General features: G+C 38.4%; 3 protein-coding genes and 1 pseudogene across 3 annotated transcripts; 1 reads left to right on the forward strand and 3 right to left on the reverse strand.

Moving 5' to 3' along the window:
- The first annotated feature begins 12723 nt into the window (after positions 1-12723).
- elfn1b (extracellular leucine-rich repeat and fibronectin type III domain containing 1b) lies at positions 12724-117744 on the forward strand. Its single transcript, XM_056263567.1, has 3 exons — positions 12724-13047; positions 88955-89026; positions 114066-117744. The coding sequence occupies exon 3, from the start codon at positions 114437-114439 to the stop codon at positions 116879-116881; it is 2445 nt and encodes an 814-aa protein (XP_056119542.1). The 5' UTR covers positions 12724-13047; positions 88955-89026; positions 114066-114436; the 3' UTR covers positions 116882-117744.
- On the reverse strand, positions 62402-81603 carry LOC130096882 (UDP-glucuronosyltransferase 2A3-like). Its single transcript, XM_056263570.1, has 2 exons — positions 81469-81603; positions 62402-64288 (listed from the first exon to the last, which is right to left on the reverse strand). The coding sequence occupies exon 2, from the start codon at positions 64281-64283 to the stop codon at positions 62688-62690; it is 1596 nt and encodes a 531-aa protein (XP_056119545.1). The 5' UTR covers positions 64284-64288; positions 81469-81603; the 3' UTR covers positions 62402-62687.
- Positions 67554-81532, reverse strand: LOC130096883 (UDP-glucuronosyltransferase 2A3-like; annotated as a pseudogene).
- On the reverse strand, positions 77270-81604 carry LOC130096881 (UDP-glucuronosyltransferase 2A2-like). The gene is made up of 2 exons (XM_056263569.1): positions 81469-81604; positions 77270-79201 (listed from the first exon to the last, which is right to left on the reverse strand). The coding sequence occupies exon 2, from the start codon at positions 79194-79196 to the stop codon at positions 77601-77603; it is 1596 nt and encodes a 531-aa protein (XP_056119544.1). The 5' UTR covers positions 79197-79201; positions 81469-81604; the 3' UTR covers positions 77270-77600.
- Positions 117745-135147: the final 17403 nt, after the last annotated feature.

A 135147-nucleotide genomic window follows, 5' to 3' on the forward strand; every position in this document is an offset into this window, starting at 1 on the left:
TCCTATCATAAATACAGTATGTTCATATATATGTATATAATGAGGCCCAGGTGTATGTCACATTATCATACTTTTCCCCTATCACCGTGTGCATGCCTGAGGGAAACTGTTCCAGCTAAAGATGAACATACTGGATTTATGATAGGAACATGTTTCTGTAGGCTACTCTACATTATATATGCATACAGTATATATATATATGCACTGCTACAAAATTCATAGTGAGCTGCATCATGGGCCTTCAGGAAGATCAGAAAGTATATAAGATACTTATTTCAGTCAAATTCTAAGATAATGCAAGGGTGTTTTGGGTTGTGCCAATATGCAGTTTCTAATGTGTTTAGGGACGATTAAAAGTCACCATGAAATTTAAAATGGACAATTCTTATTGTTTATGGAATATTTCAGTATTTATTATAAATAATTTATCCGTGCACATCATTATTTTCTTTTATTCATGTGCACTCAGTCTTTAATCAAATATCTGTAACGCTTTAGATTACAGGCCGGAAAGTACTGTGTAATTAAGAGGAATTTACAGAGTAACTTTTTTAATTATAGGTAATTATAGTATATCTATAAAACTTGCATGTAAGTATAAGGGAACAATATGTAAAGTTTGGGGAATAAAGGGGTAACAACCAGGAGAATTAAAAAAATAGTTATACTGTAAGTAATATAGAACTAAGGGGTACTTATTATGATACAACAATCTTACATTTGTGAGCAATTTAGCGAGAACATACACTGCATACCTTTTTGTAATAATTGTGTAGGCAATACATACTGTATAGGCTTTTTAAAAATGACAGGGTACATATCTATGCATTTATACTTTTTTTTTTTTTTGATAGCAAAAGTGCAGATGTTTAAGTTTGGGCTAACATGTTTCAAGGCAAGAAAAGCTAAGACTATTCCAGTTTTTTTAAATACTGGGAAATATATCTTGTTTCATGTGGTTACAGGGTAAGTGGTGCTTGTATAATAAATAAAGGTTTCTGAGTCAGTGATATAAGATTGTGTATGCATTTTTATTGTACTTACCCTGTAACTACATGGAACAAGAGGGTAACAAGCACCACTTTAATTTACAGCCCACAACGTCACACTTATTCTGTAACTACATCGAACAAGGGGGTAACAAGCTACATGAAACAAGAGTATCTTTCCACAATATTTAAGCAAAAGTTGCAATAGTTTTCGTTTTCAGTGCACTTTTGTTAAAAAGATTACATTTTAAAAATTACAGGGTACATATCTATTATATCTATTTATAAAGCCTATACAGTATGTACTGGTTCACCATTATTTCAAAAAGGTACGCAGTGTATGTTCTTGCTAAATTGATCACAAATGTAAGATTGTTATATCATAATAGTAGAATAAGTACCCCTTAGTTCTATAATACTCACAATATTAATAATTTTTAATTCTCCTGGTTGTTACCCCTTTATTCCCCAAACTTAAAATATTGTTCCCTTATACTTATATTGTAAGTACGTTACAGGTACACTATAATTACCGAAGGTTACGCTGTAAAATTGCTTTAATTACCCAGTACTTTCCGGGCTGTAATCTAAAGCGTTACCCAAATATCTTCTCCTCCCTCTTGCAGAGACATGTCTTCTCTTCTCTGATGATGTTTACTGGCGTGAGGGCGGGAAAACCTGTCACTCACATGACATCACAGCAATGGCAATCAATTTCCAATTAACAAAATTAAGTCCCTCCCTACATTTTTTCTTGTTCGAGAGGCAGTTTTATTCGGATATACATCACAATAGGGAAGAAAAGATGGTCCCAACTACCCGTTCATGCCGACTTTAAGGTTCTGTCACATTTATTATTTCAAATCGGACTTAAGTAAATCAATGTTTTATCCTGAAATATGCAAGATCCAACGTACCAGCATGACAGAGGCATCTCTAAAAGTGTATTGCTTGAGTAATCAGTGTTTGTGTCTCTCTCATATTTACTACATGACATGCAGGAATCGGAGGGCGGGGCTAAAGAGGCAATGATGTAGAAATAGGCGTTGATCTTCTGCAGATACGGTCTTTCGTGGCGCTATTACGTCATATTTAGACAAAATCCGAAACGAGTTGTTTTGTTTTTGGTTTCAATAAAACCTGTTTTTGGACTAACGAGGTGGTTTTGAGTTTTCATATAGGACAATGACCTCTTATATGTCAAAATTTGATTTCTCAATTCATGACCTCTTTAATATAAACTTATAATTACAAATACAAGTTGTGTCTGTTGATTTATTTAATGGACCTGAAGCTAAAACAAACTGAAAAAGAACAGTTAATTTTAGTTAATATATTAACCAGAGTTAATGAAATCTTATTGTGAAGTCTTACCAAAACTATAAAAGTTGATTGTATACAAAATACCATAGGATTGTACAATTACGATTCAATTTGCAGCACCTTCATAAAAACATAAAGCAAAAACACCTCTGATGCACATTCTTTTTGTATACGTACAGTTATAAAATCTAGTGGAATTCTATGTAGAAAAGGTACATCGCCATCTTGCTCCAACCAAAGTCATTTGAACGCATCTGACATTGTAATTATGACTTCCCAACTCATAAATATGAGCACTTGAACGCACCATGAAAGGGATAGTTAAACCTAAAATGAAAATTAAGTCATAATTTACTCACCCTGGGTTTGTTCTAATGCCATATGCCCTTCTTTTTTTATGAACCTCAAAAGGTCGCTCTTCACTGCCATTTATATAGATGCCATTATTATTTTTATTTTTTTTTTTACAAATTCTCTTTTTGTTGTCCATAAAAAGAGAAGGGCATACAGCAACAACACCCGGGTGAGTAAATGATGACTTAATTCATGTCCTTTGCTCATATACACAAAATGAGCAAACAGCTCTAATAAAGATGTTATTTAAGAGCCCCCCAGCATCCAAGCCTCCTTCATTCTCTCATTGTTCTCTCTGCTCTTAATGTTGTACAGGCACATGGTTGGTCACCGATGGGACAGCTGCTTCCCAGTGGGAATAATCAGTTTGACCTTGGACGAGAGTGGCTCCAATCATGCTCCGGTGCTGAGACACCGCATTCACAGCATTGGGCACTGAGCTGGAAAAATGCTATCCACCCCAAGACTAAAAATGTGCTCATACAGCAAGATCCACTCTATAAGAGAGAGAAAAACTGTATCTGTCAGTATGTGTGTGTGTGTGCGTCGAAGGAGGAGAGAAAGTAGCTTGTGTTAACGCCAAAAGGCAATGTAAGCCATAATTCTTTGAAATGCATAAGTTTCAAGTTTGGGGCTGCTTATTAAGTTCTCTTTTTCAAATTAGCTAGGTGTCACAGACAATCCAACATGCCGATACACTCTGACGCAGGTCAGATAGAAAAGAACGCGTGTGTGTTCTCGCAAAGTAACCTCAAGTCACATTTATTCATTCTCTACCCATGAATGAAATTAAACATTTATTCATTAAAGTCACTGTCAGTCTGCCAGAAAAATAACTTTCTGGAGCACTAAACATGCAAACGCACAACACGGCATTGAATGAAAACTGGGAGATTGAAGGAGAAAATTAATTAACTGCAGTTGGGGAACATTCCTTTCATTGGCTCATATCATTTCAAATGTCTTTCTCTCTCTCTAATAACAATTTGAGATAAATTTGTGCAACTTTAATTTAGTCTCAAATTACCCCAAAGCCCCTGTGTTTGAGAGGCATGTGGACTGGCCAGCTTAGCGGACATTAATGTGGCTTCCCTTGTACAGATTCAAGTTCACGACATGACAATAAAGGACGAATTATGTTTCTGTGAGCCGAGGCATTGAGCACCAGCTTCTATGGCTCTTGTAGAAATTGTGAAATGTCCAGATAATATTACATTACAAATGATGAGAAATCACAATTGTTAGATAAAAGGTTGCAGTTATCAGAATGAACACACCATGTACAGTATGTGAAAAAGACTGCAATGTTAGTATACATTTCTCATTTCTTAGTTCACAATATAGTCAAGGCACTCCAGCTCTATTTGTCGATCTACATCAAATTTGGATCTGCAGTCACTTGTTTCAATGTATCAGGCCTTTACTTTCAGCTGGAGACCCCTGACAGTCAGAGAAATTATGTAATAATGTAAGTTTTAATTATTTAAAACGGTTAATTTTTAATAATTTAAAAATGTAGTATTTAATCATTTATCTTTTTGAAAAAAAGTCTCTTATTTTCACCATGGCTCATTTTGATCAAAATGCAATAAAACGGTTATTTGTTAAACATTTGTATCATTTAAAATAACTATTTTCTATTTTTAATTTTATTTTTTTAATATATTTTTATAAAATTTAAACTGAAACCCCTTGTGCTGCTTAATGTTTTTGTGGACAACGTGATATATATATATATATATTTCAAGTTGTTGTGTCTGTCATCATGATTCCTGTCTTGTGTTCCCCTTGTCTTGTGTGGACTTCCTGTTTTGTGCCATGTTTTTGTAGTCCTTTGTAGTTTTTCCTGTTGATTAGTTCATGATTGTTCCCAGGTGTATCTTGTTTCCCAATTACTTAGTTAAGCTTGTTTGTCCCTGTGTATTTATAGGCCTTGTGTTTCAATTGTTACTTTGTCAGTTGTTGTTCGTGTAATGGTTGCTTCTGTCTCTGTGATCCCCTGGTTTTGTTCCTTTGTTCTTTGAGTTCTGTTTTACGTGTTACTTTATTAAATAAATAACCCTGCATTTAGATCCTCGCCTTCGCCTGCTTTCCTCAGCTTGTTACAGTGTCCTTGAATAAAAGTATCAATTTTCTTCTTTTTTTTTTAAATCTTACAGCGCTCAAACTTTTGAATGATGGTGTATTGTTTATCTTTATAAATATCATTCAGGCAGTTTTTATAACTTTTATTAATTTTGAACGTCAAAAAAGTGATTAAAAAAAATGGTGACATGTTACAGCATCTAAATTGATTAGTTCACTTTGCCGAGTCACATAGTACAGTATAGCATATACTGTGAAAACTCATTGAAATATGTGGAGTCACTGTTGGGATATGAAAAAGGCAACCCACCAGTGATCATGAAAGAAAGTGTATGAAAGAATTAAAAATAAAAATGTGAATATGCATGAGTGCGTATGGTTTATGGACTGGCCAGCCGGTGTCCTGCAGAAATGTCCTTTGAAATGCAGTGAAAGCTTTGTACCATAGCCATATGGCTCAAGATCAGAGAAGAGACCAGACACAGCAACAGCACACACATACATGCACACACACAGAATCTTTGTTCATTCATATTTAGCTGAGACTGTGTGCATGTGTGTACTGTATATGAATACATGATCACTTATTTAGCCTTGTTCAATAAGTGCTAAATAAATGTTTTCATAGGTCGTACTTGAATAGCTCAGCTGTTTCTCCAGAGAAACAGAAGAAATCAATGAGGCCATTTTTTGGAAAAAAATGTTGTTGTTGTTGTTGTTTTTTTTTTGTTGTTTTTTACTTCATCGGAATGGTACAGGTTTTGGCACTTGCTATGTGAACACACACACACACACACACGCACGCACGCGCACGCACGCGCACACACACACACACACACACACACACGTGACATTTTGATATGACTTTTTGTGTAATGGAAAAAATTACAAAGAAAATACAGTTATATTTTGTTTATCAGCATTTTTAGCATCTAACTTTATGTGTTTGTGTGTGAGAGATGGAAAAAGCGAATGAGGGCAGTAACTCTACTGCATCTTAGCTAAAATAGTGTGTTATTGTAGCCTAGAGCAAAAGAGAGCTTATTGTAAATCAATACATGTTGCATTTAAACATTACATGGAAGAATCTACAACGTTAGAGATGTTCGGGCAATGTCTTACAACCATCTCATAATGCCATCTCAATTTCCTTGTTCAGTACTTTCTAAATCACAGTGTTTCGTAGCTTTTAAGGCCAGAAACATTTAATATCCGTCAAGGGCAACAAAATGAGAGCTGGGGCTGTCAAGCTCCAAAAGAAAATAAATAAATAAATAAAAAAGGACCATAAGGTATCATAAAAGTAGTCCCTATGAATCATGCGCCATATTCCAAGTCTTCTAAAGCCGTACAACAGCTTTGTGTGATGAACAGACTGAAATTTAAGTTCTCATTTGCTGAAAATAGTCCCTTCAAAGCTCTCAAATCTCATCCAACCCTGACATCAGCAGTGCGTATGAAGAGTTTATGAATATATTCTTTTGAGTTCCACAGAAGAAAGAAAGTCTTATGGGTTTGGAATCTTAAAGGTTAGTAAATGATGACAGAATTTCCATTTTTAATATTTTTAAATGTTCTTGAAAGAAGTCTCTTATTCACCAAGGCTGCATTTATTTGATGAAAAAAAAAATACTGTAAAATATTATTACAATTTAAAATAACTGTTTTTCACTACTTGGATTTAAATAATCAAATGCTTAAGAGTCTATGTTTGTGTCAGTTTTGCAGTGATTGTTATATTTCTAGCATGTTATATGTTTGGCAACAGTTCTTCTAAACCTAATTGATGGAGTGTGTGGCTTTTCATTTCTTAAACAACCATGTAGGAAGACACTTCATGGCCATATTGCAGGATGACAAGTCAATATTCATCAGGCTCAAACTGTGAGAGAATGGTTGGGAGAGAGCATGAAGAATCATTTTCACACATGAATTGGCATCTCTGAGTCCAGACCTTAAATTCATTGAAAGTTTTTGGGATGTGCTGGAGGAGACTTTACAGAGTGCTGGACTCTTGCATTGTCAATAATCGGTCAAACATTTGCCTATTTAAATTGAAACAGCGACTGTGATGCAAAGCTGCATTTTCAGCATCATTAATATCAGTGTCACGTGATCCTTCAGAAATCATTCTAATATGCTGATTTGCTGCTTAAGAAACATGTCTTATTCTCAATGTTTAAAACAGTTGTGCTGCTTCAATATAACTGGAATCCAGTCCATTTTGATCAATTAATGCATTTTTGCTGAATAAAAGATTACAATTCTTTTAAACAAAAATCTTACTGACCTCAAACTTTTTAACAGTAGTGTATTAAGTAACTTTTTGACTTGGTTACTCACTTTTCCCACCAGGCTGTCAAACCAATCCACTGCTTCCCATCCTTTATTCCTTCCCTTTTTTTACTTGCTCTCACCCTCACAGCACTTTCTTGATGTGGGTTGGTTGGTTTAACCCTTAATCTACAGTCACGCAGTTCTCTTGGGAAAGGCTTTTGAAGATTCTCATGGCATCAAGCCTTTCATATCCATCCCTCAGAAGTCCTGATGTCTTTGTAAAATGTCCCCCCGTTAAATCTAGCTGTATACAGACCTAAAACCTGTCATGGCCAAGAAGTTCTTCTGCTGATCAAGGAAGAGTACTAAGCAGTTACATCAAGCTCTCTTCCCTCTCGCTCTCAATTTCCACTTTCTCTCTGTTCCTGCTCCCTCAGAACGCTGCCAAGTGTGTAACCGAGTGAGCAGATCATTTAAACGAGTCTTCAGGTAAGACGTGAGCGTGTCCCAGCGTGCCTGGGCTAAATGCCAAGCTCAAAAAAGACCACTGAGCAGCTCAAAGAGGACACAGAGAGCGTGTCTCTCCAGTTCCTCTTCTTTCTCCTCTCACTTCCTGTCTGTCCATCTGCTTGTCCTACAAACCATGTTTTTATGAACCACTTTTATAGTTGTCTTTGTAACCATATAATCACATCACCCCTTTGAGACGGGTCCTGGCGCCATAGGCCTCGGCTGTTTAGCATTTTCTGCAGTCGTCCTCAGTAGAAGGTTTTATGCTTGGTCGTGTTTGATGACAGACAAGGCAGGTGAGCGGCCCAAAGACGGACTGCTTATTTTAACCATTACAGCGATTAAAAAAAAGCTTTTGAAGCTGATGGATTACTTAGTCAATGAAGCTTAAAAAGTTAGATCATTATTCAACCCGATCACACTAAATGCGTCTCTATATAGCACGCATTCTGTTTATCGTGCAATTTCTATGCGAAAATGAGTTTTTACGTGCATATGATACGCATGGGTATAGGTTTAGGGTAGGTTTAGTAGTGGTGTCGCTGTCGGGTGCGTATGTAGGCCTATTATACGTTTCGGTAGGATTAGTGGTGTGGGGTGCGTGTGTATTACACGCAATAAAGTGCGTATCAAATGCACGCGAAAACTGCACGTAAAAACTAGGAGTGTAACGGTACATGTATTCGTATTGAACCGTTTCGGTTCGAGGCTTCCGGTTCGATACGCATACAAACCGAACGATTCCGTAGACCATTTTTCCTGCCGACAAAATTCGCGCTGGCGCGACCACCACAACGTTGCGCAACATCAAATGGCAAGCGGAACGGAACTGCGCTACTCATTAGTCATTATGTGCTTCACGGATCGTTTATCAGTTCGGACCAGCAACATCTGTGCAGCGCGAGGCGATCTTGTTCAAGCGACACTGTTACAACACAGCGCTAAGATCCAGTAAAGAAAACATTTGAATTCGCCACTGAAGTAATAACATCGCTGCGAGATCTAGTGAGAAGCATTCACATTTCTCCGTTATTAACCGTAGATCTCTATTGGATCAAACAGCGCTGACGTGGACACCAGGAGAAATATTGTGCCGTGAATGAACTAGTAATACTTTACGTCCACAGACCAGCAACATTCACCATGGATTTAATATAGTAACACTAAATGTAACCAGTTTGGCTGGAATAGTGAAATGCTTTCAAGTACTTCACACATCTTTTTCCAGCACTTCAAAACTCAAATATTATATAAATAAATATATGAAGAGTTCAGATGCAAAAGCCTCTAAGCGCCATTTGAAATTTTCTTCTAGAATGATCATTTTTATGAAGCTTGTATATTTAAGTTCAGTAATTTCACTCAAATGACAATTAATAGGTAATCTTCATTGCCATTTAAGTGAAATTACTGAACTTATATACAAGCTTGATAAAAATGATCATTCTAGAAGAAAATTTGAAATTGGCTTTTGCATCTGAACTCTTCATATATTTAAATGTTATTTTTAATGTGATGACCAAAACATTTGTTCATCCTTCAAAAATGACACCCATTTATAAACCTGAAAGTTTCAAGATGTAGGAAAACTCACACTTATTTAAAAAATATTTTTTCTTTTAACAAATAGGAAATTTCTCTGGCATTTCTTACTTTTTGCTGTATCGAAAATGTACCGAACCGTGACTTTAAAACCGAGGTAGGCTACGTACCGAACCGTGATTTTTGTGTACTGTTACACCCCTAGTAAAAACAAATTTTTGCGTATAAATTGCACGATAAACACAACCCGTGCTATAGAGACGCATTTTCGGCCATGCCCCTGTTTTTAACTTGAGTTTAACTTTTTAACAATAGTTTCTTTTGTGAGAATTCTAGGACTAACTCCTCCTTGGTGGGCGGGACTGCCCTAATTAAAACCAGCTGCACCTGTGGCAACCTACCGGTATTTAAGAAGCTCCTGGATTTTGTCTTGTTCCTCTCTCATTTTTGTTTTGTCTTTATTTGAAGAGTGGGTTCTTGAGTTTGTGATATGATTTCCACAACTTTACAAACGTCATTTCCAACAGTTTATTGATTTGATTTTATATTGTTGTTTGCTATTATTACCTTATGTTTTGACCCTAGACATTATTTGTTTAACATTAAATCAACTTATATTTTCTCTATTGAAACCCTTCTTGTGAAGAGTCCTCTTTATGTTATGACTTTGAGCCGGGTCGTAACACTCATAAAGTATTTACGCTTAGAGATTTCAACCAACGCTTTTAAATAATGAATAGTTTACCCCAAAATTAAGTTTTTGACATCATTTAGACATTCCACCTATAATAGAATCACTGATATACTATCATAGTTTTTATTAATATTTTGAATTAGGTTTTGTTTTTTATATTTACTGTTTTCCTTTTCATTTTAGTTGAAAAATAATGAAAATTATCCCATGATTTGGGTGAACTATCCCTTTAAAGTTTTAGTAGTTTAGCTGTGGTTTTATCATTTTTATTAGTTCTCGGTTTAATTATTTTGGTACATCAAGTTAAGCTAAATTAAAATGAGAAATTTTGCCTTAGTAGCTAACTACAAAAAAAATAAATCAGTTATATTTGTCTGTATAGGCTATATATATATATATTTCATTATATTACAAACAAAATCCTATAGATTTATATTGAAGGAGGGACTCAAGCCATTTATGCTAGAAACTTTGGCCTGTTTTGACTATTATTTTTCATCATCTAATGAGCTTTGGTTTGGTATACTTTTGTATCTTTTAAAAATGTGCATGTCTTACCCTGGTGACAGTACTCTTCTGGAGCTATAGTCTGCAGAGAGAAACAAGGTCTAAAAGTCCCAGGGATCTTGAACATGCCTATTGTTTTCATGTGGAGGAGGTTGTACTGGGAAATGATATTTTTGGAGCACTGCACATCACCTCCTGTGATTGGCCTGTGTTTTTGGGCGAGAGAATTGAGAAACACGCACAAGGCTGCTCTAGGATTATGCATTTCTCCAGTTGTTCTTTAGAAGTAGACATTTATGACTTGAATTGATAAACTATCAGCTTCGCCGTTTTGAGCTGAACACATTTTAAGGACTTTGTGTTTCTGACTGAAAGAGATCCAAGAGGGAGTCATCACTCATTTTGATGTATGAATGTGTTCGTTTAAAATAGGTAAGCAATCGTGAGTTTAAGTCTATAACTCAAACGATGTTTGAACCTGAGCCAAAAGCACACACTTTGGGAAATTCTCTTATTGCCAACAGCCACATTTGAAACTCCTGTCACCTTTTGTGACCTTTCAAAGTAATTATTTGATAGTGAGGACTAGTTGCCCTCTGCACCAAACTTGATCTACAATCGCAAATAAATGTGAAAAAAACGGATGCCCTTGGGGACCAAAGGTAAAAATAGTTTAAAACAGTTTCTAAATTCCAATGAGAATATAAAACTCCAGGAATCCAACTTTTATTGGTTTGTTAAAAATTGATGAGCCTTGGCTAGAGGTGAAGTGCCGTATAAAGAATGTAATGCAGCAAAAAGTTACATTTCTTAAAATGATGTTCTCTGCATCACATTCTGATGCTCTAATCCTCCCTGAACTGAAACATTCAGCACCAGGCTCACTAACACCACTATTCCTGCTGTTGTTTCTGAGCTGTTAGCTGTCACTGAGAATACATATTTCTCTGAATAATATGAAATGGATGTGTGTAGTTCCCTTTCGGATGAGAACTCGCAGTCTCACTGGGTCTAAGTAAGACGCTAATGCCCTCAGCGTGACTGATGTCTGAAGCACGTGTCAAAGCACGACAATAAGACTGTGTTACAGAGGGCACAGCTCATCATTTACACTTAAGAGGTGTCCAGTGTCTCTGTCAAAGACTCCATAGAGCATTTCACACTATGCATACGCTCCGGGTTTAATGCATTTTTGTTTTCTTACCCAGAGGTTGAGAAGCATTTCTCACCAAATTTTCAAAGCTGTTGTGATGCTGGATAAACTTCTGTCTGTGCAGTGAGAAACAGTGCGATGCCATGTTTTGGTGAGTTGTTTTGCAACAGAAAGCAAATCATAAACAAAACAATAGTTGTTAAAATATTAATACACTTGGTACAGTCACAGACTGTTTCAGCATCTGAAGGAAGCAGCAAAAGTCAATGTTTGCAACCCTTTTCACTTCTATTGTGGTGAATATCCAAGTGAAACAGGCTAAATATATTTGAATGATAGATATTTACAGGTAAGGATAAATAAGAAGACTAAAATATTACAAACATTACACGATTTTTTTCACCATAATGTGTTTGAAACAACACACTGGATTCTGAAACACCCAATGGTGCAACTTTGGACACCATTTCAAGTGAGTTCAAGTTGTTTCGTGGCATCCAGGGTTCGATGAAGAACCTTTAACATCCATGGGAACTTTTTATTGCATTTATAGTGGAAAGGGTTTCATAGATCGTTGAAATGCTATATATATATATATATAATATATATATATAAAACAAATATTACCATATTTTATCAATCAATACTCGTCCAATTAATAGAGTTTGCCTTTAAATATGCAAATAAGAACTTTAATTAACCTGGAAAATCTCTGCAGATTTTACAATGACTTCCAGAGGACTTTCTAAAGGTAATTCTTGAAGTTCATCTAGCACATATCACAACGTCTCTGGTGCCTCTTCTTCACTTAAACAACATTTTTTACAGTGTTTTGTCATATCTGAATCTCTAAAAGCGAGAAGGTTTGATACTGATCCTAAACCAGTTTTCAGCCAGGAGGCCAGGGCCCCGGGGCCTCAACAAACTTAAGGGGGCCTTACAATGACTTAAAATATTGTTGTGGAAAATTGGGGGCACTGAAGTCAAAAGGTTGAGATCCACTGTCCAAAATGAAATCGTTCAAGCGGCATGCAGTTGTAACGTTAATATATTATAATATAATAATAATATAATACATTACTTTGCATATTAAAGCATGAACAGTGTAAATATGTGGAACAAGATGAAAAAAGATTTGGTTAAGGGTTAACAATTCCTTATTAATAATGCCACAATAATCTAATTAGGTACCCCCACAAATGGGAATAATAACAACCTTTTAATCAACCCCACCTCCACACACACACACACACACACACCTCCTTGATGTATGTGTGTGCCTGACAGCATCTGACTGGTTGCTGCTCAGTCCACCGCTTGGTGGAGACTGGTGAGAAGTATAGACACTCTGGCTCAGAGCGGGATAAACACGGGACGAAGGTGGAAAAAATACGAACTCTCCATCACGCTTTAGACTCGAATTAATCACCGTGTGCTCATTCGGACCGGGAGATTTGTAGCTGCCGCAGTGGCTTGTTCCAGCAGCGGGCATTTGCTGCTTGATACCCGGACGCGTCCGCAGTGCTGGATTTTGCAGTTCTGAAGTAAATTAGATCTACAGACCAACACTCTCTCATCATAAAACCTTGACTGGTGGCTTGTCATCTTAAAAGGTAAGGCTTCAAATTGCATTAAATAAATAAGAGGCGATTAAGATTCTCTTTAGTCTAGTCAACTCTGTCAATATCGCAGTGGTCTTTTGTATTGATATTCACTCATCGATTCCACATCTGTTTCATTGGATTCTGCGCACCGGTCATAGGTAGCTCGCGAGGGGCTGTTTTTCCCTGTTCTGTGCGAAACATTTCTGCTATACCTGTACCAAGGCCGTCTTATAGGCTATGGAAGGGCACGAGGAAATTAGTATTCAGAGTTGGGCTACTCCTTTGCGACTGCTTCCGATGAGACCTTCGAGCCTATCGATACAGTGCTGTTTCATGCGATACAAATTAGATTTTAAGCAAGCGACAAATGTAAGACACAAAATAAAACGAGCGGAATGGGGGAAAAAAGTAAAAGATGTCATTCAAGGGGCCGTTCAGACAGTTCGCGTTCTTGCGTTCAAAAACAGCAAGACGGAGTGCAACGTAGCCTAATGGAATGGATCGCAGGTGTTTTGAAGTTTAACTGTTTTTAACTTGACAACGCCGTCTTAAAACGCAACGCTCATGGCGCATGGCATGTGAGACGCGACGTAACGGCCAAAGATTGGTCTGACGCATGTGTGCACCTTGTTGCGAATTATGGGTTTGGGGGTTCTAATCAAGGCTTTTACCTCCCTTCCCAGGACTGTCAATCAAAACAAATAGTTGAGGGGTTTCACATAATAGCCTACATTAACTAGTTTAATTGTAGACTATATATTACCTACGTAAGAACATTTTCAACAACGTTATCAAACTACTTTTTGAATAGCAAAATTGTTGCATTTTCACTTGACGAAAAGTCTTGCGAACAGAAATTGCGTTCGCCCTTGGCTGTAGGCTACCCATAGCAACAGCACGCCGTTCCGTTAGAGTCAATAAGCTATTTGACGTAGCCTATACATCGGCAAAATTTAGGCTACTGTAGGCTAATTATCTATCACTTTACTTCAAGAGTAACATCACATGATCAGTATATCACACCGACCGTTTAAACGTAAAAAAAAAAAGCTACGTCAGTCACCTCAAAACATTGAACCCCACTAATTATACATTATATTAGAATCGTTCTTCGTCAATACGATTGTATAATTCGCACACTACCGCAGACGGAACGCAAGAACTCACATGTGAACGTTCTTTAAGAACGCAATGGAGTAAGCTCTCAGAAGAGGGAAATCAATACACAGCAAAGCTTTTCAGAACGCTGGACAGAGCTCGGTGTGAGTCTGCCTCGTGATTCTGCTACTGAATGGAACTGGCTTAGATCCTACTTGCCAATGGCATCACACTTTTTTAAAAGAAAAATAATGATGTGACAAAAAAAAAAGAAGAGATTTTATAGCTGACCTGGAGTTTTGAAGGAAGGTAAGTTATCTTACAATCTTAAAACTGCCATGAAATGAAATTAGCTTTGGGTATTTATGTAAAAATATGTTTTGAATTGAGACCTTGCAAAGGCTCTTTGTTTGTTTTGTGATTAAATTTCCTCTTGCAAAGTCATGGAGACTCAGTTGACCATAAAAAGTTAACCCTATTTAGCCTAATTCTGAGGGACTCAAGATCTAGCTATTAATTTTAATGAGCTATACATGTTGGGTTTGTTAGCCATAGATGAATGAACAAATATAGATTCCTAACATCCAGATCACAGCGTTTGCAAATGTCCACTTGTCCAGTTCATGATTTCATGCTGCTCACAAACAAAGATTTTGTTGTCTATGCAAAAAAAGTTTAGCATTCTGTGACATATATATGAGCTATACACTTGTGTGCATTCCTGGATATTACCTTTACTTATTTTGGCAAATTGTTCACATTTCTGATTTGTCCAATAGCAGACAGCAATATCCAGCATGTTCCAAATATTCCATCAATCCAATTCATTTTAATAAATCAATATACTGGATGGGATGAAATGTGATGCCCTGATGTATTGCATAAATGTGGGAACCTCACAGAGATCAAAGACTCTCTCTCCCTCATGCACTTTATACCACTTTTCTTGCCCATTCTCATCAAATTCAGAAGGCTGCCCTACTTGCATTCATGAGTGATGATTTTCGGGAGAAGGGCTAAAACTGGTAGCCTGAGTGTCTGACAATACGAGTTCTCTTTGATGGTCAGAAGACCAGCTAAATGGAAGGCTTATTCAGTTTAGCTCTCAGACAGTTTGAACTTGCAGCATAGGTGACTAGGTGTGTTTGTATGCCATCGTGGTCTAAAGCAGAGATCTATTTTGACTTGGTGAAAGTAACACATTTTCTAACTCAAAAATGAAAATCATCATTTACCCTCCCTCAAGTCGTTATAACTCATTTGCGTTTCTTTCTTCTGTGGAACACAAAATAAGATATTTTGAAGAAGGCTGGGTTTTCAATGCATTTCATTAACTTTCTAAAAGTTCAGTCAGATCGATTGACGAGTTTATATCCGATTGTGCCATCAATATTTATGTGGATGCATTGCAAACATAAATATCTGTAACACTTTACAAATAGGTCTCATTTGTTAACATTAGTTAATGCGTTAGATAACATTAACTAACAATGTTAGTTTACATTGTATTAACAATTGGTAACAAATACAACTTTGGATTTTAAAAATGTAGGCTATAAGTACAGGTTAAAATCACCATAAACTAAGATTAATAAATGCTGTAGAAGTATTGTTCATTGTTAGTTTGTGTTAACTAGTATAATTAACTAATGTTAACAAATGAAACCTTATTGTAAAGTGTTACCAAAATATCTTCTCAGAGGGTCAGTAAATGGTGGAATTTTCATTTCCAGGTTAACTGTCCCTTTAAGAAAGAATTTGGAGATGAGTCAGTTGTAATTTGTATGTTTTTGGAATTGTTAAAATGGATGAAAATGGACGTGGAATTTCCAGCCTTCACACTGGCCAGTGAAATCCCCCTTCTCATAACATTAAACATAAAATGTATTCTTCTTAACAGTGCCTGTGTCACATCACGCAGCATTTTTGAGTTCACCGTGGACAGAAAAATTGCCTGTCACTGGAAACTTGTCGCATCACGCCTATTTAGGACACGTGTCAGGTGGAGTATCATATTCATTACGCATATTCATATCAACATATTCAGTCTCAACAGTGCCACCTGCAGCATCATTAAACTCTCATCCTCTCTAAATGTTATTACAGCCTTTAGAAAGGCAAGGGCGTGCTGTCGAAGATGTAGCGTTGCTATGGTTTCCTTGACTTTGATCGGCATCGCGGTGTGTGACACTGGACACGCGCTCATTACCGGCTCCGCGCATCAAACGGCACCTTGCATCTCGCTTGGCTCCGAGCTCATAAAAGAGTGTATTCCCCAGCTCGCTGCTGAGCTTGTTAGAGTCACATTCAGATTGTGATGACAGACGCGCTATGTAATCAAGAAGTTATTGCTCAGCGTCAGCGTGGCCCTCACTTATCATACACACTGATAACAGAAATCAAACCTCTCGCGTCAATCTACAGGCAATTGGGCATTGACTCAGCCTATCACACTTTCAAGGATATGAACAGCTGGGGGTGTATTCATTGTACATCCCCTTATGTCTCACTATGTATTGGGTCAATATCTCCTGACATTTACTTGGATTAATGCGCAACAAATCAACACAGAATGGAGGTCAACCACACTCACGCCACAGACGAGGACGCAATCTTGGGGAACACGATTAATAATGTGTCCACCTTCTGACCTACTTACATAGTTATGAATATTTTAGACATTTTTATGCATGCAAATTGACTGTAAGTGAAAAAGAAACTGTGTTATAATTTAACAGAGACTTGTTAAGTACCCTTTGCATGTCAAAGAGAAATTATGTGCATGGCTTTCAAAAAAAAAGATCAGATTTTTAAAACAGAACGGCTTTGTTACGTAAGATCCTGCTCAAACAGGAGAAATAAACGGGTACAAAAAAAATCCTTTTTACGATTAGAGGAATAATTTTAGCCAAACAGCCGATATATACGGCGCTAAAGAGGCAATGATGTAGAAGTAGGCGTTGATCTTCTACAGAGACGGCCTTTCGTCGCACTATTACACCATAATGTGACAAAAACCAAAACGAGTCGTTTGTGCAGCTTGGTTTCAATAAAAGCTGTTTTTGGACTAACAATGAAGTTTTGAGTTCTGAAACCTACAGGATTTTTTTTATAGTACAATGACCTCTTATATGTCAAATGACCCCTTTAATGTGAAATTAACTGTGCCAAGTTGAAAGTTAGGGTGTATTCACACCAGGAAAGTCCGATAGTTCACTTGCTTTGGTCCGGACCAAATAACATTTTTTTTTTTTTTTGGTACGGTTCGCTTTCACACTGCCCTTTTTGCAAGTGAACCAAAATTTGTAAACAAAACCACACGTGTGCTAAGGTCGTCCATTCATTGGACAAGGATTCTCAAGTAGGGAAATCAGGAAGTGCAAAAAAAGGCTTAAAGGCAGCATCATCCTTGTATTGTAACTATCGTTACATTATATGAACTGCAAATGCTCTTTTTTTTGCATATGCGCGATTAGACTAAAGAGAACGCTCTGTATGTGAATGTCCTGATGCACACACTCATTCATTTATTCCATTCCAATGATGCACACACGACAGATGTAATGTAGTAGGCTACAACAGATCACTTTCCCATAACGCAACTCCAACTACGGAAGCCTGTTAACTCAAAGGCGCAGTGCTTTCTTGCAATTGGGTCGGTTCATGTTCACATCGTAAACGAACCGTACCAGAGTTCGTTTGGAACCGTACCGAGACCACCTCTTCAGCTGGGTCTCGGTTCGGTTGTTTGGTCCGCACCCGAGTTCGATTGCTGTATTCACACCTGCCCAAAAAGTCCGCACCAAGGGGGGAAACGAACTAGAGTTCCATTCAATCGAACCAAACAAGGCAGGTGTGAATACACCCTTAGTCAAGAGAACTGTGTGAACAGAGTTTTTTTTAAAGCAACCAAAGTATTGAGAAATATGTCCTAGTGATTGTAAAAAACAGTATCAAAGCGATGATAAACGAACCACAGTTTAGCCCACAAAGACTGCTGTTGTGCTCACTGTGTGAAGAGTATTGAAAAAGTGAATTAAGTATTAAGAAATTGGTTCTAGCGATTGTTAGAAACTGTTATAGTCTGTTGAATTACTGTTGAATGTAAGCATGCTTTTTGCCAGCATGATGTAGCTCCAGTATCAGTAGGAGCAAACTGTCTAAGCTCAAACAAATGGTGTAGTTTTGAAAAGTCACAGCATACATTATAAGTCATCTTATACCGCTCCATTCTCTCTATTGCTGCTTATAATGTTTGATCCTCTGCAGGACTGCTCCATTGATGTGTTCTACTAGGACCATGTGGTTCATGTCAGCTGTGAAGTCAATGATGAAGTATGATCTCATTAAGGTTGTCACGGTATTGGATGCAGTCCGTTCTCTTCCTTCACCTTGAGGTCCTAATTCACACGCTAACAATGATGTGTCTCCACCGCTCTCGGTGAGGGTCTTTTGAAAGTCATAACGGATAACATACAGAGAAGATGGAGAGTCAGATAGTCATCCATTAATCAGACAAACCTGTCAGTCGGACCCCCAAGGTTTCGCATGAGCTAGTGGAAATCCACATGCGCTCAGCTCAGATGTCAAGAAGACTCTTTTACCGAGTTCTCCTTTAATGATGAAAGTGTGTGTACGTGTCAAGGCCGGAGCAGGATCTTTTGGCGTTTCCTCTCTTTGTTCTTACTTCCGCACGTCTTAAGCCTGTTTTTTGTTCCGCACCAGTTCTTTAACCCAGGAGATCTGCCACCGAGCGTCTAATTGAGGATCTTTCGCCGCAGTCTTGGCCAATTAAAAGTAGTGCAGTTAGCGCCGAGTGCAGAAAAGCAGTGGGGCAAATCTGCGTGAGATGAATGGCTCTTATTCTTAATCCTGTCATTAGTGGAGATCTATTCTTCGCCTTTGGGGTTTTTAATAACCTAAGGCATAGAAGCTCTTCGCCCAGCCTACCAGCATCTACCACACATCCCCTCGAGCGCATCCACAATGCTGCCGCTCCACTTGTTTTTAACCTCCGGAAATTCTGTCATGAATTTAATTAAAGACACTGTTATAGAATTAAAGTGTTGCCAATGGCCTGCCCACTTCAGTGCTTCAGTCTCGCATGATTAGAACTTTGCAATTGCCGTGTTTCTCAGGGTTAGAGGACTAGAATAGCCTTGTTTATTTTAGCCTGGTAATTGTCATTAAAGGGACAGTTCGCCCCCCAAAAATATTTAAACTCTGTCATTATGTACTCGCCCTCATATCGTTCCGAACATGTATGATATTTTGAAAAAGTTTTTTTTTTATTTTTTATCCATGCAATAAATGTCCAGGGTTGTTTGGAATCTAACATTCATCAAAATATCTTCCTTCGTGTTTCACAGAAGAAAGAAAGTTATTTTTGGAATGACATGAGGGTGAGTAAAGGCCCGTTCACTCCAAGAGCGATAATGCAAACTATATTAGTCCACATCAACAAACGATAACATTCTATTTATAATAAGCAGTTGTGACGTCTGTCCCTTTATCATTCATCCGCTGGAAAAGTATAGTTTAGAAAGTGATTCCAACATTATTGTTTGTTATAAGTGTGGACTTTCCTATTCTCATAGAGTGATTATTAGTCTCTTAAAAGACTTTGTGAATGGCCCTTAAATGATGACAATTCACTTTTTTGGTGAACTATCCCTTGAGCTTTATAGTTAAAGTGAATGGTATATGGAATTTGCGCTTCTTTGGCCTGTCATAATTATTGATTAATTATCTGATCGTGATTATTAAATATAATCACAGTTATTTGACACAGCCGCAATAATTGTGCAGTTTAAATTGAAATTAAATCACATTTTGCCATCCATTTCGCATAGCCAGAATATTGTAGATATAGCATAGCGACACCATGGCTAAGACCAGAAAATTAAAGATCTTCTGTAGATGTAACTGTAAGAATGCTTGAGACTTAATTTGACCAGTCAGTCATTACACAGCAGCTTTACTGCAACTCTTAAGAGATTATAAGAGGAAAAGAACCCAGTTGTGTGGACCAGCTTAGAAAATTGGATACACCTGAATGCTTTACGTCTCAAGAGAAGTCAAGTCTGGCCATCTTCCTTGACTTCTCTGACTTTGTGCAGCTTCTCTAACTAAGGCTTCTTTGAGAAGCAGTTTTCTAACTTAAAATAGCTCATAGCTTAAATGTTTGGGTTGTCTTGCACATTTAACAAAGGGGTGAACATAGGAGTTTCAATCAAGGTGTTTTATGAGTTGAAGTATAAGTTATAGCCAAAGATTAGCAGGTTGCAAGTTTGCTGAGGTGAACATTTGAAAGAAAGGCTGCAGTGTTGCTTTTGGCACAAGCTGGGATGTTCTCAGACCAGCTGTCCCTGCCACCAATCTATAGCTGCAGTCATTATAAAAGAAAATTATGAAACCTGGAGACAGATCAGCAGGAAGTTGCAATATCTGCCACGACTCGCACATTAACACCATGGCCTGTTAAGCACAGATAAGACAGAAGCACTCAGCAAACTTCCCCCAGTAGCGCTCCGCCATCAGTGTTTTGTTTCCCTTGAACACTTCAATTTAGTAGAGTAAAGATGGGGCTGTGAGTGCTGAGATTATATCACACAAAAAGCACACAAACTAGGACTGTGACTAATAGCAATTTTCACATTGGCATGTATGGGAGACCAGCATCAAATGTGTACTCTAATTGGACGAAAGTTTACTTTTTCTCGTTCTCATGGCAGAGGTCTGCGAGCCTGAGGGCTGTTTATATGATGTCCGGGAAGTTGAGAGAAATTGTTAAAAAATATCTAATTTAAAACATGTTATGTATTCATGTTGGTTTGATACATCTAAAAATAAATTAAATATAAAATATAGAAATATAAAATAAAAATAAAACATTGTCAACAACAACAAAATAATACTAAAACATGTAATATAAACATAAAAAAGGTAAAAAAAATATTTACTTAACCATTACTTTCAAAAATGTTTTCAAGTATATTCATTAGGGTCAAAATGTTGTTACAAATATCATGAATTTTTGATTGATAAATGTTTTCTTGGCATTACTGCATTTGACTAGCCTGGATGCCAGCCCGAACCCCGCCCACAACATGTTTTGTTCGGGAAGTTCGGTCAGGCGGGCTTTATACGATGATTGACAGATGATCTGCAGTTACGTAATCATCACGTCATTGAAGAGCGCTTGGGTTGAATTCGTTTACAGCAAAGATAACTGCCGCTGGAGAATTGAGATTTCACGAGTTTACACTTACAAGTAAGTCAGATAGAAGAAATGCCTATATTATATTACTTGTAAACTGCGAACTCGTGAAATATGACGTGCTGTCTGAGGAGAGGGCTCCGTGATCGGCATTCGGCCCGAACCCAGAGTAACGTTACTCCCCCGTATTCTAAATAACAGAAAGTGAGCAGTCGGGGTGGTGGACGAGAGATGCTGAAAAACTGTCAAGGAGTGTTAGGTGAGTTGACTGAGTGATTATGCTTCCTCTCAGGCTGATAGGGTAACGTTAGACATGGTATTGTTTGATGACAAGTTGATTAGAATGATTATTTGAACGTGCTCCTCCCGAACTTTGTTTATGAAACATCATGTGTAGTGTAGATTATGCCATCGCGTCTGTTATAGAAGATATCGACAGCGCATTGCTATTAAAAGAGGAACAGAGAACCGCGATAAAGGCATTTGTCGGTCGGAAAGATGAATGAAGAACATGCGTCATTTACTCCGTTGCTCTGATTGGTTGTAGGTCTATCCAATTGAATGGAGAGGCATTTTCTTTCCTGGTATGGTTGAAACACGCCCCATAATCACAGCCCAATGGATCAATTTCAGACTCATGTTCTTTCTAGAATATGAGTATGACGAAGTCAGGCTAGCATTTGACCAGATTCAGTCTGAACCTATAAACCTATAAAGATTATGAATTTATATATTTAAAATATTATTAAAACCTTTTCTCCCCAGATTTAAAGCCTTTTAAAAATAATTACCATTATACAGTAACAATCTCCGGACAGTTTTTACTCTAAGCCTCACAAATATTATCAAAAATGTATTATAATTTAGAAACTAAAAACATTCATTATTTAAATTCAAGTCATTGTCTGTATTGGATTTTTAGAATATTTAGTCCGAAAAAAGTGTTGTCATTGACACATTACACACATATATAACTTTTTGTCTTTTTTTGTTGTTGCCCTAAACAATAGTACACTGTCATATCTTTTATGATTTTTTCTCAGCCTTTGATTACTTTTTTGAAAGGGCTTTATTTGAAGCAAATGAAAATCTGAATATCTTTATGATTTCATTTACCTCATGAAAATGAACCTTCAGGGACCTCGTTTATTTACTTTTCTCTTTACTTTTTGTTGTTGTTGGTATGTGTCACAGCATGAGGTCGAGGGAAGGTGTGCTTTAGCCTCCGGCGCTGGCTAATTAAAAAATACGTGTGGTAATGATTCATCATGCTCAGAGAGCGTAGTCTCTTGAGTCTCATTTCTCTCCGATGTCTTATTCAGCCAAATGACAGCAGGATTCATTCTGAATATTAATAACCAATAGGAAAATAAGTGATGTCATGTATTAAGTGAACATGTTTGGATGAGAAAACTCTGACATCAATAGAAAAGATAGTAGGCCTATTCAGATCCTTCAGAACAAATTGTTCCATTTTACTGAATTAAAAACTAAATTTCAACAAGTATGATATTTTTTAAAAGATCTGAAACTCAAATTAAAATAAATAAAAAATAATGTTATAACTTAAAATGATTTGTTTTATGCTAAAATTGTGATTCCCCACTGTAGTATGGAGCCTAAAATTTGAAAAGTGAACAAAAAAGGGACAACATTCTCTAGCAATTCTCTAAACATAATTAGGCTAGTATGGTGGCAAATCAATGCCTAAAAGAACCGAGCACACAACTGATGCTGGCGCGCGCTGTAAATGACTTCCACGAGAGGATAACAGATCTACACACGGAAACAGGAACTCGCGAGCTCATTCAAACCCTGTGCACGCGCATGACATCTCCTCTGCACGAGAGGAGGGAGTCTTTCTAGTGACGCATGACGCATTTCCATTGTTATTAGGATTGTAAATGTATCAAATGTTTTAGAATTTTCTTATGATCATGCGCATGCGCGTGGGCTTGTATTGCGTTGAGATGCGCAGGGTTTGAATGAGCTTGTGAGTTCCCGTTTCCTCACGTGTAGATCTGTTAACCTCTCGCGGAAGTCCTTTACCGCGCGCTCGGTTCTTTTAGGCATTGATTTGCCGCCATACTACCACGTTTTTGGGAAACAACCTGCAAAATCACTGGTGGTTTTCAGCCTCTGAGTGAGTTCACGCTACGTCAGAACGTAGGCTCACTATTGGCTGACGCTGGTCATAAGTGTGATGCTGGCCAATAGTGAGCCTACGTTCTGACTTAGCGTGAACTAACTCAGAGGCCCACATAGAAGAAAACGAATAGTTGAATAAAGTTTTTTTTTTTTTTTTTTTTTTTCACAAAAAGTCTTCTTGTCGCTTGATAAACTTAAGGTTGAGCCATTTTAGTCACTTGGACTATTTTAACGATGTTTTTACTAACTTTCTGGGCCGCCAGGTTTCAATTACAATAGAAGCCTATAGAGGAGTGAGACAGCTCTCAGATTTAATCAAAAATATCTTAATTTGTGTTCCGAAGATGAACGAAAGTCTTATGGGGTTGGAACAATATGAGAGTGCATGAGTAATTACTAACAGAATTTTCTTTTTTGGGTGAACTATCGCTTTAAGTGCGACAGTTTAAGTCACAAATTCGAATCTTGCTGACAACTAACAACTTTGTGTAAAATGAACATTAGAATTGCATCTGGTTGCAGCTGTGGCACAGAATCCATTGCTCACGACATACATACGATATAAAGCACAGCTCAGGGAGACCCGGTCTGGCATGGGACATGTCCTGATCCCATTCTCTCTCGCTCTCTTCCTCCCTCCACCTTCCTGTCAGCTCTCCACTGACCTATATAACAAAAATGCATTTTTGAAACTCTGTTTGGATCTAAAGAACAGTTGTGGAAATGAAGATATTTTTAAAAAGTGATAATATTAAAGGGTACAAAACTACATCCAAGTCTTTGGATGTCCAGTTGAGGACTATTAGTTCAATTAACAGGAAGCATTAAACTACATTAAACCACCAGAACAAGACTTAACAGTCACTTTGAAAGAGCTACAAAGTTCAGTAACTTGAGAACAAAGGTAGATCAAACTGCCAAGAGTTCTGCTGTATGGGAGGTTTATGCAAATATGGCATTATTTCATAAACAGTATATAGAGGAAAAGCTGTTGTGGGCAAGAAAGTCCTGCCTTTCAGTTACAAGAACCAGTCAGCTTAAGAAAACTATTGCATAATCTAAAATCATCATCATTTTCTTATTGAGAGAAAAAGTTTTGGAGATTTCAGTTTTCCCCTTTCAAGTAGATAGGAGCTATACTTGTGCAACTGGATAAAACACTATGTGTTTACAGCCTTTATTTGCGGTGGTTGCATCATGCTTTTCATCAGGACATCCTGTTAAAGTAGAAAGAAGAGAAGATGGTGCAAAATACAAATAACTACTGCAAAAGAAGGTTCATGTGAAACACTTCTATCATGATAATCATCACAAACACAAGGCCAAATTATCATCAGAGTGGCTCAAGAACAAAAAGTTTGAAAGAATGAATGTGTTACAATGGTTTACTCAAAGCTGTGATCTCAGTCCAGCTGACAATCTGTGGCAGTATTTGAAAACTGCACTGCGCAGGCATGTGAAGCAGGTACAGAACACCACTAAACATTAATACAGAAAAATTGCATGAGCATATTGTCAAGCAAATATGTTATTCTTTTTAAATGATAAAAATTAGATATACTAATCAAAATAGATACACTATTCAAAATGAAGACTTTCTCAAAAGCACTGTGAGCTAAAGTTGATGGTTCTACGATCTACTTAGGCTTACAATGCTTTTGGAAAGCAAAGCCCAGGGATTTTCATACTTGAAATATAATTAACACTGGGGCATTGTAAACCCCGGGTAAACAGAATCCTACATTATCCCAAAAATGCTTCACATTTCACACTGCTCATTATTTACCCAATGTTAACAACTATAAGCTGACGTTTCACACTGTACATTCCTGAACTCTGGGTTAACATTCTTATTTGCATATTTGCAGTGTCAGTTGATTGGATGAAAGCTCATTGCGCATCCTCATATTGTGCTGACTATGCTATCAAGTTTTTTCTGACTCTTTGGACTATAAAGGGTAAGAATGCAACGGTCTCTTCATTCTAATTGAACCGTTTTCCATCACCATTTTATGTTTTTCCTCTCAAAAGTTAGAGTTTCTGTTACTGTCCAAAACACAGGAATATGAGGCATGTGATTGGTTGTCGTTGCTAAGCATCTAGCTGTAACATTCTAACACCACATCATTTCACACTGAACACGTTTGTGGAGGAAAAAAGTGGAGGTAACCTGCTCTGAAACAGTGTTCCATAAAAAGTAGCCTAGTATTAATCTTGCTTCTAAATTACAAGTGTGAACCATTTCTCTATCAGTGGTTAAAAGAACAACGGGACAGTTCACCCAAAAATTAAAATTCTGTCATCATTTACTCACCCTCACGTTGTTCCAAACCTGTATGAATGTCTCTCTTCTGCTGAACACAAAAGAAGATATTTTGAAGAATGTTGTCCATTGACTTCCATGTTTTTTTCTTTTCTATGCTATGGAAGTCAATGGGGTCCATCAACTGTTTGGTTACCCATATTCTTCAAATTATATTATTATGTGTTCAGAAGAAGAATGCAATTCATACAGGTTTGGGACAACTTGAAGGTGAGTAAATGATGAAAGAATTTTCATTTTGGGGTGAACTATCCCTTTAAGCTCAGTGTGAAATGTGTGGGATAATGTTTTTTTGTCAACAACGTTGTCTTACATACAGTGTATCTATGTCATATTAAAATAATACATTTTCAGTTTTTGTTGGTCTCATAAAAATATCACAGAGAATACAATTTGAACAGAACCGCTAAACAGGGTTAACACTTAAAGGCAGGGTAGATGATTTGTTCCAGATTTTTTTTTTTGTTAAGCTGGTTGAAAGCCTCTTCACATGCTGATAGCAATCACTAATTTAAGTGGTCTAATTGTATTGTATATATATATCGTCTGTGGAAGGCGTATGACCATAATATGTTCGTCCAATCATTGCATTCGATCTGATTCAATGCTTTTTTTGCTTCATGCATAGGTGTTCATGTGTTTTGGAGGAGGCGTGGCTTTGTAAACACTCTGAAGGGAGGGTGGGATCTTATGCTTTAAAGCTAGCTCGCTATTATTGCCTCTCCGAAAATGGCCTACCCTACCTTCAATACAAACTTTACCGCATCTCTAGAATCTTCATTCCCTCTGTTATGCTGTTATAATTGCCTCTTCTCTAGATTATATTGTTTGCTTTATTTTCTCTACTTACATAAGACATTTGCGTTAAAATTTACAAGTGCTTCTTGATGAACACTCACTTTCTAGACTAGAGGATGTAAAACCACCACTAGACCACATCTGAGCATAGAAAAAAAAAATCAATTACAAAAAAGAGTTAGGCAGATTGAGGATAAATATAGACAATCAGAGGGGGTGAACGAGCATCTCTTAGACTGTTAGAGCAGGTAAATGTAATTAAGATAAATGCAGGCTTTGTGTAGCGGCAGATATTTCCCCTGTGGCCACGGAGAAAGGGAGCGAGTTCGTGACTGAGAGAGAGTTTGCTTTTTAAAGACGCAACTGGGAAAACTCAAAAAAGGATTGGCAAGGACACAAAGCATTTCATGCATTACTGACGCGTTTGCAGTAAAACTGATAAACCAATAATGAAAGCATTACTGCAGTGTTTAGTTACATATAACAATGGAGACACCATTAGCGCTTTGTATCGAGTTTGCTTTAATGTTTTCTGACAGCCATATAACTGGCCGTTACTGTAACTGACAGTATTTGCTTTCCATAGCCGTAGTTTGCCATTGCAGACTGCATAAGTAGGTGTTTGGATGTGTGTGTGCATCTGTCTGCATTTCAAATATAATTACTGGGTAAATGATATTTCTGTCGCACTCCATAGCTCACAAAAGTTTCACAAAAGAAACCAGTGGTCGTATGAAAAGTTTTAGAACATTTTTAATGCTCACCAAGGCTGCATTTATTTGATCTAAAATACAGTAAAATTGTGAACTTTTATGACTATTTTGTTCCTGTGATGGCAAAGCTGAATTTTCAGCAACATTACTCCAGTCGTCAGTGTCACATGATCCTTCAGAAATCATTCTAATATGCTGATTTGCAGCTCAAGAAACATTTCTTATTTTTACCGAAGTTGAAAATAGTTGTGCTGCTTAATATTTTTGTGGAAACGGGATACATTTTGGTTGAAAATAACAGATTTATTTGAAGTCGACATCTATTGTAACATTATAAGTTTTCTGTCAGTTTTGATCAATGTAATGCATCCTTGCTAAATAATTTAATTTAAGAATCTTACTGAACTTTTGAATAGTAATGTATATTAGTGAAATGATTGTGCAAATGCTTCCCATATGTTCCCCCCAAAAAAGATGAACTAAGAAAAGTACTTTTCTTGCCACAAAATAGATTTTGAGCAAAAGTGTGCGCAAATTTATAAACACTCAGTGGATTTTAATAAAACATATAAAAGAGTATGAATGCCTTCAAGGGAAAAAGAGAAAGAAAAAGGGATGATTTCTCTTTTAAACATGTTATAAAAAGATTAAAAAGACCTTACAGCATCTAGCATTGAGATAAGAGTTCTTCTCTGGCACATACCGGTAATCCAAATAGATCCGTTTTGTCCAACAAATTGGGCAAGTAGAAGAAACTTGTTAGTTACATAATGTTTTTAATGAACACTTTACACACACACACACACACACACACACACACACACACACACACACACACACACACACACACAAAAACATTATTTCAGATTTGTCAGGCCTTTCCATTGCTGTGCTGTCCCTTCCTAAATGGAAAAGAGCCGAGAATACAAGATTTAAATCATTCATTCTGCATATATCTGTATCTTTCTCTGATTATCAAACCCCTCCATTCATAATTAAAGGCATAAAAAAAACTCCAAGTAGCCGACCGCAGGGAAACAAGGGCTCCTGTTGCCATAGAAACAAACTGCATCAGAAAACTTCAGAGGGCGTGCAAGCGTTTGGGAGAGTGTATGTGTCTGTGATGGTGAGAAAGAAAAAGATAGGGCAAGAAAGAAAGAGAGAGAGAGAGCAAAACCCCTGGGAGAGAGTGCTGATTAAGTTTTTCCCTCTAGTGTGTGTTGGCATGTGAATGTGTGAACGTAAGTGACACAGTTTTTGAAGTTCTGTGCAATTTGTTTGAAGGTCCTGCCTTGAGAAACACTTTTTTTAGGTCCTGTTGCTAAAATTCTCCTTTTTATACTAGACCAATTTTCAAGCTTTTGCTTGGCACTCTTGCTGTAACACTAAATTCCATTTATAGTGTAAAAAAAATGTTTCAATTGACGAAAGTCCATCATCTGACATTTCATGACTCACTCAGACACTTTTATTGCACAGTCGCGCTAGACTTAATTGTCAACCCCCACCAGCCAATAGGTGTGGAGTGCTGTATAGCGTGTGGGTGGTATTCTCCAATCAGATTGTGTGTTCAGAGCAGATAGTGTCAGCAGCATCAGGCCATTGCAAAAGTGTGTGCAATACTAATGATGTCTTACTGTACAAACCTCAAAGTCATTATTTCGCAGAGAGACGGTGCACTCTCAGTGTATATGCCCAAACTTTGTACATTTTTAATGTCATGGTTATAATTGTACTCTGTTGTCTATATGAACTGAATACTGGTGTTTAGTAGTCCCTAATGTGCTCGGAATGGGAATGAGTGCTGCAGTGCAGGCGTGCAATGAACAAACATTATAGGGTGCTTGGAACATTACTATTGCTTATAAGGTTAGCAGTTTGAACAAACCCCTGAATTTTTTGTTCTGAATGTTGAGGAGACGTGTGATTACTATTCTAAGCAATTTTACAATTTTACATGGCATATAAATAGCACGAGAAATTAAATTCGTGGTATAGATACGCACTTTCATGAGATCGTGTTGGCGCACGACGTCACCATTTTCACAAATTCTCGTTTTTGTTGTTAAAGGGGTCATATAATGGTACATGCACTTTTACAAGTTGATTGTACTGAAATGTGTGTTGGCAGTGCCTGTACACAACCATCATAAAATGATAAAAATCCATCCAGTGTTTTTGTTTTAATCTCCTTATATGTTTTCCCCTGCCTCAAATCGAGCCGTTCGACCGTGTGACGTCACACGGTCGGACGCCCCTCCCGCGATTGTTGATTGACAGCCGGGTTTCAACACAAACGGGTTTCAACAATCATAGTCTGCGTGGACCGGCGCGGTCATTGTTGATATGCTGGAGCACTGGCTATGAGCAGAATGGCGTCTAAGCGATTGTGGTGTTCTGTTCTTGGGTGCAATAACGAACACAGCAGTCATTTTGATGTTCCTAAATTCGAACCACTGAAGACGCAGTGGCTGAGTTTTGTTTTCGAAGGGAATATTCCCCACGAGCAACGTCAATGCGTTCATGTTTGCGCGAATCATTTCTCACCAGACTGCTTTATAAACGAGGGTCAGTATAAAGCTGGTTTTGCTAAGAAGCTGCTCCTGAATAAAGGATCGGCACCAGCTATTCGTGTTCCTGCTGAACCTCTAGAACAACTGAAGTGAGTGTAACGTTTTATTAACCTTTATATTAATATTTATATCTTTGCAAATCGCTAGCTGCATGCTTCACGATGAATGCGTCTAAGGTTTACACTCAGGGTACATTACGGCATGTTTTCTATGTACGACGTTCTCAATATAATTTATAATCCCACGTTTATAATGAACAACGCGTTATGGTTATTGTGTTACAAACGTTTACGCACAGAACAGAGAGGCGGGGTGAGCAAAGCTCATGATCATTTAAAGTCATATGCACTGAAACGGCGTGCTGAAAACGGAGCTGTTTTTGACCAGATAAAATAACTGTTCTCTTACGAGAGGTTCTCTCGTATTGCGTAAGCTAGCTTACGCTGCGGGAAAGATTCATCTTTGCTGAGATATTGAAGCCAAAAAATTATTTCATAATTTTGTATCCATACACAACGCAGTTCCTCTGCGGCAGACCTAGAGCGGGCTAGCTAGCAGCTCATTGGTTCGCTCAGAGAGAACTGCTTAAGCCTATGGGAGAGCGGGGCTGAACCCGCTTCCAATGAGAGGCGCCCGCGCGCTCATTGCGTCATGACCCGCCAGAATGGGCGTGGCCATGGTGTATATAAGGCGCTCTCCCAGGCTTATATGTTGATTCATTTCATCTTCAGCAAGCTGCACGCTTCTGCTGTTCCTGAGAAAAGCCATCGCCGTCGAAGAAGGCATCCTCTAGCGAGCTCAAGGACCCTGAAGAAGCCGGCCGTCTTCGCCACCTTCAGCCGCCCAGCAAGCTAGGCCATCCGACGATTGTATCCTTTCTCTATTTCTAAAAGAGCCGAGCGTCTTTTTAAAGATGTCTCGTTTTTCCTGCGGCTCTTGCCGCGCTCGTCTCGAGGACGGAGACCGCCATGTCATCTGCGCTCTCTGCTTGGGACTCGAGCATGCAGAACTCGCCCTCGCTGATGGAGGATGCGACCTCTGTGAAAGCCTGCCGTTATCGTCCCTGCGGGCACGACTTCTGGCAGTGAAAACCGCTCCCGCGCCGCCTATTCTCTCGCCGCGTAAAAAGAAACGCCGCTCTCAAAGGCCGCCGGAGCCCCCAGCGGAAACATGCGGGCCGCCGCCGCCGCCTCCCGCTTCCCGCTCTCCCTCCCCGCCCCTGCCGGACATTCAGTTGCCGCCGAGTGGCCGCTCTGTTGTTTCCGATGACGCCGCGGAGGAGAAGGACTCCTGTTCACTGCTCGCTTCTGACAGTGAAGACTGGTCATCTCTCGGATCCGCGAGAGAGTCGACGGGGACCCGCGCCGGGATAGAAGAGGAGCTGATGCGCCTCCTCTCACAGGCCGTCGAACGCCTCGGTCTCGAGTGGTCTCCTCCACCCGAGCAGGCCCCGAACCGAATGGACGGTAGCTTTTTTCATCGGCGCTCGACCCCCGCGTGCACCCGGGCCGCTCCATTCCTGCCTGAACTTCACGCAGAGCTGACAAAATCCTGGAATGCACCGCTCTCGGCTAGAAATCGCTCCGATGTATCCGCCTCGCTGCGCTCGGTGGACGGAGCCACCGAGAAAGGCTATGCAGCCATGCCGCCCGTCGAGGACTTGGTCGCCACACACCTCTGCCCGCCCTCCGCTAGATGGCGTTCTTCACCCACGCTTCCTTCGAAGGCTTGCAGAGCGACCTCGAGCTTTCATGCTCGCGCTTACGCCGCCGCCGGTCAGGCCGCCGCTGCGCTTCACTCTATGTCTGTCCTCCAAGTGTTACAGAGCGATATTCTCCGTGAATGGGCCGAAGGCGGTAGAAAACCCCCCCCCGCCGTCACGGATTTGAGAAGTGCTACGGATCTCGCCCTTCGCGCCACTAAAGCCGCCGCACAAGCTCTGGGGAAATGCATGGCCAGCCTTTGTGTTGCTGAGAGACACTTATGGCTTACGCTCGCCGACATGGGAGATTCTGAGCGCGCCGCGTTTCTCAACGCGCCCCTCTCCCCGACGGGCCTGTTTGGATCTGCCGTCACGGGAATTGTCGATCGCTTTTCTGAAGTACAGAAAGCTTCTCAGGCGATGAACTTGTTTCTACCCCGCCGCGCTAGCTCTTCAGCGGGCCGCTCTCACGAGCCCTCCGCCAGAGCCCCATCACAGCGCCCCCCTCCGCAGACTCAAACAACTCAGCGCAGTCAGAGCGGCCGCCCTCGCCCTCGCTCTCGCTCTGACAGCCGCCGCAGACCGCCGCCCCCCCGTGGCCCGCGACCCAAGATCACGCTGAAGCCTGATCATCAGAAGTCTGCCTAACAATGTCAAGAAAACGACGGTGCTCTCCCGCCGCGGCCGGACCGCCGTCAAAGCTTCGCCCTCTGCCAGTCCCCGTTATTTCGCCGACTGCTGTAGTGTTGACCGCCACAAACAAGCCGGTGTCCCAGCCCGCTTGCGAGCGACAAAAAGCCGTTTTTACGGCTACCCAGAGAAATCTCAAAAAGAGAAATTTTGCCAGTTGTGTAGAAAAGGTGCCCACAATCATGTGTTCACCCATACACACAAGCATAACATATCCCGTGTCTCTATCAGAGCCCCATCACATGAAACGGGCACAGCCCGCTCTAATATCAGAGAACATAAACACGCCCACGAGCTCGTGCACGTGTCCCCTCTCTGCTCGCTCTGTGTCACGGCCCATAGACTCCTCTCTGAGTGCAAATCCCGTTGCCACACACATTCAAAGCGCGCCCACACACTGTGTCCAGCCCGCTATGTGCAGCAATCAGGGCAATACAGCCATTCGGCCACTAGCCGCATGCTCCAAAGCGTGGGAAGCCATTCCAGGCATTTCCCCGTGGGTGTTAAGCATTATAAAGAACGGCTACCTGCTACAGTTTCGCCGCCGCCCGCCTCGTGCGCGCGCGCAGCTCGAATCTTCTGTCAGCCCGCTGGCCGCCGGCACGCTCCGCTCAGAAATTGCGACGCTGTTGCAAAAGGGCGCGATAGAGAGAGTCCCGCCATCTATGACCGAGTCGGGGTTTTACGGCCGTTATTTTCTGGTTCCCAAGAAAGACGGCGGCCTCAGATCGATCTTAGATCTCAGGTCTTTGAACAAAGCGCTCATGAAGAGACCGTTCAAGATGCTCACTACCAGGAAACTCCTCGCGCAGGTGCGCCAAGGGGACTGGTTCATATCTCTAGACCTGAAAGACGCCTATTTTCAGATCCAGATAAATCCCCGTCACAGGCCATTCTTACGTTTCGCCTTCGAGGGTCTTGTTTATCAATACGCCGTTCTCCCGTTCGGCTTATCTCTGGCGCCCCGTACATTCACGAAGTGCATGGATACGGCGCTCGCCCCCCTGCGAAGCCAGGGGCTGCGCATTCTGAATTATCTGGACGACTGGCTGATTTTGGCCCAATCACAGACGGAGCTTCTGTCGCACCGCGCAGTTCTCCTCGACCATTTGGAAACGCTGGGCCTCTCTGTCAACTGGACAAAGAGCTCCCTTCATCCCAGTCAATCGATTTCCTTCCTAGGAATAGATTTGGACTCGGTCACGATGACGGCTCGCCTGTCTACACAGCGCGCGCGCAGTGTTCAGCGTCTAGCCGCCTCGTTCCAGATGGGCACCCGCAGGCCTCTGAAAACTTTTCAGAGGATGCTGGGTTACATGGCCTCAGCCTCCGCTGTACTTCAGCTGGGCCTTCTGCACATGCGCCCGCTTCAGTTCTGGTTGAACAGCCGTGTACCCCACCGCGCGTGGAACACGGGTCGCCAGCTGATCAGGGTTACGCAAACGTGTCTCACGGCGCTGCAGCCATGGACAGTAGCAGAATGGTTTCGTCTAGGCGTCACGATGGGGACCTTTTCCTGCCGAAAAGTCATCTCGACAGATGCATCCAACACGGGTTGGGGTGCAGTCTGCGAGGGCTCACCGGCCTTCGGCCACTGGTCGATTCAGGAAAGCCCATTACATATAAACTGTCTGGAAATGCTGGCGGTCGAGAACGCGCTCTCGCACTTTCTCCCGCGCATCCAGGGACACCACGTCCTGATCCGTTCGGACAATATGGCCGTGGTCTCCTATCTCAACCGTCAGGGCGGTGTCAGATCCAGAAATCTCTGTCGACTGACGCACCGCATTCTAGTTTGGTCTCAGAGCCGCCTGCTCTCGCTCAGAGCGACGCACGTGCCGGGCCATCTGAACGACGGTCCAGACATACTGTCCAGGAACCTCATCTCCACAGGAGAATGGTCCCTGAACTCACAGACGGTCCAGTTACTGTGGCGACTATTCGGCAGAGCAGAAGTAGACCTCTTCGCGTCAGAAGAGAACGCTCACTGCCCAATATATTTCTCGAAGAGCGAGGACGCACTAGCCCAGGAATGGCCTCGCCGCCCGCTCTATGCATTCCCTCCGATCGCTCTGTTACCACAGGTAATTCAGAGGATCAGGGACACACGCCACTCGGTGCTCCTCATAGCCCCGCGTTGGGAGAGTCAGAATTGGGTTCCGGAGCTCACGCAGCTGTCACAGACAGCCCCGTGGCCCATCCCAGTCAGAGCAGATCTCCTCTCTCAAGCTCGCGGCACGATCTGGCACCCCCATCCACAGCGCTGGGCGCTGCATGCATGGGTGATCAACGACTATTCGTTGATTTGCCAGAGGGAGTAAGAAACACTGTCATACAGGCTAGAGCACCTTCCACGAGAAGGCTCTATGCGTCTAAATGGTCTGTGTTCTCAAAATGGTGCACCGACAAACAGCTGGACCCACGGTCGTGCGAGGTGCCGTCTTTGCTTGTTTTCCTTCAAGAGATGCTGGACAAGGGCAGGTCCCCCTCCACTCTCAAGGTTTATGTGGCAGCCGTCGCGGCGTTCGCGGAACCCCGACGCGCTCAGTCATTGGGCAAAGACGAGTTAGTCATCCGCTTCCTCAGGGGAGCTAAGAGGATGAACCCTCCGCGGCCCCCGTCGGTTCCGGTTTGGGATCTTTCTATAGTCCTTGAAGCTATGAAAGCACCCCCGTTCGAACCGCTCGAGTCTGTGGATCTGAAATACCTCTCGCTCAAAACCGTTTTCCTGACGGCTCTGTCCTCAGTTAAACGCGTTGGGGATCTTCACGCGCTCTCATCCAGCGCCGCGTGTCTTGAGTTTGGACCGAATGATTCGATTGTCATTCTCAAACCTAGGCATGGCTATGTCCCGAAGGCGATTGGTACCCCGTTCAGGGCTCAGATTATCTCCCTATCGGCTCTGCCTTCATCCGATAGTGAGCGCGATGCCAATCTCCTTTGTCCGGTGCGGGCTCTGAGATTGTACACTACGCGCGCTGCCGCGTTCAGACGCGCTGAGCAGCTTTTCGTGTCGTTTGGGGGGCGCACCAAGGGTCTGGCCGCCTCAAAACAGACACTGTCTAGATGGATAGTGGACGCTATCGCCTCTGCTTACGCATCTAAATGCCTGCCCTGCCCTCTGGGCATCAGGGCGCACTCCACTAGAGGCATGGCCTCATCGTGGGCATGGTCCTGTGGAATTTCCATTCATGACATTTGTGTGGCCGCGGGATGGGCCTCCCCGTCCACTTTTGTCAGGTTTTATAACTTGGAAGTTCCCGCCTTGCAGGCAAAATTACTAGCTGTCTGACGAACAGCTCTCTAAGAAGCTGCATTTCTGGAGGTCCCTCACAACCGGTTCGCCCCTTGTGCTCTCCTGTAATGCTTATACACTTCATGTGCCCGCTCTGCTGGCCCCATACATGCTTATGTGTACACTTCATGAGCCCGCTCTGCGGCCTCTTTGTACATTCACTCCACGTTAAGAAATTCCCCCGGTATATCCCTGGGTTTTTCATGAGTGGATTCGTAGCGCGCACGGCGTTGGCCAGGTGTTCCCGCAGCGTAAGCTAGCTTACGCAATACGAGAGAACCTCTCGTAAGAGAACGAATCGGTTACCTAACGTAACCTCGGTTCTCTCTAGAAGAGGGAACGAGTATTGCGTTCCCGGCCGTGCTTGCGCTACTAGCGTTTCGCTTCACGCTGAAATAAATCAACATATAAGCCTGGGAGAGCGCCTTATATACACCATGGCCACGCCCATTCTGGCGGGTCATGACGCAATGAGCGCGCGGGCGCCTCTCATTGGAAGCGGGTTCAGCCCCGCTCTCCCATAGGCTTAAGCAGTTCTCTCTGAGCGAACCAATGAGCTGCTAGCTAGCCCGCTCTAGGTCTGCCGCAGAGGAACTGCGTTGTGTATGGATACAAAATTATGAAATAATTTTTTGGCTTCAATATCTCAGCAAAGATGAATCTTTCCCGCAGCGTAAGCTAGCTTACGCAATACTCGTTCCCTCTTCTAGAGAGAACCGAGGTTACGTTAGGTAACCGATTCGTTTTCTTACAATACTAATGAGAATTTTTAATTAAAGTATATTACAAACTTTTAATTTAGACCCTAAAGAATCATATTAGCTTGTACAAAAATGGCATTATATGACCCCTTTAACACAGAGACGATAACGGTGTCGTTTTCAAAAACTTGCACTTCAAACCCGATTTCAAAAGCTTGCATTTTCAGCCCGCCAAAATGCTGTTGTCGTGTAAATAAACAGACAAAAAGTTTTCTGCTTTTAGTTGAAAACGATGTCGTGGAAACGGGCCCTAAGGTGGACAGCAACAGCATAGCAATGCATTAAAACACTCAGAAGCAACATGTTTTTCTCTTGCATTGGAATGGCAATATACCAGTTACATTATCATCTGAAAATGTAAAAATGTTATTTTACTATGCAATGATGTTAGCATGAATATACATGTGCAAAAATGTTTGTGATTGTTAAATGATTTCATGTACCTGTGAGCACAAGTGTTAAGGCCCATTCACACCAAGGACGATAACTGTAATGATAACAATACAGTTCTAAAAATCATTCTAAATATAAAGGAAACGCAGAGTCCACACTATAACGATAACGGCACAGAGAAACAATATCATTGGAATCACTTTCAGAACAAGTTTTTCCAGCTGATGAACGATAAAAACAGAGAGAGCCAATCAGAATCCATCCTGGTTTAAAGAGCTTGACAGAACTGCAGTGCGTGCTTATAATAAACAGAACGATATCGTCTGTTGGTGTGTGGACACTAGTTATCGTTATAGTTATCTTCAGTTATTTTTCTTGGTGTGGACAGGCTTTTATACACACAAAGAAGAGTGAAAGGTATGCGTGTGTGTTTGTTTGTGTGTGTGCATCCTTTTGTGCATCAATATTTTGCTTGCAGGGTGTTTTTATGAATACCTCCCCCTTATGGAATGTGATTTACATATTTCCACTGGAGATAATGTTAATGAGGGCCCGGGCTGTCAAAATGTTTTGTCAGCGTTCACATTTATTCCCATCACTGGATGGATATGTGTCCAAACAGAGTTTTATTTTTATTTTTTTATCCGTGACACGTAGACATGGCATGCACTTCTTCAGTTTGACAGATTTATTTTGAGTGCATCCTTTCAGTTTCTGTTTTATGAGGTCATCTATATTGAGTACCAATATCATCATGCATTTATAAAATAAAAATGTTTTAATGAAAGAGTAAAGGTTCTAAAGGTAAAGGTAAAGGTTATTGAGCATGCAACCCTTGGTCAGGGTGGCTCTCTTTTACCCACATCATCTGAAATACTGGAGAGTGTCTCTGACATTTCATTTCGTTGCCTTCTATTTTTTGTCTTCCATCCGAGGTAAAGCAAACATCTGACTGTTTCTGTGCAGAATATTCCTCTCCTTAACAAATAAACTACTGAAGCTCTCCACAAACCCAGAGAAGCAGAAGCCAAAACATCACACACTCGGCTCACAGCACAAGACGGGAACACAGTCTTTCTTAAAGGTGACATGTCATTTCTTTAGGTGTTAAAATAGTTTATATACCAATTTAACCCTGTACAACATGACATATAAATAATAATAGTCAGAAAAATCTCTTTTTTTTAAAATGGCCATTTTTTTGAAGCTTTAGACCAAATCTTTTTTTTAAAACTGAAAAAAAGTTTGGATCTTTTTTGTTTTACTTTTGGATTATATTTGATCATACAGCGAGCAAAAATATGCAATTGGGTGCAGTTGTTGTTATTTATATGACCAGAAAATAAGATGAAATTCTAACTACCACAAAATGCAAAACATATAATGTAATACAACAATGATTGGGAGATGTTAAACGTAACTCAAAGGCCTGTTGTTATCATATTTCATACATACATTTCAACATGATTTTTCTCAAATAAAATCATGTATGGATACTTCAGTCCAGTAAATGTTGAAATATTATTAAAAATATTTAAAGTTATTCTTAATTACTTATAATAATCATTAAGGATTTCACTGCAAAAAGACAAGTGTGCCACGACCTGAAGATGAAGAAGATGTTTTAGAATTATTCTAAAATGCCTTTTGCTTACTGAAAAAAAGTATGAAATATCAATGTCAACAATGTCTTGTCTAGTTCGTCACGTTCTGTTTAGGGGCCATTTACACGGCACCATTTTTCAACAAAAAACTAACAACTTTTTATGTTTTGGCCGTTCATTAACATGACAACAGCAGGGTTTCGGCAATATTTTTGTATACGATACTGTTATCATTTCTGTGTAAACTACAAAAACACAAATTTGTGAAAACTGTGATGCCATGGTTCAGCCAGAGCATCTCGTCTGTGGATTTATAATACACAGCCATTATGTGACACAGATTTTTCCACATATTCATGTATCAAATATGATACAGTAGGCTTTAAAGGGTTAATAGACAGAAACAACTATAAGTAAGACATTCAAAGTTTACTCTAGTCTAAACATTATCTCTGTGACACTTTCAAAACAGCCATGGCAATACAGTGAATGGCAATAACACACTTGCACGTGAAATTGTTTTATATTTCAAAGGACAGTAAATGTACAGTAAATAAATAAGAAAAAAAAAAAGAGTAGTGTCACAAAGATCCTCTTTTGTATGTAAAACACTTTCTTAGGCCAAGGATTCATGATATACAGCTAGTTGATAACGTGTCCAAGGCTCCGTTACTAATTCGAAAACGTCACGTTAAACCAGCAATGACGGCTTGCGTGCGAAGCTGTTGCTTTTACAAAACAGTTTAATAAACAAGAAGTTAATACTGAATAACTTACATTTTTAGACGCTGTATTTTGGCTCCGTCAACGAATGTTTCTGGTTCTACGTTTCTAAAATGATTCAGTGTTTTTGAACAAATGATTTGGAGTGAATGATTCAATCAATGGCTCATTCATAATAACAGTTACTGGCTGCTTCCGAAATGGCATACTCTCTTGAGTAGGTACTTATTTTGAATAAGCAATTACTTCACGACTGCTAACACAGTATGTTCTGAGTGTTTGTACTCACAAATCGGTTGAAGGATTGATTCACGGGATTCTTTCCCTAACATAAAATTAAATTTCCGTTTGAATGAATCATTACGACTCATTCATAAGTCACTTGCCACCAACTGGCATAACAATGTAACCAAAATGTTCTTGAAAAATCCCATTCTGAATCCTGTCAACACAAGAGTCATTATGCAGTGAATCTGAATATGAGTTTTTTCTTAAGTAATTTTCCCTCTAGAATAAAAAAAAAAAATCCATACTCAAGCCCTAAAATCATTTTACAAAAAAATGTCTCCCTCAGCCACACTTCGTTTTTGCCGCGTTTTATGATTATAGATGCAAATGTTTTCATCCTTGCATAATCTTAGATAAAGCCCAAACACATGCACATATACAGTGTCTGTAAGTGGCACTCGCTCCACCGCTCTTTGAAGTAGAGAAGTTTGTGTTCACGAAGGGAGATTTTTCTTTGAGGCCATGACTTTTTTTCCTCCACTGTCTTAATCTGATTCTTAAGGAAGATAATTGCATCTTAAACGCTTTGATCTCATTTCATGGGGAGAGGGTCCTTTTTAACTAAAAAATACATTAAAAACTTAAAATAAGATGAAAAAGAAAGGAAGAGTTCGAGATCTAGTATAAAAATCTATGCGTTGCCCAAACATTTGTGACAAACATCCTTAATTTCAACACTCATCAACATTTGTATGATACTTACAAGTACACTATTATTTGAACATATATCGACTAAAAATACAGTAGTGGCCAAAAGTAATGTCTGGAAGGCTGTTGGCAAACTTGTTTCAGGTTTCATTTTATTTTGCAAATAAAAAAAGCATACATTTACTACAACATAGTCAGTTATTAATATTTAATCGATTATCTCTTATTTTTGCATGTGTTCAAAATTTCTTTGTATGACAGCCTCAACACAATTTGCCATGTTTTATTACATAATCACAAATAAATCAATTGACTCCAAGCCGAACTGCGCAAAATGCTTACACAATCATTTTGAATAATACCGATCAAAGGGTGAAGATGTCAATTTTCCTGCTGTACATACGCCATGTGATTTCATTTTCATTTGTGTGCAGAGAAAGTCTTACGAAACAGTTAGTCTATATATAGTTAAGATGTGACTGATCAAAGCAAACATCTCTTTGTCTCGCTATCCGTCTTACAAACTCACTTACTTATTCTGTTTCTACTCTTCTTTTCCTCGTATGACCATGTGGAAGCTCTAACAGCACTTGCATTTGAAATGGAAGACTGACTGCTTTAAGATGTGTGCATGAACAGCTATAAAAAGGTCCTAAATCTGATGAATGTGAACCATTCGAATGGTTGTTTTTAGGATAATGTCAAGGCACATTTCATTCTATTTATTGAAATGAAGTGTTGATCCTATGGACATTAGCCATTAAACCAGAACAATCAAAGCATTGGAGATAACCAGAGCGTAAAGGCCTTTATTTAATGGGAGATCTCGCTCCTCTCGCCGTTTCTCTGTTTCTCTAATCCTCTTTTCTCTCATCCGCTCCTCTTGTACGGTTCTCACTGACACACTCAAAATCCTTTGTTTCATCTTGAGCGAGTGATACAGTAACACAAGGTCTGGTGCACGTTTGTGAGTGATATACAATGAAGCTACAGATTCACTTTGATAGAATCTGTCTGTTGAATCTCACAAAGAAATGTCACCCTAAAATCAAAAGAGGGACTTTTATTCTGCATGAGAAAATAAGGCTTATTTTCATGGCCATTAAATGTCACGTTCATGTCTTAACTAGTTTATAGTTTCGTGATCTTGTTCTGGGGTGCATTTCCAAAAAGCAACAATGGTCGCAAATTCCGTCGTTACCAATAGAGTTCAATAGAACTTGCAACCATAGTTGGCTAACGATGCTTTTGGGAAACATTAGGCCTTGTCCACACGGACACGGGTATTTTTATAACCGGAGTTTTTCCTACAGCGTTTTAAAAAAAAATCCCGTCCACACATGCTCGGTCTCCATCTACATGAAAACGCAAAAACACGCTATCAAGCGCGGTCAAGAGCATGCCACGCCAGCAGGCGGCGATATAAACCTTAACCGTAAAGCCACGTTGGCCAATCAGAAGCGCAAATCTGACGTCAAACACAGCGGATAACGGCGCACACTCTGACGTCGCAAGGCAAAAACCCCGGTTTCACTGTCTACACGACAACACTGTAACCGGCCTTTCTGAAAATCCTCACCCTGGCAGGGGTTTTCAAAAATGTTCGGTTTCAGTACGTTTTCGTGTGGACGAATGGCCGAACCGCGTAAAAAAAGTCACGGTTATAAAAATACCTGTGTCCGTGTGGACAGGGCCTTAGTCTCATTGCCTCTGTCTTTGCCTGAGTTCTAGTTCTAGTTTGTTTCCATGGTTTCTGATTAGTAACACACCTGTTCCCTGTTCCATTAATGGTCTATCCCAGTGTATTTAAGCTCTCTGTTTTCTTTGTTCTTTGTTTCATGTTAACATTATAGGTGAGTGTGTAGTATTATCTAAGTGTACAGTCACATTAATTTTCATGATAATTAAGGACAATAGCTCCCAAAATTCTCATGACTGTAATGCAAGAAAAATTTAAATTTTGAAATGCTAAATAAAATAAAAATAATTTTCGTTTTTAAATACATAAACCTGTCTGGATTAAAAATAAAAAAGTAATAATTTATTTTAAATAATAATTAAGTAATAAATAAATGCATATTTTTATTAATTATTATTATTATGTAATGCAATAAATAAATAAATAATACAGAAATAATTCTATAATACGGAAATGAAAACTATCCTGTCTGGATTTAAAAAAATAAATGTAATAATTTATTTTAAATATTGATTAAGTAATGATTAAATATTTTTTGTATTAATTATTAAATAATAATAATTATTATGTAATGCAATAAATTACATAATTTAATTTCTTTAATATTTTTTTTAACAATTTTGTCTGAATTTAAATAAAATAGAATAAATATTAAAATTATTAAATATATACTCTATTATATATTAAATATATTAAGTCAAAACTATTTAATAAGGAGATTAAATATATATATATATATATATATATATTTCCTTATTAAATAATTATTATGGTCAATAATAAAGTATGTATATTTATTTGTGCAAAATATAATTTGTTTTTTTTTCTTCTGTTGATTTTAAGGTGAAATATAACATTATACATAACATATAACAAATATAACATTTCGTCCCCTTGGAATTATAAGGTTCTATCTGCGTTCTGAACAGTTTTGAGATATTGAACTTTAAAGTTTTTGCATTCCATTTGACTGTGTAGAAAGAACCTTTTTATTTTCTAAATAAAAAGTTCCAAAATGTACACAACTTAAAAAACATCATCACATAATGTAAAGAAGTGGTCACAGAATAAGAATATGTGAATAACTAAATTTTGACAAAAATGTCAGATAGAACCTTATAATTCCAAGGGGACGATTTCTAATGTAACATTTCTGTGTAGTCTCTCATTCGCATAAACACACACACTTGCATTTGAATTTAGAGGAGAATATATCAGCTTACTCAAGCACTCAAACTCACACCCTACGCAGCGTGTATATGTGTTCCTGCAATTCATGTGTGCATAATTCATGCCTGAGGCCTCATTAGTGCTATATTTGCATATTCTTATGGAATTTTATCTTAAAGCATTACGCTCATCTGAGTAGCATATTTCATATCATACACAGCGTGTGAATCTGTATGAGCACGCTCTTTTTTTCCACCCGCCCTGGGCAGGAATCCTCTAGAGACAGAGAACTCTCCATGATGGACCTCATTCCTGCAAGGTGTCCTCTTTCAGAAAGGCAGAGAAGAGGAGAGCTTTGAGGTTGGAAGAGATAGAAAGAAAGAAAAAATGAAAAAGGCAGTAATTTCTCTCACATTACGGGTTTGGGGTGCGAATCTTCTTTTTTTGGGATGGGCTTTATTTCAAAAAGAGATGAGCAAAAAAAGAAAAGAGAGACACAGAAAAAGAGAAAAGAATTGAAAATCTTTCATATAATGATGGTGTAGCTTCAGGCGTATTGAAAGGTGTCAGACCTGCACTTCAGACCCCATTTCTTGTGGCACGTACTTGAGTGTGTATGAGTGTGTGAGTTAAAAAAAATCCTGCCTATGAGACAGAGAAATATTTCCAAATAAAATGTGTTTTTGAGGTTTAAATTCATTGCAGGCCACACATGCATTTTTTAGAACATTTCAGCCGTCTGTGAGCTATAGACTTCAATATTTTCAAAGGTTCGATGAAACTGTGAGTCACTAAAGTGCATCTGTTTCTTACACATTCAAAATAATTATGCCATACGTTTGTTTCTGTGCCAATAGCATCACCACAAAGATTTGCACAAATACTGCGATATACTGTCATTTAGTCACACATACTATAATAAAAAGCTGAGCTGTCTTAAAGGTGCTCTAAGCGATGTCATGTGTTTTTTAGGCCAAAACATTTTTTGTCACATACAGCAAACATCTCCTCACTATCCGCTGGCTGCCTGTCCCCTGAACACACTGTAAAGAAACGCGATCTCTGTAGACAGCCCATGCTTCACAAACAGCACCAAAAACAAACTTCAGCGACCCGCTCCCCAAAACATAACAAACTGTTCCAGCCAATGACCGACAAGAAGGGTTTGGGGGTGTGGTTTGGGGGGTTAGTGTGCGGATGAGGAGGAGGGAGGGTCTAGCTAGCCTCCGTTTTGTTTGACAATAGTTCGAACGTCAACAAGAAGTGACGTCACCCAGGATCGCTTAGAGAACCTTTAATACTAGAAAAAAGTAGTTATTGCCTTTGCCAAAAGCATATAATTATACTTTGTCATTGTCCTTCAACACCTGAGGCTGCTTTATTTTCTCAGTTTATTTCCTTGATAACAGTAGTTTACTGTGTAAATCCTCTGTGTGCATATTTCTGTATACATGCGTATTTACTTATGCTCTATTCTATTACATTTTGAAGTATAAATAGTGCGAGTTGTGTGATCACATTGAAAATCCTAAAAAGAAGAAGTACACTACAAATACTTGGATGACTCACTTAATTAACTGAAAAAATGAAATGGGGACACTTCATCCACTCAACTGTCACAGCTTTCCTTATGTAGACGAAAAGGAAGGGCTATCCGACTTCAATACTGGATGATAAAATACATACACTACATCTACAGTGTGAACAGAATATAGAGGGGACAGATAGAGTGGCTTATTATTTATTTATTCTTAATTTTGTTTTTTGAGGTCTCCTATAAAATAGATTTACATGCATCTAAAGTCAAAAGACACTTTAATTTTCTTATAATATACATTGCACATCACTTCATTTCTCAAATGATTGAAGTCTGACGTTTGAAAATGGTTTGTTTGAAGATTCAATCTCTCTAAACCCCTCCTTTCCATGAGCCTGCTCTGCTCTGATTGGCCAGAAGGCCCAGTCTGTTGTGATTGGTTTACCAATAACAACGCTTGTCAGAAAAGAAACGCCTATTACCATAACTGAACTTCATCTCCGGGGGCTTCCTCAGCACTTGAAACACAGTGATACGAATGATGGCGTCTGTTTTACAAAATCAATTTCAGCGTAAGTCCTCGTCCTTATGAATTGCTCGCAGAGTGGATTCGCAGCGCTGAAAACAGCGTCTTCTCGACATGTCGACAACAAGAACCAAACTCTTCCAGCCTCAGCTACAACTACAGTGTTTGAGGGTCAAAGTAGACATTGTTCGCGGGCAGCCAATGAAGACCATAAGCAGGCATTATGCAAATTTGTTACATTGTTACGTGTAGGTAACTGACGACTCGTTAAAGGGTTAGTTCACCCCAAAATGAAAATTCTGTCAGTAATTACTCACCCTCATGTTGATCCAACCCCGTAAGACTTTCGTTCATCTTCGGAACACAAATTAAGATATATTGAGGACCGCACAAAAAGTATTCTCGTCGCTTGATAAACTTAAGATGGAGCCACGGTAGTCACTTGGACTATTTTAACGATGTCTTTAATAACTTTTCTGGGCCGGCAAGTTTCAATCCCTTAGAAGCCTATGAAGGAGTGATCCAGCTCTCAGATTTAATCAAAAATATCTTAATTTGTGTTTCGAAGATGAACTCGAGTCTTACAGGGTTGGAACAACATGAGGGTGAGTAATTACTGACAGAATTTTCATTTTGGGGGAACTAACCCTTTAAGAATAGATTCTTTCTTTCAGGAGACAGTAACTTTATTTGTCATGCATTTTGATCTTTGAAACTTTGCAGACCTTTTACATTCACAAACAGCTGCATACACACTGCATGAAAGGTAAAATTCTAGTAAAAAGCTAAATAGTGGCACTTTAAAATATTATATTGACTGTAAAACAAGATCATATAATTAATTCAAAAAAATGTTTTAACAATATTTTAAAATATAAACCACATTTTGGAGTCATAAACAGCATTGGCAGCAAGTTGATTGACCTCTTGGCAGTGAACACCAGGCACAAGACTCTAAAACAGCCAGTAGTGCTAGACAAACACGCTTATCTGAGGGACCCGCGGTGACAAAGCATGCAAGCACTGCTTTGATGAAACTGTGGGAGTGAGCTGTTACAACTGGCAAAATATTCAAGAATTTCTCATCTCAGTTTGAGCACAGATCGAACAGTTCCCCCAGTGTGACAGCTTACTTTGAACGTCATGTTTTTCGTCTTTTATTTACCATTTTTCGTTTTATCGGACCAGCATGCTATCAGGGACTGCTGACATAACACTCCTTTTAAATGGTTTTCTTTTAGGACACATGTGTAAAGTGTGAAAGCAACAAAATAAAATAGTATAAACCAACACTAATGGTTTGATCTATGACAGATGGCTAGAGAGAAAAATAGTAAGAGGATATGTCGTAAAAACAGAGCCGGGATGAAAACGAGTACAATCCTCTACAAGATAAGTGAATGGATGTGAAAGATACAGTACCATGCGTAGATATTCAAACTGCTCACTTTTAGTCACCTTCCAAAATCAAACCAATGGTCATAAGAGGTCATAACAATGTATTTGTATGTAGCCCACTTTATACATAGCCTTAAAGGAATAGTTCACCCAAAAATTAAAAATATCCCATAATTTACTCACTCTCAAGCCATCATAGGTGTAAATGACTTTCTTCTCTCAGCCGAACACAATCAGAGTTATATTAAATAATGTCCTGGTTCTTCCCAGCTTTGTAATTGCATTGAATAGTGCTTGAGTTTTAGAAGCTCCAAAAAGCGCATCCATCCATCATAAAAGTAATCCATACGACTCCAGTGGGTTAATAAATGCCTTCTGAAGTGATTTTTTACTTCTTTTACATTTCACAAACTATAATCACTGGCTTCCGGCAACCGGCGTACGCGTGATCATGACTTTGAAAAAGGGGTTAATAGGTCATCTTTGAAAAAGCAAAAAGCATATTTGTTGAGTTCCCTTCATGCAGACAAACGCAGAACTGACTTAATGACATTGCAGTCCTTAATGCTTCTAGGAACACATTCAGAATGTGTTATTTACACTGACAGATTCTTCACCTCACACACACACGCTTTTGATTTCTGCTATTAATTAGGTCATAATGGAATGAGATATGTAATTAAGAAGCACCATCCTGTGACCTTTAGCCAGTTCTGTGCCTGCCAATAAGAGCAGAGACAACAGATGGAGACCGCAGGTGTGTGTGTGTGTGTGTGTGTGTGGTTCACCTGTAGAGCCAAGAAAAAAAAGTATATATGTGTGTGTGTGAGAGAGAGAGCAAGAAAGGTGAGCAAGTGTTAAATGGACAGGTGTCTGGATAGACAAAGGGCCTGTCAGACACTGTGCCCAAACCCCAGGCTTTGTAGAGACGTTTTGTGTGAGTTATTCCTTTCTTTTTCAATCAGAAATTTGCAAACAAATGTTTGTAGTTGTGTAATTTGAGGTGCTTGCTGAGGTATGCATAGAATTAGCACTGCTCATACTTTGGGTTAGAAATTCATTTATTTTAATCGAAAACATGTCAAAAAACAAAATAATTGATATTTAGATGTTTTTTTTTTTTTTTTTTTTTGCAAAAGGCTGATGACAGTTTTTTAGAGTCAATATTAATGTATGTATGTCTTATGTATACAAAATACAAAATCTGTATAAGGTATACAAAACTAAACACAAAAATGTGAAGGTGAAGCCAGTTTATTGCAGGATTCGCAAACCGCTTGCTCTTCATAGATGGTGTTCAAAAAACGTAGTTTTGAGTTTTATATTGTGTAGGTCTCCTGCTAAGTGGCTTACTCACATTACTGTCTTACTGAAATACTTCTGCTGATCTTGTGGGCCACAACAAGTATATTACCCAGAACTGTCTATTAATGCAGATTGTCTGTCGTTCTCACTACTTTGAGGAAAAAACAACAACAGACTGAGCTGTCTGGCCAATCAGAGCAGAGTAGCTCGCGGAAAGGAGGGATTTAGAGTGATTGATTCATCTCACGAGTCGTTTGAGAATCGTTGAAACTGTGGTGATGTGCAAATGTATATTATGAGGAAATTAAGCAATTTTTTTTTTTTTTTTACTTTGATGCATGTAAACATGTTGTAGGAGACTCCACAACAACATTAGGAAACTTTAAAATAGCATAATAGGGGCCCTTTAAACCAGATGTTGTCAAATGGACAACTATTCCACAAGCAGTGTAGTCTTAATCCTGAATGAATAGCTTCTATAAACTAGATCTTTTTAGTGAATCAAAAACATACAATGCAACCAGGGTAGTCCAAATTCAGAACGAATGACTGCTATGAGCCGGCTCCAAGTGTGCTGCACACATCCTGAAAAGTGAAGCGAAAGCATTTCTATCGCCCCCTGGTGGCTGGCTGCAGTATAGGTCATTAACCCCGCCCTCTCCATGTAATCGAAAGGGACGCGAGCCAAACTAAAAAACTTCAAATAATTTTTTTCAAAAGATGGTTTCTGTCATTTTAAGTAGTTCTTATTTATGCAGACGTATGTTCAAGTATTAATTTTTCCAATAAGTTTGTTGTTATTTTGTGCTAAAAAAATGTCATGATTGATAGCTGAACTTGCAATTGAGTCTGCGGGAGTGGGGGCGGGACCTATTTTGACTTCCTTTTCTACAGTGGAAGGAATCTTTTTTACAGTCTATGGAAGGGTCTTTTTGTCTTTTTACGTGGCACTGCACACACGACATACACACATTAAATAAGTAGCCAAAATATGGTAAAATATTGCATAGAAAACTCTACTTCTGCTTCACTTGACCTTTATCTGATAAATGAACACAGCTTAAGGTGTTCACATGGTCTTTACACGTTGTGTGGTCATTAAGTGTAACCAGACTAAGCTCATGCATACAAACACACGATTTTCCTCTGCCTTTACATTCGCACAAATACATGTGACCTATTGAGTATAAATGTCCAAATGCTCTAAAATATGATTGTGTAATGATTCAGTATGAACTATTCAAAGCATTAGCCTACAATCTGCTTGTTTTTTTCTTATAATATTTTACACATTTGAATGTTTATATAAATCACAGCCATGCATGCAATCAGAGCTTTTAAATGCTATTAATGAGACAGTATAAGTGTGTGTGGAGAGAGAGAGAAGACAATGTTTAGACTGGAATACAAGTATACTATTTAATGCTCAATATACTTTATATTGCCTCTAATTAAATAAAAAATATTTGCAATTATGACCAGATAAATGTTTCAAACAATAGTATGCAACTCTGTTTACATGTACACTAACAATGTGATTATTTCCAATAATCAAAGTAAAGACTTAATCGCAGTTAGATGTTTACGTGACACAAGCAAACTTCTTCATTTCCGTTTACAAGCAGTTTTCATTATTCTGCTTATTCACTAATAACTGTGGTTATTATCACCATTATTCACATACCCCAATACACAACATAAATTATGTAGCTGTGTTACTAGACGCAGTTTTAATCTACTCACATCAAATGCAAAACACATTTCTATGGACGTACAGTATTCGATTTTTTTGGTGACGTGCCTAAAAATGTCTTGATTTCAATGTTTTCGACCATCAATATACTGCATTATATTCATATCATGTGTAACCGCTCCTACTCAACCCCCTACAAGCCGTCTCCGGCTTGGGTGTCGGGCGCGTTAACAAGGATGCTAAAGCCCCCAGCCTATAGCGTTAGACGTCTAATACACTCACCCCCCTAAACCTCAATCCCATCTGGGTCACGGCACCAAATGTAACTGGTCCTACTTGACCCACTCCGAGTGGGACTCGAACCTGCGTCTCCAGCGTGGGAGACGGGTGCTCTAACAAGTATGCAAAAGTCTGCAGCGTCTAGTGTTAGTCGCCAACGCGCCTCTTGAGGTCAGAGGAGTGAGGTTTACACCTTCGTCCGTTACACTCACCCCCCTAAACCTCTCTCCCATCTGGGTCACGGCACCAAATGTAACCGGTCCTACTTGACCCACTCCGAGCGGGACTCGAACCTGCGTCGCCAGCGTGGGAGACGGGTGCTCTAACAAGTACGCAAAAGTCCGCAGCCTCTAGTGTTAGTCGCCAACGCGCCTCTTGAGGTTAGAGGAGTGAGGTTTACACCTTCGTCCGTTACACTCACCCCCCTAAACCTCACTCCCATCTGGGTCACGGCACCAAATGTAACCGGTCCTACTTGACCCACTCCGAGCGGGACTCGAACCTGCGTCTCCAGCGTGGGAGACGGGTGCTCTAACAAGTATGCAAAAGTCCGCAGCCTCTAGTGTTAGTCGCCAACGCGCCTCTTGAGGTCAGAGGAGTGAGGTTTACACCTTCGTCCGTTACACTCACCCCCCTAAACCTCACTCCAATCTGGGTCACGGCACCAAATGTAACCGGTCCTACTTGACCCACTCCGAGCGGGACTCGAACCTGCGTCTCCAGCGTGGGAGACGGGTGCTCTAACAAGTATGCAAAAGTCCGCAGCCTCTAGTGTTAGTCGCCAACGCGCCTCTTGAGGTCAGAGGAGTGAGGTTTACACCTTCGTCCGTTACACTCACCCCCCTAAACCTCACTCCCATCTGGGTCACGGCACCAAATGTAACCGGTCCTACTTGACCCACTCCGAGCGGGACTCGAACCTGCGTCGCCAGCGTGGGAGACGGGTGCTCTAACAAGTACGCAAAAGTCTGAAGCCTCTAGTGTTAGTCGCCAACGCGCCTCTTGAGGTCAGAGGAGTGAGGTTTACACCTTCGTCCGTTACACTCACCCCCTAAACCTCACTCCCATCTGGGTCACGGCACCAAATGTAACCGGTCCTACTTGACCCACTCCGAGCGGGACTCGAACCTGCGTCGCCAGCGTGGGAGACGGGTGCTCTAACAAGTACGCAAAAGTCTGAAGCCTCTAGTGTTAGTCGCCAACGCGCCTCTTGAGGTCAGAGGAGTGAGGTTTACACCTTCGTCCGTTACACTCACCCCCTAAACCTCACTCCCATCTGGGTCACGGCACCAAATGTAACCGGTCCTACTTGACCCACTCCGAGCGGGACTCGAACCTGCGTCGCCAGCGTGGGAGACGGGTGCTCTAACAAGTACGCAAAAGTCCGCAGCCTCTAGTGTTATTCGCCAACGCGCCTCTTGAGGTCAGAGGAGTGAGGTTTACACCTTCGTCCGTTACACTCACCCCCCTAAACCTCACTCCCATCTTGGTCACGGCACCAAATGTAACCGGTCCTACTTGACCCACTCCGAGCGGGACTCGAACCTGCGCCGCCAGCGTGGTAGTCGGGTGCTCTAACAAGTACGCAAAAGTCCGCAGCCTCTAGTGTTAGTCGCCAACGCGCCTCTTGAGGTCAGAGGAGTGAGGTTTACACCTTTGTCCGTTACACTTACCCCCCTAAACCTCACTCCCATCCGGGTCACAGCACCAAATATAACTGGTTCTACTCGACCCGCTCCGAGCGGCACTCGAACCAGCGTCGGAGGCGGGCGCGCTAACAAGGACGCTTAAGAATGCAGCCTATAGCGTCAGTCGCTAGAGCGCCTCTTAAGGCTAGGGGAGTGAGGTTTACATGCACAGTCCAATACCTGGGCAACGTTTTCAACATGAATTCACTTTCTTCAGCACCCCTAAAATGTGATGCCTTCTTTACTGCTAGTGCTATGTTTACAAATCTGCGCATGACAAGTTACATGTACATCACAAGCACATGCACCATTGGCCAGAGTGGAATAGATTAAAGTGCTTACATACCAATTTCTTTAAATTGAAATCGGAATATGCCACATATGTTACTTTGATTATAGTTACTATGATTATGAGCTTAATCGTATTAATTTGATCGAAGTATTGTTTATATGTGGTTATAATTAAACTAAGTTTAATTGCCATATTGCCAAAATCTCATTAAAATTCGCATTTTGAGGGAAAATGTAAACGCAGTCATTGTCACATGACCTCATGTTTTATTCAGCGAGTGCCGTCCAGTTATCATCTCGAAATTAAAGTGGTTACGTTGCATTTTTAATCCAATTTAGCATAATGAGTCAAGGTGGAAATGATATAAAAAAGCGGCTTATATTATTTCCGGTTCATTCGCAACACTTCCATTTCATCCGGAAATGGAGGGTGTAGTCAAGCATACTGCATTGTGGGATTCAGTATTCCGTGCATGCTGCACATTTTTGCATATGTAGTTGGTCTTCCACGTATTTCATAATAGTACATATGTAAAGTAAACATACTGCACACTACAGAAATAGCATACTAATACTCGTACTATTCCAAACATATGCTGAGAAAAGGAGAAATGATAGTAGCATTAAAACGAGCATACATTCACACTGCACCGACAGGTCCCGACCAAAGCGGACAATCAACCTGATTTTACTCCATCACTTCTCAGACATTCCATGAGCTGACAAACATCAGACAAACGCTGACAGACGCAGACAGGGGTAAAACACTGATCTGACAAAACCCGACAGTGTCTGTTGCCATTGCTCGCCGTCTGTCGGTGCTATGTGAATTGGCCTTAAGAGTGAAAAACATTTGAATATGTAGAAGTGGGAATGGGTAGTAAAAGGTAAGGTAAGACAGAGTGAAAGAGAAAAAGTGCTGGTGGGAATGAAGATAGAGACACCTTGACCTTGGTGGTCTTCTCTTCAGCTGGATCAGCAAGTCTGTGTGTGGTTTGTGTATGTAAATTGGATGCAGGAAGATACCTGTCTACGTGTGTGTGTGTGGGTGTGTGTGTGTTTATAGCTCTCTAAATGAACTGTTTAGAAGTTGCTTAATGGCCAGATGGCATAAAGCAAATGAGTTAGAGTAGGAATTGAGTTTGCATATTTATGAAGCTTTTCTGAATAATTTATGAGATGCAAATGGGCCTGAAGTTGATGGTGAGGCCAGTGAGATGTGTAATGCATCAAGTGTGTTTGTGTGTTACATGCAGAAAGCCGTCAACATTTTTCTAAACCCTTGAGTTCATGAACAAACAAAAGGATCAAGAGACTGATGTCTTGTCTCTTCATCAAGTGCGAGCGCTTTCAAACGTGTTTGCTTAGCTATCTAAATGAAGACAATAAGCATTATTCAGACAATTTCTGAAGGACATTAGAGTTCCAAATATTTGCATTGGATGTCTGTGATTTCATTTACCGATTCAGATCTCTGTAATTATTATGAAAATGGCAGTGTCTGTTCGGTCTAGGTTTCTGTTGTTTTATATAAAACTAAATATAAAATCAGATTCAAAATAAACTTTTAGATGAATTACTGCTCTTAAAGGGATACTCCACTTTTTTCATTTTACAACTCCCCCAGAGTTAAACTGTTGAGTTTTACCGTTTTTGAATCCATTCAGCCGATCTCCGGTTCTGGCGGTACCACTTTTAGCATAGCTTAGCATACATCACTGAAGTGGACAAGATCATTAGCATTTCTCAAAAAAAAATGACCAAAGAGTTTCGATATTTTTCCTATTTAAAACTTGACTCTTCTGTAGTTACATCGTGCACTAAGACAGGCGTAATGATATGACGCAGCGCCTGAAAATAGTTCCGTTGTGTTGAAGGAAGGTGGCCTATTTTCAGGCGCTGCGTCATATCATTACGCCTGCTGCTCTCATGGTACGGCAGTGAAGTTTCTTGATTATTACGCAGGAATGAGAGTATAGTTCCTAGCCATATCAGCCTAGAAAATCGCAACTTTACATTTTCCGTCGGTCTTAGTCCACGATGTAACTACAGAAGAGTCAAGCTTTAAATAAATATCGAAAATATTTAAAAATATCGAAACTCTTTGGTCATTTTTTTTTTAGAAATGCTAATGGTCTTGTCCACTCCAATGATGTATGCTAAGCTATGCTAAAAGTGGTACCGCCAGAACCGGAGATCGGCTGAATGGATTCAAAAACGGTAAAACTGAACAGTTTAACTCTGGGGGAGTTGTAAAATGAGCCTATTTCCAAAAAAAGTGGAGTATCCCTTTAAAGCGATCATGACATGACAAATCAAATTTTGCTTTGTGACATATAAGAGATCTTTGTACCATTAAAACATCTCGCAAGTTTCATAACTTAAAACGTCCTCCATAAACAAAGTAAATCAAGCTCCAAAAACAGCTCGTTTTGATATTGTGGAATCTGTGACGTCACACGGGCAAATGGATTTGCATCTGCTTTCAGAGCAAGACATCGTTGTTATGCATCATCACACTATAGGCCCCGCCCACTGGCACTTAACGTGTCGTGTCGTGTCAAAAGCAAATAAAACCCATTATAATCACTGACGCTGTCTACACTGGATACCACATACAGATGCGTGTTCAGTTTCTGACATATTCCACCCACTTGAGTCTGTCGACAACAGGACAAATGTAAAAGTGAAAGAACGTTTGCTTTGACACGTTCAGTTTAAACAGCCTAGTTTGCATCTCTGTACAGACTTCAGAAAGGTCCCAGTGTCGGAAACAAGTGGATGGTTTAATTTAATGGCGTCCAGGATCGCATTGAATGATTTTGTTGTGTAAACAAGGCACAATGTAATGGAGAGTTTGCAAAGAAACTTGTATTGAAGACAACTGTATTGCACTGCAAACCATAAGTAAACAATTTCATAATGCTTTGTCTGTAAAGGACGGCTTTATATGGATGTTTTCAAAGCACTTACTCTCGTGCAATAGAGAGTAGCAGGGGTTGATGCTGTTTCCTATGCAGTGAAGTTAGGAAATCATTAGAGTGGCCGTTTACTGACAAGCCTTAAAGGAGCTGTCACTTAAAATCATTTGATATTCTGTCAAGGGTTGAAAACAATCTTTTTTACACACACACACACACACACACAAAAAACTTTACCAACATTATAAGTGAACCTCAGGGAACATTAAAATAAAAAATCCATGACATGAATGAACCCTTTAAAATTAAAATGTCGATTTAGACAGGAATTAAAGTACCACACAACCCTGGTGTTTTTGTCCAAATAGGTCACGGAATGTTTCTCGTGTGTGACAGGAGAAATTCAGACTTTTTCAAATCGGAAAGCAAATGTTATTCATAAAACTGACTAGATTTACAGTTTCTAATCACACTAAAGCATTTTTTTCCCCCCAGAAACACACTCTTTTTTCTCTCTCTTTTTTTTAAAAGTCAAGTCAAGCTTGATATTACATTTCATTTTGTATGTTTACTGTGGTCGATGGTCCCTCACTGAATCGTTTTCGGTTTGTCCGAAAAGTGTGACGAACGACTGAAGGACATTTCCAGCGTTCTGCATGAGTGTGTCATGGTTTAAATCTGAGGGGGGGATGGGGAATAGCTAAAATTACTTGCTTCAATGTACTTAAACATTAATCAAAAATGTGCTTATGCTGTCTTGTCCATATTCTGACAGAGGAATACTGCATACATTACACACAAAAGCTCTGGGACTGAACATAAACAAATGCACGCTGTCCTTTGGGGGGCAGCATTTCACACCGTGCAGCTTTGTTTCAGAAAATAGAAGCACGTATGAACAATGGAGAAACTTTAATGTGTCCGGATTTTTTAGCCCAGTTTTCACACATCTCACATCCTCATTCTTTAGAATGACTAATGGGGTGAAAGTACTGCCCCTCAAGTAAAAAGAGAGGGAGAGAGAAAAAAGGAAGTTTGTCCTATTTAAGTGGACAGAGCACCCTTTGAAGGACATTGAGATACACACACACGCACACACACACACACACACACACACACAGAAGGAGCTGCTACACTCGGGCTGTCATGGTAACCTGGATAAATGATGAAAAGGTTTCTGTTATCTTGCTTCATTGTGCTAGAGTACTTTAGTATTTTGGTCATATTAACATGAAATTAGAATGCTAAATAATGCAAATAATGTGCTTTAAAATAACTTGCAGTGCAAACACTTGGCAAATATGGTAAACAATTCAGTTACTTACTCATACACACATTTTGGGCATGAAGTATTGTACAATGAGATTCATATGTATGAAATGTATATAGGTCTTTTATTTGTTACTGTTCACATTCTACATTATCCACAAGGAGCGTAATAAAAATGTGTGAACATCACCATCATGATGTCTAAACATACATACTGCACCTGCTGATACTGATGTTCAGACTTTGTCGTTTCCTCTCTGATGTATGCCAGAAATAGTCTGCATGTTGTCTAGGTTGAAGGATAATGGGGATGATGCCAAACAATCCTTAAAATAAATAGAATGCAACGACACACACAGAAAATATGCTTGCACATACACCCACTGCATTAGATGAATATTCTTTAAAACCTCAGTTAAACTGTATAATGATGTCAAAAAAAAGAAGAAATGCTTTGTATATCTGCGCGGATAAAAGCTTTCAATTACGCTTGTATTTTTAGCAGCTCGGCTGCATATTAAAGTACTTAAGCAGCAGAAAGTTCTGCTGTGTGTTTTGTAAAGCGTGAAGTCAGGAAATTTTCAAACACGCATACAGATTATGCGTGTTCCAGATTGTGTATGTGTGTACAGATATCTGACAGCAGAAATTCATGTAGATGCAGCCCAGTGGTTAGCGTGATGAGTAAGGCAGTCTGTAAATCTACCAATAACTCTTCAAGTCTGGCTCACTCCATGAATATGGTATGCTTTTGTGTTCTATTACTTTGGCGGAGGAGAGAAGCCTTTATTTTAGTGATTGTTGTTTTATTTGTTTTCCCCACAACATCTACGTATATTGCTTTCTCTTGCTGTTTCAGTCATGTACATTTACGTCTATGAATAACCATTTGATGCATGTTGCATGAATTTTACAGAGCATTTATTTGACCAAAATTCAAATAAGCAAGTTGACCATCTAGTCAGCATATTGTATGCTTATGAACTAATGAAACACTACAGATTATTCAAAAATCTGTTGGATATTAATTAAATATCTTCTATACATTATTCTTTCTGACAATAAAGCACTTGAACACAGCAAACTCATAATTACAACTTCAGAAGTGGGAAGTAGGAAATATCACTTAAAGCAATAAGCAAGCAATATCACACAAGCAACTTGGAAAAATGCTGTATGTGCCTCGTGCCCAACTGCCCAACGTTCTGATATTCACAAAAACACCATGTGAATGTGATTTTGCTTCTATAAACAGGTCGTAAGTTAATATTGAGTTTCTTCCATTTTAATGGATCTTGCCAGTCTGTTTTTGCTCCAACTCTGCAACACATGTAGTGGTGTTGTCCTGAACAAATCAGCATTTTGAATGAATTGGTTGAATGAATGATTCACTGTTAAAGACCATCAGTTGTTGCCACCTAATGGCATATCAAAAACCAGCGGAAAGCATTACAGTTTTTTTTAAACAGTCTTAATATTCTCTAAATATAACTGTTTTATGGGACATCACTACACAACTCTACCCAAAACATTTAGTTTTTTACAACCGCAGGAACCATTTTCTCAAAACTCTTCAGACAGTGAGCACAACATCACATGTGGCCTAAACTGTGGATCATCTTCCAGTGCTTTGGCACAAAATGCATTCAGTGATGACATCTTTCAAATTACATGAATTATTTTCTCACTTGGACACAAAGACCACCAGAACTCTATAATAAAAAATAAAAAAAACGTAACATAATACAAAACTGAATAAGAAAGCAGTTTCTATAGTTAAACCATATTGAAATATATTCTGAATCTAACATTTAAATACTATCAAAACAAGTAGATGGAGCTTAACACATAATGTTAGTCTTTCAATTTCATACAAAAGGGGATAATTTAGGAATAAATGTGTACTGTAATGTAAATCATGTAACATAAACTGCAGTGAATTTTGAACAGTAGAGAGTGTCATTCTTGTTTTGTAAAGAAATTTTACAAAAGAAAACATTGTTGAAACATTTTTAGTTTGAAAAGTTTTTTAGGTTGTTGTGAGTGACAAAGTGTGTTTGTTGTATGACAGCCTTTACTTTGTTATGGAAGAATGACTGGATTTGAGACATGTATGAAGTGCTTTGGTAGCTTTACTGCATTTTGAATGTGAAATTACCTGCTGTGCCCAGTTGAGTTGGTAAGAAGAACTGTGTGAAGAGTTTTGAAAAAGTACCTTTAGTATTGAGGAATGTGTCCTAGCAATTGTAAAAAAAAAACTGTAATTCAATTCAGTCAGTAAATTGGCCAATGAGAACTGACCCAATGCAAATGAGGAAAAACTGTAGTGCAAAATCCCACCACATTTATACTGACAAAACACAAACAACTGAAGTGATGTACTTGTACTACACTGTAAAAAAAATTCCTAATTTCACAGAAAATAACTGTGATTTTTTGACGATCATTTTCTTTCAATTTAAATTGTACTCAAAACACTGTAAAATTACAAATAATATCTGTAAAATAAAAATGCAGCTGATATTTTAGGTATTGTGACATTAATGACAAATTCCAGTCATTCACATTTTTATTACAGAAAATTGATTGTATTTTTCATACAATATTTTTCTATTTTCTTAAATTACATAAAAATGTATGTAAAATTACAAATATAATCTGTAATTAAACGGTAACAAAACAGTTAAATGATTACATGACTGGCAGCCCAAAAAAACTGTAACATTTAAGTAAAACATCATCAATTAAATAAACTGAAAAACACTGTTATTTACAGGTATTTCCTGCATTATTATGATCAAATACCTTCATTGTAAAAAAATCATAAAAAAATGGTCAAATGACTGGCAGCTATGGCTGCAAAACAAAAACCATAAAATTAAAGTAAAATATTAAAATTTAAATAAACTGAAAAAAACACTGTTATTTCACAGGTATTTCCTTCATTATAATGATCAAATACCTTCATTGTAAAAAAATCGTAAAAAAAAGGGTCAAATGATTGGCAGCTAAGGCTGCCAAACAAAAAACATTAAATTCAAGTAAAATATGTTAATTTAAATAAAGTGCAAAAAACTTTAACAGAAATTTGATGTCACCGTGATTGAGATCAGTGTTTGCTTTAGTTGGGCTCTTGACCTTTAATTTTATACCATTATTGTTTTTCTGGCTGATTTAACTGTGTATTTGATATACATTAGTTATAACAATTAAAGCAGAAGAAAATATCAACTGATGTTAGTCATTTATTAGTGATGTTATAATCATCATATGGTGACCTGATTCACTGATATGACAGTATCATACTTAAGTATATCTGTTGAGATTACGTTATAAATAGACGTGCTTAAGTTTTAAATAAATTCTATGATTGTCATACTTTTCCCCATGAACCTTGATATGTTGAAATAAGATTATTCCAATTTGAAATTTATGAAAAATATCTAGATCATTCTTGATGTCTGTGTGAGTAGGGCTGCACGATATTGTTATGCGCATCTAATCAGTAAAGCCGGTTCCTTGATTAGTAGTAAATCACCTTCACCTGCTTTCAGATGGAGCGGCATTTACTACAAAGAGCCGTAGTTCACTGACAAGCTGAGCCAAATCGCGTTAAAATCGAGGACATATCGCCAGCGATATTTAATGCGATATGGCTCAGCTTGTCAGTTAACTACGGCTCTTTGTACACAGCAAAAACTCACTGTTAAATGAACACACCTGGGAGTGTATATGAGTCCACACTCAAGAGTGTTAAAGTTAATAAGATATTTAAGTGATTAATTGAGTGATGATTGAGCATTATTGAAGACACCTAAAGCAGAATCACTGAAGGAGACAACCGGAATTTCAGGTCACCATTATGGAGATGAGTGTTTGCTTTAAGTTGGGCTCTTGACCCTTATATTATTAACTTTAGATTTTGTTTGGCTGTTGTATCCGAGTTATACCTGCCAGATGAACAAAGAAAAAAAAATGATCTAATGGTGTTTGTTGTATTATGACATTCATCATTTGAGCTAATTGTTTGTGATTTATGCTGTTGGTTACAGCATAACTGAGATTCTGCATAAATATCCAGAATTTGAGATATAATATAAAGGATTCCTTAAAAGTTGTTAAAAAAAAAAACTTCCTTTTAGGCACACACAGATATCAAGATTCAGTCAATGCATCTCAACAATGGTGACGAGCACAATATTCAATTAGGAAAAGTAAATTACATAGACAATTCAGATCATAATTTATTCATACCACAATGCATGATGGGAGCCATTAATGAGTTGTGATTGGTGGCAACAAGGATTTTTATTGTCACCACGGTTGAGATTCACAGGCTGATTATTGATGTCTGTGCTTCTAAATTAATGCATTTGAAAATTATTTGATCAGAACAATTATTAATAAAAGTTTGGATTATAAGAAAAATACAATTATCATATGCTGTAGAACCACTAAACTGTTGCTTTCAAGTTAAACCAGATCATCTGAATGAGTTTCATTTTTCAGATCATAGCATGATTATGTCAAAACATAACCAACACAATCAGATCACACTTGTCTTTGTTCATTTGACTTTAAGAAATCAATAACAGCAGACAAACAAAATTTAAACTTTAAGTATAAGGATCAAGAGCCCAACTAAAGCAAACACTGATCGCCATAACGGTGGCTTACAATTTTAAATTTTCTCCTTCAGTGATTCTGCTTGTTAACATCAGGTGTCTTCAATAATGCTCAATGATCACTAAATTAATCACTTAATTATCTCATTAACTTTAACACTCATATCTGCATCATATCGTCCATCTGAAAGCAGGTGCAGGTGATTTACTAATCAAGGAACCGGCTTTACTGATGAGATGCACATAACAATATCGTGCGATTAATCGTGCAGCCCTATGTGTGATTCTGTATGATCCGGTCAAAACATTTTCTGTATGACTTGATCACATCTTAGTATCACGGCACTGCATGATCTTCTATAACAGTATTGGTTTGCAAAATTAACAGCTAATATTTAATAAATGAAACAGATATTACACTCTTCAGGTAGCATCAATAAAGCATTCAACTAATAAGTGACCAGGTCTTCTGATCTGAGTGTCTGTAGGATTCCCCAATATGTATCGACAACACAGCTAGAGAAATCATCATGTTAAATCCAAAGGGTCAAGAACCCCGCAACATGACATCATGACTTTGCGTAAACATACACGCCACTTTCAATTCAAGTGGCGTGTTATCTATACGCATTTTGAGCTATCCGCGTGTATGTCCACGCCGAAATCTTTTGCGTGTATGTCTACGCCATTAAATGTCCGAGTGATTCCGCGTGTATGTGTACGCCGTTAAATGTCCGAGCGAAACGACGCAAAATCTATATCTACATCTGTGGAGTGATATTTATTTTCCTAGGATGGTAGGAGAAGACTCATAAATGGTATTAACCCCAGTGACGGGTAGGTTTAGGGACGGGGTTGGGGTAGGTCATATATTTATATATACATAATACAGTAATATAACGTTAAGTCAAAGGCGTTGATAAACACGCTGAAAAGCGATTATGCGTGTTGATAGCACGCCAAAAATGGAAATACGAATTGGCGTGTCATACATACGCCATAACACTGATCTTCATCATGGTGATATCAAACTTTATTATTTTCCATAAAAAAACAACTTCTAAACATCTGTTAATTCTCAGTAAGAATGTTAGTATGCAATAAATAAAGTCTGGATTGTAATAAGTGAGGATGCAGAGATCTTGAGAGATCTGTTAGTGTTTAATGTTCTGTTGGGATGTAAATTGTTTCTGTATGGTGTGTTTTGTTGGTCACCATTGTGTTGAAGAGTAGAGCCTGTGCTTCAGTTCAGGATGAGCATAATCAGACTGATGAAATGCTGCATGTTGCTTTATTTAACTGACAGTAACTGTGTTGTTGCTGATACAGTGATGTATATTCACAGTAAATCATGCATCACCTACATGTTTCTTAATAAAACAATGTGAAATAACTTTGTTTCTGTTAAAAAGCTTAATGAAGATTTATACTTTTGCACTTATTTAAATTAGGCTATTTTACATTCATTTTATGGTTTTTGTGTGGCAGCCATTGCTGAAAGTCATTGACTGTTTTTTTATGGGATTGTTTTTACAGGTAGGGTGTTTGATCGTAATAATCCAGATAATAGCTGTAAAATAACAGTGTTTTTCTGTAAAACATTTAAGAAAAATATCTGTTAAATGTTTTTGCACTTAATTTAAATTAGGATATTTTACTTTATTTTTACGGTATTTGTTTGGCAGCCTGTGCTGCCAGTCATTTGACCCTTTTTTTACGATTTGATTTTTTACAGTGTAGAAGAGCCTGCTTTAGAGGATCTAAAATTATATCCTAATTTGGGCTGATAACACAATGGCCAAAGATGTGAATCATAAACTGGAGATATCTACCACCACTGCTCTTGAGCAATACATAATCACAATCACAGGTTACCCCACTGAACCTGTCACTAGTACTAGTGTCATTTAGAATAAGACTTGTTCATGTCAAGTAATAAAATGTGTTTTGTTGTTTTCGATTGACAAAAAAATGCCTTTTTTTGGAAAGAAAAGGTATAATATACTGTTAAAATGCACATTCTATGGCTAACTGTGCAGGAATTAAAATATGTATTATTCATTTCCCAAATCTATTCCCCCAAGCATTCTTGTTATTAGGTGCATATGTTTGGAAATTAGCTGAGATGGATGTATATATATATATATATATAGATATATATATAGATAGATAGATAGATAGATAGATAGATATATAGATAGATAGATAGATAGATAGATAGATAGATAGATAGATAGATAGATAGATAGATAGATAGATAGATAGAACCTCATTATTGTAGCTTGTTTTTTGTTTTTCTCATGCATATTCTGCAGCAGAAATACTTGATAACCGCATATATAGTCAGGATTATGAGTGACACAGCAGAAAGCAGGAACAGAATGACATCAACAGAGTGATAAGAGTACCAGGGCATTTTGTAAGAGTCTGTGCGCAAGTGAGCGGCACCTTTGTGCCTCATAACAAACTCAATCCAGAAGATGGCATTGTCCAGAGGCTTCACTGGAACGTCCTTGTGAAGCCTCGAGAGCCTCTGCATGTTCTCCCGATAAGAGGGCTCATAAAGGACCTCTTTGGCAGTTTGAAGGAAGGAGTCCTTATCCACTGTGGCAAAGTTTACATTCTTGGCTACACCCTTTACTCTCATTTTAGAAAGATTATCAGGCTGGTCAAAAATCAGCCCAAATCCAATGATTGGTACCCCGTGGTAGATGGCTTCTTGAATTCCATTGGTTCCTCCATGTGCCACAAAGGCTCTGGTCTTAGGATGACCCAGAAGATCGTTCTGAGGCATCCAGTCCATCATTAAGGTGTTGTTCCCTAGTGCAGACGGTCTCTTTCCTTTGTACCTCCAGATGATCTTCTGTGGAAGTTCTGCAAAAGCTTCAGCAATTGCTTCTGCCACATCATCAGGAAGCTGACCAATGATAGTGCCCAGAGACATGATGATGACACCATGCTCCCCAGAGCTCTGCACAAAGTCCTCCAGATCTTGTGGAAGAGGCTTTGATGGCTTGCACTGAAAACCTCCCATGTAGACGATGTTTGGCATAGTGGGACGCGGGAATTCAAAAATAAAATCAACTCTATGGAGCCACAGATCAGCACCCTGAAGTAAAGGAAAGTAGGATGTTCCTGGGCCAATGAACCGTTCACAAAGTGCATTATAAGTTGGAGTAATCATGATAGCTATCTGTATTTCTGCTATGATGTACATTACTACATTATTCACTCTTTCCAAGAAACTCATGCGGTCTGATAACTCCAGCATTGGAGCAGGAACATAAGAAAGCGGTGAAGGAGCTATTGCAAAATGAGCCTCACTGTAAACTGTCCAACGGACATTGTAAACTATGGGCAGTTTGAGATAATGACCCAATAGTATACCTGGAACCATGGCTGGATCTGTAAGAATCAAATCATATTTGGCTTCTTTTAAGGACTGCATCAGCTGCTGGTCTTCAAACATGTTGACTATCATCTTGTTTTCTACTTCAAGCATCCCTAAAAAACCTTGCCACATCTCTATCTCCAACTTCAGACGAGCCCAGATCGAACCCTCCCTCAGAATTCCCAGTAGTTTAGATGCATACACCTTGAAGAATTTTTCACTAAATCCTCCTTCAGACTTGAGATTGATTGATGTGTAGTGAGGTGAGAATTCTTTGATGTACCAGCTGTCTGCCATCCGGATGACTGTAACATTGTGACCTTTGGCATGAAGTGCTTCTATCAAGATGTTCATGTTCACCCAGTGACTGCCATCCACAGGATAGACAAGAACCTTCCCGCTCTGAACAACTGGGACAGTCGTCAGCAGGAGGGTTAGCATGATTGGCCCAAGCACCTGAAAAACCTGTCCATTCATAGTTCCTGTTGCAAAGAAAGAAAAGAAAAGATACAATTCAAAATAAAATGGTCCAGATTGTAAATGTGAACAATTATAGTTCAAATACTGCATAATATATGATTCTTGTATTCTTGCTTAAAAAAAGGAACTGTTATACATTGAATGCACAGAGGAAATATTTAGAGGCAAACTTCAGCATAATAAAATATTAAATTAATTGCATTAACTAAAAACATGAACAACAAAAAAGCATACAGGCCTAATATATACAGGACCCATATTTAATTACTAAAAACCTACCCTCTATGGTACGCAATATGATATCAGTGAGGAAAAAAATATTTGTTATGTTTTTCCTGCTTAAAATTGGACTCTATAACAATATCAATAAACATTATCATTATTTTTTAAATGTATTTATTAATTAAAAGTTTGTTCACAATGGACAAATTGAAACATTTGACATTTTCATGAAGAAAAAAATTATAGATTTATTGAAAACATCAATGTCTTTAACTAAACACTTGAACAAACAGATTTATCAAGTTTTTAATGAATTACACATTTCATATTTTATAAAAAGTAACATTTATTATCCAGCTGTTGCCCTCAGGCAACATTGTACCATCGTGGAACGCAAGTACTACAAACCATCATATCAAGTTATCATATCAAAACATTACAATCGGTGTTGTTTCAAGGTAAAGCATTAACAATCACCATAACCTTATCCTAATATGAAGGCCAGGCCTCAACAACAGCAAGATCAAACATGTGGAAGACCTCCCCGGCCGACCTAATGACCCGTGTGAGGTCAGGGGGGAGACGGGAGCACCCCAAAATCCGAGAACCTCAGAAGCAGCGCCGCCTTCATCCTGTGTGGCGCCACACGCCCCTGTCCGACAAACCCACTTTTTGTCCGATTGCCCACTATAGTGGCCAAATGTCCCGTCAACCCCCGCTGACCACTCACAAGCCACACGCCCCCGTCCCACGAACCCACTATTTGTCCGATTACCCCCTATAGTGGCCAAATGTCCCGTCGACCCCCCTGACCGGTCCAGAGCCACGCCCCTATCCCACAAACCCACTATTTGTCAGATAACCCATAGTGGCCAAATATCCCGTCGACCCCTGCTGACCACTCACTAGCCATGCCCCCATCCCACGAACCCACTATTTGCCCCCTATAGTGGCCAAATATCCCGTCGACCCCCGCTGACCACTCTCTAGTCACGCCCCCGTCCCACAAATCCACTATTTGTCCGATTTCCCATAGTGGTCAAATAACCCGTCGACCCCCGCTGACCACTCACAAGCCACATGCCCCCGTCCCACGAACCCACTATCTGTCCGATTACCCACTATAGTGGCCAAATGTCCCGTCGACCCCCCTGACCGGTCCCAAGCCACGCTCTCATCCCACGAACCCACTATTTGTCCGATTACCCATAGTGGCCAAATGTCCTGTCGACCCCCGCTGACCACTCACTAGTCACGCCCCCGTCCCACAAATAAACTATTTGTCCGATTACCCATAGTGGCCAAATGTCCCGTCGACCCCCGCTGACCACTCACTAGCCACGCCCCCGTCCCCGTCCCACGAACCCACTATTTGTCCGATTACCCACTATAGTGGCCAAGTGTCCCGTCGACCCCCCTGACCGGTCCCAAGCCACGATCCCATCCCACAAACCCACTATTTGTCTGATTACCCATAGTGGCCAAATGTCCCGTCGACCCCCGCTGACCACTCACTAGCCATGCCCCCATCCCCCGAACCAACTATTTGTCCGATTGCCCCCTATAGTGGCCAAATGTCCTGTCGAACCATGCTGAGTTTTCAGATTGTAAAAATGCAGATACATTTATATAATTCAAAACTCTTTTCCTTACAAATAAAATATACTTGTGTTCAAACCTAGTATGCCTGGTATGGCCTTATGTGATTCTATTAAGGTACAATGTTGCCTTGAAGGCAACATGCAGTTTTATGTAATTTCCTATGATACATTTGATGATATATAATGTAATGTTTTTGAAAATACTTCTTTACTTACCAATGAAGGTGACTAAGATTTTTTGTAGTTGAATATCTGGACAGAAATTTGTGAAAAATGCCCTTGTCAGTGGAGAAAATATGGAGCCATGTGACATGTACACGTGTGCTGAAAGAGGGAACACAATGGACCCCTGTGGGTCATGTTACCACTCTTTTTCACTTTCATTGGTTAGTATTTGAGTTCCCTTCCCCTTAGAGAGCATTGACCAATAAAATTGTATTAATTTTTTATTTAAAAAAAGCAAAAATAGACTATGTTGCCTGGAGGCAACACCGTACCATAGAGGGTTAAATATTACATAGTATAAACATGAATCACAATAAGATAGACTGCATCTTTTTAAATGAAAAAAGAATAAAAAATCTCACCCATCATTGTGTAGAATGGAAAATCTATCTGTTAGCTTTTGTTAAATGGAGTGCAAGTCATCCAACTAAAAGCACAGCGTTTGTCCTGGATATGCATGTCAACATCTATTTCTAGGTTCGTTTAACAATCTTTAAAGGGCAAGGGGCATTTACCTTCAAATATAGTTAATGAGTTACTATTCAAATTTACGTTTATGGTACAAACTAACTCTTTTTACTGTTTGGGTTTAGGCACAACATGAAGTTGAGTAAATTATGACAACATTTCCATTGGACTAACCCATTAACAATATATATATATATATATATATATATATATATAAATATATAATAAAAACGTCCCTTTCTTTTCAACAATCTGCAAATGCATTAATCCAACAAAGTCTGAAACCGAAAAAGTATAAAGTTTTCAACTAGTATACCTTAAACAATGACCAACGGTAGAGAGCAACACACAAGTTCCACAGGTGATAGTAATATTATTTATTTAGTAAATCACATCATCAGCTTTCAGCTGTTATGTGACTCTCCCTGAGGAAGGCTTATGTTGAAATCTGTAGGAGAGATATCGTAACTTGTTGTATGGCTGTGAGACAATAAAGGCTTTTAATTAATAAGAGTGTCGTGATTATCTAGCTTTTTGTTTTTTTGGACTAGTTAGTATACCTCTTTAAATAAATATTCAAACTGTACCAATGTACATAGATAGAAAAGATATATTATTGTATAAAGAAACGGTTTCACATACCCTCCAAAGTACAGATTTGTTACAGGATTTGTAGCGTTAAATCCACCAAATTAAAAACATAATTGATGAATTAATTTAATTTACAAAAATTAAATAATAATAATAACAATAATAATAAAAGAAACAAGTCATTTGCTTTTGTTTTTTGCTTTTCTCATGCATATTCTGCAGCAGAAATACTTGATAACGGCATATATAGTCAGGATTATGAGTGACACAGCAGAAAGCAGGAACAGAATGACATCAACAGAGTGATAAGAGTACCAGGGCATTTTGTAAGAGTCTGTGCGCAAGTGAGCGGCACCTTTGTGCCTCATAACAAACTCAATCCAGAAGATGGCATTGTCCAGAGGCTTCACTGGGACGTCCTTGTGAAGCCTCGAGAGCCTCTGCATGTTCTCCCGATAAGAGGGCTCATAAAGGACCTCTTTGACAGTTTGAAGGAAGGAGTCCTTATCCACTGTGGCAAAGTCTACATTCTTGGCTACACCCTTTACTCTCATTTTAGAAAGATTATCAGGCTGGTCAAAAATCAGCCCAAATCCAATGATTGGTACCCCGTGGTAGATGGCTTCTTGAATTCCATTGGTTCCTCCATGTGCCACAAAGGCTCTGGTCTTAGGATGACCCAGAAGATCGTTCTGAGGCATCCAGTCCATCATTAAGGTGTTGTTCCCTAGTGCAGACGGTCTCTTTCCTTTGTACCTCCAGATGATCTTCTTTGGAAGTTCTGCAAAAGCTTCAGCAATTGCTTCTGCCACATCATCAGGAAGCTGACCAATGAGAGTGCCCAGAGACATGATGATGACACCATGCTCCCCAGAGCTCTGCACAAAGTCCTCCAGATCTTGTGGAAGAAGCTTTGATGGCTTGCACTGAAAACCTCCCATGTAGACGATGTTTGGCATAGTGGGACGCGGGAATTCAAAAATAAAATCAACTCTATGGAGCCACAGATCAGCACTCTGAAGTAAAGAAAAGAAGGATGTTCCTGGGCCAATGAACCGTTCACAAAGTGGATTATAATGTGGAGCAACCAGGAAAACACCCTGTGCTTCAGTTATGATGTACATTACTACATTCTTCACTCTTTGAAAAAAGTTCATGCGGTCTGATAACTCCACCATTGGAAAAGGTATATAAGAAAGTGGAGAAGGAGCTATTGCAAAATGAGCCTCACCATACAATGTCCAACGGACATTGTAGACAATGGGCAGTTTGAGATAATGACCCAATATGACCCCTCCAAACATGACTGGATCTGTAAGAATCATATTTGGCTTCTTTTAAGGACTGCATCAGCTGCTGATCTTCAATCATGTTGACTATCATCTCACTTTCTGTTTTAATCATCTTCAAAGAACTTTCCCACATCTCTATCTCCACCTTCAGACGAGCCCATGTGGAACCCTTCCTCAGAATCTCCATAAGTCTGGATGCAAACATATCCAGGAATTCTTCACTTAATCCTCCTTCAGACTTGAGATTGATTGATGTGTAGTGAGGTGAGAATTCTTTGATGTACCAGCTGTCTGCCATCTGGATGACTGTAACATTGTGACCTTTGGCATGAAGTGCTTCTATCAAGATGTTCATGTTGACCCAGTGACTGCCATCCACAGGATAGACAAGAACCTTCCCGCTCTAAACAACTGGGACAGTCGTCAGCAGGAGGGTTAGCATGATTGGCCCAAGCACCTGAAAAACCTGTCCATCCATAGTTCCTGTCGCAAAAAAAGAGAACAAGCACATTTTAAAATTAGTTGCATATGTGCAACATTTAAGGACAGCTAGAATTTAGCTGTACCACAAAAAAAAGAAAAAAGAAAGAAGAAACTAATTTATCACCTATTTTTTTTAGCCAGATGTTTTACACGATTTTCACAATAATAATATATATTTTTAAATGACATTATTTTGTATTCCAGGGTGTTAATATTTATTTGTGTTGCTTATATAAAAATACATTCTTCTCTTTATATTTAGACTGTAAGTGATAAAATATTAGGCAGCAAACTGTCCACTTCAATTGAACTTGCTTAGTTAACTATGGTGCTTGTACAGTAGTAGAAGTCATGTTTCTTTTTCTAATTCAGTAAGAACAAAGAAGTGGATATTGCACTCAGAAAATTTATCACAATGAGAATAATAGAAGAAAAACAAAAGTCACAGCCATGTGACCTATTTAAACAAAGAATTTGTCAAGTTGCAACAAAAAGTGAAAGCCATAAAATCCCCAACTATTTAGATATTAGAATTTTAACAATTTAGCACAATGTTAAGTCTAGGTAGGTAAAAAAAAAAAAAAAAAAAAAAATCCCACAACACATTAATAACAACTCCGGGAGACATTTTTGCTGCAATCGTGTCTGTTTATAAGATTGCTAAACGCACCATAGATCTGGCTAAGCCAGAGGTTGCACTGCAAATAATTCTTATCCGTTACTTTGATGGACTGGGTTGTACATTTCCTGTCATGCTCTGTTTTTATCCTTTAGTAATTTACAGTAATGCTCTGAATTTTTAAAGTGACATTGATATAATAAGAACTCTTGTGACAAGAGCTCTTTTTGCTCTATCAAGTGCTGGATTATGGGTACTTGGCCTTTTCTTTTTACTCTGCTCTCACAACATAATGTGAAAGGGACAACAGGCACTGTGCTCTGTGATCTAGTCACCCAATTTAATGAACAATATAGCACTATAATTAGAACCTATAAATTGTTCAAGCACTTCCACTTGTTCAAGCACCAGTACTTTTTTTTTTTTAAAGAAATTAATACTTTTATTCAGCAAAGATGCATTCAATTGATCAAAAGTGACAGAAAAAAACATTTATGATGTTACAAACATTTCTATTTCAAATAAATTGTTCTTTTAAACGTTCTATTAAAGCTGCAGTAGGGAGTTTTGAGAAAACGTTGACTTAGCCTGAAAATTTGAACAAGCACAACTAACAGGTCCCACCCCCTTGCTCTCTGCTGCGCTACAGCCCTCCCTCCACAGCTCGTCCTCCACAGCGGAGCCTGTCGTGAACGCGCAGGCTAGTAAACTGGGCCACCGATGACGGCGGATAAAAAGTTATATGGCACATTCACTAATAGGGACTAAATGTCAATAATATGCTTTACATTGACTATGGCCTGCCCATACTTTGACTACAAACTTGGTCCTCAAATCATTATGTATTTTGCAATAGCCTACATGTAACTTTATAACGTTGCACTCTTTCCATATGTTATACATAGCTAGTAAGATAACGTTAATATAACGGGAACTACCGTTACAGTATGTAAGTAATTATTCTAGCGATATATAATGCTAGATAAGGTGTGCTTGTACATTATTTCAGCAACATGACAAGCCAGTGAATTAGCAGGTTTCAATTGTTGGTTAGCAGAGTGCGTGACATTTTATCTACGTATTTTCCGCACTATACGGCGCACCGGATTATAAGGCGCACCCTCAATGAATGACCTATTTTAGAACATTTTTCATATATAGGGCGCACCGGATTATTTGGCGCATAAGATACTGCAGTCAAACGTTTGACTGGGTTTGCGTTATGCATCCACTAGATGTCAACAAATGTCAACAAAACAGTCAGATAAAGTCAAACTTTATTAAGCGTTCTGACAACTCCGTTCACTCCCATGGTAACGTTGTTCAAACGTTTAAGGAAAACTCTGGTCAATTTTAACATTGAGCTCATTTTTTGTAAATTTGGATTGCTGTAAATTTGGAGTGCTGTCAGTACAGATAACATCGACAAAAACCGGTGTTGCCTACACCGTGTTATCCTCTTTTTAAAATGTGCACCCTGTTGACTTAAACGAGATAAGTTTTAAACCTGCTTTTAGCCTCTTAACAACCTTAATGTGTCATTACAAGTGCACAGCCATGTGAGTGAACACGGTGAATCTGACTGCACATACCCGTATTTTCTTCCTGTTTTCGGTCGAAGTCCACAGTAGGCGATTGTCGAGTGCGCGCACACGCGATCATTAGTAACTAAGCAACAGTGGAGACTCAGACTGTCAGCCGATGACGGTGCTGTGTGGTGTTCTGAGAATATCAGCTCAAACGGATAGTTCATCAATCAGATGTTGAACACAGGGAGGAGGTTTGATCGCGCGCGAACTCGACAATCAACTACTGTGGACTTCGGTCGAAAACAGGAAGTAAATACGGGTATGTGGGCTGGCTGAATAAAGAGATTATTCCTGCCTTCGTGAAAGCTCGGATCACAGTTGAGACTGATATATCAGCCCAGGCATCCACGATCCATTGGCAGATTGTGGCGTAAGTCGCCCGGTGCTGTCTCCCCGTCTTGGTGAACGTGTGTTCACCATCCATATATAAGGCGCTCTGCATTATAAGGCGCACTGTCGTTTTTTGAGAAAATTAAAGGCTTTTAAGTGCGCCTTATAGTGCGGAAAATACGGTACATGTTATGCGGCTAGAGTTTTGACACCGAGTCAATAGGCTCTGTGTAATTCTTTCTTTTTCGCTTGTTTATCGTCATCAGTCTTTTTCCTTTTACCTCTTTGTTTTATGAGCAGGTGTCACTCGAGAATTGGCAGTTTAGGTTGTTTCTCCGTCATAAGCACAGCTGCAGCACGCCGGCAATCTTGAGTTTGAACGACGGCTCGCGCAACGCGCTGTGCAAGAGAGGGGTGTGATCAGCGCGTACACGAGCGTGATTGACACTGCTAAGACATTCCTCCTGGCTCTGGTTGGTTGTTTCTGACCGGGAACGTGTATTTCTTGCAAATGGTAATAGGACCACTGGGAGGAGTCAGAGGAGCTTGATTTTTACACAGATTATCTGTCTCATATTCTACTGTCAGGACATAATGACAGTTTTAGCAAATACATTTTTTCAAAAGTTACCTACAGCAGCTTTAATCAAATAACCCTAAAAAATATATCATGGTTTCCACAAAAACATATTAAGCAGCACAACTGTTTTCAACATTGATTATAATAAAAATGTTTATTGAGCAGCAAATCAGCATATTAGAATGATTTCTGAAGGGTCATGTGACACTGAAGACTGGAGGAATGATGCTGAAAATACAGCCTTGCCAACACACAAATAAAACACATTTTAAGATATATGTAAAAAAAAAAAAATAATCAATGCTTTTGCGTTCCCCGAAAAACCGCGTTCCCTAGTAAAACTTTTGAGTTCTTTGCGAGAGTATGCAAAGTTTAGTAGTTTAGTAGAGAGTAGTAACGAAACTCATTTGTAAATCGACGCCAACACTGGAGAATACATAAATATGTTTCTAAATATGCAAATTGTTGCTCATATTGATTTCAAAATAAAAGTTTAAACCCTCACTCCGAGTTTGAAAGCATTTCTATCGTACAAAAGTGACCGAGGATCGAGGAGGCTTCCAGAGGAGTTATGAGCGAGGATACACGGGTGTATCCTATGCGGAAGTGTTTTACCGACTAAACGTGACGCACGTATCAATTCTCCTCCCCCTTCACATCGGTCACAATAATTTTAATTTATGCTTTACCTTTGCAGTTTAAATAAACCACACATCTCACATATTTCAACAGGGTATCTTGCTTTATTATTATTTATAATGAATTTCTTAAATAACCAAACTTCAACAACATAAGGGCAGATCCTTTGAGCGCTGCTGATGACGCTGTGAAGAGACGCTCGAGTGATCAAGTATTCCAATGTATAAAAAATCTTTCATTCGATTCCTCCGTCCTTCTTTTCTTTCCTTGCAGCCTTCCCTCGCATCCTACAGGGGTGGAGCTGAGACGCGAGGAAAGGAAATGAGGATGCACAAATAAGAATTGAGAAGCACCCCTTGCCATTGGCACCCTATGCAGGCATTTGTTATTATTTATAATAATGATGTACTTAATGTACATAAGTTATGTTTATATTAGCTCATATAATTTATTTTACATGGTGTATTTTAACAGTGTTGTTCAATAAAATCCATAAGATTACTTACTTTGATACTTTATTTGAACCAATTATTATTGCTTGTTACTATATATTTGTATTTTAAGTAATTTTAAAGGCTGTTGTTCACATGGATCTATTTTTATTACCACAATTTTTTATCCGAATCCTTGATTAATCGATTGAATAATCAGTAGAATACTTGTAGAATAATAGATAGCTGCAGCCATAATTCCAGCCTTATTGGTGATTGTCTTATAAACAAATGGGGAGGAAACAAGCAATATTTAATTTTTTGACAAGACACAACATTTAGTTCTAGTAACCTAGAACGTATACTCACCTGGTTTGTTAACTAGATGGCATTCAAACCTGCAATAAAGAAAAAAACAATCACCCATATGAACATAAAAAAAATTAAAAACAGCTTTCGCGCGGCACCTGTCAAATAAAAATCTCAAACTTTCTCATTTTTCTAATTGGTGAGGAAACAGCAAATATATCTACTTGTAATATTAAGTACTATTGTTCCTTGTGATCTCTATGCTGTTCATTATAAAAAAAGATATTCTTACCTATGAATATGTAGCAGATCGGCCTGGAATGTAGCGTAACTAACAAAATTATAAACATTTACTCTGTTTTGGTCTAGTTGTGCATGCTGATACATTCATTTAACAGTCTTTAACAGAACAAAGGGCATTTACCTGCACAGCCCTAGTTAATAAGCTACCATTTAAAGGTGCTCTACGTAACTTTTAGCGGCCTCTAGTGGTGATGTTTCAGATTGCAACCAAATTTTACAAGAGCGCTCGTGCTCGAACTCATAGACAATACCGTCTATTACGCAAATATCTCGGCGAATACTTGACGGATTCGGCGAGCACCGAGCTCGTTGGGACCATCTAGTCGAGCTGAAAATAACCATATAAGTTCCATAGTTTTTGGTGGTGTTTTCGCGGAGATATTAGCAGAAAACCATCGGGCGCGCTGCAAAATTGCGGACGCCGGTGACGTCTAGATCTCAGAAGAAAATCGCTCGTATCTCTGGAACGCAAAGACCCAGAGAGCTCAAATTCGGGGGAGGAGGTCCCAGGGGAACCCTTGCCCGAACGCTAGAGTGGCGGGCCTCGGGGATGCCCCCTACCGGATCGCCGTTCGCTGGGACCCCCGATTTCGAACGGCTATAACTCGGGGAGCCGGGCGAGTTGGACCTCGGGGGTGGGCTCGTTCAAAAGGCCCCGTCCAGCACTACGAACGATTAGAGTCTTGGGAATATTGATCAAAGATTGACTGAGATATAACTCCCTGAACTCGCCCTGACGTAACTCCCTGACCGTCTACAATAGACTGTAAGGAGAGAGGCTCAGGAGCGCGTATGCACGTCACATCCGTTGGATTTCGCGGTAAATCCGACCCGGAGACTTCACATTGAAATAGGAATACTGGCCTTCAGAGGTAATAGCAAAACTCGACAAGTGGATCATTTTAATGTGTGATTACAACCCCTTCACACACAGGCAATAAAAAAAGGATTCATTTTAGTAGAAAAGTTACATAGAGCACCTTTAAAATTGTACATGTAATATTTTATATTGGTACTTGACTAGCTAAGTTCACTGAAACTTAAATGACCAATACTTAATTTCTACAGTACTACATTTAGTGCATTTGACAAGAAACACCAGAATGTCTTTGTCACAAACACATTCAAAAGATCGAAAATATAGCCTAATGAAAAACAACCGCACTTGTCACTTACTGTAACAAAAAATAGTATTGTATTTTCAGTACAGAAAAAAACATGTAAAATGCCCCATAGGAAATTCTAGAAGTGTGTGTTTGATAACCGCTCTCCTGTGTCTCTACTCGCTTGAAGTAGGCCTACTTTGTGCACACCTAATATGCACAGCAATATGCATTTAATAGATGCTATACAATATTACATAAAAACTTTTTTTTTTTTTATCAAACTAAACAATCGGAAAATGTGAAATATTTGAGTCGATCATTTATATATATATATATACAATAGCTACTGGTGACAAAATTCATACCTCATAAGTTTTAAGCTAATACTGTCATTCAAACATCATACAGTAACCTTTAAACTTAATGCGTCTTGAATACAACATAATAACACAGTAGTCTAAGTTGCAAACTGTATCTGTGATTCAAAGAAATGGCTCCAAGGAATCATTCATGTGCAAATAATTTGGCATACATTGGTCACACACTCATTAGGGCTCGATGAATCAACTGTGGCGCAGTATGTGTTTTTCTGAATTCCTGCCATATAACAGTCATTTGTTCAGAAAGCGGGATACAGTGCTTTATGTTTTGATTCACTATAAAGAATCAGCTTATAAGAGTCATTCTTTCGATAAGCGAACAAAGCTGGTCATGCTGTATGTTTTGTGTTGTAAATGCAGTAGGCAGTGTTGGGAAGGTTACTTTGAAAATGTAAAAGGTTACAGACTTCAAGTTACCCTATTTAAAATATAATAAGTAGTGTAATCATTCCAATTACTTTATTGAAATAATGTAAATGATTAGATTAGGCTACTTTTTACTGTAGGCTAACTGTTTTTTTTTCCTGTTACTGTAACATTACTGTTAATCATTTTCAAACATTTAAACAAGGCAGGGTTAACCTTAGAACTCAACACTGATTACTGTCAGACTTTCAAAATCCTTCATCACTTAAATTAATTATAATAATTTAATTTTAAAGCACAGCCACCACAAAATCAGACTTTAGCACCTATCTTTACTTTGAGATTGTTCTGAGGTTAAATACATATTCCTGGATGAAATCATTTTTAAATTTCCAGCACTCTCTAGAACGCATTATTATCACACGCCATGGTGGCAAATCTCAGACAGTTCCACGAGGTTTTCGCCGTTTGCAGCGCATTTTCCAGCCGCATTCGCGCTTCATTCTCGAAATGTATAGTTTGCCTAAAGTGGTGTATACAAACTATGTAGTATATGATGATGACCAGGGATACAATCAGCCCGCAGTCGTCTCTCTATAGAATGACTAAAAAAAGCGGCGTGTTGTCTGCTGGTTTTTTCCCCCTCCTCTCTTTGTTTACTTCCGGGAGTTCCGTTGGAATATTACCGCACGTTAATTCTGACCAATCAAGGAGCAGTTTAAGAAGGTTCAAAGACACATCTGGCCAACGAGTAATTTGGATAGGCTACTTAGACTTGGGCAGATGGGCACACGGCTCTCAATTTTTCTCTCTGTATATGCAAACATGAGTCTGGAAGTTGTGGTTTATGTGGATCAGCAGAAACAGTAGAGCATGTAGGCGACTAATATATTGTAGCCTTATGAACATGAAAGGGTATTTCTGTTGGAAGAATTAAGAGAAATGGGGATAGGCAATCTTACACTTAAAACACTGCTGAATAATGGCTTGAATCATCATAAAACATATAATGCATTAATGAGATACTTAAGAAGGGTATATCTGTTTAATAGGATTTAGAAGGTGAAATTTTATTTTATTTTTTCATTTATTTAGTTCTTCCTATTCCATCAATGGTCCACACTCCAGCCCAGTAGGTGGCGGGAACACACCTGTCGTTTATTTTCCAACCGCCATAAAACACCAGAAGAAGAAGAGGAGTGAGGTGAGCTCTGATTTGACCAGAGCAAACGTGCGGTGTGAAAAGCATAGTGAAAAGGAACCAAAACGGCTGAAAAATGCTATAACCTTGGTCCGGAACAAATTAACCGAACTACAGATGTGAAAGCACATCTTTTTTTTTTTAAGGTTTATCAAGTTTTTTTGTATACATTATATATGATTGTCCAAATTTTCTGTTTCAATTCAAAAGTTTAATTAATTTGTTCAGCACATAAATATGAAACAGAAACACTAACATGAAACAACATTGCAATCAAATGCATAGAGATGGTGAAATAATAACATACAGTAAAAGAAAAGGGAAACTTAAATGATAATAAAATCACATGAGTTTATAGAAATAGAAAGCATGATAGAGCTGAAATAATTGAAATATGAAATATAGAATAGGTTCTAAAACAATAACACAACTAAAAACTTGTGCACAAACCAATAAATCAACATCTATAGATAACCATTTGAAATGAATATCATAATGATTGAAAGCTTTGGTCATTAATATACAGGAAATGTCTGACCTTAAGTTGCTTAATATCTGAGTAAAAATAAAAAAGTAAAGTCATTCAAGCTTGTTTTTTGCTTTTCTCATGCATATTCTGCAGCAGAAATACTTGATAACCGCATATATAGTCAGGATTATGAGTGACACAGCAGAAAGCAGGAACAGAATGACATCAACAGAGTGATAAGAGTACCAGGGCATTTTGTAAGAGTCTGTGCGCAAGTGAGCGGCACCTTTGTGCCTCATAACAAACTCAATCCAGAAGATGGCATTGTCCAGAGGCTTCACTGGGACGTCCTTGTGAAGCCTCGAGAGCCTCTGCATGTTCTCCCGATAAGAGGGCTCATAAAGGACCTCTTTGACAGTTTGAAGGAAGGAGTCCTTATCCACTGTGGCAAAGTCTACATTCTTGGCTACACCCTTTACTCTCATTTTAGAAAGATTATCAGGCTGGTCAAAAATCAGCCCAAATCCAACGATTGGTACCCCGTGGTAGATGGCTTCTTGAATTCCATTGGTTCCTCCATGTGCCACAAAGGCTCTGGTCTTAGGATGACCCAGAAGATCGTTCTGAGGCATCCAGTCCATCATTAAGGTGTTGTTCCCTAGTGCAGACGGTCTCTTTCCTTTGTACCTCCAGATGATCTTCTGTGGAAGTTCTGCAAAAGCTTCAGCAATTGCTTCTGCCACATCATCAGGAAGCTGACCAATGAGAGTGCCCAGAGACATGATGATGACACCATGCTCCCCAGAGCTCTGCACAAAGTCCTCCAGATCTTGTGGAAGAGGCTTTGATGGCTTGCACTGAAAACCTCCCATGTAGACGATGTTTGGCATAGTGGGACGCGGGAATTCAAAAATAAAATCAACTCTATGGAGCCAGAGATCAGCACCCTGAAGTAAGGTAAGGAAGGACACTCCTGGACCAATAAACCGTTCACAAAGTGCATTATAATGTGGAGCAAACAGGAAAGCGCCTTGTGATTCAGCTACAGTGTACATTACTACATTCTTCACTCTTTGAAAAAAGCTCATGCGGTCTGATAACTCCACCATTAGACAAGGAACATAAGAAAGTGGAGAAGGAGCTATTGCAAAATGACCTTCACTATACATTATCCAACGGACATTGTAGACAATGGGCAGTTTCAGAAAATGGCCCAAAAGGACGCCTCCAAACAAGAGTGGATCTGTAAGGAGCAAATCATACTTGGCATCCCTAAAGGACTGCATCAGCTGCTGATCTTCCATCATACTGTTTATCATCTCACTTTCTGTTTTCGTCAACTCAAAAGTACTTGCCCACATCTCTATCTCCAGCTTGAGACGAGCCCAGGTGGAACCTTCCCTCTGAATTTTCATGAGTCTGAATGCAAACGTCTCAAAGAATTCTTCATCAAATCCTCCTGGGGAACTTATGGTGATTGATGTGTAGTGAGGTGAGAATTCTTTGATGTACCAGCTGTCTGCCATCCGGATGACTGTAACATTGTGACCTTTGGCATGAAGTGCTTCTATCAAGATGTTCATGTTGACCCAGTGACTGCCATCCACAGGAAAGACAAGAACCTTCCCGCTCTGAACAACTGGGACAGTCGTCAGCAGAAGGACTATCCAGAGTTGGCCACATGACTGAAAAATCTGTTTGTTCATGGCACCTGTGGTAAAGCAGGGGAAAAAGAACGATCCACTGAAAGACTTGAGCATGTCACATTATATTTGTTGAAACAATTTAAAGAAAGACTTAACCATTTAATATCTGACAGTCAAATAAGTCTGGTCAACATTAGGAGTTATTGCTCCTTTGATCCATAACCTGTTCCATACCAAGAAACATGTTCTTACCCATGACAATGTAGACTACAAAATCATTACCAGAACCACTTTGTTGAGTGTAAGGTAAGTCAAAGAAGTAGAAGCACAGCTTACTCTCCTTCAGCCTCAACGTGCATGACAAGACACATAAATACTATAGTATGTGAGTGAAGGGTCATTCAGTCGTTAAAGGTGAACAGAGCATTTCCATGCAGAGGTCTAGTTAATGAGCTACCATTCAACGTTTCAACTGTGGGACAGTATCAGATTCAGAACTCCGTCATCTTCATCTCTGCCCCAGTTCTTTCAAATTCAAGTATTTCTACTTAACATTTACATTTATACATTGGGCAGAAGCTTTTATTCAAAATGACTTGTATTAAAGGTATATCAGTTCATGTATGAACCTATGACCTTGGTGTTGCTAGTGCCACACTCTCCTGTTGCTCTGTTCTACTGCATACTTACATGTAATAAATAAATAAAAGCATTACAAAATTAAATACTTTTTCATTATAATATGAAAATAACACCCAAGCAGAAAGTAGCCTATATCCAAGCTTAAACTAACTACAAAAAAAAATGCAATGTTCCCTTCTTTTTTTTTTTTTATGATGATGAGAGTAAAGGATTGGTATCCCATGGTAGATGACACTATGGCTTGGAAGATTTTCCATACGATTTTTTTTTTTATACTTTGACTGGAAGTCTGCCCAGTTTATATTATATGAGCTCTCAAATATTTTCTCTCAGAAAACAGACCCATGAAAACATGACATGCTAAATCATGGTCAAGTTGTAACATAAGTCACAGTTTACTCTTCCTTGCCCCTTTTGTTCACTCCCACAACAGTTCTGTTGTACGTGCATACTGCAGTGGGGGAGTGAAAGTTCATGTTTTCAAAGGACCAAAGGGTATTTAACTAGAGATATGGAGTTATATTTCAAAGTAGGCCTACTCTTTGATGTATTCAGTGTGCCCAATAGGAGCAAACAGCCAAGGGAGTAAAGCATGTCTTTAGCAGATCTTTAGTTTATAATTTTGTCTTTTACCTTGCATTTTTAAAACTGTGAAAAAATATAGCTTGGTCAAGTTGAGTAGTACACTTGATAGTTGGGCAGCTGCTTTGGAGGAACATTATAGACAACAAAATATGAAATTATATCCAAGTACACTTTTGCCATTGATAGCAATCATCTGTGTTTGCTTGTTTCTAAAAAGTAGCCTACCAGCTGCCTCTGGAAACAACCATTTTACCAACCATCAATGTTTTTATAATAAAAAAACCCCACTATTCTAAGAACACTGCCCTTTAGACTACAGTTTAAATGTGATATTAAAATCTTTTACTGTGAGATAATTTGAACAGCGCAATATTGTTGGGGATTTTGATTAAGTGAATACAATCTCTTGATTTTCGCTAAAAGTTTAATTCCATTTTGTTCACTGAAATAAATCAACCTGATTCGTTCTTTACTGTTATTAGTTACGCCATTAGGTGGCGGCAAGTGAGTGTTATGAGTGAGTTTAAAACAATCGAATCAAAGAGTGTCACGCGACTTGTGTCGTTAGCATCATGTAGTGTTTTCCCCAAACGACAACAGAGAATTCAGCTGCACAGTATGTTATTAGTTTGCATTCATAATTCTTCCTTCGTTTCATCGCCTGTGTGAACGAGACTGATTCACGTTCGTTCAGTAGTTTTGTCCAAACGTTCCACATTCGTTCAGTAGATCTAACCACAGTCGCATTGTAGATAGAATGCATTAGTTCTGACTAAAGTCATTATTTTGAAACAAAATAGGAAAGCGATTGAAAAGGAAAGGCTGCGGCAAACGAAAGACACGAGCGAGTGCATGAAAGTAACGTTAGGCTACACGAGAACGATTCGTTCAATTCAAAGATTCATTCAAAACCATCAATGCTTTCACAAACTATAACACCTTGCACGACGCCGGGCAATGCAAAAAACTATGGATTTCACATGCCACCACTGACCAGCACACATAACACGTTTAGTCACTAGCCTATGTAAAAACGCATACAACACTTGCACTCATTTACTGTATGTAACGTTATTAGAAATCATAAATCAACATGAGAACTCACCGGAGGCGCGAGGTCAGAAGAAACTTCCACAACGTCCAAACAACTCTGTACTGCAGCTTTTTACTTAAACACGTTTTTTTCCTTCAGCCAGAAACATATTTTCTCTTTTTACTGAAAGTGCCCGGGGCACCTCCCCCTGTTAAGGTTGAGTGATATGACAGATTTACAGGATATGGTTCTGGTTACATAAAAGGTTTTGGAGGGTCGGATAAAATGACTGTAGTGAGTCCATTCACTACTTGTCTATATAGATCAGAAGCTATTACATGCATTTACATGCATATCAGCGTTTTAAATGGAACTTTACACAAACAAAGTCTGATCTGAAGAACAAACATGACAAGTTTAAACAGCTCCATTATTCAACTCAGTTCATGAAGGTTCGTAAAGTGAATGAGATCGTTTCATGGGAAAGCCTGACACATCTATTCATCATCAGAAAGAGAGAATGTGGTACACAGAAAATGCATTTAGATATGAAACTCAAATTTGCACACACATCTGTCCATAAAGTTTCAGTGATTGTTACAAACTTGTATGATAATGTTTGAGCCTATACTTCAATGTAATTTAGCAACTATTCTTTGCAGAAGTTTATCCATTTTTGCCATATGCTGTCATTAGCTACTATTTTTAGGCTTCGCCCTTTAGATAAAAAAAATATGTTGTGGTTTTGGTGACAGATACATTTGGACACTGACTATTTTGCCTCTTTGGAGCTCATTTAATTGGTTGGTTGCTGTATGTTGCATTGAAAACTCACATACAGAGTTCTAAGTTTCAGATCTGATAATTCTTATAGCCTACTGTAATCTTGATGTATTTTTTATTTTTTTAAATGTAAAGTCATGACATTTTCATTTTTGTGACTTTATAGTGATGGTCAAACTTAAAATGTATTTTTTTTTCTTTCTTCTCACATACAAATTCAGTAAGCATAATCAGGCTGCCTTATTTATGATTAGAAAAATCGGTCACAAAGCACTTTTCAAACACATGGTGAAAACTTTTTTTCAGCCCTAGTTTTACACAACTTAATGGAACTGTCACATGCCACAAAAAGAGTAATTTAAATCATTTCATTTAAATCAGACTGCAATAATAGGAATGCCTTGTGGAAGTTGTGAGTGCATGTAAAATTATTTTAATTCTGATAATTTAGAATAATTATCAGAAATAATTTCCTTAATCGGTATTTATGTATTCCAGTAAAACAACATCTGAACATCCTTAAAAAAAGGAAAAAAGATTAATTTACTTGAGAAGAGAAAACTGCATGAGACATTAAGGCTTGTTTTCATGTAATATATCTTGGATTTAGGCAAATTACCTTCCCTGCAATTGTTTTTCTTGCTTTAAGCATAAATCTTACCAAGTTTATTGAAATTTATGCTTTAAGAAAGCAGTCGGAGAGTGGGGTAAGATGAATAAATTTAATATAGGATATATTTTCTGAAAACAATTCTCATGCAGTTTTGTTTCTCATTTACATACTGTATATCTTGTTTTAAGGATATTTTAAAGGGAAAATAAGTCAAAAATACTGATTAAGAAACTGATTTTTGAAGTGAGTATATTATTTATGTAATTCTCTTTGGGAGAACCCTCTGCATGCCATCATTAATTTTGCATTTCATGTTAATCTCTTTGCTGTACTTCTACTTTCTCCTCCTGAAATCTCGAAATAATGAGGTATCACTCATTTCCGGTGATGTGATACTATCACCTATAAGCTTGAAATTCAGCTGGCATCTCTAGCTATCAATTAAAGCGGCATGATCTGCAGTAACCTCTGTTGATTAAGATTCTGCTGGTGTGTGGAGGGTTCCAAGTGGCGTAAAATTGGTTGGGGGCGGGTGGTGGATGCTTCGTTTGAGTATTCAACAGATCTGATGCTTCTCCATGTGCTGTTTACCAGAACATTGTGTCGTCTTTTTTGTGCCATGCAGTCGAAACGAGTGGGCAGATTTCACATAAATGTTGATGTAGATGCATTTTCATATTTTTTTGCAAATATCAAAAATGCATTGTACAACTCAAGAAAATCAGAACATTTGTTTAAATCAGAATGAGTGGGCTGGTTTCAAAGTTTATTTATGAGAAAACTAACAAAATTATTCAACTATTTGGCTAACCAATTTTGCAAATATACTAAATTGTATACATTTGATTAAAACAACTTTCCCAGTATTTTCTTGCTGAAGTATTTCCTCCGTCGCTTCCCCGGAGGGTGGTGCTCACTGTACCCTACTGTGACTGGAATACAAATGAATATATAAGTGTTTGGTTATTCACCCATTGATTTCTGAAACAGGTGATGCAACCAGGAGGTCCTTGAAAGAAATTGTAGAACACACTGTGAAGTATCGCTCACACAAAACAAACACATACGCCTGGAAACAAAGCATACACACACACCGTTGGCACAATTACAGCACCTGTTCTAAACGTGTGCTATCCCTGTGTTCTGCAAGGTTATTGAAACTGGATTTGGTGATTTGTGGCTTACTGATGCAATTTTATGCCTTTCTGGGTCACTGCAATGTAATGGCCAAGAGACGAATACATATGAGTCTGTGAGAGAAAATAAGAGTAAAAATACAGTAAGAAGCTTACACAGACTGTATACCTCTAACAAATGACCTACAAACGTGGAATAAATGCACCCACATTTTATACTGATTCAGACATGCTGTTCTGCTTAGAAATGTAAATGCATCCCTGTCCTTGCAAATCCCTTATATCCTCGTATTCTATGTCATTCCCTTTTCTCTTGCCATCTCCAAAAATAACGTACCACGTACACTAAGGCAGACGTGAGATAAAAGCACATTTGCTAAAACAACTATGCCATTTAGCTGGCTTCTACAAGTCTTTGAGCTCTTCGTGACTCGTGTTTCAAGGGACTTGTGGCCGAGTGTGCAGTACAGGTGAGCTACCGAGCAAGTTTACATGGCGAATTCAGGTTAATTGAGGCATTTGCTATTCCGATGACTGAGGAAAAGTGTTCCAGTTAACCTGAATTCACCCCTAAGTCAGAAAAGCCATACATATGGAGCTGGTTTGGTGATGCAGAAGTCAAAATGTATTTGTTTACAAATCATGCACTATGGTAAGTGTTTTGAGGCCTTAACATAGTTGTGCAAATAAGTCTTTATTTATTGATCATATACCATACAATCACATAGAAATGTGTGAATAGAAATCAAAGTTGTTGGTGTTTTACTGTCACTGGTGTTCATTCCAGTTTGAAACTGCAGTGAATTGTATTTATTTATATTTATATGTACGTTTTTGGAGTTTGCAAAAGGCATGTTTTTCCAATGAGCCAACCTTCACATAGATCTTTTCTGCACAATGACCACAGGCAGTCAAGCTCCAAAAAGGACAAAAAGCACAATTAAAACACCATAAAAGTAGTTCATACGACTTGTACTCTATACTCTGAAGCCACATGATAGATTTGCCTGATCCTTGGAAAGGATTTATGTGAACATTCTTCAAAATGGGGCAAAATGCAATAATGTAAAAGTTATTAAGAATAAAAAAAATAAAAAAAGTGAACACAAAGATAAAACCTTTCTTTTCAGCAAATAGACACATACATTCCCTTCCTGCTGGCACATAACCCATTTGCTGAAATGCACAAGCTGTGAACTCATTAACCTGGCAATTAATTTGAACAAAGTTTATCTACACTATATAAGGTCACAGCAAATATGGCAGTAATGTACCACAGTATGTCAAGTTAATTGAACAGAAAGACACCTCTCCATAAGCACCCTGTTCATTTAATTACCACCAGTTAAAAGGACAAAAGAACAGTCACTGAATGGGGAAACACACACACACAGAGAGAGAGAGAGTAGTGCGAAAGTGAGACGACTCTCGATAATATTACATCTATTACATCTTTGACTGATCTGAATCTGACACTCAATAATGGATGTTTGGTTGGAATGAAAGACAACAAAGTATCAAATTCCTAATTAGTATCAATCCGCCTCAGTTCATTAGCCATTTCACTGGAGTCAGACATTTCTAGGGCTGTCTCACTGTCAAAAGCATTCCAGTGCATTGAAACGTTTACTCCCTCGAATTTCCCAGAAGTCACCATCACTTTTCTATCTTTTTTAAGAATTCTGTTTGTAATCAACTTTTATCTCTAATGTGCATGAAAAGGAAACAATCCTGCAAACTTACAGTAAGTATTATACAGAAATTAGATTTTAGAGAATATTGAAGACTCACTTTCTGTTTGTAATATATTTGTTAATGCCGGCATGCCATTATGTAGGCTACAATATCTGTTTTTGTTTAATAATTTTTTTTTTTTTTAATGCAGGACAAGCTCATATTTAATAATTTCACATTTTTAACAGCTACAAAGATGCAGGTTACGTATATTGTAATACAACAATGTCGTTGATCAATTTATAACAAGTTACAAGTTTTAAAGGTGCTGTATGTACCGTTTTTTTTTTGGATGCACTAAATCATTAAATACAGTAATATATTTGCAGATATTTAGGAAACATTCTAAGTTCATATACTTGTTTCTCTGGAAAAAACAATGCTACAGCCAGTTATTCTATTTCGAAATGTGCTTTCCATGTCGGAATATTTGTTTTTGTTTGGGTCTGTGCGATCCCGCACTGCCAATTTACTTAATAGTATTTTGACACCCCTGGGTTGCCAGTTGGCGGAAAACACAGCTTATTGTAGCCATGGACGCAAGCAAACGAACTGGGTCAGAGATCGCAGATTTTAGTATTCAACTGTCCAGAGACATATTACTGTAAATGCAGATAAATCAACTCGTCGCCTTCTTGCTCTCATTCCTGTTGCATGTCCTCAATCTGGCAACCCATGTGAGTGTCGAGTCTGAGGAGGAAGAGGGGGCGATCCATGAACAATGTATAAATAAAATGTTTTTGTGCTAATGTTTTGAGAGTGTTATTAAAGACCATAACTTTACACTTACATTACTGAAGAACGTTTGTTTAGAACTTTTAAGAGAACCTTTCCAGAATGTTCCCTGTTAGCTGGGTTAGCTAACAGGGACGTTTGTCTTGTTTTAGTAAAGTAAAATCCTCTAAACATCCTTTAAAAAGTTAAATTTTCCTGAGAAGGAAATAAGATAAAGACATTCTTGATTCATTTGTATCGCTCTATTCACAGATGTTGTCACATATTCGATATATGAATACTGAATGCAGATGTGCATGCATGTCCAATGCATTGCAAGCATGAACTTAAACAACTAAATGCCTGTGCCATTAAACCAGATTTTTTGCTAACTCACGTTGGTGTAACGGAGGCCAGCTAGTAGTTGCTGTGCGAGTAAAACTCACTCCTCTGATCTCAAAAGGCTCTCTAGCGACAGATGCTAGAGGCTGCAGTCTTTAGCCTCCTTGTTAGAGCGCCTGACTCTCACGCCGGAGACCCGGGTTCGAGACCCGCACAGAGCGGGGTGAGAGGGACCCGGGTGGAGGGGTTACATTGGTGCCGTGACCCGGATGGGAGTGAGGTTTAGGGGGGTGAGTGTAATGGAGGCCAGCTAGTAGTTGCTGTGCGAGTAAACCTCACTCCTCTGATCTCAAAAGGCTCTCTAGCGACAGATGCTAGAGGCTGCAGTCTTTAGCCTCCTTGTTAGAGCGCCTGACTCTCACGCCGGAAGACCCGGGTTCGAGGCCCGCTCGGAGCGGGTCGAGTGGGACCCGGGTGGAGGGGTTACATTGGCAGTTAAACCAACTCTGACTAAGTTGCTCAGGAAGATTCTAGAGACTTGGGTAGTAAAAAATAAAAAAAACAGCTATCAATCACACAGAACATTCTTGCAATCGCATATAAAAACAGCCACTTAGAAAGACAAAATGGTCTAGTTTCCCATCAACGCAGTCTGCTGTGATGCTGTCAGAGACGTGCTATTGAAATCTATTGAAATGGTTGCCATCTCAGATTTGTGATATCTCCGATGCCTATTTTGTGCGCGTCTGACTGTAAAGGTGTCAGGTTGTGGAGACAGAGAGAGAGATTGCCACAGGGCATATTCCTCGGAGGCCTCTCAATCCTGGGTCAGTGTGACTTAATAGCGCAGATTTCAGGAACAGTAGTTTCTCTATGTAGGCCACACAGATGGGTGGATCAGAGCTTTTTCCTTGTCAAAAAGCGAATAAATACATAAATTAATGTCAAATACGTGTTTCTCAGAAGATGCTACAGTAAGGCGTTACCAAATGATTCCATATTGAACAGCGATTAGAGGAACAAGAATATTCAGTTGTAATGTTGCTGCCGTACAAAATCTGATTGGGAAAAGATTTTTTTTTAGGATGGAAGGCTTCCAGAACTGTGATGAATGAGGTGAAAAGTTTCTTGGCAGGTTTTTTTTTTTTAAACTCATTGCAGAGACAATGTAATATTTAGATCTAAGAGGCCATGGAAATCTGGTGCACGTGAACACTCTTGAATTTATTAAATATTGCACATGGAGCATTATCGTCTCATCATATGTGGACATGATGAAGGAAAAGTGTCTGCTCCACAGCACGCAGTAGATTTTTCTACAATGGCCTTTAAACAAGCATGCAGAGGAAATGATTTCTGTTATATGGCAGAAATCCACAGTGATTATGAATATTGGTAATAGACCTTGTGTGTGTACTGTTAATATCTCCGGCCGCCACTTCAAATAAATCCATATGTATCCATATGGAAATAAATAAAAAGCATCTATTATGATGGAATCCAATGCATTTATGTACGCCAAACGCCCAATTCTATTCATGTCATTCTATTATGATAAAGCAGTGATATCCGTACTTGTCTAGAAAATTAGAAGGCCAAGCATTTGGATGAAAGCCTTTTTGAAGACGTTTTAATCCTTGTGATGTATTCAAACCTGTGTATCAATGTCAGATTACATTTTTACAATTTCTGAAGAAAAGCATACAGCACACAATTAAGCCATAAATGAATAAAACGGAAAAGAAACAGATTTCTATAAAAGTTCTAATAAATATATAAATAAAATATATTTATAAACATGGTTATTTTAAAGACATTCATATGACTGACAAGTATCCAACACATTAAGTTTGTTAGTTTGTTTATGATAAAACTGTAATTTTATATGCGATTCAAATACATAAGTCTTAAATTTAGGCCTAAATATTTTGGAGTGTATACAGGCTTAAAAGCCTTCTGGTCCATAGATGTGGCTCAGGTACTGGCTTCAATACACGTTTATAGTATTGCATTCTGCCTTCGTGCACATTAGAGATAAAAGTTGATTACAAACATAATTCTTAAAAAACAGAAAAGTGATGGTGCATTCTGGGAAATTCGAGGGAGTAAAAAAGATTAGGGCTATAATTCATGTTTGCCTAATAATATTGTAATACATATTTTTTGATGGATGGGAGTGCTTTGAAATATTCTTCATGTCTCAAACGACTAAAGGCTTATATCTGTGTGTTTGCAGATTTTCTCGAAGGGCCTCTGATTGGATACTTGTGAAACTGGGAGGACCAATCAGATCTCTGCAGCTGTGTGGGTAGGACATCCACATCTACACATATACATGATTTAGACCTTATGGCTTAATGATGGTGAGCACATTTGATAAATGACGACCAAAGGAGAAATACAATAAATAGGGTGCAAAAGAGAAACTTATTCTGTTTCCATCTCATTTGCTGTAGTAGACACTGCAAATGAGGAACGCTACTGGAGGAAAATGAAATTAATTTTCATAGTCTTTCTTTGCTAGTATAAGTACAAGTATACACTGGCATTATGCTAAACCTGCTTTTGTAAACTGAAAACACATAAAGTAATGCTACCAAATCCAAAGTGTTGAGCCAAGGCAAAGGGTCAGATGCAGTAATTTCTCTTATAGTTTTGCTGTGATGACACCGAGGTCAGGATTAAACATCTGTAGCTTGATTTCGATGGTCTCCCTCTACTGCACCCCTGGGTGATGTGGACTTTCACTCAAAGCTTTGGTTTCGGGACAGAATGTTCTGGAATAAGGCTGTCAAGGGGTTTGTCCATTCTACTTTAGGAAAACAAGCAGCACAAAGAATTGTTATAAAAACTGTCAGGAACACCTCAGTACGACGGTGAAAATAATAATAATTTAAGATTAGAATAAAGTCATAATAAAGCGAGATTAAAGTCATACAATTTTGAGAATAAAGTCAAAATGACGAGAATAGTCATAGTATTACGACAATAAAGTCTGTGTTAATTAGTGAATGCTCTCTCATTTAATGCATCCTTGCTGAATAAAATCATCATTTTTATTATTTTAACAAAAATCTTACTGACCCCAAACTTTTGCATTGAAACATTTTCTGCTAAATATAATGGATACCACTTTACAGTAAGGTTCATTAGTTAATGTTTCAACTAACATGAACTAACCATGAGCAATACATATGTTGCTGTATTTGTTCATCTTTGTTAGCGTTAGTTAATAAAAATCCAGCTGTTCATTGTTTGTTCCTGTTAGTTCACAGTGCATTAACTAATCTTAACAAGATTTTAATAGTGTAACAAAGATTAATAAATGCTGTATAAGTGCAGTTCATTATTAGTGCATGCTAACTAATGTAGTTAACTAATATTAACTAATGAACCTTGTAAAGTGTTACAATATAATGCCAATTCTAACACTGGGAAAAACCCACTGTAAATTTCCACACCCCATCACAACATAATTTCTTTTGACAAGCCCTCTGTAATGAAAATCCCTCATATATAATGAATGTTGACACCTACATCATAGCTCAGATTGTAAGTTATACTTGCTATACTATACTCTCTTGTTAAACTATTGAGAGTTAAAGGTGCACTATGCAGGAATTCCGTTTTTGTCAAACAGCGACCCCTAGAGTCGCTGTGGAGTACTTGTACTGTCGTAAATAGCACTCACGCAGAGATGGCTCTGCACTCACGGCCTGATCCCCTCCCCCTGTACACCGGTACCTGTTCAGTAGGATGGACGCTGTAACGAGTTGAAATAAGGTGTGGCCCCTTTAAGAGCTGCGCGCGCCCTGTTTAACTGTCGGCAGTCTGTATTGTATGTGCGCCTCGAATACCACATGTATACGGTGCTGGGTTATTTCTGTTTGATGCTTATTTTATCAAAATTTTATCAGATCTTTTTTGCCGTAAAGCAATTCGTTACATCGCGAGACCTGATATCACCATAGACGGATATCACGCGACACTACCTGATGCTGCGGCCGGCAGCCCGCCGGCTCAAAGTTGCAAGTGTGTTTTTTCCGCTCACATGCGATAGGGGTGTGCGAAACGACCACCATCCAACCCGAAAAGAGTAATATAACCATTCCAATGACTCCGAAGCTGTTCGGTTGAGGTAAAAAACCTGCATAGTTCACCTTTAAGGGTGGGCAGAAATCTTGAAATGCTCCAAAAAAAAAAGGATACTCAAAGACCAAGATGACCAATCACAATGGGTCTGGCAGGCTTGTGTAATTGTTGCGTCACTCTGTCTCAGATGACCTTGCTAGCTTGCTCTTTCCTGGTCCCAGCTGAATAAAGTTAGATTGAGATTCATGGGCTTTCTCCTGCACTCCCGTCCTCTGACTAATGCATATCTTTATCCATTCCTCTTTTCCTCCTCTCCTCCAACCAGCCGGTTTCTCCTTCGCCAATAAAAGTTTATTTCTAACAGAACATCAGATTCATTACGTGGTTGGAGAAAGAAAAATGGACAGAAAAAGAAATAGAGCGAGAAAGCTCATTCCTTTTCACTGTTCTCTTTTCCTTGTGTATAAACTCACACACAGACACATGTGCTTCTGCAACATATAGTGGGTCCAAACGTTTGAGTCCAGTAGTGAAAATGCTTGCCTTTTGCATGCTTTTAATTTGATACAATCAGTAACAGGTTTTCAAGGTGGTTTCAGACTTTTATACTCCATTAGCCTACATATATAATGATGTTCGGTTGTGTGTTGTTTACTAGAAAGCCTAACCAATTGGGTATAGGTTATATAGGGCTTTTGGTTAATAAAATTACATTTAAAACATCACAAAAACTATGAACAAGAAATGAATGGTAAGGTGACCCAGATGCTTGAGGTGTTAACTTATATGACAATGGCAGAAATATTTAATAATTCAGGGAATTTAGACTAATATTTGGGAAAAGATCAAGTGTAAAATGCAAGTGTATAGTGCACTGAATATTGTTACATATTTAATACCCTCACAAAAAGTACTGTGGTGGTACCATGGTGACTACAATGCTTATTTCTTAGTAGAAACGGAGTCAAGTTGAAAAACACACACACACACACAAACCGCCGACAGTGAAGGAAATATCTATATGCTGTCTTCAAAAACCAAGTAGAGGAATCTAGACAGAATGTTATGCAAACATTGAATTCAGACGTGTCTTGAAGACTTCCTGTGACGACAGAATATGTTTCAGATTAGATAGATGATGGAGAAACGGAAGAGAAAGGAAGATTTACTCAGGAAGGCAACAAAACCATTATGAATCAGGTTTATAGAGACCTCAGACAATTTCTATTATGCTGGGCTGTGTTTGTTGAAAGAGAGAGGACAAACAGATGCAATAAAACACAATTGTGCGTCTGTCAGTCTTAAGGTTAAGCCATGGCTCTGTGTTCCCTCACCTCTGTATGCAGCTAATAGGATTTAGAGGTTTGGGATTCATTCGCTTACAAAGCTTTGACTCCCTCAAGACAACATAATCCCTCCTTAATAGAAACCTAGCTATAATTTACTCACCTCCGTCGAGGGGTGTACAGTTTGCCTGTCAATTTTCATTCAAAAGTAAACATGATCTATCAAAAGGTCGTGTTGAACCCTGACGTCATGAGACGGGACACAACAGGTCGGTTACAAGGGCTGTATGTTTTTAAGGGAATGATGGCCTATATCAGTGAAGCCGTATAATGAGGAGGATCAGCTGGTGATAGATGTTTAAGCTTAAGGCTTAAGGCTTGCTTTGGCTCTATCCCAACATAAATCTATGCAGATCCAAGTGAAAACATACATCCAATATATCTCATGCATTTATTTAAGCAAAGGGCTTAATTTGTGCAAGAACAAGATCCAGAACCTGTGGATTTGGATCTGGAAGCTGTTATTGCGTCATTCTCACACACTTCAGTTACATTTTAAAGCTGCAGTCCGTAGTTTTTTCTCTTTGTCGCCATCTCTGTTCGAAATCTGCAATTGGAGTTATTCGTGGAATTATCAACTTTACATGGGTTGTGCCTCGGTACGGCACAGCGCGGATGAATCCAATGTTTTGAGGAGAATGTGCAGCTGTATATACACTCACCTAAAGGATTATTAGGAACACCTGTTCAATTTCTCATTAATGCAATTATCTAATCAACCGATCACATGGCAGTTGCTTCAATGCATTTAGGGGTGTGGTCCTGGTCAAGACAATCTCCTGAACTCCAAACTGAATGTCAGAATGGGAAAGAAAGGTGATTTAAGCAATTTTGAGCGTGGCATGGTTGTTGGTGCCAGACGGGCCGGTCTGAGTATTTCACAATCTGCTCAGTTACTGGGATTTTCACGCACAACCATTTCTAGGGTTTACAAAGAATGGTGTGAAAAGGGAAAAACATCCAGTATGCGGCAGTCCTGTGGGCGAAAATGCCTTGTTGATGCTAGAGGTCAGAGGAGAATGGGCCGACTGATTCAAGCTGATAGAAGAGCAACTTTGACTGAAATAACCACTCGTTACAACCGAGGTGTGCAGCAAACATTTGTGAGGCCACAACACGCACAACCTTGGGGCGGATGGGCTACAACAGCAGAAGACCCCACCGGGTACCACTCATCTCCACTACAAATAGGAAAAAGAGGCTACAATTTGCAAGAGCTCACCAAAATTGGACAGTTGAAGACTGGAAAAATGTTGCCTGGTCTGATGAGTCTCAATTTCTGTTGAGACATTCAGATGGTAGAGTCATGCCTTGTTACCACTGTACAGGCTGGTGGTGGTGGTGTAATGGTGTGGGGGATGTTTTCTTGGCACACTTTAGGCCCCTTAGTGCCAATTGGGCATCGTTTAAATGCCACGGCCTACCTGAGCATTGTTTCTGACCATGTCCATCCCTTTATGGCCACCATGTACCCATCCTCTGATGGCTACTTCCAGCAGGATAATGCACCATGTCACAAAGCTCGAATCATTTCAAATTGGTTTCTTGAACATGACAATGAGTTCACTGTACTAAAATGGCCCCCACAGTCACCAGATCTCAACCCAATAGAGCATCTTTGGGATGTGGTGGAACGGGAGCTTCGTGCCCTGGATGTGCATCCCACAAATCTCCATCAACTGCAAGATGCTATCCTCTCAATATGTGCCAGCATTTCTAAAGAATGCTTTCAGCACCTTGTTGAATCAATGCCACGTAGAATTAAGGCAGTTCTGAAGGAAAAAAAAAGGGGGTCAAACACAGTATTAGTATGGTGTTCCTAATAATCCTTTAGGTGAGTGTATATAAAGATATATATATATATATATATATATATATATATATATATATATATATATATATATACACTCACCGGCCACTTTATTAGGTACACCTGTCCAACTGCTCGTTAACACTTAATTTCTAAGCAGCCAATCACATGGCGGCAACTCAGTGCATTTAGGCATGTAGACATGGTCAAGACAATCTCCTGCAGTTCAAACCGAGCATCAGTATGGGGAAGAAAGGTGATTTGAGTGACTTTGAACGTGGCATGATTGTTGGTGCCAGAAGGGCTGGTCTGAGTATTTCAGAAACTGCTAATCTACTGGGATTTTCACGCACAACCATCTCTAGGGTTTACAGAGAATGGTCCGAAAAAGAAAAAACATCCAGTGAGCGGCAGTTCTGTGGGCGGAAATGCCTTGTTGATGCCAGAGGTCAGAGGAGAATGGCCAGACTGGTTCGAGCTGATAGAAGGGCAACAGTGACTGAAATAACCACTCGTTACAACCGAGGTATGCAGCAAAGCATTTGTGAAGCCACAACACGCACAACCTTGAGGCGGATGGGCTACAACAGCAGAAGACTCCACCGGGTACCACTCATCTCCACTACAAATAGGAAAAAGAGGCTACAATTTGCAAGAGCTCACCAAAATTGAACAGTTGAAGACTGGAAAAATGTTGCCTGGTCTGATGAGTCTCAATTTCTGTTGAGACATTCAGATGTTAGAGTCAGAATTTGGCGTAAACAGAATGAGAACATGGAACCATCATGCCTTGTTACCACTGTGCAGGCTGGTGGTGGTGGTGTAATGGTGTGGGGGATGTTTTCCTGGCACACTTTAGGCCCCTTAGTGCCAATTGGGCATCGTTTAAATGCCACGGCCTACCTGAGCATTGTTTCTGACCATGTCCATCCCTTTATGGCCACCATGTACCCATCCTCTGATGGCTACTTCCACCATGTCACAAAGCTCTAATCATTTCAAATTGGTTTCTTGAACATGACAATGAGTTCACTGTACTAAAATGGCCCCCACAGTCACCAGATCTCAACCCAATAGAGCATCTTTGGGATGTGGTGGAACGGGAGGAATTCGCATCATGGATGTGCAGCCGACAAATCTGCGGCAACTGTGTGATGCCATCATGTCAATATGGACCAAACTCCCTGAGGAATGCTTCCAGCACCTTGTTGAATCTATGCCACGAAGAATTGAGGCAGTTCTGAAGGCAAAAGGGGGTCCAACCCGTTACTAGCATGGGGTACCTAATAAAGTGGCCAGTGAGTGTATATTTACCTGTCAAATGGGCATTCCTGTCAGGATAAGGTGTCGATGGGACTTTTAGCACTTGACTTGTATTTCAATACAATACACTTACAATGCAGCGTTCTCCTCCCCTCTCGAGGTCTAGCTTTGGCTTTTATCTGCATAACGTACGCACTTTCTTTGAGATGTGAATTGCAGTGCCAAGAAGGACTTGCTTTGGAGACCTGGAAGCAGGGTCAAAAAGGAGACCCTCTGTGCATGGAATCAAATATTAAACTGAGCGTATTCCCTGCTTTCCTAACAGGTGGTGGATTGTGCTGTATCTATGAAAGCCTTGAGCACTGCGCAGCGGACACCATCTCTCCTCATCTATTCAGCTCATGTCTTTACTGCTGAATTTGCTGTAATTATGTTCTCACCATGTTGGCAGTGAGGTCACGGGTATAGTTTGGAGCGCAGCATTAGGATGGGCAATATTACATATTGAGACTAACACGAAGGTTAACCCATGAGGTCTCTGCCCAGAGCACTATAACAATAAAAGTGTACAAATAAATAATAGCATTGTTATGGCTGTAATGTATGCTTGTGGTTGCTCAGGCAGGCTATAATAATAACAGAAGATAAAGGAATCCATAAGAACCCCAAGACCACAACAGCCAGCCAGTGAGGAGTCAAATTACACTCAACAAGAAAACTAAATAAATAAAAGCACACACAAAAAGGGGAAAATGTATTACAGACTTTACCACAGGGAGGGAGGAAAAAAAGAAACTAATAGGCAGAAGATGAAGAGAAGACCATAGCCTGACAACAACATTCTCTCTGCTGTTTAACACAGAACAGTGAGCTTCATCCTCCTCCTCCTCCTCCTCATGCACACGGCTGCTTATAACTACGGGATCAATCAATGCTATATTCAATTAGTATGAAATTATTTTAAAATGTTTATACACAAAAAAAGCTGCATTTATTTGATTACAATACAATCAAAATAGCAACACTGTGAAATATTATTGCAATTTAAAGTTACAGCCTTCTGTTTTAATATATTTTAAAATATAATTTATTACATACAAAGCTGAATTTTCAGCATCAGTACTCCAGTCTTCAGTGTCACATGATCCTTCAGAAATCATTCTAATATGCTGATTTGCTGCTCATTAACTATTAATATTGAAAACAGTTGTGCTGCTTAATGTTTTGGGGGAAACCATGGTACATTATTTTAAGGATTGTTTGATGAATATTAGAATGATTTTTTTGTAACAATGTGAAAGGTCTTTATTTTTGATCAATTAAATGCATCCTTGCATAAAAGTATTACCGTACTTTCTTTAAAACAATATCCATGTTTTCACTGTTATACGGTAGGGGGCGCTATTATGCATCTTCTGAAAGAGTACTGAATCTCTGGATCAAAACACTGATGAAGAAGAAGCAGAAACAAGAGATAGAATCATTGCTGTAAAATACTGTAAAATAATGCGATTATCAAACATTAAACAGCATAAATCAAAACTGCCTATTGTTACTGAATGAAATGTCGACCCAGGACGAGGTATAGGACTGTGAAGCTGTGGCGGTGCTGATGGATTTGATCTACCCTATTTATGTTGTGATTATCCTTCTGAATCCAAACCAGACATTTTACTAAAACGTGATTTTCTCAGCTTTTTGTTCAAAATGTTGCTTTTTAATGAAACTTACCCACATTCAAGTGTTGATAAAAAAAAAATAATAATGCATGAGCTAGAATATTTTTTTAAGCAGAGGTTCTTTTCTTTCTTTTTATATATTCTGATATATTCTATATTCTGGGCCATGAACATTCTGTGAAAATGACCAAGATGCTGGCAGTGGCTGGCAACTTTCGTCGTATGCTATCATCCTCATTTATTTACAATCCTGTATGCAGTTGTTGGTGTTTCTGTAAAACACACACACAAGATTTTTTCAAGAATCTTCACAAGATTTTTTAGGTTTTCATAAGGAAAAATGATCTAAATTTCAGAGTGACTTAAGAAGACTTGGAATATAGAGCACGAGTCATTTGGACCACATTTGGAGTCATTTTTTTTTTTTTTTAGCTTGACAGACCTTGGTCACTATGTGCGGTTATATGGAAAAGACATGTGTGAATATTAAAAATTCCTTTTTTTGTTCAACTGAAAAATAAAAGGGGTTTAAAGTTTAATTTAAATGTCCCCCTCAGCTGTCTCTGCATTTTTCTTTATTAAAACACGTCTTCTGTAAGCTTTAAAAAGCCTAACACAGCAGAGAGCCGAAGCGAAGGGCATTAAAGAGACAGAGACAGAGCGTGTGTGTGTTTGTGCATGTGATTTTACAAACCTCATCTATTCTCTATTATCTTGTCAGTTAGTCTCTGGTCTTTTAAACACATTCTCATCTGGCTTGTGCTGCTGAGCAGCTAAATGGCGAATGTCATGATGACCAGGTGTCAAGAGCACCGCAGACCCCAGAGGAAGAGGAAGAGGGGAGGGGGATGACACCATCTGTGTCTTGAGCTGCTTGATTCCTTCCTCATATGAGAAATATTTTCAATCGCAGGTTTTGTGCGTGTTTATAAAGAGAGATGCTGTCAGCTCTTATGCTTTAGATGTGTGTCTGAGTATAAAAAGGGAAAGAAGAAGAGAAGTTTTGTAAGGTAGATGTTTGAGTACTTCTAAAACCTTGAAATCTTGTACTTTTCTTTTTTGACCATGTTTGTTCCTTGCTCTTAATAGCAGTATTTCTCAGTCTGACGGTACACTTAATGGATTCATTAGGCAGCTGAGGATAAAGGACCATGCTTTTTTTCTTAATAGGGTTCTTAAATAACATACATGTTCCTCCATCTTACTAAAATGATAGAATGGATGTCTTGCGGAAAGGGTTTAAATAGACGTTTTGAAATAAATGTGAGTGGCTTTTGCTTGAGCAAAAATTGCTGCAAAGCCAAATGAATTATAACATGTCTGAGTGGCTAAATGAAAAGTCATGTTTTTAGAATATTTAGACTTAACTATTTTGGTCTATTTGAATTAGGACATCTTTAAATTTAGTCATTTTATGTGTAATATTACATTATAATTTAAAATGATAGTTTTTGTTCATATTTTTGTGCACATTTATGTTCAAAAATTTGGGGTCAGTAAGATAACCAAAAAAGGAATAATACTTTCATTCAGAAAGGACACATTAGATCAGAAAAGGTTTCTTTTCCAAATAAATGCTGTTCTTTTGAACTTTTTTATTAACCCAAAAAATTGATAATAATAATAAGAAATGTTTCCTGAGCTGCAATTCAGCATATTAGAATAATTTCTGAAGGATCATGTGAGACTGAAGACTGGAGGAATGATGCTGAAAATGCAGCTTTGCATCACAGGAATAAATTACATTTTAAAATATATTCAAAAAGAAAACAGTTCTTTTAAATTATAATAACATTTCACAATATTACTGTTTTTACTCTATTTTTTTATCAATGCAGCCTTGGTGAGCATTAAAGACTTTTCCCAAAATGATTCTATCATATTTTGTTATTGTTTTATCAATAACTGTGCTCTGTAAATATCCTGAACACAGGGGAAAAAATATTTATTGTCTAACAAATTATTACACTTATAAACATCATATTAATCTTCGTGTGGAGAGAAAAAAAAAACGTTTGTGAGTGCAATGTATCTTTAACACAATTTTTTCAGGCAGCGAACACATTATCTGTGTAATTCACATCACATCCCACTTTTTAAAAGTGAGAAAAAAAAGTATTTAGAGAAAATGAGCATCCAACATGCATTTACAGTACAACCCGTGTGTGTTTGTTTATTAAATACCTTGGCTAATATGATGTTCTCAGATGCCGAAAAGACTAATCAGTTCAACACATTATGTTTTGTGTTTAAATAAAGATTCTGCAGAATTACGCAGATTTTCTCCCAAAAACAGCACAGCAAATATGAAGAAAATCCATCTGTGTCTGTCAATGCAGGCAACAAGAATACAGACAGTATTAACAGACAGCAAATGCAGTCAGCTTGTAACAACAGTTGAGATTTACACAAAAGCCAAATTACAGCAAGCATTCATATCCTTCAGTAAATATATCCACACTGCCAAAATATCGAGTGGTGAGCCCCGCTACCCTCTCCATGCGAACACAATTTAACTCCGTACCAGCGTTTCCTACTGATTATCTTCTTCTTCAAACACTAATACACTGTTTTCTGAGACAGCATCCTTACACACATCCTTGAACAGTCAAACACAAACTTTAAATACACTTATGCATGCAGTCTAAAGCTTCCATGATAAAACACACACACACACACACACACTTTCTTACTCATTATAGGTAATGTATTCTGCTTTAATGAGATGCTGGCGGGGGGGGGTCGCTGCCATCACTGTGAGGTCCAGCTGAGAAAGAGTCGGTGGGGAATCTAAACAGCATCAGCATGCAATATCAGCACACACCAAGAAAACTTTACTTCAGGCATTACGCAGCGCCCTAAACACACTCCACTCAACATTATAAAACGCACCGTTCAAGCTCTTCATTCTGATTGAAAGTGTTGAGAGAAATTGAGGGTTTATTCAGCCTGTGCAAGTATGATTGTTTGCCGTGTTTATTAGCGACATACAAAGTGCAACAAAGTTTTCTTTCAATTCGCCCTGAGATTTATTTTAAAAACAGAAAAGCTTCAATACTGCTAATAAAGTAAAATACGTGATTCAGTGGAATCCATGATGTGGCTTGTTGAGGAGAGGTTTTGTTAAAGCGAATCTAGCCATATCTACAAACCAAAAAAAACATAGAGAATATAAGATTTCTGACTTGGGCCACAGTAAGCAACTACCCAAAACCCACTTAGAATACCATAGCAACACCTTGTAACCAGTAACCACCTAGCAAAGCACATCCTAGCGATCACCTAACAACCACTCACACTACCAATCAATCACATCACAACTAGTGGTTAAAGGGATACTCCACTTTTTTTGGAAATAGGCTCATTTTACAACTCCCCCAGAGGGTAAACTGTTGAGTTTTACCGTTTTTGAATCCATTCAGCCGATCTCCGGTTCTGGCGGTACCACTTTTAGCATAGCTTAGCATACATCATTGAAGTGGACAAGACCATTAGCATTTCTAAAAAAAAAAATGACCAAAGAGTTTCGATATTTTTCCTATTTAAAACTTGACTCTTCTGTAGTTACATCGTGCACTAAGACCGACGGAAAATGTTAAGTTGCGATTTTCTAGGCTGATATGGCTAGGAACTATACTCTCATTCCTGCGTAATAATCAAGAAACTTCACTGCCGTACCATGAGTGCAGCAGGCGCAATGATATGATGCAGCGCCTGGAAATAGTCCCCAGCTCGGGAACTTCCAACGCGACCTATTTTCAGGCGCTGCGTCATATCATTCCGCCTGCTGCACTCATGGTACGGCAGTAAAGTTGCCAGAACCGAAGATCGGCTGAATGGATTCAAAAACGGTAAAACTCAACAGTTTAACTCTGGGGGAGTTGTAAAATGAGCCTATTTCCAAAAAAAAGTGGAGTATCCCTTTAACCGATATTGTTTTTTTTTTGTTTTTTTTTGATGGACGATGCCGATATCTTAGAGGGCATGGTGGCCGATATATATTGGATTTATGCAAATAAAATAGGATTGAAAAACCTCCCTTTATTTATGTTGAAAGAAATTGGGGTAAATATGTTGGTCGTGAATGAGACAAAATATAAAATTTTCCACAGAAAAAAATAGCATTTTTAATGTTAAAAAAGTACCTTAATGCATTTCATAAAAAGCTAGTTTTCTGTTTGTTCTTAGAGTCGTCTTTCCACGCAGTATAGGCTGCATTTATCTTCATCTCATTGTGTCCGAGAAATTAAATCTTTACAATGATTAAAAGAGAGGAGATGAACTTCGGTTGCGATCCCTCTGGTACAACTTCATGAATCTACCCAAGCACAAGATCAGTCTCTCTTCCATCTTCTGATTTTTAAGCAACACCACTCATGTAATGATGCTTGTCTGATATTTATTTGCTGTGCTTTCAGGGTCAAATCTGAAATAGCTGGGGGAAAAAAAAACCCTTGACCTGCGCACTGCATTGAGGGTTGCTTCGCTCCATATAGTTTGCTGCATAGTTGACCTTAACATGCATGCTGTTCTCATGCACTTCATGTAGATGAAGTAATTACTCGTGAGAATAACCACCATCACTTGGGTGTGAATGTTTTCCTTCTTCTTCTATGCTTTCTTCTGTATGCCGTGTGTGGTGTGGTTATGCACTCATACTAGGAGATTAGACTGTAGATTGGCTTAGAGTAAAAGTGTCAGGTCTTTTCTGCCAACTTTGAGAAAGCTGCATAAATTTGCACGTCTTTCCACAGCATGGAGCTATTTTTGAACTTGGCAGCCATTGATATAGAGTTTATCCTGAAACAAGAGAGGGGGGAAAACAGAAGACATGACATACAAAGTGCAGATTGTGCAAGACCAAACATCTTTCCTGATGAGACCACCAAGGATTCCCTCTTCACAGAGCACTTAAAGAGAGAGTTCACCCCAAACTGAAATATGTCATCATGTACTCACTATGCTGTTACTTTTATTTATTTATGAATTTGCATTAATTAACACGGATGATTTACTATGTAGGGCAGATTCTTTCACTTCATGTGAAGTCAAATATTGTGTAAATGTTGTCTGTTTTATTAATATGTAGCATGAACTGCCTCGCAGATTAGAGATGTGAAGTGCACTGGATTAAAGCGTCGCTTTATTGTAGATGTGTTTCTGAATCTGTGTAGAGTGAGGGTGATAAGCATATGAATATGGCCCTGGGAAATTTTGATGCTTAATGGTGTTTCTTCACACTCCAGAAATCTGTTCCATTGCTTTTGCAGAGCACAGATCGTGAACACAGGAAAAAAATAATATTACATTTCAAAAACATCCTGCTACAAATGGGTAACTGAAGCTGCAAGGAAGGGGAATCTGATGATTATTTGGGGACATGTGAAACCGAGCTAGAATTTTATAATATAATTTATATATACAGTTTTTAATCATATGCATTTTTATAGGTTTGTTTAGTTTGTTCTAGTATTTTATTTCATGTTTATTCATTTCAGTTTCATGTTTTTTAATAAAAAAATGTAAATTATTTTACTAACTTTTTATTTCCGTTTTAGCAGTTTCACTACTTTAGCTTAAACTTATTTCAGTTAGTTGCCAAGGCAAAGTTTCGTTGAAGTTTTTAAAGTTGAAGTTTTTCATTATTATTATTATTATTTTTTTTTTTTTTACAATAACAACAGTCATGGCAATCTGGGTAAATATGAGCAAAGGCAGCTGTGAAAAAAATCTGCACTGTTTATCCTTTGATCTATCATTAAAAAAAATCACAAAAGACTAATCTTTCATTGAAGTAAAACAGGGGGATATCACATTATGAAATAAATGTTTTTCTCCAATGCATGCTGGCCACGATTATTGGCACCCCTAGGAAATATTATGAGCAAAATATCTCTGAAGTATATTCCCATTCATATTTACGTTTTTTAGCACGCAGGGTGACTGGAACATGACTTCCTGTTCCACAGGAGTATAAATATGAGAAACACAAAGGCCAATTCCCTTAATTATCCATCACAATGAGTAAAACCAAAGAATATAGTTCTGATGTGCAGCAAAAGCTTGTTGAGCATCACAAAATTGAATATTTTCCCATTATTGCCTATAATTAAGACGTTCCAGTCAACTAAAGATGTTATGAATCTGCATGGAAGAGGACGTGTGTCTATATTGTCCTAATGCATGGTAAGCAAGAAAGTTTGATTGGCCAAAAATTCTCCAAAGATCTCAGCTGGAGAATAGCAGAGATTAGTTGAGAAAAACAAACTCCAGTATATTCAGTTGTCAGACACGACTGGAACTTCAAAAGGGACCTCATTCTATGGTCAGGCATTCAAACAGGGATAAAAAGTATACCCCATGTCCACGGTTATATATACCGCTGGATTTTTAATGCTGTGGGCCTATTTGTTTTGCTGGAGGTCCTGGACATCTTGTACAGATACATGGTATCATGGATTCTAGCAAATACCAACAGATAAAAAAATCGAATTTTCTGCTAGAAATCTTATAATGGGCCTTGGTTGGATCTTCCATCAGGACAAGGATCCAAAATTAACACAAAAATGTGTCACTGAGCACAAAATGAAGCTTCTGCCATTGCCGTCCCAGTCCCTGACCTGAACCCTATAGGAAATGAGTGAGTGAACTGAAGAGAAGAAGCACCAATATGGAACTGGGAATTATGAGATTCTGTATGAAGGAATGGTCTCTGATTGTCAGGTGTTCTCCAAACTCATCAGGCATTATAGGAGAAAACTCAGAGCTGTTATCTCAGCAAAAGGAGGTTGCAATAATTGTGGCTGGCCAACATGAACTAGAGAAAACCATGTATTTCATAATGTGAGTTTCCCCCCACTTTCAATTCTTTTACTTTAATGAAAGGTTCGAATTTTTTGAATGAAAGTTCAAAAGGATAAACGATGCAGATTTATTTTCACAGCCGCCTTTGCTCATATTTACCAAGGGTGCCAATATTAGTGGAGGGCACTGTATGTAGTATCTGCAGCTAGGGTGTTCTGGTGGTTGTCGAGGTGTTTTCAGTGGTTGTTATTTGGTATTTTTTAATATATCGGCATCAGCCAATATGTTTTTCTGTTTGGCCAATGTGACGGAAACGGGACTTATTTTGACGACGTTGTGGTTGACACAAACTTACCCGATTACAGAGTGCCCTTTATGTTACAGTGCTTACTTCCTTTTTATACATATTTTTAAATATCTTTATTTGTAAAAAAAAATATATAAAAAAATAAAAAAAATTCTGTAATAGGATTATATAATCAAGAGGTTCCCATCTAAAGTACAAGTCTGTTTATTTATTATTTTTAAATAGATTTTCAAATGATTTATTTATAATATTTGGTCAAGATCTTGTATTGACAGTCCAAGAGTCCAGCACTCTGTAAAGTCTCCTCCAGAACATCCCAAAAACTTTCAATGAATTTAAGGTCTGGACTCAGAGATGCCAATTCATGTGTGAAAATGATTCTTCATGCTCTCTCCCAACCATTCTCTCACAGTTTGAGCCTGATGAATATTGACTTGTCATCCTGGAATATGGCCATGAAGTGTCGTACTACATGGTTGTTTAAGAAATGAAAAGCCACTCACTCCATCAATTAGGGTTAGAAGAACTGTTGCCAAACATATAACATGATAGAAACATGAAAGTCACTGCAATAATAATCCAAACATAGACTCTTAAGCATTTGCCTATTTAAATGTGAAAAATGTGAACTGATAAAATGTATACCTTTAATGCCATATAAGTAGCTTTGGATAAAATGTCGTCACCTTTATACAGATTGTTTTAAAGCAGCTTTGCAGTGATAAACAGGAAAAATATGATTCAATGATGCAAACAGAATTCAATTCTGCTGTAAAGCAGCTCTAAAAAGACAATAGTTAACAATCATTATTCAGTTGAAATCTGGTGAAATCATGTTTATTCAGTTCAGTTCCATAACTCTGTAAAAGTTCAATTCAGCAATAAAGCATCTGGAGAAAACAGTGATGTCATCACCCAGCTCAATTCAGTTCTCATCTAATAGTGTCAGTGCAGTCAAGTCAATAATATTGCTGAACATTAAGTGCATAAATAAGTATATAGTCCAAGTTTGGGCTTGGTAAGATTTTGTTATGTATTTATTTAATCCGAAATACAGATAACAGTAATTTACTGGAATATTATTACATTTTAATACTGTTTTCGGTAACACTCGGTCTCATTTGTTAACATTAACTGACAAACTAACAATGAGCAATACATTTGTTACAGTATTTATTAATGTTTGTTAATGTTAGTTTATAAAAATCCACCTGTTCATTGTTTGTTCATTAACTAATGTTAACAAATACGACTTCTGATTACCATATTGCATTAGTAAATGTTGAAATTAACATTAACTAAGATTAATAAATGTTGTAGAAGTATTGTTCATTCTTAGTTCATGGTAACTAATGAAACCTTATTGTAAAGTGTTACCGTTTTCTTTTAAAATTGGATTTAATGTGAATTATAAATAACATATAATCATTATTCCAGTCTCACATGATCCTTCAAAAATCATTCTAATAGGCTGATCTGGTGCTAAAGAAAGATTCCTTCCTATCATCAATGTTGAAAACAGTTTTGCTGCTTAATATTTTGTGGAAACCGCATGATAATTGTTTTTCAGGATTCTTTTGATGAATAGAAAGTTCGAAATTTTTCATTCATTCATTTAATGCATCCTTGCTGAATAAATGTATTCATTTCTTAATGAATATACACTACTTTTGAACAGTATAGTGTATGTTTTTAGTAATTCAATTAAACGAATAGAAAAATAACTTGGATATTCTGGTTGAAATTTATTCTAAAATGACCTCGTTCTGTTCTAATCTCAAATGTCTTTCCTTTCTCGTGTGCTTTTACTATTGTGTATTATTCCTACTTTCTCGCTACCTAGCGACCTTGTAAAAATCACACTTCCATGTGGATGTCAAAGAGAGCGCTTGTATTGTGAGGTGCGAACGAGCCACATCAGTCCATAAACCTGTTCTTCCTTCCCATGGTTCATACATACAAGACGCCCAATCACGTCTACGTGCGCCACAGCTTCATGTTCGTTCGCAGACTGCAGTGTTGACTAGGTAGGAAGTTCCGTGCCATCTGTAGTTTCAGTCTAATCATAACTGTGCAAATCAGATAGCCCTATGGGTGGCACCGCCTGTCACCAGAAGCAGGGTAACCATGGAGACGGTCCCCGTGGACAAGTAGGCCCCTATACCATGTCTTTCAAAAGCATTCCCTGATTCACTCAAACATTCGGATTTCGCTTGTTTTCTTAATCAGATAAGAACAGAGATGAATTGGCACACAAAAAAGGCTTCCCCTTGGGTGTTTCGAGAGCTCAGCAGATGTGAACCAGTGTGTGTAGACCTAAACCCTGTCCAATTATGTGTCACTGAACACCCACTCACTAAACAATGGCCATTACACAATTATTTCAGCTCTACAAACACACTCCAATGCACATCTACACTAAAACAACTGAGCAACTGCCCGTTTGTGCCACACCTTGTAGTGTTTATCCGAACTTTGAGTAAGGGTTCTCCGATCTATTCTTAACAACAATGTGTTTTAAGCATAACAAAATGAAGAGATGAGAAAGTATTGACAACTCAATATAGTCCATTTCCTCTCTTAGAGGTGATTAGGAACAGCTTAGAGCTTAACAAATGAAGCATTACTGTGAAATAAATAAATAAAAAGTCTTTATCAAGAGGAAGTAATCAAATGTAAAATACCACTGCAACACTTCACTGTATAAATTAAATATAGATTAATCCTACTAAATCTACTAAAGAGGAGTGAGTGATTTTCTCTTTGTCTTTTGTTGTTTGATTAACATTAATGACACAGACGGCAGCAGGAATATTAGGCTGCTGTCACTTTAAGACAAAATGGACAGATTTAATATATTGATACACATGCAACATATTTGCCCACTGTTTATGTTCACTTTAGACAGAACCGATGGTATTTAAGTGAATACTCACCTAGCCGGTTAATTATATTTATATTTTTTTTTACACATTTCTGTGTTTTTAACCATTTAGGCGCAAACCCGAAGCTCAAAGTTCACTTTACTTGTTTGTCTCGGAGCGCACGCACAGAAAGCCGATTGGGGAAGAGTATCACTTTCGCCGCTTAATGCCGTTTTAATAACTCCTTTTATTATCGTTTAGCAACAGACTTTATTTTACGACATTCACTGATCTAGCTGATTGGACATCAAGTTTTGGCTTTTATTGAGAAAACAAAGTGCACCGCTGTGAAGGAAAGAAATGCACTAAAATACCACAGCCCAGTGTCTTTCTGTCATTGCTGTAGGGTTGCTATCCGTCAAATCACTCCGCTCTCCGCAAAGAAGTTCCGAATGTATTGTCCTTTTCAGACACCTGAACTGCCAGACCGGTGAATGAAGTGAAGCAATTTTAGCTGTGAGTTTTGCGTCATCTAATCTGCCTTTAAAGAGACCCCTGATCAAATATATAAAGCTCTGGCCCACAGAGGAAGATGGTTTACCGTAAGTTATTTCCTGAGTGCTTATACTATGAGGAATTGTATAAGTGCTGTTTGTTCCTGTCCTTTGTTTAGTTCTTTCCTCTGGAGAATTGTGTTTTGCAGCCCTTGAAAGCCATAGTAACATCTTGCCTAATGAAACATGACAATGTTGTGTTTTTAATCAGATCAATAAAGAATAGGAATCTACATTACATTAGTGGTTGCCATATTTGTGAGAGCGGCTATGGCAGTTCACAATTCTAATTTGTTTTTAACTGTATAATATAACTTTTAACGTCTCCACTACTACTTAGTCTCTACTGTAGTGTCTGTGTTCTAAATTCCCAGAATGCATTGCGTTGCTGACATCACATTTCCATTCTCTATAGAGTACAATGCCCCCTTTTTTAGAGGCGCAGGTTCCGGAAGTATTTTTTCCATTCATTTTTCCTATAGGGATTTTAAAATAGTAGTTGTTAAAGAGTTATAAGCTTACAAACTTTGATTAGAAGCTAAAAATTATAATTTTTTTAATGAAGCGACAAAATTAAGTAATTACGTAATGTAATTTTCCATAAGGAATTCTGCTGTTAAATACAATTATTTTAAAAATAAACTGAAATAATGGAGGCTGACGGCTTCAGCTGAAGTAAATACCATCAATTAACAAATTAATGGAGTTTTTACTTTCGGGACCTGATTGTTGCACTCTGTAGTTTGGGACAAGTAAAACTGAGCAATAACATTACAAAAAAATATAAAGATAATGTGCACAAAAAAAAAAACTATCTTTGCCATGATAGTAGGGTGTTGAGGGTGGTTGTCAGGGTAATGCTATGCGGTTGCTAAGGTGTTCTGGGTGGTTGCTAGGTGATTTCTTACTGGCCCAAGTCCAAAGAGCCCATCTCAAAGAATGATATTTGGTAATCAATGTATGGGTTCCTCATGCAATTATTAATTTAATATAATTAAAAAATGTCAAATGAACAAATAATAATACAAATTTTTTACTTTTAATTTATTCAAAAACATAGATAAATGTAAAAGTAAATATAACCATTTAATAAATAGACTTTTAAATAGCTTTTCATTATAGTTTTGTTAATCAATTACAAAGTCACTGGAGCAACCAATGCATTTTTTAACTTAATTTGAATGAAAAAGCAATCGGCAAATGGTTAAAATAAAATAAAAATTTGGTGAAAAATTATCACATTTTTATTAATTGATTCATCTTTATGTTGGCAATTATTTCTTTATTTACATTTTAATTTTTGAATGAATACACTCAAAATTAAGTAAATTAATTGAGTCTTATTTTTAAGAGGCACTAAAAATTGTCTGTCCAATCGTAATCTAATCACTCTAATAACAGAAAAATAAAAGCACACCTCTACTTAACAAGCTGCATGGCTTCAGATATCATTTATTTAGAGTAACATGTATTAAACAAATACATTAAGTATTAATACATGTTAACGACTGAACAAAAAATAGTAGTGAAATTTGCCTTAGTAAGCACCACTAAATATTAAAAAACCTTCTGAATAAGCAGTGCATATATCTGATATGTAAACTAAGATATATAATCTTATGTTTTATACGCTTATCCTCTATTCCATATCTGATGCCGTAATTCATTAGCGTGTAAATTAATGTCATATTAAATTAATCACTTCATGTCACTTTGATGCATCTTGACATGTTTACAGTCTGTTTACTTTTAGAAGATGAATGTCTCCAATATCACAAATTGCATCCAGAAACCTGAGATTCTGCGATTCATGATTAGAAAAACAGAAGCTAGGGAGAGAGAAAGAAAATATATGGGGATAACTGCTTCTCTTATGTTTGCCCAGAGCTAGTGGCTTAATCTAATGTCACAGAGTCACACAGTTGTTTATTGATCATAAAAAGGGAGTGTTGTTTTAAGCCACAAGCAACTACATTCAACTACACACACTCACACACACACACACACACACACACACACAGTACTGAATGTTAGTCTGACTGCTTGAACGCTCTTTTGCTGTGCAGAAGTGCATCAAGTTAGTTCATGGAATCTAAAGCAATAAGCCATTTCCTTTGAAGTTTATGAACAGTTTGACATGCAGGTTAAGTGTTTTGGGGCGACTGACTGAGCCAGAGTCTTGTTCTCATGACTACTGCACTCTTAAAACAGTTTATTGTGATTCAAACATGGTGTATCAGTTATAAAGCTGTCTCAAACATTCACAACAAATATTTCAGATGATATATTTAGCATGCATTATAAAATAATGCCGCCTCAAACTATTATTTCTATTCATCCTGAAATGCATTATGCATTTGCCGAATGTCCAGTTTATCAAGTACAGACACATTTATAGTATAATTGTCTCTATTGATTGAATTGTGTGTGTCCTAGACAGCTGCAGTGGCCCCAAAATACTTACCCCATACACTTACAAATATATGAATATCATTGCATTACATTCCAAATATTGAACCAAATGGCATTTATTTTAAAGAAACACAGCGAAAGCACATTTGTCACAAAAAAAGAAAGAAAAAAAATTCAGCAAAATAAGTTACCCGATTTAACTGATAAAACAATAGATATACAATCTTAAAAATAAAATTTCCTTTTTAGCAGAACCTTCCTATTACACAAAAGGTTTTTATAGAGGAACAACGGTTCTTCAGATAATTAAAATGTTGTTCACATCAAGAAGAAAATGGTTCTTTTAAGAAATGTTCTATTCAAGTTTTTTTTTTGGGGGGGGGGGGGGGGGAATTCCTCGCAAATGCCATTTGGTTTGCTATTTTGTAATCTAATCTAGAAATGTGGGATATTTATATCTTATTTTATATAGCCGTTATCATCATCATCAATCGGCTGCGGACAGGGTTGACAGTCGGTCACTAATTTTCTCCATTCCTTGCGATCGCTGGCAACTTTTCGTAGTTCGCTCGCTGTTGCTGGTACGTCCTTATTGATGAGTTCGCCGATATATTGATGGTATAGATTTCGTGCTCTGCCTCGACTTCTTTTGCCATGCCGCTGCTGTGGCGCGTACAACACATACTTGTTGATCAAGTCGCTCTCTTGTCTTCTTAGGCAGTGTCCTACAAATCTTAGTTGCCTCTGTTGTACTTGAAGAACGAGTTGGTTGCGGCCGACTCTTTCATAAATCTCTTTATTGCTTTTCTTGTCCGGACGCTTTATGTCAAGCATGATTCTGTAGCAGTTGGTGGCAAAACTGTTGAGCTGGTCTCTGAGTTTGCTGCTAAGGATCCAGCTCTCGCAACCACAGAGCAGGATTGAGACACAACCAGCTTCGAATATGTTGATCTTGAGTGTAATTGGAAGACTTCTTGACTGAAATACATTCTTTATCTTCCAGAAGGCCCCCTCATATTTTGACGTCGGATTCGCTAGAGGCGATGTGGGAGCCAAGATATTTAAAGATCTTGGTCCATTCGATGGTCTGTCCATCTAGCTCTATGTGCTGATGCTTATGTATTGCCATGTCCAGACCGGCATATTCTTGGTTACTCAGTGCTTCTGTTTTACCTATGTTGACTTCAAGGCCTACTCTCCTGGCCCACTTTGCTGTTGTTAGCCATTATTCCGGAAGAAAAAAAGTCAAACAATGATTTAACAGATACAGCTTTGAGTTTGTCGATATGTGCTTAAGAGTGTTCACACAATACCTAAAGTAAAACACAACATGTGAGAACTATTCTCTCTTAAATAGCTGGTATGAGAAGGGTACGTATTGGAACAGTGATTCGTTTGCAGACGGGGTACACTCACAGCGTACTGTGACAGTGAGAGCACATACAACAGTTTGAACGCCATGAAAGATTCACGCCACAGAACCCTCTTTTCACCCCGTCTCCACTCCTATCCACCTCTTCAACTGTATACAAAGCTCTTGTGAAATGAAGACTTTGTAAACTGTCAAAAGCCAACCAGACAGCATCCATATGAAGGGTCCTGCAAACACACACATACACACACACACACACACACACACACAGACTGGCCATTTAGAGCACCAGGACTTTGAAGCCCAGTCAGCACGAAGCCCAGACATATACTGTATACTAGGATTTAAAGGGAGAAAAATGTTTGTCATCATCAGGTTGGCCCATTTAAGAAACAGGTAGTACACTGGCAATATAAGGTACAATCTGTAGAGCTAGACTAGCCACATCACAGCCTATCCATCACATAATCACGGCAGTTCTACAGGAACACGCAATCCGCCCGCTTCTAGAAAATGAATTTGTTCTACTTTTACAGAGTAGCTCTCTCTTATAGCTAAATGCATGTGTCTCCTCACAAACATGGGGATGGATTTTATGTTTAAAAGTTCAAATTTACAGGTCAAGTTAGTAAAAAATGCAATGAAATGCACCCGGTAACATTTAAATGATTTTTATTTTCATTTTCTATACTGTAATTTAGTTGTTCTACCTTTTCAATGTAAAAACAGATTAATCAAAGTACAGTGAAAATCCAATTTATCATCATCAATTTGATAACAGCACCAGTATTATCTAATGTATGATGATATATTGTTTTTTTTACTGTGCTTTAATTATGTTGGGGATTATGTTAGGCTGGCATATTTTTAGTCCCCTGTACAACACACTCTGTTTGGACTCGTAACACATTTTCCAATACCTACACTTTGAGGGATTTTTATCTAACATACTGTAGCACAGGAATTTTTTTGCATTTTCTTAAAAAGAGGCACTGGCAATATATACTCCTTATCTAAAACACCATTCAGCAACTGAATGTTTTTCTCTCTTTAACATTTGTTGGATTTAGGTCACGCTGTAATTAAAAAAGCAGTCTATTTTAGGGATTTTCCTTGCAGAGGGTCTCATAAGCTAATAAGGTGGATAGACGTAAAAGTAAACTCTTCTCTTTGGAGTGTGTGTGTGTGTTTGTGTTATCAGGATGAGCTAAGCTGTTAGACGTTAATTGGCCTCGGAAAGCAAGCAGGGGTGTCTATGTGATTGATCTGCGCTAACTTTAGCTCTCGGTAGGTGAAAAACATGGCGTCAGCTAAACAACTTTTTTAAAAATAGCTCTAAAAATGTCACTAGACAACTCTCTGCACTCCGTATTGCCATTAATAGTTGGAAATTGAGGTAGACCGGAAGTAGTGGGTGTTCATTTGGATTTAATTATAAAGCACCATGGCATTAAGTTTGGGTAAGTGGGTTATTTTATAATGCGCTAAGCAGTGTTAATTTTGTCAGCAAATTTTGATTTAGTTTTAGTCTTAGTCTTTTGACTAAAATGGCATTTAGTTTTAGTCATATTTTAGTCATCTGAATTGTTTTAGTTTTAGTCTAGTTTTAGTCGACGAAATACAATAACATTTTAGTCGACTAAATCTACAGTAGATTTAGTCGACTAAAATATAATGGGTTTAGTTCAATTGTAATGCGTTAATTTAGAATTTCTCTAAAATTTCCAAACCCATTTACTCCCGGAGAAAACATCTATTAACCTATTAATATGAATGATTTTTAAGTTTGAACATGCAATACAGATACAGATTTAACTGCTGTTACTTAAAAAATATCTTAAAATTAAATAAAACCACTTTTCCTAAAGTACAACACAGTCTTCTTTACAATGAATGATATATGCATTCCTTATAACTACTTGCATACATCATTCTTTATTCTTTCAAGCAGACATATTTATTTGTATGAATTCAATATAATTAATCCTTATTAAAGCTATTAACAAACAGTGAATGCTTTTCTCTTTTTCTTTTGTTGCTTGATCAAAATTAAGGACACGGACCGCATTATGTTTATCGCCACTGTCACTTTAAGACGTCGGATCATGTCCAATGACATGCGGATACAATTGCACTGATGCACATCCGATACACTCACAGTTTAAGACATAACCAGCATAGTTTACATGAATACTCTCTAAAACGGACATTTAGACAGACTGTTGTGTGTATTTGTCCATTCAGACACGAAAGAGAGCTCAATTCAGTAGCCTAATCGCGCGCTGTAGGTGTATTGTGCATGACTGCACGCTTCGGGTTAGGTGTGTGCGCACAGAAAACCGCACCGAATAGAACTCTTTTTTGCATCGTCACTCTTATTCAGATCTATATGTCTGCTCTACTCATTCTCCCAGACGTTCACATTTTTTAACGTTTTATGACCGCGGGGTAGATCACGTTACAGTAGCCTACAAATGTGCGCATCTATCTATCACACACGCTCAGGACATCAGTTCTGACGGATCGCTTCCCAAATCGTCACTATCTAACATTTTCGTCTAGTTTTTATTCGTTGACGAAAATGTCAATAGATTTTCGTCATAGTCTTTGTCATTCAAAACTAGGTTTTATTTAGTTATCGTCTCGTTTTCGTCTGTGAAAAAATGTCGTTGACGAATAATTTTCGTCGTTATTTTCGTCAACGAAATTAACACTGGCGCTAAGCAAAATATTCACATTTATATGATTTCTTAGTCTTGTTACTCTCACTGAAGGAGTATTGTTAGGACTTGACCTAGTTTTTTCAAATATCAATAATCATGTTCTTTCTTCCTATTTCTACAGGACACAAAACGAAAATCTGGTCATGAGCGGGGAATCTGATGAGAAATGAGGTCCTCGGAAAACACAAGCACTTCCTGCCCCGTGGGAGGCTATGCATGGAAATGCTCAGATACGCTATCTGAAAAGCTAATGAACATAGACTCTGGTCATAAATGAAGCTTCCTTTCCAGTGTGACAAGACACCAAGCATACACTGAAAAGATAAAAACGATAATTGTTTTTTTTTCTAAAGCTGATATTCCTAACAGCACTGAACAATCATCCATGTGATTTCAACACATCCAATTACAAATCAAAGACTTGTTGAATATCTTGCTGAATACTGCTGAAGATCATAACCTGTGTAAACAAAACAAAAAACGCCTGGAGCTATGACTGAAGCACAGATGTCCATTTCGTCTGGGTCCAGTGGACATGGAGGAGGTATGGTGACCAGTGCCTTACTTTGCTGGGCTATGGCTCTCGTGTTCCTCTCATTGACAAGGGTGCCTGTTGTCCAAGGTGATTGCTGGCTGATTGAAGGGGAAAAGGGATTTGTGTGGTTGGCAATTTGCAGCCAGAACCAGCCACCATACGAAAATATCCCCTTGCATATTAACAGCACAATTGTTGACCTGCGACTCAATGAGAACAAGATTCGAAGCATCCACTATTCTTCCTTAAGTCGTTTCGGCAATCTCACATACCTGAATCTGACTAAGAATGACATATCTTACATTGAAGATGGGGCTTTCTCAGCCCAATTTAATCTCCAAGTGTTGCAAATTGGCTTCAACAAGCTAAGGAACTTGACCGAGGGAATGCTAAGAGGTTTGGGACGCTTACAGTACCTCTATCTTCAGGCTAACCTGATCGAGACTGTCACAGCCAATGCCTTCTGGGAGTGTCCTGCGATTGAAAACATCGACCTTTCCATGAACAGAATTCAGCAGCTTGATGGTGCTACATTTCGTGGTCTATCGAAGCTTACGACTTGCGAGCTCTATGCAAACCCGTTCAGTTGCTCATGTGAGCTGTTAGGATTCCTGCGCTGGCTTGTTGCATTCCCAAACCGGACAAGTGAGCGGATGGTGTGTGACACACCCGCTGGCTTTTCAGGCTACAGTCTCTTGAGTCAGAACCCCAGAATGCCAAGATTTCGCAATGCTTTTCATGCACTCTCCTCTGTCTGCACCGATGACAACGTGACACCGTATCTTCACGGCTCTTCAGACGGGAGCACTCCCACGATGTTGCCTGATTTGAGCCCTTGCGGACTGGATGACTGTTCCTCAGGGACATTTCCAGAAGAGTCCATAAGCATCAGTCCCACCTTTCTGGATCCAGATGCCCGTCCTATAATGAAACTAAAAGAAGTTACCCAAACAAGTGCAATAATCATGATCCAGATTCCAAATCCATTTCGCAAAATGTACATCCTTGTCCTGTACAATAACAGCTTCTTCACTGACATCCAAAACCTGAAAAGCCAGAGAGAAGAAATAGAATTACAGAACCTTAAATCTCACACTAACTACACATATTGTGTGGCATCTATTCGTAACTCCTTGAGATTCAACCACACCTGCCTGACCATCTCCACAGGGCCAAGGACATTGCAAGAACGTGTGGCAAATGACTCAACTGCTACTCATTACATTATGACCATCCTCGGTTGTCTCTTTGGGATGCTCATTGTACTGGGTATAGTGTTTCATTGCCTGAGAAAGCGCAAACATCAAGATGAGCCAAAGAGTAAGAAGCTGGAAAAGATGAAAAGAAACTTAATTGAGATGAAATATGGAACTGAACTGGAACAAGGGACTATATCACAGCTGTCACAAAAGCAAATTCTGTCCACTGGTGAAACAGTACAAAGGATGCCATACTTGCCAGCTGCCAGTGACACATATCAGTATAAGATGCAAGAGATCTCTGGGACACCAAAGACTACAAAAGGGAATTACATGGAAGTGAGATCAGAGCAACCAGAACGCAGTGTGAGGGAATGCAGCATTCCTCCATCGGAAACCAGCCAGGGATCTGTTGCAGAGATATCCACCATTGCAAAAGAAGTGGACAAAGTGAACCAGATCATTAACAACTGCATCGACGCACTCAAATCCGATTCAACATCATTCCAGGCCGGAAAATCCGGTGCCGTGTCCACAGCGGAGCCGCAGTTAGTCCTCATATCAGACCATCCACCAGGCAAGTCTGGTTTTCTGTCTCCAGTGTACAAAGGATCGTACCATCATCCCCTACAGAGGCATCACAGTATGGATGCCCCACAAAAGCGTGCAAGCACGTCCTCGAGTGGTTCGCTCCGCAGTCCACGCTCTTTCCGTTCTGAAGGAGCTTACAGATCAGAGTCCAAATATATTGAGAAGGCATCTGCGCTCGATGAGTCAGGAATCATAACAGTCACGCCAGCGGCTGCGATCCTGAGGGCAGAGGCAGAGCGGATTCGACAGTACAGTGAGCATAGGCACTCCTACCCTGGTCCCCACCACATAGAGGAGTCGATAGAGGTGTCAGGGAGCCGAAAGTCCTCCATTCTGGAGCCGCTGACGCGCTCGAGACCACGGGAGCTGTCCTATTCGCAGCTCTCACCACAGTACCACAACCTAAGTGGCTATTCCAGTCCTGAGTACAGCTGTAGGCCTTCTTTTAACCTGTGGGAACGTTTTAAACTCCACCGCAAACGTCATAGGGATGAGGAAGAGTACATTGCAGCAGGTCATGCATTAAGGAGGAAAGTACAGTTTGCCAAAGATGAGGACCTACATGACATTCTGGACTACTGGAAAGGGGTCTCTGCTCAGCAGAAATCATGATTGCTGTTTTTATAGCTCATCCAATTAAAGAAGACTACACAAATCTCTGGACCAAACCAGCCAGTATCAATGATTAAGTGACAAGCAAGCACTCACTTTTAGAGAAATAGCTTAGAAGTATTGCTAGCTCTTTTCAATCATTCTGTTTGAGAATGAAAACTAAATACAAGATACTGTAGACCTTGCAGTGAGTGTACGTGCCAAGTGGTAAGAATAGAAAACTTTTAACAGTATTAACCTCAACTCAACATTTGATTTTTATATATTGGAAATAACAATAAACTACTATTATATGATCATCATCATCATCATGACCATCATTGATTAGTAGTATTACTGTTAAGATTGATTCTTCTTATTATTACAATTAATCTTTGGTTATCGCATGGCCGTGTCCTGTGACAGTATTGACTGTTGTGTACTTGGAAAAACATACAACTCAAAATGTCTGCCGAACACTGTTCTCCCCAACCTTAGGTTTTTATACAGACTGCGCAACTTTGAAAACGCTCTTTTTTTCTTCTTCTTTAGCGACTGTTCAAAGGACAACCGCTGAATTTGCTACAGAAGCACACCTCTACTGGATTTTAAAACAACGACTTTTCAGAAAAAAAAAGCTTCTCTCACTGCTTTCTCCATTCTTTTTTGTAAAGTTTACAATTTCAAACATACAATGAATGTTTCAAGTCCTTAAGACTTACACCTGCAATGTGATTACAATTACATACAGACACAGCTGTGCAGGTAAAACTGGCTTTCTATGGTTGTATTTCATTAACAGATCTTCAAGCAGTGCTACTGAGAAAACTGAACCCACAAACTCCACACAAGTCCTGCATATCGGAGAATGAATGTACTCTGTTGTAAAAACTATTTTTCTCCAACATCAGTTTTACAATATTTGGGGCCTAGTTCAGCCTCAAACCCAGTTTGATTCTTGTTTGCAAGACCTTCAGAAATATTTCCTATTTCCTAAGATATTGCTACAACATGCCTACTTTAAACCACTGTGAACCCCAAGAGCTAAATCAATCCTGGTGGGTTTTTTTCTTTTCTTTTCACTGAGATTCAACAGAGCCATGTCTTCTACGGCTGTTAATCCAGGTCTAAAGTGCTGATCTAGGCAGCCCTAATAACATAATCTTTTCTCACCGCCATTAATGCTGATAGACAATTTAGATTCCACTGATTTGAACAATGGAATTGGCCTCTAAATTTTGAGGAAGCAAATTTTAAGACCTGTACTGTGAAACCAGACATTACAACACCCTGCTTCATGGAGTGAAATAACATGACATTTAAATTATATCTGAATCAAAGTGCATGTCAAATACTTGACAGAAATGTTGTCAACCAAATATTAAGGCCTAGAGTGCACAGTGTTGTTTTTTAGCCTTCATATCCCCTATCCAAAAACACGAGTGGATCGTTTTAGATTTTTGTCAGGTCGAGGTAATATGTTAAACAATGTCATTCTGCCAACTGATTTTGTGAATGAAAATGCCATTGTCAGAATGATTGTTGTCATACTGAACAGAATTATTGCATATTGTTCTGAAATTGGAAATGGTTTCTCTACGGCAGCTTGATCCTGAACATGCACTGTCATCTTGTACCTAACATGAAGATTGTTTCTGTTTTGTTTTTACAATTAAGTTTAAAACGTTTAGCCAATTCCAGGTAATTCCTGTGAGAGCTAAATGAATGTCTACAAGAAAGGACTAATGCATGATAATAGGGACAGTATAATTATTTAATCAAAATGTCTGTATAATCATCAAGGTCTTCTTTAAACAGCCAGAAGATTTCTCGGATCTTTCCCTTCATTTGTGCGTGAATAAATCTTAAATATTTGATTATCATACTCAAATCTTTGAAAAACATGTCCCCAGTGAAAATCCATACTTTTTAAGGTTCAACTTACATTCACTGTATCTCATTAACAGGTTTGTTGAGTTGATTGTCATCTCTTATACTGCAAACTGTAGCACTCCAGATTTTCCATGGACACTGAAAGTAAGTTGAAAATGACTTGGTGAATGTACAGCAGCCTGAAAACAGCCATATGTATGGGCTGATTGTAAGAGAAAAAGAATGGATCTCAAAGGGCTTTCATGTCTGGTGGAAATGTCAAAGAGCACAATAAAAATGGTTTTATTTCTTAAAGAATAAATACTTTTTTCTCAGACACATACTGTGCTTTAAGTGGAGCTTAAGGTAAGTCTCCTGTTGTGTTTTTGTGAGAAAAGCACAAACACACTGAGGTAAGCTGAAATGCAACTGCATGTCCTATTGTTTGGGTCTGAGAGACTTATACCATACTAGACAGCAGCCAACATCTCACAATGCAGTCCAAAAGTTTGAATCTGGGATTAGATGTCAAGTTTAAACCAGGAAATCCAAAACTGTAGAAATGTTAGGACATAAGATGAATAAGAAACATTTAAGATTCTGCACTTTACTACCAAAATTAAATTATGACTGATCTTGTGAACTGCTTGGTCCTGAAGGTCTGATGTACTTCCAATAACGCACACAATGGAACCTTCTCAAATCTTGATGAGAACACAATCATCAGATTATTATTATTATTTTTTTTTAAATCAGCTTTTTGGTCAAATTGCTGGTGAAAATATCATTATAATAAAACATTTGAATAAAAAAATATATATAAATATATAGGCCTAAGTGTTTTTTACTAGTAGTCCCAAACTTTTGGGCCTCACTGTCCATTGTTTTTGATGTGAAGATGCAGAAATCTTTATAACAATACAGCAGAAGCAAAGCTACCTAAAACCCAAACCGTATATAAACTTGCCATCCAAAATGTAAATGAAGTTGCCATACTGATGTAAATTAACAATCCAAAAAGTTGCTATGATTATAAAATTCAGCACCCATTCTATATTTTTTGCTCACCAAAATATTCTACACTGTCAGGAAAAATGTGCCCTCAAAGATACAGATGCTGCACCTTTAGCATACCTTGAAGTATACACTTTATGTACTGTATATGTGCACACTTTATGCACATGGACACCAAGGTGTGGGCATTTACCGTTATGATAATCACATTTGTCAGTGTGATAATAAAACCATTTGGGTGATTTCCATTAGTTTACATTTGGTGGTCAATCCAGATCCAGTATCTTTGATAGGATCAAGTCTCAAAAAAGCACATTTTGGAAATGCGGTTATCCATAAATTTAGCTTTGAAATAAAATGTACATGTAAAAAAAGTCTCTCAAAGTAACATGTTAAAAGGATGTGAAACACATCTCAGCATCACTGCTCTATCAAGCACTCTAGTGGGTGACCGACTGCACCTGTCACTCAGAACAGGTCGCGCCAACCCTGCGCTCGCCTCCTCCATCACAGCCTGTTTGCAGGCACCTTTGATGGAGTGACGGAGCGTTTTTAACACACCTGTGACAATGTCATGTGTGAAAAGCATAGCAGCTCTTCTAGTGCACCGTAAGGCCACTACTCTATTCCATTTAAAGCCCATAAGCATCTGTTCTTTTACTTTAAATGGCACATTATAAATTTTTTTTATGCATCTCATTCGCTATGTTGTGAATCAATATCATGAACAACATTTAAGAGACTTGGGATGCTGATTTCGACAAGACAGCCTCTAGAAATGGGAAGTACTCCCTGGGAAGTGACTACTGAACTAGGGAGCAGATTGAGACGCACTCCATTAATTTATGTTGGTGCTTTTTCACCAAACAGAGAATTGGACTAAAAAAAGTTAGAAACTTAAAAGTGCACTCTATGCAAAATATGATGTGCTATTATGATAACAATATACTGTAAATAAATTTTTGCTTAGCTGTATTCTGATTCGCAGTGTTCCAATGCAGTGTTCAATGCTTCCCATGGTTTGCTGGTGATTCAATTCATTCAGTAACCTGCAATGTCATCAAACACAGATCAGAGTTTTTCAGTATGATTAAATACTTATTTACATATACACTCACCTAAAGGATTATTAGGAACACCATACTAATACTGTGTTTGACCCCCTTTCGCCTTCAGAACTGCCTTAAAGGTGACCTATAATTCAAAATTGAATTTACCTTGGTATAGTCAAATAACAAGAGTTCAGTGCATGGACATGACATAGAGTGAATCTCAAACTGGACTGTTTTCGCGTTCTCATTTAATTCACGTTTATGAAAAAACACCCCTGAAAAACGGGTGGTTCTCCACACAATACCGACTGTGACGCAATAGTCGGGATCATTAATATGTACGCCTCCAAATATTTGCATAATGCCAGCCCTCAATGCCAGGCGGAACTGCGCAGCCGAAGCATGGCAGTTGCTCAGTGTGGATGTACACATGAACACAAAAGTATTTTTTAGTTCCTTCATCTGAGCCTCTGAAGAAACAATGGGTTAATTTTATTTTCTCTGGAAATTTCCAAACATTTCACCGAGTGTTTCCTCAACTTGGGCCAATACAGAGCTGGCCTCGGATCGAGCTACCAAGCAACACTTTCTGATGTGTAATTGTTCAAGTTCAGACAGGTAATCTTTCTCTCAAAATCGTTCAATACTGTTTATGCATCAGTAAGTCAAGCCAGTGACTAAAATATCAGCTTCACATCGTTTCTTTTAGTAGGATGAAAATAATCGTATTTAAATTGTGAACAAATTATATACAGAAAGCGGTCAAAGAACCATCTTTCCACACAGCGCGAGTTTATCTGGACACTTGCCAAACTCGTTATGAAATCAATGACGCACGTTACTGCACAACAAAGCTCTTACTGTATTTACATCATCGTGTTTGCATTGGTGAAAGCAGAGAGAGTGCAGAAACTGCTTTGCAATGATAAGATCTTCATTCTCGCGATCAACACACTGTCATCTGCTCAATGCTCATCACGGCAACATTTTATGTGATGGGAATAGATCTAAATACTTTAAAAACATCTCACGATTCGTTAATCTCGATAGCTGTTATAGTAAAAACGTATAATAGCAGTAGTAAAAGTATTCGGGAGAGTTTCACATGTAATGCGTAGCTATTTCATATGCAAGCATGTCAGCCAATCACAGCAGTGGCCGCGGTTACACTGAATCCCACAGCAGACACGCCCCTTCAAACAGAGTGTTCAAATCAGAGGCTAAAAGCAGGCTAGGAAAAATGCCATTTATTTCTAAATTATGATTATTTTTTATCTAAAAAACATACTAACATTATAAGGGTAACCCAGGAAACATTATAAAATAAAATAAAAAAACATTCTAGGGCACCTTTAATTCTACGTGGCATTGATTCAACAAGGTGCTGAAAGCATTCTTTAGAAATGTTGGTCCATATTGATAGGATAGCATCTTGCAGTTGATGGAGATTTGTGGGATGCACATCCAGGGCACAAAGCTCCCGTTCCACCACATCGCAAAGATGCTCCATTGGGTTGAGATCTGGTGACTGTGGGGGCCATTTTAGTACAGTGAACTCATTGTCATGTTCAAGAAACCAATTTGAAATGATTCGAGGTTTGTGACATGGTGCATTATCCTGCTGGAAGTAGCCATCAGAGGATGGGTACATGGTGGCCACAAAGGGATGGACATGGTCAGAAACAATGCTCAGGTAGGCCGTGGCATTTAAACAATGCCCAATTGGCACTAAGGGGCCTAAAGTGTGCCAAGAAAACATCCCCCACACCATTACACCACCACCACCAGCCTGCACAGTGGTAACAAGGCATGATGGATCCATGTTCTCATTCTGTTTACGCCAAATTCTGACTCTACCGTCTGAATGTCTCAACAGAAATCGAGACTCATGAGACCAGGCAACATTTTTCCAGTCTTCAACTGTCCAATTTTGGTGAGCTCTTGCAAATTGTAGCCTCTTTTTCCTATTTGTAGTGGAGATGAGTGGTACCCGGTGGGGTCTTCTGCTGTTGTAGCCCATCCGCCTCAAGGTTGTGTGTGTTGTCGCTTTACAAATGCTTTGCTGCATACCTCGGTCGTAACGAGTGGTTATTTCAGTCAAAGTTGCTCTTCTATCAGCTTGAATCAGTCGGCCCATTCTCCTCTGACCTCTAGCATCAACAAGGCATTTTCGCCCACAGGACTGCCGCATACTGGATGTTTTTCCCTTTTCACACCATTCTTTGTAAACCCTAGAAATGGTTGTGCGTGAAAATCCCAGTAACTGAGCAGATTGTGAAATACTCAGACCAGCCCGTCTGGCACCAACAACCATGCCACGCTCAAAATTGCTTAAATCACCTTTCTTTCCCATTCTGACATTCAGTTTGGAGTTCAGGAGATTGTCTTGACCAGGACCACACCCCTAAATGCATTGAAGCAACTGCCATGTGATTGGTTGAATAGATAATTGCATTAATGAGAAATTGAACAGGTGTTCCTAATAATCCTTTAGGTACAAACATAATATGAATTAATATAATACATATATGCAAACTAGCAGTTCAAAAGTTTGTGGTAGTGTGCAAAAGTAGAGTAATAACATAATAATGTGAAAGAACTGACAATTTGGATATATTTTTAAATGTAGCTTATTCCCGTGATGGCAAAGCTTTAATGATATTTTGATGTTTGTTCAGCGTATAGTGCCCTTCAGACTGAGCATACATGCTCCCTATATATTACCTTGCTATCTCACAAATACCCTGTGAGGTTCACGGAGGGTTAGGTGATCAGAACGTACCCATTTCTTTTCACAGGTATTCACCTTCCTAAACAAACGATACATAGTGGACTTGCACTCACTATCACATTTCAGTGTAAATGCAGAATCATGCTTGGCTTTGCCCTTCTTTGTTCCACATCTAGTGAAAGCAATATTAATTTTGTTTAGGTGTAAAACTGCTTGGTGTACGTTTGATCAATTATCTCATAATTATACTGTACATTGTCTCCATGAAATCAAATCAGGCTGTTGAGGTCTGAAAGAGCAAACTAATGTACATCCCTATATGTTCACAAAGCCTCCAGTCAGTACTGATAAAAATGTCTTTTTAACAATACGCAGTGAGAGACAGTGACCTTTTGCCACTCGTTGCTGGCTACAGTAGGAGCTCACATCATGGGGTTCAGTGAGATTCATTCCGGTAATCACCACCTAATTAGTCTTTAAATGCCTGTGCTCACCATTAGCACATACTTTCACTAAAACCACGAGAGTCCCAAGGAAAGATTCTGTTTGCTTAATCTGTGTGGGAAACACACTGTGACCTTAAACTACGTACTATCAATTTATTCTTGTAGTTGGCAATTAATTGTACTATGCTATCTTGGTGTTAGTCCATTTACATATTGTAATTTCAGTTAAGGTTTTATTTAAATTACAAAACAAAATAGATACAAAATTGAGCAGTCTCACAAATATATTCAGCATAAGTGATGAACGAAGGCACTTATTTGTGCATATTATTTAAATACGCAACTACAGTATATCCTTGATAATAAAGTTGCTTGGCAATACATATATAAATTACTGAGATTCCCCTATTATGCTTTTATTATGCTCATGAGTTTGATTCACAAGGAATGCGTGCCATGAACTGATCAAATGTATACCTTGAATGCAAAGTCGCTTCTGCCAAATGCATAAATGTACAAGAACAAACAGGCATCAAAACATTTACGTGCATCTTAATCTGATGCATGTGCCCTCAGTTTATGCAAACCCCATTTCTATTTTTAACACACTGCACAACTATGTTTCCTGTCCAATTAAGTACAATTATTTTATTTACAAATACTATATGTGCAAATTTATTGCGAACCTTTTTTATTCCTTCTGTATAAAACAAAAGCAGTGTGTGATGTCTTTGGTCTTAATAAGAGGTCAAATTTAGTCATAATAATCAAGTAAATAAAAGAAATTAAAAACAACGCAGGGATCTTCTTAATTTTGGTGCGTTTAGGAATGGGTAAGGTACGGTGAGGTGAACCACTGAGCCAATTGCTCTAAAAGGATTCAAACATTTATTAATATATTGGCTGATTCTACACCATTTATTTACTTGGAAACGTTATTACTATAGCTTAAAGTATAACTGAGCTAATGAGGGTTTATCTAAAGGCTAAGATCTGAGGAGAGTTCATGAAGAAGTCTAGCAGACTGACTCTTGTGAGGGAGGCAGGAGGGGCAACATGTCTCCCTGAATTACAATAACTGAATTACACTGATGCAAATCCAGTCAATCTTTCTCACTCAGACATGAACACACACACACACAAACACATGGCGGTTCGAGTGACAGTCAGGCTAATTAGCTAGGTTTTAATTTGCTAAAGGTTGATCAGTGTCATGATCTCTTGCCAAATTATAGAATGTGTGCAAGAAAAAAAAGTGAAGGAGGAAAGCAAGAAAACTAGAATAAAACAACCAAGAGTCAGTTTCAGAGGCAAGAGGAGGTCTGACACTTTAAAAGCTTGTCCAAACTGGTCAATTATGGAGATCCGCTTGTTATACTGATCATCTAAACTAGTAGAGCATCCTGGCCAAGCCGAGTAGAGCTAGTAGACCACCTTAAATTACACAAACCAGATACAATGAGCCAATTTCCTTTTAAAACTGAAGAAAAAAAGGACTTCATAATATCTAATAATTTCCAGCACAAACCATATACAGTACCATGTTCCAAAAACCAGCTCAAGTCAACATGAAATCAAAATGGACCCCCATTTCATTCCTAAAAAAAGAAAGAAAAGTTTTTTGTTAACATGCATTAATGCATTAAGTATCATGCATGAACTAACAATCAACAACATTTGTTAAGCATTTATTAATATAAATCAATGTTAATTTATATTTATAATTTGTAACATTGAAAAATGTATATTAAATGCAATAAAAGTACCCTAATGCATCATGAATTACTATTAAGTTATTGACTTGAACTTATTGTAAAGTTCAATGTTGATGTTAAAGGTGAACTATGCAGGGTTTTTTTTACCTCAACCGAACAGCTCCGGAGTCATTGGAATGGTTATATCACTCTTTTCGGGTTGAATGGTGGTCGTTTCGCACCCCCCGCCCTATCGCATGTGAGCGGAAAAAAGACACTTGCAACTTTGAGCCGCCGGCCGCAGCATCAGGAAGTGTCGCGTGATATCAGGTCTCGCGATGTAACGTTAACGAATTGCTTTACGGCAAAAAAGATCTGATAAAATCCGAATAAAATAAGCATCAAACAGAAATAACCCGGCGCCGTATACACTTGGTGTTCGAGGCGCACATACAATACAGACTGCCGACAGTTAAACAGGGCGCGCGCAGCTCTTAAAGGGGCCACACCTTATTTCAACTCGTTACAGCGTCCATCCTACTGAACAGGTACCGGTGTACAGGGGGAGGGGATCAGGCCGTGAGTGCAGAGCCATCTCTGCGTGAGTGCTATTTACGACAGTACAAGTACTCCACAGCGACTCTAGGGGTCGCTGTTTGACAAAAACGGAATTCCTACTTAGTGCACTTTTAAGATGGAATAACCTGGCTTTTGCTTTACAATATACATAAAAAAAAAATTGCAGACACTTTTATGCAAAAGCACATGACATTGCATTCAAGGCTTTTCAGTTCTTGCATTCCCTGGAAATCAAACCCACGACCTTGGCGTTGCCAGCAGAATGCTATACTGTTTGAACTACAGGCGGATACAAAAACAACAACAGTAAAATGTGTTATCACACTGTTCCATTCCTGGCACTATGTTAAGCTACAAAGCAAAATGTATAGTGATACAAAAAATGGAATTGAAAAGACTTGTTTGAACACACTGCTACAGTGGTACTAGGGCTGGAAAATACTACCTAACCTAAAGCAAGTGTGACATTACAGTAAATGGGCCATGCACCTCATATAATTGATGTGTGACCGAATCTGTACATAAATAGATGGTCTGATTACCTCATTATTATCTCTCTTTGGTGAGCTAGGCAGGAATGTAGGAACGGTCATGGCTCTAATGCTCCTCAAGGTCAATATAACGTGGATGAAATATTGCAGGCCACATTTGAAGGCACACAGATGGGAATAATCCACTGTAGCGATTTCTATTCAGTCAGAAACCTCAAACGGGCGCATTACTCAACAATGCAATCCTCAGCAATAGGATAATATGAGGATCATGGATATTTACATAAAGTGAATGGTGGAAGGTTTAAGAAGTAACGTCATGCTTCCAATATCTAACAATGGCTTGTAAACAGCACCTTAGTGACGACTCACCAGCTCTTGCTCAAGCCGTAACAATCTCAAGACACAAAAAGAGACGCTGTACTCACCTTTTCTACTACAGCCCACATCAGTGTCACTGGTGTCACTCATGCGCAAATGCCGCAAGTCGTTAAGTCTGGAAACTTAGGGTTAGGCCGGGGGTTTGTTCAAATCAAACAAAGTGTCAGCACTGGTATCAAATAATATATAGTCAACTGGTAACTATAAAAAAAAGAAAGAAAAAAAGAAACAAAGAGATTGTGTTTATTACACGGCTAATCAGCATGCATAAATACATACAATATATTTTGAAATTAAATAATTAACTTGAAATTATTTTAGAATTTTTTCTAAATATTATTTAAAACCTTGCGCCAAAAAACCCCAATTACAGGAATGGGCAGAGTGGTTCAGGAATGACGTCAGAACCCGGAAGTCTAATTCGCCGCTGGTTCCTTCGAGGTTTTCCTATGGGGTTTTACGATATGTGTGTAAAAAAGAACTTGTGGTAAAAATAACTTGACTATACTTTGACGTTTTGTTCTATAACATATTTTTTTCAACATAAAGTTTTTAATAAACTAGATAAGACGGGAACCAGCAGCGAATTAGACTTCCGGGTTCTGATGTCCTGCACCACTAAGTACAAATCCTGTTAAGTTTTTTTTCATTGTACTTGATGAATGATGTAATATGGTGTCAATTGCGTTTGTATAAAATGAGAAAATGAATGTGATGAGAGACATGAAAGTAGCGCCAGCTTGTTTGACCAGGGATTTTGATTTTTTTAGACACCAAGGACCCTCCAAATCTGATCATCATGAGGATGCATCTATCTTTTATAAAGCCCCAATTTATACACTGAATAATTTACACTAGAAATCTAAAATTAGTTTCGTTACATTATTAAATATTTTTTTCTACTCACTATAGAAATGTACTGTTAAGTGTATTTATTTTTAATTTAAATTTTCTTATGTATAATTTATTTTAATATAATGTAATATATTTACCAGATTAATAACTAACAGATAATCACAATTGTCATTTTTTTAAACATTTTTATTAATTTATTTTAATCTTATTAATTATTTAGGGTACGTTTACATGACAACGATGTAAGAAAAAAACAGAAAAGTATACGACAACGTTGTCAAAACGTGAAAAAGGTTAAAAACGCTGTATTCTGCTGCCAGGCCAGTAGTTGGTGATGTCACTTTGTAAATAAAACGCTACATGCCTATAGACTGAACAAGTAATATGCATGTGCATGACCTCACCGTTTTCACAAATTCGTTTTTGTAGTTTACACGGAGACAATAACGGTATAGTTTTCAAAAACGGTATTAACGGTATTTCGTTTTCAGGCCGCCAAAACGCCAATGTCATGTGAATGAAGGCAGCCAAAACGCATTAAAAGTCTTCAGTTTTTAGTTGAAAACAGTCATGTAAATGCACTTTTATTACATTCATTATTTTTTCTCTAGACTTTTTGTCCGACACAGTCTCTCCCTTGGAATTGTGAAAATAAACACAGGCTACATTTTATGTACGTAGCCTTGGGTGGACCAAGATGAGTCTTTAGTAACACACTAAAGCTATATTAATAGAGAGCTACTCTGGCGTATACACAATACATGCATGTCTTCAAGTATCCCAGCTGTTGCCATGGTAGCTTACAGCATATGCTAATTTTATATAATTATCCAAAAATGGAATATTCATAAAACTTTTATTTTAAAACCCCCAATGTCAATTACTACAAGACATTTGAAAATTGTGATACATCAAAGTGGCTACTGGTCTCTCAAAACCGGTAAGTGACCCAGAATCACTATGGCAACAGCAGCCCTGATCCGTCCCCAAAAGAGGACATACAGTACAGTACTGCGTGGTAAAGGACAGTCACCAATCATTCTTAACGCCCTCTTTTGCTAACACACCATATGCCATCCTTACAGTCTAAACTAATGTCCCCTAAAAACACTCATTAAACAATGTCACTCAGAAAACATACATACAGTACACTAAGAAAACATTCCCACAAATAAAGAAATATAGGCATACCAATTTCAGTCAGTGACCTACATACATAAACGTATGGTTAGAGAACTACTATAATAAAATATATATTTTTTTGAAATGTTGCCTGCATGCATTTTAATGTTGTGTGTGATATTGCAAAATATATATATATATTTTTTGCAAATTCATACCTTTTTGTGTCCTCTCCAAGAAAACTTTAACAAAACGCAATATTTTTTTCCAGGTCACATTAAGCTGCTAAAACAAGCCCTTTTTTAATTTGAGGCATATTTGACATATTATGTAAGTACTAAAATGCATATTTTATTACAAGAGCCCTGCGTATGCCCAGTGCGATTGACTGCTGGCTGAAGACACTGGTATTACTGTACGTCAGAAGTGAAAGTGAAAATTAATGTAAATGGTTGAGCTCCAGATACAGAATATATATTATTCATCTTTAAAGTACTGTAACAGAAAAAGGCTAGCCTGGATTATTAGTGTCTGGAGCTGAAGCATCCTCCATTTACACTGTGTATATCAGGTCTCAATACAGACCCTTCAGCACCATCTGAGCTCACTTCTTGGCCAATCAATCCGATGAACTTATTAAGAGCCAACACACAGTATGAGACTGACACTGTCAGGATTGAGTTCATTTATAGCCGAGACAGAGAGCTGAAGATGGCAACACAACAGAACGTAATGTTCTGAAAAGTTGTGAAATGCACACGGACTGGACTAAAGCAGATTTTGAGGAAACCAATAAAAGGTGTACACAAAATTTGAAGCTTAGCACCTGCGTACTGATCCTCCACTGTAGCTCAAACTAAAGCTATTGTGGTGAAATGTTCACAGAATTAGCATAAACCCAGTTTAAGCTTGAGGTCTTATTATAAACAAGTTTATTATGTGTTAACCGTTATATAAAAGCAAGTATTGTAAATATATTCAGGTCTGAAGCGGTTTGCAGGTGTTTTGCTGCCACTATATTCACAATTTAGAACAGCCCTTTCGTACCCAATTGCTAAAATTAAGTATTTCACCCAAACTTTGTAAGAATACCCTTACTAATCGCCTGCAAAGGTCAATTATTTAATTATTTTAATCTGCATCGCCTACAACTGATTCCTTTAAGCTTGGCAAGCTATTCCCGCCATAAAATCCTCACACAAAGACTGTCTGTCCGTTAATATATGACAGTAGACCTGAGGGGAAAGAGAAATGAACAGTGAGCGCAGAACAAAAGAGTTAAAAGAATGAGCTGGAATAATGGAGAGATTTGCAGTGTAATGGCCCATTTTCACAGTGGCATTCATTCACTTTCTGGAATCATCTCTGAAAGTAACATTTGGTAATGTCATACACTACCATTCAAAATTGTGGACAAACTCCTCTATGCTTCCGTTTATGTACTGACAAAAAAAGGTGGGTCGGGACCCTTTGTCTAGATTTCATTAAACAAAAAAAAAACAAAAAAAGAAACAAATAAAAAAAAAACACACATACATAACATTTATTTTCAATATTTTTTTATTTATGTGTGTCTGCCTGTCTGTCTGTCTGTCTGTCTATCTATCTATACACCAGTGTTGTGCTAGTTACTAAGAAATAGTAACTAGTTACAGTTACTAGTTACTTCATTCAAAAAGTAACTCAATTACTTTGTTGATTACTTACACCAAAAAGTAATGCGTTACTGTTAAAAGTAACTTTTTAGTTACTTTTTTAAAGAAAGTTCTTAAATGTTCCCATTAATGCCCTTTTATGCGTTATGGTCTATACAAATACAAAACTGACTTAAACAGAAAGTAATTTTTAAACACTATTTTATTTAAGTCAGACCAGCACAAACTGAATATATCAAGGATTTCTGAAATAAATAACAAAACAAGCATTTTTAAAGCTAGTGACTTGTTTGCTTTCTCAACATTGATATGTTCATGCAGCTGACAGTACGTTTTTACCACTGTGGTTTTTACTGCATGAATTAATATTTGAGAAATACAATTGTACCTTGATCATTCTTGTTAGTTCATAGTATAGGCCTACATTAACTAAGGAGATACAAATACATCTAACAATGAATGATACTGTACTTCTACAACATTTATTAACCATATTTAATGCTAAAATTTTAATCTTATTGTAAAGTGTTACCATTTATATGATTATAGCTTAAAGAAGATGGCCATATTTAAATATCTGCAAAGGCCAGAGCATTAAAATTACATAAATGTAGACCTATATTACATGTACAGTCTTTAACTTTATTTGCTTAAATTTTAGAACACTTGATTAGACTTGATGTCGGCTGCGTGAACATATCAATGTAAGCAATCAATCACGTCACTAGTTTTAAAAATACAACTTCGCCGGCTAATGAATGCATAAAAGTGACCAGCTGGATATAAACTAATGCAAATAGATGGTAACAATTGCGACATAAAACATGTGGGTCAGGTCTGCGTGTGTTTTTGTCACATTGCTTTAATCGCTTGAGGTAAGTTAGCCGTTACTAGCCTAATGTTATTCCTCTCAGACTCGACGCCAAGCTTCTGTTCTTTCTCTGCTGATGCAGCATCTACTCAAAAAATGTATTACTTTATAATGATATGGCAATGTGTACTTAAGTGTTCTGTATCCATACCGTTTCGCTGTCTGTGTTTTAAATGCGCATCAAGTGCTCAGCGCTCTCCGTGAAGCTTGTAATCTCCGTGCTCGCGCTGCCTCACGTGTACGTAAACAACTCAGCCAGTGAGTTTGTTATGTGTTCTCAGGTGTCCTCTCGCTCTGTATAATGCTAGCAGTCTCTTCAGTGCTCTCGTACTGTGTAATGACAGCGCACACTTCTCAGCCGCTCCAGCAACTAATTCATTTAAAAAAGTAACGGACAACGCGCCATATGGTAACGGTAACGGAGTTAATTTATTTAAAAAGTAATGCGTTACAGTATTAGTTACTGTCAAAAGTAACTGCGTTACAGTAATGCGTTACTAGTAACGCGTTACTGCCCAACACTGCTATACACACACACTTCAATTTACTATATTGAAATATATTGCTTATTTACTGGTGGCTATCTATCAGAAATTATAGCCTCAATGTCTTTTTGGGGAAAAGGTTTTCCTTTGTTTTTTTCACGTACAGACGACAAATGTCGTCAAGATGATCCCACGGATCTGCGATAACGGCTTAAAACACTGTATTATTCATGTCAGGCCAGTAGTTGGCGATGCCACTTTGTAAAGAAACACTACGTGCCATTAGACTGAACACGTAATGCGCATGTCACCGTTTTCACAAATTCGCGTTTTTGTAGTTTACACAGACGACAACGGTATCATTCTCAAAAATGTGCACTTTGAAACCGTTTTCAAAAGTTTGCGTTTTCGGGCGACCAAAATGTAAATGTATCGTGTAAATGAACATCCAAAACGCATAAAAAGTTTTACGTTTTTAGTTGAAAATTATGTTGTGTAAACGACCCCTTAATTATACACAATGCCAACAAATTTTCTATAATACATTCAAATATTTATGATTTATATGTTGCTTGCATATTGCAATAAATTATAACTTTTTTTTATGAGAATACAAAGCATATTTTAAATTGCAGTCAATTTTCATAGTTGCACCACAGAATACAACCAGTGGCTAACCAGGCTATACATATAAAACAATGACATCAAGAGAAACACTTTCATTCAAGTGTGTCCAAACTTTTGGCTGTCTTAAATGACATAGGGTGACAAAGGATAAAGCACAGATTCCGTTAGAAACCTCTAATGTCATTTCATTGGATATAAATCTTTGAATCGAACGGAGAGTAATTCGGTAGTCAGACAATAAAGCCCTGCAGCAGAGAAAGTGAAGGAAATGGTAAACAGATCAAAAGCAACGACAGAAAGGCAGAAAAATGAAGGATAAAGAAAATTCCTTCTGGGGCTCTGTAATCTTTTTAGGCTGCCTCTAACAAACCTCTTCTGGAACATTGGAACAACCGTGATTGGCTAGCCAAGCTTATGAGAGCTAATGTGATTGTGGCCTAGTGATATCTAACGTTACTTTATGTGTATGTTGGGAGAGATAGAGATAGAAAAAAGGGCGAGTGTGCAGGATTTATGGCTGCTAATATAATCACAAGCACTGTTATCTAGTTGTAGGACATTTTCTGTAAGCCTAAGAGGAATCAAATGCAGCAAAAGCCTCTACTCACTATTATCAAAGATAAGTGAGATCCAAAAGCAAACAGGCAGAGTTTCTAGTCACAGCATTAATCTTTCTTATACCGTAAGCCTATTCTCACTCTTAGAGTTGTACTAGTTAAAAATACCCCAAACCTCTTCAAATCATCGACTTATCACAGAGTTTGAGTGACAGGGGTTGTGTCTATTGAGAGAACCCGTCTCTGTCTGCTTCAATGCTCGTCGCTGTGGCAATGCAAGAGGGAGCGACCCAGTGTGACACTGTCTCTAGTTTCAAATGCCATGGCAAACTAAGAACAGATAAGGCAAACAATAGAGAGATATCTCCAGTCTCATCGGTGCAACTACCAAACCTCGAAACGCATGGACACTTTAAAGGATGGACAATTTTCCTGGCATGGGAGACCACATGGTGGGGGAACGGTTTGTGACCTCCTTTTTTGGTCTCAAGTGCTAATTAGCATGACATAGACGTTGACATAGCACTGGAAAACTTTATGCTGCACATATTTTGGATTTCATTTCATGCTTTTGTAATAAAAGATTGGTACCTTTTGCATACCACAAAACTTTTTTTTTTTTTCAAACTACAGTGAGCCCAAAAATAATCTTTAAAAACTTAAGCAACATTTAATGTACAAATGTCACCGCATTAGATAATCATAATCATAACAGAAACACTAACACGTTTTGTCACATATATAATCTATTATTGTTCATTTTGCTATATACACTAACAGAATGTTAATATCTACACCAAAAGAATCTCTTCTTCGAGTTACAATTTTACAAGATCAAAATACTGGAGGAAAAGAAATCTATAAAATGTTATAAAATGGAAGTATATATATATATAAAATATTATCAATATTAATGATCTTACATTGCTTACCACCGAATTTAAACGTGTGCATTGTAATAAGACAATGGCAGCTTATCTCTCAGTCTGAAGTCCATATGTTTTTTGCAGCATTGTAGTTTGGTCTAAAGCTTCTTAAATATGCATTATTTATCCATTTACAGATCCTTATTAACATATATAGCCTTTTCCACCCCAAAGCTTTGAATTATATAACGATCGTTCATGAAAAACAAAAACTTTCATTAATAACCAATGAGAGGCCACCTTATTCGGCTCAAGATGATGAATGATAAAATGAATAAAATATAAAAATATGTGATGAAAGAGGAAATGGGTCTCATAGAATAAAAGGAGATTCGATTTAAAGGCCAAAGATGCTGGACCCACTGAATTGTTAAACAAATGATATTAAATAAAAAACTGAATTAGTAGAATAAAGTATGAAAACAACAGGGGCCAAAAGTGACAGGAAGAGAGCAGTGCCAGCTCGAGAGTGTGTGCATGAGTCTGTGCATAGTAGCTGTTTTTCTGAATTGATTTTGCCAGCCAAAGACTGAGATTGCATATAATAGGAACAGCTAACAGCAGGGACATTGAATCCGCAATGAATTCACTGGCATGAGAAGAAAGCAAAGATACTGGCTCCGCACACTACCTGAAACCACGGATACAGGATGAGAGTAACATTCTTTGCTAATTGCTTTGGCACAATGGCACTTTGCATTGCTTGTGCGACAGATTTGAGACAAAATCCATCTGATCCAGTCATTTCAGATTAAATCTTAATGTGTGTAAGGTACTGTAGAAAACTGTGGCATAAAGAAAAAAATGAGTAATAACCACTGCCAGCTACAATGGCCAGGGAATTTAAATACTCCCACATCCACTAGGATTTGGTGCCAAATTGTACAAAGCAAACATTTAAAAGACATAAAAGTTGATGCATCCAAACT

Source organism: Rhinichthys klamathensis, unplaced genomic scaffold, assembly GCF_029890125.1.
Source record: "Rhinichthys klamathensis goyatoka isolate OS25496 unplaced genomic scaffold, OSU_Roscu_1.1 h1tg000208l_1, whole genome shotgun sequence".
NCBI classification, from domain to species: domain Eukaryota; kingdom Metazoa; phylum Chordata; class Actinopteri; order Cypriniformes; family Leuciscidae; genus Rhinichthys; species Rhinichthys klamathensis.

Bases quoted from the DNA above. Each gene is read 5' to 3' on its own strand.
- LOC130096882 (XM_056263570.1), bottom strand. From the start codon at position 64,283: ATGAATGGACAGGTTTTTCAGGTGCTTGGGCCAATCATGCTAACCCTC.
- LOC130096881 (XM_056263569.1), bottom strand. From the start codon at position 79,196: ATGAACAAACAGATTTTTCAGTCATGTGGCCAACTCTGGATAGTCCTT.
- elfn1b (XM_056263567.1), top strand. From the start codon at position 114,437: ATGACTGAAGCACAGATGTCCATTTCGTCTGGGTCCAGTGGACATGGA.